At 45.2% G+C, this 135,595-nt stretch overlaps 5 protein-coding genes across 14 annotated transcripts; all 5 read left to right on the forward strand.

Annotated features, from left to right (window-relative positions):
- The first annotated feature begins 6,811 nt into the window (after positions 1–6,811).
- On the forward strand, positions 6,812–18,256 carry LOC121567360 (NLR family member X1). 5 transcript variants are annotated; one of them, XM_041877355.2, is made up of 11 exons: positions 6,816–7,045; positions 10,873–10,998; positions 11,367–11,475; positions 11,597–11,719; positions 11,881–11,944; positions 12,678–12,784; positions 13,338–13,966; positions 14,205–15,634; positions 16,489–16,575; positions 16,943–17,194; positions 17,490–18,256. In XM_041877355.2, exons 4-11 carry the CDS (start codon positions 11,620–11,622, stop codon positions 17,845–17,847), a joined length of 3,027 nt encoding a protein of 1,008 aa, XP_041733289.1. In that variant the 5' UTR covers positions 6,816–7,045; positions 10,873–10,998; positions 11,367–11,475; positions 11,597–11,619; the 3' UTR covers positions 17,848–18,256. The 5 variants fall into 5 exon arrangements, with proteins under 5 accessions (XP_045073062.1, XP_041733289.1, XP_045073050.1 ...); XM_045217115.1 differs by lacking the exon at positions 10,873–10,998 and having other exon boundaries at positions 11,599–11,719; XM_041877356.2 differs by lacking the exon at positions 10,873–10,998 and having other exon boundaries at positions 11,599–11,668.
- Positions 18,257–19,502: 1,246 nt separating this feature from the next.
- LOC121567358 (Na(+)/H(+) exchange regulatory cofactor NHE-RF3) lies at positions 19,503–30,464 on the forward strand. Of its 2 annotated transcripts, none has more exons than XM_041877352.2 (12): positions 19,503–19,582; positions 20,149–20,256; positions 22,236–22,263; positions 22,430–22,491; positions 22,664–22,875; positions 23,613–23,817; positions 26,927–27,063; positions 27,244–27,451; positions 27,727–27,923; positions 28,070–28,288; positions 28,575–28,799; positions 28,905–30,464. In XM_041877352.2, exons 3-12 carry the CDS (start codon positions 22,250–22,252, stop codon positions 28,935–28,937), a joined length of 1,512 nt encoding a protein of 503 aa, XP_041733286.2. In that variant the 5' UTR covers positions 19,503–19,582; positions 20,149–20,256; positions 22,236–22,249; the 3' UTR covers positions 28,938–30,464. The 2 variants fall into 2 exon arrangements, with proteins under 2 accessions (XP_041733286.2, XP_041733287.2); XM_041877353.2 differs by having other exon boundaries at positions 20,149–20,252.
- Positions 30,465–42,710: 12,246 nt separating this feature from the next.
- Positions 42,711–63,224, forward strand: LOC121567357 (ubiquitin conjugation factor E4 A-like). The gene is given in 21 exon segments (XM_045217143.1): positions 42,711–42,814; positions 44,507–44,678; positions 45,010–45,180; positions 46,021–46,133; positions 46,442–46,594; positions 47,370–47,529; positions 48,049–48,251; positions 48,462–48,653; positions 52,542–52,875; positions 52,972–53,098; positions 55,256–55,563; positions 56,612–56,744; positions 56,989–57,061; positions 57,063–57,180; positions 57,343–57,443; positions 57,595–57,708; positions 58,250–58,424; positions 59,212–59,392; positions 61,386–61,533; positions 61,627–61,784; positions 62,021–63,224. Coding segments are annotated over 20 exon segments (3,228 nt in total). The 5' UTR covers positions 42,711–42,814; positions 44,507–44,548; the 3' UTR covers positions 62,157–63,224.
- Positions 63,225–77,674: 14,450 nt separating this feature from the next.
- Positions 77,675–119,871, forward strand: LOC121567356 (histone-lysine N-methyltransferase 2A-like). 4 transcript variants are annotated; one of them, XM_045217150.1, is made up of 34 exons: positions 77,675–77,941; positions 87,301–87,373; positions 88,019–91,398; positions 92,126–92,303; positions 92,548–92,782; positions 92,888–92,952; positions 93,046–93,606; positions 93,840–93,919; positions 95,667–95,909; positions 96,744–96,890; positions 97,131–97,229; positions 97,471–97,591; positions 97,994–98,107; positions 98,446–98,630; positions 98,893–99,066; positions 99,442–99,552; positions 100,572–100,645; positions 103,178–103,389; positions 103,588–103,688; positions 103,803–103,940; positions 105,845–106,003; positions 106,318–106,435; positions 106,882–106,960; positions 107,045–107,205; positions 107,396–107,563; positions 107,666–112,253; positions 112,383–112,451; positions 112,546–112,757; positions 112,983–113,057; positions 113,222–113,396; positions 114,015–114,119; positions 114,349–114,432; positions 114,628–114,757; positions 115,112–119,871. In XM_045217150.1, the coding sequence occupies exons 1-34, from the start codon at positions 77,696–77,698 to the stop codon at positions 115,385–115,387; spliced, it is 12,936 nt and encodes a 4,311-aa protein (XP_045073085.1). In that variant the 5' UTR covers positions 77,675–77,695; the 3' UTR covers positions 115,388–119,871. The 4 variants fall into 4 exon arrangements, with proteins under 4 accessions (XP_045073085.1, XP_041733284.2, XP_045073093.1 ...); XM_041877350.2 differs by having other exon boundaries at positions 97,134–97,229; XM_045217158.1 differs by having other exon boundaries at positions 95,670–95,909.
- Positions 119,872–127,959: 8,088 nt separating this feature from the next.
- On the forward strand, positions 127,960–134,818 carry LOC121568230 (complement C1q tumor necrosis factor-related protein 5). Of its 2 annotated transcripts, none has more exons than XM_041878785.1 (3): positions 127,960–128,082; positions 133,241–133,479; positions 133,619–134,818. In XM_041878785.1, exons 2-3 carry the CDS (start codon positions 133,251–133,253, stop codon positions 134,152–134,154), a joined length of 765 nt encoding a protein of 254 aa, XP_041734719.1. In that variant the 5' UTR covers positions 127,960–128,082; positions 133,241–133,250; the 3' UTR covers positions 134,155–134,818. The 2 variants fall into 2 exon arrangements, with proteins under 2 accessions (XP_041734719.1, XP_041734720.1); XM_041878786.1 differs by having other exon boundaries at positions 133,244–133,479.
- Positions 134,819–135,595: the final 777 nt, after the last annotated feature.

Genomic DNA, 135,595 nt, shown 5'->3' on the forward strand with positions numbered 1-135,595 from the left:
TTTAAGTTTTCCTTTAATGTGCCCAGCCGGTTATACACTCCTGTCCCCTAGCAACTGGTTTTCCTCCTTAACTCGATTTAATGGCAAGAAGGCCAAAACAACTGGGAAAATATGCATACTTTATTTATGAAACACCATTTTCCACTACCATGCTAGAGGGGCTAAATGCTAGTCCGGGATGTTGCATATTGCATTCAGTCAGTTTTTTCACCCCTAACCTAACGCACAGATTATTCATTATATTGCCCAGATACTCCAGTGGCCTCTTTGCCTGAATTCACCAAAGGCGAGCATGTGATTTATTTAAGAATGCATTGTTTTGAATTATAATGACCCAACCCAAAAGCGGACAACCTGGCTTCGGAAGGGGATAGCTAGTCAGTTGCCCAACTGAATGCATACAAGCAGAATGTGTCTTCTGCATTTAACCAAACTCCTCTGAATAAGAGAGGTGCGGGGTGCTGCATTAATCGACATCCATGTCATCGGTGCCTGGGGAGTAGGTGTTGTTGGGGTGATTTGAATAAACGGCTTTTCGGTTATTAGCCCAACGACTGCTAGGCTACCTGATGCATAGCTGCGTTTAGATGGTACGAGGTAGACGGCAAACGGGATGTCATTGTTTTCAATGAGAGCACGACAGTAAATGCCGTTGAGGCTGGCGGTGAATGCCGTCAACCGCCACAGTCGAATGGACTTGCCGCTCGAGTTAAAATATTTCTACTTTTGCCATCTGTCATAGCGTTGAAGATCAACCTGTTGATTTTTCATCCAGACAACATGGAGGACGAGATGTTTACTGAAATCACCATAGCAATGCATACCGTCGTCGTGCTGGCTTGCTTTTGCCATCACCGTCTTTCTTGTCCTGCTATGCCGACCGGTATTTGCGTCCCTTGTCTAAATGCAGCAAAACGGGTCTTTATTTTTTGCTTTTTATCGCTGGCGCTGTAGTCACACAAAACAATAAAAAAGTTGTCATTCACTTTTTTTCTAGCTAATTTGAATTAGAAGAGGTAGCTAAGTGTTGAGGCTTTGCATTCTACATATTTCTGGTGGCTTTGACCCGATTTGCAGATGGACGGCAACTCTTTTGGCTTGGCTAGCTAGCTAGCTGGCTAATTGTTTATGTTCGAATGATGCATCTGGACACTGGACCAGCTTTTTTGTTTCACCTGGCTGCTGGTTCCTGGTCTTTTGAAAACATCAATTGAAGAGTCACCTGAAGCTTTATAGGAATGGGAGATGCAGTAGAAATGCAGTGCTGAGGCAGAGGGCTCGTAGTGAGGACAACTGGCTACTACTCTGAACTGTGTGTGGTGAGCTTTCTGGCACCCAGAGCTGCTGAGGCATCACCCAAGTGGGTGCCATACATTGTGAAAGAGAAGTAGTCCAGTAGCTACACGACTCAGGCTGGTTCCCAGAGTAGCCTCTACATGATCGTCACCAGACTCTTCATTAACCATCTCCCTGACCCTTCATTAACCATCTCCCTGACCACCTTCTTCTGATCAAGCCATGAACTGTCCCTTCCATCTTTGGAAGATGCATGCACTCAAAGACTTGGCCTCTATTGGTTGAACTACAGAACTAAAGTATTTGATCCCCTGCTGATTTTGTACGTTTGCCCACTGACAAAGAAATGATCAGTCTATAATTTTAATGGTAGGTTTATTTGAACAGTGAGAGACAGAATAACAACAACAAAAATCCAGAAAAACGCATGTCAAAAATTTTATAAATTGATTTGCATTTTAATTAGGGAAATAAGTATTTGACCCCCTCTCAATCAGAAAGATTTCTGGCTCCCAGGTGTCTTTTATACAGGTAACGAGCTGAGATTAGGAGCACACTCTTAAAGGGAGTGCTCCTAATCTCAGTTTGTTACCTGTATAAAAGACACCTGTCCACAGAAGCAATCAATCAATCAGATTCCAAACTCTCCACCATGGCCAAGACCAAAGAGCTCTCCAAGGATGTCAGGGACAAGATTGTAGACCTACACAATTCTGGAATGGGCTACAAGACCATCGGCAAGCAGCTTGGTGAGAAGGTGACAACAGTTGTTGCGATTATTCGCAAATGGAAGAAACACAAAATAACTGTAAATCTCCCTCAGCCTGGGTCTCCATGCAAGATCTCACCTCGTGGAGTTGCAATGATCATGAGAACGGTGAGGAATCAGCCCAGAACTACACAGGAGGATCTTGTCAATGATCTCAAGGCAGCTGGGACCACACTACGGCGTGAAGGACTGAAATCCTGCAGCGCCCGCAAGGTCCCCCTGCTCAAGAAAGCACATATACAGGGCCGTCTGAAGTTTGCCAATGAACATCTGAATGATTCAGAGGAGAACTGGGTGAAAGTTGTGGTCAGATGAGACCAAAATCGAGCTCTTTGGCATCAACTCAACTCGCCGTGTTTGGAGGAGGAGGAATGCTGTCTATGACCCCAAGAACACCATCCCCACCATCAAACATGGAGGTGGAAACATTATGCTTTGGGGGTGTTTTTCGGCTAAGGGGACAGGACAACTTCACCGCATCAAAGGGACGATGGACGGGGCCATGTACCGTCAAATCTTGGGTGAGAACCTCCTTCCCTCAGCCAGGGCATTGAAAATGGGTCGTGGATGGGTATTCCAGCATGACAATGACCCAAAACACATGGCCAAGGCAACAAAGGAGTGGCTCAAGAAGAAGCACATTAAGGTCCTGGAGTGGCCTAGCCAGTCTCCAGACCTTAATCCCATAGAAAATCTGTGGAGGGAGCTGAAGGTTCGAGTTGCCAAACGTCAGCCTCGAAACCTTAATGACTTGGAGAAGATCTGCAAAGAGGAGTGGAACAAAATCCCTCCTGAGATGTGTGCAAACCTGGTGGCCAACTACAACATTTACATTTACGTCATTTAGCAGACGCTCTTATCCAGAGCGACTTACAAATTGGTGCATTCACCTTATAGCCAGTGGGATAACCACTTTACAATATGTTTTTTTTTTTCTTTCTTTGGGGTGGGGTAAGGGGGGGTAGAAGGATTACTTTATCCTATCCCAGGTATTCCTTAAAGAGGTGGGGTTTCAAGTGTCTCCGGAAGGTGGTGAGTGACTCCGCTGTCCTGGTGTAGTGAGGGAGCTTGTTCCACCATTGGGGTGCCAGAGCAGCGAACAGTTTTGACTGGGCTGAGCGGGAACTGTGCTTCCGCAGAGGTAGGGGGGCCAGCAGGCCAGAGGTGGATGAACGCAATGCCCTCGTTTGGGTGTAGGGACTGATCAGAGCCTGAAGTTACGGAGGTGCCGTTCCCCTCACAGCTCCATAGGCAAGCACCATGGTCTTGTAGCAGATGCGAGCTTCAACTGGAAGCCAGTAGAGTGTGCGGAGGAGCGGGGTGACGTGAGAGAACTTGGGAAGGTTGAACACCAGACGGGCTGCGGCATTCTGGATGAGTTGTAGGGGTTTAATGGCACAGGCAGGGAGCCCAGCCAACAGTGAGTTGCAGTAATCCAGACGGGAGATGATAAGTGCCTGGATTAGGACCTGTGCCGCTTCCTGTGTAAGGCAGGGTCGTACTCTCCGAATGTTGTAGAGCATGAACCTACAGGATCGGGTCACCGCCTTGATGTTAGCGGAGAACGACAGGGTGTTGTCCAGGGTCACGCCAAGGCTCTTCGCACTCTGGGAGGAGGACACAACGGAGTTGTCAACCGTGATGGCGAGATCATGGAACAGGCAGTCCTTCCCCGGGAGGAAGAGCAGCTCCGTCTACAAGAAACGTCTGACCTCTGTGATTGCCAACAAGGGTTTTGCCACCAAGTACTAAGTCATGTTTTGCAGAAGGGTCAAATACTTATTTCCCTCATTAAAATGCAAATCAATTTATAACATTTTTGACATGCGTTTTTCTCGATTTTGTTGTTGTTATTCTGTCTCTCACTGTTCAAATAAACCTACCATTAAAATTATAGACTGATCATGTCTTTGTCAGTGGGCAAACGTACAAAATCAGCAGGGGATCAAATACTTTTTTCCCTCACTGTAACTCTAGTTAGGCTACTCATGATGATGTATTGCTTGTTTGTTTTTTGCCTTTGAAGTGCTTTTAGATTGTTATGAAAAGCGCTATGGAAATTGAAAAAAATATTATTATTAAATTGGACCAATTCATCCACATCGCTATCAGCAAAGATGTATGGAGATATGGCAAGGTTCACCATCCAATAGATCTACTGGAGTGCAAGTTTTACCATGGCACGGACAGTGGTGATATGTTAGCACATGAGAATGATTATAAACTGGGTGGTTCGAGCCCTGAATGCTGATTGGCTGACAGCCGTGGTATATCATACCGTATACCACGGGTATGACAAAACATTAATTTGTATTTATTGAGTAGAACGTCATTAGATATAGTCTCAAATATTTTGTTATCTTTTTTTAAGAGCAACGGGGCAGGTAGGATTTAGTTTCTCCCCGTCTCTGGCCCACACTCCAGTACAGTAGGTGGCAGTAATGCACCATAACGTTGGATGCCAACAGCTGATAAACCCCACTGAAGAAGAAGAAGAACAAACTGTTTATCTGCCAGACGGGGCTCTGCTTATAGCCAGGTGTGGCAGTGGTAAGGTGTTGGGACAGCTATATGTAGACCCTAACAGTTTGTGGGCACCGTTTATCACCGTTATAGTGCAATTAATGTATTGTTTAGTGGTGTGTTGTGGATGACTTCGTCAACCATTTTGAAAAGAAGGTTGACGACATCCGATCCTCGTTTGTTAAGTCAAATGACATTGCTGGTCCTGCTCACACTGCCCTACCCTATGCTTTGACTTCTTTCTCCCCTCTCTCTCCAGATAAAATCTTGCGACTTGTGACGGCAGGCCGCCCAACAACCTGCCCGCTTGACCCTATCCCCTCCTCTCTTCTCCAGACCATCTCCGGTGACCTTCTCCCTTACCTCACCTCGCTCATCAACTCATCCTTGACCGCTGGCTATGTCCCTTCCGTCTTCAAGAGAGCGAGAGTTGCACCCCCTTCTCAAAAAACCAACACTCGATCCCTCTGATGTCAACAACTACAGACCAGTATCCCTTCTTTCTTTTCTCTCCAAAACTATTGAGCGTGCCGTCTTTAGCCAACTCTCTTGCTATCTCTCTCAGAATGACCTTCTTGATCCAAACCAGTCAGGTTTCAAGACTGGTCATTCAACTGAGACTGCTCTTCTCTGTGTCACGGAGGCTCTCCGCACTGCTAAAGCTAACTCTCTCTCCTCTGCTCTTGTCCTTCTAGACCTGTCTGCTGCCTTTGATACTGTGAACCATCAGATCCTCCTCTCCACCCTCTCCGAGCTGGGCATCTCCGGCGCGGCTCACTCTTGGATTGCGTCCTACCTGACCGGTCGCTCCTACCAAGTGGTGTGGCGAGAAGCTGTCTCCGCACCACGTGCTCTCACCACTGGTGTCCCCCAGGGCTCAGTTCTAGGCCCTCTCCTATTCTCGCTATACACCAAGTCACTTGGCTCTGTCATATCCTCACATGGCCTCTCCTATCATTGCTACGCTGACGACACACAACTAATCTTCTCCTTTCCCCCTTCTGATAACCAGGTGGCGAATCGCATCTCTGCATGTCTGGCAGACATATCAGTATGGATGACGGATCACCACCTCAAGCTGAACCTTGGCAAGACGGTGCTGCTCTTCCTCCCGGGGAAGGACTGCCTGTTCCATGATCTCGCCATCATCACGGTTGACAACTTCGTTGTGTCCTCCTCCCAGAGTGCGAAGAGCCTTGGCGTGACCCTGGACAACACCCTGTCGTTCTCCGCTAACATCAAGGCGGTGACCCGATCCTGTAGGTTCATGCTCTACAACATTTTGAGAGTACGACCCTGCCTTACACAGGAAGCGGCACAGGTCCTAATCCAGGCACTTGTCATCTCCCGTCTGGATTACTGCAACTCGCTGTTGGCTGGGCTCCCTGCCTGTGCCATTAAACCCCTACAACTCATCCAGAATGCCGCAGCCCGTCTGGTGTTCAACCTTCCCAAGTTCTCTCACGTCACCCCGCTCCTCCGCACACTCCACTGGCTTCCAGTTGAAGCTCGCATCTGCTACAAGACCATGGTGCTTGCCTCACGGAGCTGTGAGGGGAAACGGCACCTCCGTACCTTCAGGCTCTGATCAGTCCCTACACCCAAACGAGGGCATTGCGTTCATCCACCTCTGGCCTGCTGGCTCCCCTACCTCTGCGGAAGCATAGTTCCCGCTCAGCCCAGTCAAAACTGTTCGCTGCTCTGGCACCCCAATGGTGGAACAAGCACCCTCACGACGCCAGGACAGCGGAGTCACTCACCACCTTCCGGAGACACTTGAAACCCCACCTCTTTAAGGAATACCTGGGATATTATAAAGTAATCCTTCTACCCCCCTTACCCCAACCTCCCCCAAAAAAAAAAAAAAAACATTGTAAAGTGGTTATCCCACTGGCTATAAGGTGAATGCACCTATTTGTAAGTCGCTCTGGATAAGAGCGTCTGCTAAATGACGTAAATGTAAATGTAATGCATCAACAAAACAAAAAAGGGAGTTTACCCCAAAATCGACACTGCATGTAGGCCTGTTGGATTTGTTGGCATGAACTCGTTTACAAGATTCACAGTTTTAATTAGAAAGATGAAACATTTATTATGTTAAATTATAAAGTTGAAACGAGATTTAGAGTAGAATACATGTATTTTTCACCCCAAATGTAATACCCTTGACTTGACTATAGCCTCGCGTTAAAGAACAGCCAGCCAAAGTAGGCTACACCATGCTCTCTCATACAAGGGTAATAAGCATCAGGCTCTACTTACTAACAGCACAATTTGTATACAGTCAGCTCAGTTGAGGAAGTGGCCTAGCCTACATTGCGCCACATGAAAATGATTGTGGTCATAATTTCTCTTTCTGCGAGAGAATTTTAGAACGTGCAAATCATTCCGGTCCGGATACTAGACCGAGTCATCAAAATATCTCAATCATTCGGCGTCTGACATCTGAAAAGAGAGGTAAGCGATAGCATTAGCAACTCTGAATACGTTAGGCTATCTAATGGGATAATATGATAAAATATTAGACGTCGTCGACTCAGTCATGAATGTTTTATTTATTTTTAAAGTAGCTATTCCTCAAACTTGGCAATGCTTCATTTCATGACTTTTTTTGTACGCATGCACGAGAATTAGGAAAATTTTCTCTCCAAGGACACGGTAGTCAGGGCTATCTGTCACTGTCACCAGTCGACTGAGCTATTTTTATCGTTGTGTTTCTACGGAATCTTTCATTGAGCAACAATGTAGCCTGTTTCGCTTGCCCATATTGCTACAGTGTATCAAATCAGAATTGCTGGAGTGGAGTGCGCATGGGACAGTTTTGTTGTTTAACCAAGCAATAGCTTATCATTCAGAATGTAGCCTAACGTTTTTTGCTCATTGAAGCAGTTCTATCTACTGTACTTAGTGTCTCTCCAATAGTTCCTGTAAAGGAATGAGAAATCACCCAGTTTACATTTTAATGGCAATGCAAGGGGGCATTGAACTTTGCCAATCAAATTAGTTGTGTGTCCAAATACTTTGCCCTTGATCAGGACTCTCAGTTCAATTACATTACACATACGTCATTGGACTAAGGCGTCTTCTGTACAAGGGAGTTTTGTTAAGAGCCGACGCTCTTAACAATAAGGACCTTATCTTTCATATCAGCAATAAATCATTTTCAAAAAACTAAAGGTTAAATTGATACACACCTTTATAGGGTTAGGGTTCCCACATGGCCATATGTCCCATGTTACAGCGCTTGTTTACAGAAAACAGACTGAAAGATGGAGGCGACCACCTGTGCTAGAATACAGCTCAGTAGTAAATTCCCATGAATAAAAATGTCTCAACATCCAATTATTGCAGGATATCCAGGTGTTCGGAGTATCTAGCATAACTTGAGAAATGTAGCGGAACTGTAGTTTGAGGCACTCATGTATGGCTCTGTGCAAAACTGCTACAGTAAGTGTATATTTTTTATTTGAAGGATTCTTTCGCTGTTGAAAGATAAGGGCCATATGTTTCGAAAGCGGTATCGCAAGCAATGATTATTGACGTTTCTAAACGTTAAAACACAGCGTCGGAATTGTAGTTCACATGAGCCAGTCATGGGCGAAGCTAACTGCTGAAAACTAGGGAGAAGGCAGAATGCTGCCTAGAGTTTAAGAGCTACCAAATACTGTACCCCCCTACAGCAAAAGGGGGCGTTTGGTTTATGCGTTGCAAACCTTTTTTTCTTAATTTCTCTGCTTTCTTCCTCCTGGTCCTTCCCATGGGTGTTAATTGGGTATGGCCATACCTAGCGGGCCTAGCTCAACACCAACACTTTTAAAATTATGCCAATCCCGATTAAAAGGCGAATACAGTTTAGCGGGGTGAGCGGGCTGGCTTTAGGACCATGCGGACACCTTGAGAGGGAGGGAAGGTTGTTTGTATTGCTGTCTGCATCGATGCAGCTCCAATTAACAGCGGGACTTTTTCTCAACACATTGTCAGTAGTGGTGCGTGGGTAAAATCACTGGAGAGGCCAAGCCAGAGAAAAAAAGCAATATTACAACCGATGTGTTGTGATAAATGCGTTGTTTGCTCTATAACTTGTTAGTTCATCCAGGCTCTGTCGTAGCCGGCCGTGACCGGGAGACCCATGGGGCGGCGCACAATTGGCCCAGCGTCGTCAAGGGTAGGGGAGGGAATGGCCGGCAGGGATGTAGCTCAGTTGGTAGAGCATGGCGATTGCAACGCAAGGGTTGTGGGTTCGATTCCCACGGGGGGCCAGTATGAAAAATAAAAATAAATAATGTATGCACTCACTAACTCTCTAAGTCGCTCTGGATAAGAGAGTCTGCTAAATTACTAAAATGTAAATGTAAATATGCCTTGACACCGTGATATATAGGCCTAAGGCCGAGACAATAAGAAGACGGTGGCAGAATAAATTCAACCACACCTTTGTTTCATCACAAAACCGGAGAGCAACATCTGTCTGGTTAAGACCACAAAACATATTGCATGTAACAAACAGTTACATGACCTACAGCGTGGTCAAGCAAGTTCATTTTTTCGGACTTCTAAACAACTATTAATTTAGAACCATGGAGAGTTACCGCAAGTCGCAAAGAGAACAGGCGCTGCCCAAGGGACAGATTCCAACATCTGTCAAATGTAATACTTCCCCCCAAAAAACAAATCCTCCTCCAAATATGGTATTTTACAGTTAATACCGTCAATGGTATTTCAGCACCATTTCAACTTTAACATCTAATCAACTATGCTTAGTCTAATACAGTGACAACTAAAAGATGGCAAAAACTATTTAGTCCAATCAACGCAAACTAAATATGATGTGACTGTCTATGGTACTATTTCTGTGTGTGTGGGTTTAGAAAAAAAATAACATATCGACTTACCCTACTTGTTGAGAAACGCCAGCAATGCCATCCTCTTCTTTCATGTTGCCTAAAAGGTCTATGACTATGTCATACAGTACATGTTTTTAGTTTTTGTTGTCCTAGGCTACCAGGCTAAAATGCTTGCTCGCTAGCCTAACTTCCTTTCATGGGCAACAATGCTCCAGGCCTACTACATCTAGCTACATGTTGAACTTCCATCCTCTCAGGCCAGGGGCACAATGTATAAATGTATGGTTGGATCAGAATCGCCATTATAATAATCATTGGCCAGTACGGAGAATTAAGTAAAACTACAAGTCCAAATCTCTATCTCTGTCCATGGCTAATTTAGGAATGGGCCGATTTTAGCTAGCCACCCACTGGATCACAACAACACAACAAGATGCAACAATAAAAAACAATTATGTAATTTACGTTTGGCTTCTGATGTGATTGGTTTGAAGCCAAATCCAAACTGAGCTCACTTAGTTTAGCTCAACACTGATTGGCTATTATTATTATTTTGAAGTATCAAGGGAGGCCAAATGCTCGCTGGCTTCTGTTGCGTTCAATGCTACGGGCGGCAACAATGTCATACTCAGTTTGACCAGACAGCATCAGATAGATGGGCTACACATACAGAGACAGAGGGGCGCTGTTTCGCTCGCTCGGATGCTTTCTCCGGTGAGATACATTCAGCCTCTTGCGAATTGAACGACATTTATGAAACACAGAGAGCCATGAATACACGTCACTGCACATTGCAGAGGTAAAGATGGCTGTAGTAGATGGCTTTGGCTAGGTAACTGCTGTTTGACTTGATATGAAACTAAACTTGTCACTTTTCCATACCCTAGGTTTAGCTGAAATGACACCCCTGTTACCTTGTCACTTGTCCTCTAACGCAGAGAATGTAAACGTCTTATGGGGCTCACCAGTGCATTAATAGACTCAGACTGCAGAGGAGGCTGGTGGTAGGAGCTATAAGAGGACGGGCTCATTGTGATGGCAGGAATGGAATGAAGGAACTGAGTCAAACATGTGGTTTCCATATGTTTGATGTGTTTTATACCATTCCATTCCAGCCATTACAATGATCCCGTCCTCCTATAGCTCCTCCCACAAGCCTCCTCAGATAGACTGCCCATTATGTTCCAAAATTGTTCCGGTAATTGTTGACCTTCCTTAGGAGAGTGGCCGAGATTCCATGCATTGAGGGATGACCAAAGAGAGTGGGAGAGGGATATGTGGATAAAGGAAAAAGAGGAGGGCCTTAAACTGTTTAAATTAGCTGTGCTGAGTAGGGATTGGACAGGGGGAATGGTGTGGTGGTTTGGGAGAAGACTGTTCCGGGCCTCTCTCTCACATTGCCTCTGAGACTGCGTATTTGTTATTGCTGTCATGACTCAGCCTGTCTGGCCAGTAAAGAGCAAGCAGCTGGAAAGTGGAGCAGCACAGCCTCGCCTATTAGCTACATGTCTGATCCTGAGAGAACACAGAGGAAACACATTGGGATTGGGACTAACTTTTCATAAGGTGGGACGGGTATAGTGTTTCTTTTCCTGCATGTGTGTATGAATGCTTTTTAGTGAAATTATATTTGTGTGAGTCTGCTAATACCTGAGTGATAACCTACTGGGGACACACTGGTTGAATCAACAGTGTTTCCACATCATTTCAATGGAATTACGTTGAACCAACATGGAATAGATGTTGAATTGACGTCTGTGCCCAGTGGGAACTATAACACTTACTTAGCTTCGATGTGACAACGTCAAAACAAAACGATTGGTTGCATCGAAGCTAACACTTACTGTGTTATTGACGTAGTAGGTGAGTTTGTGATTTTTGGAGGTCATTGATATGATATACTGCACTAAGTTGAGTGTCATGTTGCGTTGCAGGTTCACGTTAAACTACGGTAAACCGAGACCCACGGTGAACAAGGACGTAGGATCAGGAAGTGGAAGCACTGTTTTCAAGTTTCCTCAAGATGTGAACTAGTTGGAACAGGTGAGTCATGCATTCAAGCTTTCTTCTGAAGAAATTACTTTGATTCATTTGGTTGTGAATACAAGTAAACAATGAAATGATAGACAGTTATTGACTCATTGATTGAATTCTTTCCTTTGAGAGTGTTGAAAGCCTACTAGGAGGATGTGGCAGTGTTGGATCAGCTCAGGGGTCCTCAGGAGGAGATGGCGAGGTACACTCAATGATGTACTCCCCAAATCTAACATCTCTATCTTACATAGAAGTAAGAAAAACTGTGTCTGTGTAGCATAACAGTATTGTTATGTCTGTATAACAGTTGTAATGAATGAGTGAGGGAGGGAGGGAATATTTACAGCATACCGTATGTATTATGTATTCCTTATAACCACTGAGAATGATGTGGTGACTGTGTTTTGTCTTTAGACGTGAACCTCAGCCCACTTACAAGCAGAGTCATCACTTATAGGAACATGGGTTCATGTCACAGGTTAGTCAACATTCTCTTCCACAGACGTTCACATTTGACAGAAACACCAAACCATCTACTCATCACCCAGACATTGACATTTTACAGTTCCACTCCTACATACAGTGTAGACAGACAACACATAGGGGCGGTTCCCGGACACAGATTAAGCCTACCTCATCCCCATATTGTTATTTATTTTGCTAATTTGCACCCCAGTATCTCTATTTGCACATCATCTTTTGCACATATATCATTCCAGTGTTATATGAAATTGTAACTATTCTGCACTATGGCCTATTTATTGCCTTACCTCCATAACTTACTACATTCGCACACACTGTATATATATTTTCTGTTGTGTTTTTGACTTTATGTTTTGTTTACCCCATATGTAACTCTGTGTTGTTGTTTTTATCGCACTGCTTTGCTTTATCTTGGCCAGGTCGCAGTTGTAAATGAGAACTTTTTCTCAACTGGCTTACCTGGTTAAATAAAGGTGAAATAAATAAAAATAAATAAAATAAGCCTAATACTGGACTAAAAAGCATTTTTTTAAAATGCCGATTCTCGATTGAGTTTGCTTTTTAGTCTAGGACTAGACTTAATCTGTGTCCAGGAAACCAACCCATAAAGTGCTAGTCTTAGTGCTAGATCAGTATTTTGTGTGTCCTGGAGACATGCTACTTGTTATGACACATAAGTAGAGAAATAATCACTGTTGAGTGAGCCTCTCTTTGTCCACCCCCCACAGACAGCTGAGGCTTCCAGGAGGACTATGGAGGACGTTTAAATATTCCTCCTTCTATTCAGCCAGTGGATTTCATTCAAGGTTTTTTTGCTCCAGTGGGCCTGAAACAGGTAATTCTAGTCCACAATCAAACAGGTAAACAGAGCTTGTACGTATGTCCAATCACTTAAGGTTGAAGTCTGGTCCTCGTAATTCACACCATCTGTTGTGTAGGTCCCTGCTACAGTATGTATTAGGAAGCCTCCTTCCTAAGTGAATGGGAAAGATTGGCACCATCTAATTGCATAAGCCTCTTCTCTCTTATGATGCCCCTTTCTCTGCATGTTTCACCCACATCACATACCAGGCATTATTTCAGGGTAGCTATAAGGGAAATAAGTATGCAATAAACAGACAGGAACTAAAAAGCAACAAAAAGTAAGAGCATCGTGGTAAGTGTTCCAGAACTGCATGTACTGTACTGTACTGTACTTACTGGTCTGTTATAGTGTAGTTACATAGATTCTAAGATAGTTCATCCTAATGTAGGTAAAGTAATGTGAGGCCTTACGAATCCTGCAACGATAGAGATTTTGGCTTATGTATTTCAGTCGGTGCTCTTGATAATTCAAGAGAATGTTTTCGTTCATTGCTGTGTTTAAATACTGGTCCTTTCCTTCACAGATCCCATTGAGATCCACAAGAAGAAGTTGACCTTATGGTTCAGCCACCTACCTCAGGAAGAGAAGCAGTTCGGGGACTACTTCACCCCCGAGACCATGCACGTGGAGCCACTCATCCTGGAGAGGAAGCCAGAGGAGAGGAAAGGGCCCTTAATCACCCCCCTCCTCAAGGCATCCCAGGCCCCCCAGAGTGCCTCGGTCACCGTGGAGCAGCTCTTTGAGCCCACTCAGCAAGGAGGCAGGGAGCAGGGCCTTAACGTGCTGCTGTACGGGGCAGTCGGGACAGGGAAGAGCACGGTGGTGCGGAAGCTGGTTCTAGACTGGTGTGCCGGGCTCACTTTGACCCAGTTCAAACTACTGGTGCCCTTCTCCTGCGAGGACCTCTCCCAGTTATCCAAGTCCACATCTCTGAGAGACCTGGTCAGCAGGAAATACCTGCACCTGAAGAAGATCCCCATGCTGAGTGGAGAGAGCGACCAGGCCAAGGACGTGCTGTTTCTGTTTAACGGCATGGAGAAGATGAAACTGGACTTCCGTATTGGCTCCACGGAGCTGTGCAGCGACCCCAACGAGGCCGTCCCCTCCGGGGCAGTGGTGGTGAACCTGCTCAGGAAGTACATGCTGCCTGAGGTAAGGGCCCACAACCTGCATTTAGTCAGTTACATACAGTAGAATGTGATGTGTGCTAAGGAAGTGCTGTTTGAGCAAATCAGATGCTACCATAAAATCAATCAGAAAAATACAGTATGTTACCATTCAAGGCTATCAACTTCATCATGTTCAGTATGTCTATTTCCAACCCCAGTAAGTTGTGATGAAAAATGTTTAGTAATGTATATGTATTGATAATTTAACTCAATTTTTTTAGGCCAGTATTTTGGTCACCACAAGGTTGTCTGCCCTTGACCACATCCCTACAAAGTATGTGAAACGCTACGCACAGATATATGGCTTCAATGACCCAGATCGCCAGCGAGCATACTTCACAAGCCGACTGCTGCAACAGATTGGAGAGAAGCCGAGAAACCAGGAAGCTCACGCCCTCATCGAGCTGCTTTACCTCAACCTACAGAGGGAGAGCCAGTTGGCGGCCGCCTGCTTTTTACCTTCCTATTGCTGGCTGACTTGTGCCATCCTCCACTTTTTACATTTCACCGACGCCCAGGCACCCATACGTACGCTAACTGGTATCTATACCAGCTTCCTGAGACTCAACTTTGGAGGGGAGGTGCTGGAAACGGGTGGGGGTGTATCTTCTCTAGAGCACCAGAACTCGTTGATGCTCTATGTAGTCCGCACTGTGGGCAAACTGGCCTTTGACGGAGTCACCAAAAAGCGCACTTCCTTCTCCGAGGAGGAACTGGAACAGTTTGTGGGTGGTAAGACCAAAACGGATGAGGAACTGCGTCAGCTGGCCGTGTTCCGCACTGATGTTCTCGACTTCTTCCTGGTGCCCTGCATCGAGACCAAAGGGTCAGAGCTTAATGAAAAGGAGAAGCGCTACGTGTTTGCCATTCCCGCCATGCAAGAGTACCTGGCTGCCCTGTACGTTGTCCTCGGCGAGAACAAGACAGCTCTGGAGAAGCTGAGCAAAGAGGTGACCGTGGCCATCGGCCAAGTGAGCGAAGATGTCAACACCCTCATCAGCATCATCTCCAAGTTCATCCCCCTCAGGGTCTTCGCTGTTTTCAACCTGCTCAAGCTCTTTCCCAGCCTGTTTGAGAAGATCAGCAGCCGCAGCAAGGGCCGCATTGCCCGCACAATGGCGGCAGAGATGTTCCGCAGCGAGGACAGCTTCAACGAGGATGTGCTGGACCAAGTGGAGCAGAGCCTACTGGGAGTTCACGGCCCCCAGCCCCAGGAGCGCCTGGACAGCCGGGCCTTCGAGCTCTACCCCATCTTCATGGGCGGCCTGCTTCACTACGGGAACCGGGTTCTGCTGGAGCAGCTGGGCTGCAGCATCAAGAGCACCACGGTGGCTCAGATCACAAGAACCCTCAAGAAGCAGCTGGCGCCGGAGATCGTGAAGTGGCAGCCCCCTGAGGAGCTCATGGACCTGCTGGTGCTCCTGTACGAGTTCCAGAATCCCCGGCTCACGGCAGAGGTCCTGCTCTCCATCCGCAGCATCAAGCTGTCCAACGTGCGCATGACACCCCTCAAATGCTTCATCCTGAGCTCTGTGCTGGCCTGCGCACCCTCGAGGTACCACCTGGAGGAGCTGGACCTTTCTTCCTGTCACCTGACCAACGACCTGCTGACCATGCTGTGGCCCGCTTTCCGCCACACGCACAACCTCAAGTGAGAGAAGGCTTGATTTGTGGGCCTTTAGTCAACTTTTATTTTTTGTTAAGAGCTAGATAAATAGTTTTATTTTTATTTAAACTAAATTCTCACCAACTCACAAGATTGACCTCTTGTATCTGTCCATGGTAACAGTCACTACTTACCACAGTAAAAAGGTGATATTACTAGTGTATTTCTACCTACTACGTTACATATACCCTCTGTTCACCTCATTGAGTTATGTTATCATTTTCAGAATACAGGTGGTAAATCTAAGGTGACCCAAAGCCTTATCAATAACACTCCAAATCCTCTATTTACTGAGAGGTGTCCAAACATGCAGCAATATTTGCCTTTTTAGCTTGTATTGCTAATTAATGTTTGACTGAGGCCTTAAAATCATTAACTGCCAAGTGACATATCAGGTCCTAACTTGATCCATCCAGTAACATTCATGGATTCATTCATGGTAGGTTTGACATTATAGCCTAAATGTGTTTGACTTGCTGCATAAAAAGTGTACTCCCTATGGGCATTGACAACATGGTATTCTGATGCTATTAAAGGAAGGAGCATTGGGAGTAAAGGGAGACTTTATTGCCCATAATATAACCTTTGATATCTATATTAGTGTTATCAGGTTATTCAGCCTGGCCTGCTTTTTGGTTGTGGTTGTAAAAAAAAAAAAGCATGGTGTTACTTCATGAAGAACTGCAACAAGGAGTGTTATCTGTGTTCAATCTGTGTTTTTTGTATTTAATAGTTGTTCTATGGACAGTACGTGAGGTTCGTGGTTTGCAGGCTAACGCATGTGTGTGGGGGTGTGTTTGTGATAGCTGTGTATGCTTTTTTCTCTCCGTTGTCTTCAGTCTCCAGTTTAATAGCCTGGGTCCTGAGTCCTGCATTCTCCTGAGAGATCTACTACTTGACCCCAACTGTACTATTAGATCTCTACAGTAAGACACTGACTCTTTACCAGGCTAATGGCCTTATTTCCTTTTCTATGGCTCAACAGGTAGGTATTGGTGGTAATAATAACTAATCAATGGAATTTACAACTTTCCTTAAGTATGATTACTAATGCTTTATTTTTAAATATTGCCTTATTTATTAATTTGCTTTGGTCAGAAAGGGACAATTTCTCTCATTTGAGAACTTGCTCACTTTACACTTCAAATAAGATGTTTACTGTATGTAGAACACCCACATTGTCCAAATGATAGTTGGTCTAATGTCTAACTAACAGATGACATGCTGCTTCAACCAGCCTCCACTTGTCCAGTTTGAATGCTGATACAGTGTCCTGTGACTGTCCCTCTGTAGCCTGTGCGATAACCCCCTGTTAGAGTCCGGGGCTCGCTGTCTGCTGGACGCCCTGCTAGGGAACCAGTCTCTCAGGCAGCTGTCCCTGATGCACACAGGCATGGGCGACACGGGGGCCTGCGAGCTGGCCAAGAGGCTCAACCAGCACACGGGCCTGCAGGAGCTCAACGTGGCCTACAACAACATCGGGGACAATGCTGCTCTGACCCTGGTGGATGCCTGCAGAGAGCACCCCAGCATCCACACTGTGCAGTAAGCTAAGCAGCACCGTTCCCACATGTCCTGGAATTACAGTATATGGGGTTAGGCGGGGCAAGAAATTATTCTGTGGAGGCCAGATTTAGCTTGCGGGCCAACAGTTGCAGACCCCTATATACACAAAGAAAATGTATTGCATGACTCGACCACTATGGTTTCTTTTAGTAATTTTATTTGGGCAATTTTCTTTTCATCGTGCACTTATTATGCATCATCTTTATATGAAGTGGCATTTGAATGTGTCTATATGTAGGTTATGTGTATAAATGTATTCCATTGTGTTCCACAGCTTGTACCTGAATCCTCTCAGCAACGTGGGGAAGCATTCCCTGTACGTGCGAGGAGTACCGCTGAACCAGGGTGGCACGGGGCGGCGCGTGAAGGTACTAGCCTCGGTCACCGAGGGCTCGGACATCTCGGAGGACTGGCACCCCATCCTGAGCGTCATCAGTAAGAACGCCTCGTCCTGGGAGCGGGAACGCGTCAGGGAACAGCTGCAGATCTTCCTCCGAGACCTGGAGTTGGGTAGGAAGCAGGCGCCAAGCTTCTGGAAAAAGATGCACTTCCGCAGGGTGGAGAACGGCGTCAGGCAGACGCTGCAGATGCTGCAGAAGGACCCGACGAGGACCGGTGGGAGTGCCAAGTAATGGACAAGCAATGTCTGTGTTTTAAAAAAAATGAGCCATGATGTTCATGTATGTTCAGTATGTCTTTTAATCTGGAGGTGTTTGGTCCAGTATTTACAAAGTCTTCCAGTCTTTCAACCATAGGATAAGCCCATGTATCCATCGCCTTGAAGAAATGTAGCAAGTGAGAAGTGGGACAGCCAAATCTATGCAAAATTAATTGAAAAAAATATATTCATGGTGTGAAACTGAAAGTGTCCTTTTCAAGACTACATAGGAAGGTGTTGCCATTATGCAGATAGCCATATTTGTTTTGGGCCTCCTTGTGTACTCTGTATGTAAAATGTGTAGTATCTTAAATTTTAGTCATTTAGCAGACGCTCTTATCCAGAGCGACTTACAGTTAGTGCATACATTATTTGATCGAACCCACAACCCTGGCGTTGCAAACGCCATGCTCTACCAACTGAGCTACATCCCCTGCCGGCCATTCCCTCCCCTACCCTGGACGACGCTGGGCCAATTGTGCGCGCCGCCCCATGGGTCTCCCGGTCGCGGCCAGCTATGACAGAGCCTGGATTCAAACCAGGATCTCTAGTGGCACAGCTAGCACTGCGATGCAGTGCCTTAGACCACTGCGCCACTCGGGAGATCTTGTATTTTCTCCCAGTTTTTTGCTTGAGGATGTCTGTGTGTGTTTAATAAATATATTCAGGTAGGTTTAAAAGGAAATGTGTTCCGTTTGTGTTAAATAATAATAGCGTTTCGCTGTTTTAATAGGAACAATCATTTGATAAAGTCAACATGGATTGATACTTGAAAATACAAAGTGTTGCATGTACTGCGAAAGCCATTGGTTGCAACACTTTTCTATTACATTTACTAGATGCTTAAAAACATGCTTTTATTTTTATAGCAGGCTGTGCTGTGCTGCATCATCAAACATAATTTGCTTTCTCAAAAAAAAAAAAGAGTTCATAGCAGTTAACCTATTGGCCAATAGAATGTACTTGACGGTTGTCCTTCATTCATTTGTACTGTATACTATTTTGTGTGATAGAATTTAATATGGAGTTCAGTGCTTGTATTGGCAATTACAGACTTTTAGGCTGTTTTGCTCTTGCACATTATAGAGAAGCAATGTCAACCTACTGTATGTGCGCTTTGATTAAATGAATTGTAACCCATGAACTTCGAAGTCCAAATCAATGTAATTACGGTATGTCTATTTTGAAATTCATTACGTCAAGCTTAGAATGGACAATGATCTACTCGAGGTCCCCACACCAACACATTTAAACCATAGCCCTAACCTAGATCCTCATAGTATTTCCAGATAGGCTCATTGCTGTTTTAGTCTCATTGTGCCCATAATCAACCATTCTTTCTCCTGCAGTGTAGCACTCATGACCCCAATGGCCTTACATTGACAGTATAGGCAATATAGTCAAATTGTTGGTATCAGCTCAGTTGTTTAAGCTCGTAAACCATTGTATGATAACACATTATCTAAGAAACCTGGAGAGTGTTTAGTGTTGTGATGGGTTACCAGGTCTGGTCACAGGTTAGCTAAACATTAAGCCTAGGAGGCCTAGTGTTAAGGTGGAGGAAGAAGGAGTTACCGTCTCGAATGCTGACATAACAGAGGAATCTTAACGTCCCAATCTGCTGTGTACCTTGCACCTCCACACACCCTCGGGCAGCCAGGAGGACGTCCAGACACAAGGACAGACAGAAGCCATGAAGTACACCACAGGTGAGAGTCTGTTTTTATACGTCTAGTCACAAGGACAAGAGGATATAATGTTTAATGTATACTTTTGGCACAAGGCCTTTCTCAAGACCAGTCTCCATTGTTTTCTATGTTAAGACACAGACACGTTCCTCCGCTTCACTAGGCTGGTCTTGCTTTAGAAATCGAATGGGTACACAATATAAGATTTGTATATTCAAATAGCATTTTACGTAACCTTTAGGTATATTCTGAAATGCTTTCTCTCTGTGAGTCAGTGTGAGTGTGTTCTAAAGGGTGTTTAATCATTGGTGATTAAAGGTAGCCTTCTATGTTGTGTGACAGTGCTGGAAATGTATGTCTACCTCTGCGAAGTAACAAGTTTGATTCTAAAATGAAAATGACTGGATTATACATTTTAGTGTTTTTTTGATGAATAATTAATTCTGAACTGCTACCCCCTCAGCATACATTAATATGCTAGCCTACATTGACTGCTGTATCCAAAATAAACATGTTGACGGTCAACATACAACATGATAGAGAATTTAAAAAGGCCCTGTGATAAAAGCTGTTTGGTCCCTCTACAGCTAGAATAATGGCAGTCAGCAGATAGCTGGGAACACGACACTGCAGATATCACAACTAACAACCTGACAGACTGCACAGACATCTCCTTGCCAAGAGGTTGAATGTAGGTATGTGTTGTCAGTGTGTGTGTGCAACTGTCGAGCTTGAAGGGATGAATTCTGCATACAAATGAGAAATGCTTGTATAAGGGCTGGCATGCTGTGGCATGTGAGTGGGAGTATCCTCCTCCTCCTAATATTAGTCATTAGGCCAGGTTAGGATATGCATGATGAAAGATGGAGCCAAACCTTAGAATGACAGTAATAAGTAATGAATGACTTGACTGCCTATCAAATGCTATATTGGGACACGGGTCCTCGCTTCTAATATTGAAGTTTTTCTCTCAGTATGATTCATTCATCAAAGTAATATTTAAGGACATTTGCTGTACAGCTAAAGGGCTGGATGCTGGAGAGACATGACATCTTTGAGCTAATGATCACCTGTGACTGTGTCCAGTGATGCTCATGCATCCGGACAGGGCCGGGGGATCATACAGTGCCTTCAGAAAGTATTCATACCACTTGACTTTTTCCACATTTTGTTGTGTTACAGCCTGAATTCAAAATAGATTAAATAGATATGTTTCTCACCCATTGTCACACAATACCCCATAATGACAGAGTGAAAACATGTTTTTAGAATTCTTTTCACAATTTATGAAAATAAAGTGCAGAAATATCTAATTTACACCCAAGTCAATACTTTGTAAAAGCCCCTTTGGCAGTGATTACAGCTGTGAGTCTTTCTGGGTAAGTCTCGAAGAGCTTACCACACCTGGATTGTGCAAGAATTTTCTAAATTCTTCAAGCTCTGTCAAATTGGTTGTTGATCATTGCTAGACAACCATTTTCAGGTCTTGCCATAGATTTTCAAGTAGATTTAAGTCAAAACCTAACTCGGCCACTCAGGAACATTCACTGTCTTCTTGGTAAGCAACTCTAGTGTAGATTTGCCTTGTGTTTTAGGCTATTGTCCTGCTGAAAGGTGAATACATCTCCCAGTGTCTGGTGGAAAGCAGACTGAACCAGGTTTTCCTCTTGGATTTTGCCTGTGCTTAGCGCCATTCCGTTTCTTTTTTATCCTGAAAAACTCCCCAGTCCTTAACGATTACAAGCATACCCATAACATGATGCAGCCACCACTATGCTTGAAAATATGGAGAGTGGTACTCAGTAATGTGTTGTATTGGATTTGCCCCAAACATAACACTTTGTATTCAGGACAAAAAGTGAATTGCTTTGCCACTTTTCTTTGTGCCTTTGCAAGCAGGATGCATGTTTTGGAATATTTGTATTATGTACAGGCTTCCTTCTTTTCACTCTGTCAATTAAATTAGTATTGTGGAGTAACTACAATGTTGTTGATCCATCCTCAGTTTTCTCCTATCACAGCCATTAAACTCTAACTATTTTAAAGTCACCATTGGCCTTATGGTGAAATCCCTGAGCGATTTCCTTCCTCTCCGTCAACTGAGTTAGGAAGGACGCCTGTATTTTGAATGTCTACCAATAGGTATCCTTCTTTGTGGTTGAATCTGTGTTTGAAATTCACTGCTCGGTTGAGGGACCATACAAATAATTGTATGTGTGGGGTACAGAGATGAGGTAGTCATTCAAAAATCATGTTAAACAGTATTATTGCACACAGAGTGAGTCCATGCAACATATTATTTGACTTGATAAGCACATTTTTACTCCTAAACCGATTTAGGTTTGCCACAGCAAAGGGATTGAATACTTATTGACTTAAGACATTTCAACTTTTCACCTTTTATTAATTTGTAAAAATGTCAAAAAACATAATTCCACTTTGACATTATGGGGTATTGTATGTAGGCCAGTGACATTTAAAAAAATATTTAATCAATTTTAAATTTAGGCTGTAACAGAACAAAATGTGGAAAAGGGCAAGGGGTGTGAGTACTTTCTGTAGGCACTGTATCTCAGTTAGAGATGAGTAACCTGGATGTTTGGATCAAGGACACAGGTCATTCCTGGAATCATTACTGCAGGGATTTTTGTCACTCTTTTTTCTGTCATTCTAGGTCTTGAGGATGCAATGGAATTTCCACGGTAAGAGTGATTATAGTTTTTTGTTTTGATGGCTACAAATTGGACTAGAGACAATTTGCATAATACAAAATATGACATTAGCGAATATGTCACTATCACACATTTTGGGCATCCTTTGGGCCACTTCATGTTTCAACTTTGACCTTTTCATTTTCCTCACTCGAAGATTCACCTTCAATCCAAAAGAGGGGATCGACAATCCAGCCTTATGCATCTCGGACGACCCTGGTAAGGTTTGAGAACGAACACATCCAAAATGATCCATTATTTTCCAACGCATGGAAGATGGTCTGTCTAACACTAGTTCATCAATCATAGTAATCAAGATACCTCACTTCTTTAGGTGTCCATGCACAATGCCCATCCTATGTCAATGGCAGTGTTTTGTCTTGCCCTCCAGAGCCAGACCTGAGTCCGGTACCCCGCCTGTGCCAGATAAAGTGCAAAGAGGGCCAGAGTTTGGGCTTCAATCTGCGTATGGAGAGGAGCTGCCGGGGCTATGTTGTCCGCCAGGTGGATCCGTGGAGTCCTGCAGAGCTCAGTGGACTCAAGGACGGGGACCGTGTGCTGGAGGTCAACGAGGACTTTGTCGACAACATGGAGTTCCCCAGGGTGAGAACCGGACATATCTTTATACATTTTAGTCATTTAGCAGACGCTCTTATCCAGAGCGACTTACAGTTAGTGAGTGCATAAATTTTTTCATACTGGCCCCCCGTGGGAATCAAACCCACAACCCTGGCATTGCAAACGCCATGCTCTACCAACTGAGCTATACGGGCAACCAGTGGAATCATTGTGCACACGTTTCTTAAAGCTTTGGCACACAGATTTCAATTCTGTATGTAATGTGGGTCTGCTTCATCATATGTGGGTCAGAACCAGACTTTAAGAGACCTGAGATAACCTCTTCTCTTACAATGTCTCCAACAGTGTCCTCTGCCTCGCTTTCATTTGAAAATGAGCCACATTGTTCAAAATGTACAATATGTGCCAAATACTTGGCTTCAATACGAAAGACTAGCGTCCTGTCCGGGGGTGCATAATATAATATAATAATATGCCATTTAGCAGACGCTTTTATCCAAAGCGACTTACAGTCATGCGTGCATAATTTTTGTTTTTTTGTGTATGGGTGGTCCCGGGGATCGAACCCACTACCTTGGCATTACAAGCGCCGTGCTCTACCAGCTGAGCTACAGAGGACCACGGGTTTGCACATCAAGCTTCCCCGCGCTACATAAACAGGCTCTTGCCTTATGGGCCATTCTGGCTCGGACAAGACTTACCGACTTGGTCTAAACAGAGTATTTTCTCTTAGCTGCAGCATGTTCTGCTCTGATTGACAGGTGGTGCAGAGGATCCAGGCGTGTGGGCTGCAGCTGTTCCTGCTGGTTCTGTCGGGGGAGGAGTATAAGGAGGCGCTGGCCCAGGGACTGGACCTCCAGGCTCTGACCAGGGCTTACCGAGGGGAGTCGTGTTCCCGGCCCAGGCTGTGCCACATCACCAGAGACCCTGTCTTAGGACTGGGGATCAGCATCATCCCCATTGAAGGTAGCTATGAGTTATTAATTCCGTCATCTTTTTTGGCAGATAATTTGCTAGACAGTAAGAAGGAGAGAGGGGGAGATGGGGAGGCAGACAAGGGTGGATAAAGGTTGATATAGGGTTAGGGTTAGCCAAGAGACGGTCGAGAGATGGTGATGTTTGCCACTGAATCAACTCTGGCATCTTTCTCATCTTTTCAATATCAAAATCTTGTGCAGAGTTAATGTAAATGTTTAGGCCTGCATAGTATGATTATGAGGCTGAAAAGATTTGGCATGGGCCCTCAGCTGCACCATTGAGAGCATCTTGACTGCACTCTTAGAAAAAGGGTTCCAAAAGGGTTCTTCGGCTGTCCCCATAGGAGAACCCTTTTTGGTTCCAGGTAGAACTATTTTGGGTTCCATGTAGAACCCTCTTTGTAAAGGGTTCTCCATGGAACTCAAAAGGGTTCTACCTGGAATCAAAAAGGGTTCTTCAAAGGATTCTCCTATGGGGACAGCCAAAGAACCCTTTTAGGTTCTAAATAACAGGTCTCTCTTTATGTAGTGTTGTGGTGTCTCTCTTGTCGTGATGTGTGTTTTGTCCTATATTTTTATTTTTTAATCCCAGCGACTGTCCCCGCAGGAGGCAAGTTGCCTTTTGGTAGGCCGTCATTGTAAATAAGAATTTGTTCTTAACTGACTTGCTTAGTTAAATAAAGGTTAAATAAAATAAAATAAACACCTTTTTCTCTAAGAGTGTGGCTGCATCACTGCTTGGAATGGAAACTGCTCTGCAGCCGACCGCAAGGCGCTACAGAGGGTAGTGCGTACGGCCCAGTACATAACTGGGGTCGAGCTCCCTACCATGCAGGACGTCTATATCAGGCGGTGTCAGAGGAAGGTCCTAAAAATTATCAAAGACTCCAGCCACCCAAGTCATAGACTGTTCTCTCTTATACCGCACGGCAAGCGGTACCGGAGCGCCAAGTCTGGGACCAAAAGGCTCCTGAACAGCTTCTACCCCCAAGCCATAAGACTGCTGAACAGTTCATCAAATGGCTACTCTGACTATTTGCATACACCCCCTTTCTTTTGCACTGACATTCTTGCACTGGCTCTATGCACACTCACTGGACTCTACCCACACACTCACACATACTATACTGACACTCCAACACACACACACTACATACACTCACACACACACAAAACACACACACACACACATGCATATTGACGCCACACACATACACTCACACAGACACACTTTCACACTTTTCACATACGCTGCTGCTACTTTGTTCATTATCTATCCTGATTGCCTAGTCACTTTTAGCCTACCTACATGTAAATACAGTGCCTTCGGAAAGTTTTCAGACCCCTTGACTTTTTCCACATCTTGTTACGTTACAGCCTTATTCTAAAATGGATTAAAAATAAATAAATCCCCAGCAATATACACACAATATACAACTGCAGCATTGAGGGTCCTCAAGAACACAGTGGCCTCCATCATTCTTAAATGGAAGAAGTTTGGAACCACCAAGACTCTTCCCAGAGCTGGCCACCCGGCCAAACTGAGCAATCGGGGGAGAAGGGCCTTGGTCAGGGAGGTGACCAAGAACCCGATGGTCAGTCTGACAGAGCTCTAGAGTTCTTCTGTGGAGATGGGAGAACCTTCCAGAAGGACAACCATCTCTGCAGCACTCCACCAATCAGGCCTTTATGGTAGAGTGCCCAGACGGAAGCCACTCCTCAGTAAAAGGCACATGACAGCCCGCTTGGAGTTTGCCAAAAGGCACCTAAAGACTCTCAGACCATGAGAAACAAGATTCTCTGGTCTGATAAAACCAAGATTGAACTCTTTGGCCTGAATGCCAAGCGTCACCTCTGGAGGAAACCTGGCACCATCCCTATGGTGACGCATGGTGGTGGTAGCATCATGCTGTGGGGTTGTTTTTCAGCGGCAGGAACTGGGAGACTTGTCAGGATTGAGCCAAAGATGAACGGAGCAAAGAGAGATCTTTGATGAAAACTTGCTCCAGAGCGCTCATGACCTCAGACTGGGGCAAAGGTTCACCTTCCAACAGGACAACGACCCTAAGCACACAGCCAAGACAACGCAGGAGTGGCTTCGGGACAAGTCTCTGAATGTTCTTGAGTGGCCCATCGAACATCTGTGGAGAGACCTGAAAATCGTTGTGCAGCAACACTCCCCTTCCAACCTGACAGAGCTTGAGAGGATCTGCATCAAAGAATGAGAGAAATTCCCCAAATACAGGTGTGCTAAGCTTGTAGCGTCATACCCAAGAAGCCTCAAGGCTGTAATCGCTGCCAAAGGTGCTTCAACAAAGTACTGAGTAAAGGGTCTGAATACTTATGTAAATGTGAAATCCTCCACGCAGGGAAGAGCAAATACCAGCTCACCAAAAGACAGCAAAAAACAACGAACAATCACGCACAACACCATGAGGGAACCAGAGGGTAAAATAGGGAAACAAATTAACATAATGGGTAACAGGTGTGATGAATACAGACAAGACAAGTGTAACACAGAAAACATCGATCGGTGGCAGCTAGTACTCTGGTGACGACGAACGCCGAAGCCTGCCCGAGCAAGGAGGAGGGGCAGCCTCGGCTGAATTCGTGACATGTTTGTTTTTAATAAATTTGCAAAAATGTCTAAAAACCTGTTTTTGCTTTGTCATTATGGGATATTGTGTGTAGATTGATGATGGGGGAAAAAAACTATTTAATACATTTTAGAGTAAGGCTGTAACCTAACAAAATGTGGAAAAAGTCAAGGGGTCTGAATACTTTCTGAAGGCACTGTATTACCTCAATTACCTCAACTACCTCGTACCCCTGCACATTGACTCGGTACCAGTACTCCTTGTACATAGCCTCGGTAATGTTATTTTATTGTGTTACAATTTCCTTTTTTTCTTATTAGCTAATTTTTGTAGACTTTTTAACACTGCTTTGTTGGGAATGGGCTCATAAGTAAGCATCTCACTGTAAAGTCTACACCTGTTGAATTCGGCGCATGTGACAAATAACATTTGATTTGATTTGATTACCGACGAGAGGATCTCAGTGAAGGTGTTTGATTGTGTCTGTTTGTGTCTCACCAGGTCAGAAGGGCCGATACATGTTGAGCACAGTAAGTGAGGGTCCTGCAGAGAGGGCAGGGGTGCGTAGTGGAGATAGACTGGTGTGGATAAACGGGGCCAGAGTATCAACGCTCACCCATTCAGCTATCAGTAAAATGGTAAGCATACAGGCCCTCCTTCTCAGAAATGCTCTTGGTAAACAAACCCACATGGCATATGTGTGTTCTCTGTGTGTGTCTCTGTGTGTGTCTCTGTATGTGTCTTAGTATGTCTGTGTGTGTGCACGTGCAAGCATGTTCCTCACTTCTCCCTCACGTTTAGCTCTTTGTACTGCGCAGGTGAAGAAATGTAGCGTCTATGTGACCGTCCTAGTCATCGACAGAGAAAGTGAAGCGAGCTACATCCGGCGGAAACTTCCCATCTTGCCTATCATGGCCGGCTCTCACAACCTGCCACACAGACCCACAACGATGCATCTGGTGCAGGGGACAGATGGATACGGCTTCCTATTACGACAAGAGAGGTTGTCATCAGGGGGTCGTATTGGTGAGAATGATGCACACATATGTACACATCAGGTGATAATAAATATGTTTTTTTTGCTAGAAACTTCCATTTGTTGCATGCATGACCATGTTACAAGCACCTACTATGACCACCGTATAATGTCTTATTATCATCTCTTAATGATCCTGACTAAATAACAGTCATTCTAAGTCCGTACAAAATGTGCTGCATAGACAGACATACTATACACATTACAAACAAGTAATAAGCATTATACCTGCTGGCTGAGCTGAATTTTTTGCTGTCGATTCCAGCTCACCTACTCCGTGAGGTGGATGTGGGGAGTCCAGCAGAAGAGGCTGGTATGCAGGATGGAGACTTGCTGCTGGCGGTCAATGGGCAGCCTTCAGAGTCCATGGAGCATGAGGATATCGTCAGGAAAGTGAGGAAGAGTGGCAAGCGGGTTAGCCTCACCACCATATCCATACACGGAAGAGACTTCTACACACAGGTGTGTAAGCGGACGGAGGGCCATGTGCAGTTTGGAGAATAGGAGTTAGGCGAGTTTTGGTGTTAGAATATTGATTGTTTAAGAATTGTGTCAACTAAAAATACCTTCCCAGTCAAAAACACTGTCTGTTCTGTTTCCAACTGCAGTTGGGTCTATCTCCCCTGCTATTCCATGAGGACAGTCTGCTAGAAGCAGAGGGGATGAGGAAGACAGAGTCCCCTTGCGCTGAGATTCAGGATGGGCTGAGGAAAAACGAGCATGGCTCACTTCCCTGTCCAAGACTCTGTGTCCTCCAGAGAGAAGAATCAGGCTTTGGGTTTAATCTGGGCTGTGTTCAACATGAGCCAGGAACTTTCATAGGCCAGGTATTCCTTCGAACATCAACAACATAACACCCTGGTCATCTATCTCTCTCTCATATATTTGTTGTAATCTCTATCATTATGTTTCCTGCCATAAATAGGCAATTTGAAAAATCCCCAATCAAAGTTGCACTAATGAGTAACAGCTATCATCAATCAACAGTTCCTGATATTGATCTGCTGTGTTGTTTTCCACAAGCATTGCTATAATGAGGAGGGCAGGTGTTAAGATGGTTCCTATGAGAAATGAGTGGCACGGTTATGACTACAGTTTTCTTTTGTCCTGCAGGTGGTGGTAAAGGGCTCAGGACATAGGGCTGGACTGTGGGAAGGGGATGTAGTTGTGGAGGTGAATGGCCAGAATGTGGAGAATGAGTACTTTGAGGACGTTGTGATGCTGATAAAGAAGAGCGAGACATCTTTGAAATTACTGGTTGTGGAGAGGTCAGGGTATGAGAGACTCAAACAAAGTGGGCTTCCAATCACTCCTGGGGTCATACTCCACAGCACTCAGGTGAAGAACGCTCACATGTACGCACGCACATAGACACAGATACAAATATGAATACAGAAACTACAGAATGAGATCAATAATACTTCATAATCTAATGCGTTGCAGGTTTTAGAGAAAACGAATGATGCTTTCCTGTGATGGAATGCTGAGAAGTAACCAAAGTCACACTGCAAAACAATGCAGAATGAAATCAATGAAGCCGTTCCCTCTACTTCTGAATGCAACCTGAAAGAGAAGTGCTGAAATAGATGCCTGGCCTTGGCTACATCCCAAATGGCATCCTATTCGTTATATAGTGCTATGGGTCCTGGTCAAAAGTAGTGCACTATGTAGGAAAAGGGTGCCATTGGGGGCACAACCATGATGAGTCTGCTTCCATCTGAAACATGTCAGAGGATTTAATCCCTTCTCTCCACATCTCCCAATCTCACGTCCTCTTTGTCAGGACTATGTCGATAGAGCTATGCTATGACCTGCTTCTTGCAAAGGAGGATTTTCAGAGTAGATTGCACAGTTTAAATTATTGATATCTCGTGTGTGTGAGAAAGGGATAATGAAGTTTAGGTTTATTCTAAGGTGAAATCAAGATAAACTAAATAAGATGGGGAAAACATCAGTGGGGCTCAGTTGAGAATCTATGATCATTATTGTATGCGATGATTCAAGGAGGTGCACAAAGTTTAAAGATATATCATTAAGTACTTGACAAGCCATACAATTGCATAAAACTAGCTCAATGTACAGTATATACATGACAAGTATGTGGACACCCTTTCAGTTGACTCGGCTATTTCAGCCACACCCGTTGCTGACAGGTGTATAAAATCGAGCACACAGCCATGCAATCTCCATATCTAGGGGATACCTAGTCAATTGTACATGGATAGGTGGCAGTAGAATGGCGCATACTGAAGAGCTCAGTGACTTTCAATGTGGCCCCGTCATAGGATGCCACCTTTCCATGTGCAATCCCCTTTTTCCCCAACAAGTCACTTCGTAAAATTTCTGCTCAGCAATGTTACAATATCTAGTGAAAAGCCTTCCCAGAAGAGTGGAGGCAGTTATAGGGGGGACCAACTCCATATTAATGCCCATGATTTTGGAATGAGATGTTTGACGAGCAGGTGTCCACATACTTTTGGTCATGTTGCGATTATAAGATTTGAACATGATGAAGAGAAACATTCATGAAAACATTTTACTTTGAACAACTACACCATCTAGTGACCGTTTAAAACTAATGATGGAAATGGGCCTTTTTTGTAGCGTTCAGTGTTTTTTTGTTTTGTTTCGTTGAACATACTGTACATATTGCACTGTATACAATTTCTGCTATTATAGTGGCCCTTAATCTGTGGAAAAGTTACATAAAACTTGTATTCAATGCAGAGAGCTGGCCATGCTCCTTAAGTGAGTTGCTGATGAACATGAATGCAAAATGAAGGTAAGTTGTAGTGTAGTAAAGACACAAAATAATGACACATGGAAACAGAAATAATGTCAACGCTAGTTTTTATTTGATGCTACTTTGAAAGACCATCCAGAGGGAAGTAACTAAAATAAAACTGAAACTAATTTAAGCCAATGTTGGAGAAATTGACAAATAAAACTTCCCTGATCGTATTTAAGACAATCGAGCAAGCTCCTGGAAATACACAAATCATTAACAATAACTCAACTATTTACACCTAAATGTATTTATAAAAATGGTGACTTATTAGAATTAAAAAATAAAAAACAATTTAAAGTCAAACCTACAATACTCAGACTTAGGAACTAGTACTTATTAATCAGGGCTGGTCCAACATGCTCTTAAGGACCCACAGGATATGCAAGCCTTTGTTCAAGCCCAGTTCTACCATACATGTTTCTACTAATAAGGTGATTAGTAGAATCAGGTGTGGTAGAACGCAGCTTGAACAAGAAGCCACCCCTGTTACAAAATACTAACAAATCACTAACTGCTGGGAAACACCCAAAAAAGGTGAGTTATTAAGTACAAAAGCACCAAAAAAATTATTGGATTTAAATTGATGGGCCCAGGCCCGGCAGCAGGATGAACTCGGCAAGGGGGCATCAGAAATGATTAAGGCGGGACAACTATTTTCGCTTGCTGATAACACAGGATGGATAATAATCTATAGTGCAATTACACACAATGAATTTGCTGCCACGCACAGCTGTCTTGTCGCAGGCTACTGCACTGCTTTACAAACATGGACAATTCATAACCGGCTCGAGGAATTGCAAGTTATGACAACGCTATACAGCTACATGCACAATACCCATCAATCCAATGCAAAACATTTACATTTAAGTCATTTAGCAGACACTCTTATCCAGAGCGACTTACATATTGGTGCATTCAACTTAGGATAGCCAGTGGGACAACCACCACTGGGGGAGGGGGGTGTAGAAGGATTACTGTTATACTATTCCAGGTATTCCTTAAAGAGGTAGGGTTTTAAGTGTCTCCGGAAGGTGGTCAGTGACTCCGCTGTCCTGGCATCGTGTGGGAGCTTGTTCCACCATTGGGGTGCCAGAGCAGTGAATAGCTTTGACTGGGCTGAGCGGGAACTGTGCTTCCGTAGAGGTAGGGGGGCCAGCAGGCCAGAGGTAGATGAACGTAGTGCCCTCGTTTGGGTGTAGGGTCTGATCAGAGCCTGAAGGTAAGGAGGTGCCGTTCCCCTCACAGCTCCGTAGGCAAGCACCATGGTTTTATAGTACATGCGAACTTCAACTGGAAGCCAGTGGAGTGTGCGGAGGAGCGGTGTGACATGAGAGAACTTGGGAAGGTTGAACACCAGACGGGCTGCAGCGTTCTGGATAAGTTGTAGGGGTTTAATGGCACAGGCAGGGAGCCCAGCCAACAGCGAGTTGCAGTAATCCAGACGGGAGATGACAAGTGCCTGGATTAGGACCTGTGCCGCTTTCTGTGTAAGGTAGGGTCGTACTCTGCGAATGTTGTAGAGCATGAACTTGCAGGATCGGGTAACCGCTTTGATGTTAGCGGAGAATGACAGGGTGTTGTCCAGAGTCACGCCAAGGTTCTTTGCACTCTGGGAGGAGGACACAATGGAGTTGTCAACCCGTGATGGCGAGATCATGGAGCGGGCAGTCCTTCCCCGGGAGGAAGAGCAGCTCCGTCTTGCCAAGGTTCAGCTTGAGGTGGTGATCTGACATCCACACTGATATGTCTGCCAGACATGCAGAGATGAGATTCGCCACCTGGTTATCAGAAGGGGGAAAGGAGAAAATGAATTGTGTGTCGTCTGCGTAGCAATGATAGGAGAGACCATGTGAGGATATGACAGAGCCAAGTGACTTGGTGTATAGAGAGAATAGGATAGGGCCTAGAACTGAGCCCTGGGGGACACCAGTGGTGAGAGCACGTGGTAGGAGTGACCTGTCAGGTAGGACGCAATCCAAGAGTGAGCCACGACGGAGATACCCAACTCGGAGAGGTTGGAGAGGAGGATCTGATGGTTCACAGTATCAAAGGCAGCAGATAGGTCTAGAAGGATAAGAGCAGAGGAGAATTAGCTTTAGCAGTGCAGAAAGCCTCCGTGACACAGAGAAAGGCAGTCTCAGTTGAATGACCAGTCTTGAAACCTGACTGGTTTGGATCAAAAAGGTCATTCTGAGAGAGATAGCAGGAGAGTTGGCTAGAGACTAGGGTTGCCCGATATTGGAAATAACTGACATTGCGATATTTTGTTTTTCTGCGATATATATTGCGATATGAAAAAATACAGGATGTATGTATGATCCTCTGGGGAAAATGCAGTTTGCAAACAGCGACTTTTCAGGTGGAAGTCCTCATTTATAAAGTGTAGGGTCAGACTTATGTAGGCTGGATCACAAGTCCATTGTTGCTGTATAATATTCCACTTGTGACAGCTCTGTTTCAACGTGTGCCTTGCATTTCTAGTACAACTCTGGGATGGCAACTTGAGAAAAATAGTTGCGTGATGGCATTACATACCGCTTGTCAAGCCACCGGATCATGTTTTTAAAACCCTCTTTGGTAACCGTGTTAATTGGTACCCTGTCTTTGGCGACGTGAAATGTTATTGAATCTGTGATTTCTCTCTGCCGTTTGGAACCTTTCTCGTATGGTGTAATACTGGCAAAGGCATCCGAAATAGATTTTTGCTTTGGAGGGCATTGAGATGCTTTGCACTTGTCATACGAAGATTTGTGGTGCCGCCTTAAATGATCGAACAAAATGGTCGTGTTGCCTCGTGTTGTGGCAACAATTGCAAGGCACTCTCAACAAAGTACCTGTTTTTGGTCAACATCATCCTGTCTGTAGCCGAATTTTTCCATATAATTGACGATGCATTTCTTTTTGCAACCAAATTCTCCATTTCGTTTTTTTTTTGCCTGTTCCTCGCTCATCATTTCGTCACGCGCAAGCAGAGCCTGCATGTCAACCACGTGCAGCAACGAACTCCGTGTTTAAAATAATAATAATAATAATAATAAACTGTGTATCCAATAACCCATAAATCTGAGTAAATTACGTTATATCAGACAGATATAATGCTAGTTTAATTTTTTTAAAATATATATATTGTATACTGATATATGTTTACCTTACTAAATCGCAAATTCTGCGATGTGACTATTGCGGATGCATACATCGCAATGTCGATGCTGAAACGATATATCGTGCAGCCCTACTAGAGACGGCATGCTCAAGAGTTTTGGAGAGAAAAGAAAGAAGGGATACTGGTCTGTAGTTGTTGACATCGGAGGGATCGAGTGTAGATTTTTTGAGCATCCGTCTGTGCTCACTGAATACGTTTTTCAATGTTGAAAAATAGTTATCGCAAATTGCCGTGGATGCTCCAAATGTTAATCCCAGCTTCAATGCCATTATCACAGTAGGCATTGCTGTTAGAGGCCCGGAGTATCTATCCAAAATGCTCTGCATAGTCCATTTTTCTTCTTCAGATCGGGCGATTTCAGTCTGTAGAAATTGGCGTGCGACAGTAAACTCAGCTTCCACAAAGTCTCCTGCGATTAAGTCCAGCAGTGGTTTCACCTTTTCCACATCCATAAATGTTTTATTCTCTTGGTGCAAGGCACACAGGGCCTCAACAAGTTGGCTGTTTCGTTCGTTAAATCTTGCTGAAATTTCTCCCAGTACAGCATCCAGAATGCTGAAAAACAGCATTTTGCACTCTCTCTCATTATCCTCTTCTTGCTGGCCCATTATTGTTTCGACCACATATTCATTCAGATTACTACTCACTACTCTTTGCCGTTTGCTTGGAGCGGGGGAGTCCGTGTGCTTGTATTTCTCCCATTACTCATGACACAGTTTTTTCACGCAATTGTGGGCACTGCGGACGACTCGGATGCCAGTGTACAGATCAGTTGCTTCAGCCTGAAGTAACTTGTTAGGGGGGTCGAGCAGGCTGAGGACTTTACATTTTAGTCATTTAGCAGACGCTCTTATACAGAGCGACTTACAGTTAGTGAGTGCATACATTTTTTTCTTCATACTGGCCCACCGTGGGAATCGAACCCACAACCCTGGCGTTGCAAGCGCCATGCTCTACCAACTGAGCTACACGGGACTACTTTGTGGACCATGAAGGCAATGAATCTGAAGCTCGGCTCGGAAACAGCTTTCAATAGACCCACAGCCTCAAGTCGCACCTCTGTACCATAGGTGTGGGTACTCTCGATTTCTCTGAGCAGGTGGATGATGCTGTCCAGAGATTGTATAATGACATTCACTGTGGCTAGATGACCAACCAGTCCATCGCTGCTCAAGCAGCCGTTTCAGTTTCTCTCCCGTATATTGTGCAGCCACAGTTGGTTTCCTGAGAAACTTGTAAAGGGAATTACACACATTAAAAAAAGTAATCCAATGCACCCTCAGAGGACATAGCGTGCACTATAACTAAATGCAGCTGGTGGTTAAAGCAATGCACATACGGCACTTCCCAATTCAGCTTGTCCTGCACTACCCTTTGCATGCTCCCATGTTTACCAGACATCACACTGGCCCATCATAACATTGACTAAGAATCTTCTCGGTGCTAAGGCCAAGATTTGTTAGCTCTGACAGGACCAAGTTAGTCAGCGATAAAGCATCACATTCTTTACTCATTGACATTGACAGTAGCCGCTCACAAACACGATTGTTTTCGCCCACATAACGGAGTACAATTGAAATGTTCTTGCACCCGGTTGGGTCTTTAGTCCTATCCACTTTAAGTGTGTACCATGAATCCCCTACTTCCTTTACAATTTCCTCTGTGACTACCTCACTCATGAGCCCAATTATTTCGTCTGGATGTCATGAGATGTGTATGTGGCATTGCGGGGAATTGTGCTTAAGGCACTAGCAACTTCCTTGTCTTTCCAGAGTGTATAATCTAACATCGTTAGGAATAGTCCACCGGCCCCCTCCCTTCTTGCATCCCATCGCATCCAAAGTTCCCCTGAGAGGAAGCTCGTTAACAGCAAGAAATTCCACAATGTCCACAATCGATGACAAATACATATGATTTCTTGCAAGCTGTGCAGAATTCACAAGTGTTGAAATCTCCGCTCCCTGTGCATTCCTTGCTTGTCTTTCTGTCCAAAGTACCATGCATTTCAAATGTTCTTTGCTTGATGCGTGCCTCCCCAGTCCCTTGTTGCTATCAATGACATGTCGCCAGTTATTATATCCAGTTTGGGTGAATGCCTTATCGGCGTTAGCATTGGAGCCGATGTTACATTTTCGACAAGGATTGCAGAAAGCTGCATTTGCCTTGCAGGTATATTCCAGCCACTCTCTGCCTTTGAACCACGCGCTACAAAATGCATGTTTTCTCCCATAGTACAGGCTGGTTGGGTATTTCCCCAGACAAACCTGCGCTGGCTCCTCATCACCGAGGTCGTCAGGCACTAACGGAGGTGTCGGTGCTTGTAATATCCTGGCGGTGCTGCTGCTGCTGCTAGGTTCGGTCTTGGCGGCTGCAGGCCCCTCCTCGGGTTGGTTACCTCCTATGTCACCAGGCTGCAAGACGGTTGCGCGGGTGCCTTTGCTGCTGGGCTCGGCGGCCTTGGCCTCTGTGGCAGGCTTCTCCTCCTCCCCTACGCTTTGATCAGATGCTGCGGTTGTGCCCTGGCGAAGCCACGTTCTAATATCCATCATGCTATCAGCTAGCTACTTAACTGTTAACATTAGCTACATTCCATCCAGCTGCGCGGTGAAACATTTTTTTCATACTACATAACTTTGAAAGTAAACCTAAACGGTCAAATTGACCCCACCCTTCTACTGTGAAGGCCAATCAAAATGTTTTCAGCTGGTAAAATGTGTATGATGTACGTATGATGCGTGCAAGGGAGTTACATGAATGAAGTATACACAACAAGTCGGTTGGGCATGACAGAGGGGGAAGATTGTGGGACAGAATAGGGATACAAAACTAAGGGGGCAAAATATTCAAACTAAGGGGGCTTTTTGCACCCTCGTGGCCCCGGGCCTGGATGGGCCACTCTATAAGGGCCGCCAAATGAGCAACAACGCTCCTCTGGATGTAAACTCTGTGGAGTTGGAAACTAGAAGTGCTCCTGAGTAGAATGGACCACTCTTTTACTGCGACACAATGTACAGATAATTTTGTATAGTGCAATAAATGATAGGAGTACACACGCAGAGGGCTGCCGCCAGAATGAATCAGTTTGATTTCTGTCTAGGCGGGCACGTTTTTTCACGGGACCTCCTATGTGTGCATGCGCATGCACGTTCAAGTTTTAAAATGTGTTTTATAAAGACCATAGGCAGCTGGTGAGTTTCAAGCTTGGGGAAGCTTACAATTTATCCTACCATTTCTATCGATCTGCGTGACAGTTTTTATATGCGCATTTTCGTGGAACATTTTCTTTTCAATAATAAGGTTTTGGTTTCTCAAAATCATTGTCACGTGTTTAATCATAAAAATCGGAAGTAAAATGATAAAAATATACAAGTTAAAAGTCAACTAAGGCTAGAGCACCAGCCTCTACCACATGGACACATTGATACAATGTGGTCTATTGGGCTAAAGAAATTAGTGCATAGAACTCAGAGATAGCCTACATATAGGCCAATGCAGCAGTAGGCCTATAACTTCCATGTCAACCAAGTATAATACATAGGGCTAAAGCCGACAAATGAAAACAGTAGAAAATATCCTGATGAAAATGCAGGTTCTTTCAATCACATTCATCTCTACTCCTCCTGTCTGCCTCCCTTTCTATCCATCTTGAGTTGAGCAATTGCTACAATGCAACATTATATTAAATCATCAACTGGGTCCAGCCTGAAGCTGTCCCTAGCGAACTTGCAACATTGTATCAACTAGACTATTCCAGGCCCTGAGAGTTTCCAGCGCCAGTGAGCACAGGACAGACAGCTGTTTTTTTAAATGATCTTTCAGCTGGATATATGGGATCATCAGATCATTATGTTTTGCTCTTTCACACCGAGGCTTGGTGATTATCAAGGCTGGGAGTGTTGGAAAGATTTTTCAAATACTGAGGAACTATGATTTGTAATGGGTGTTAAAAAAACAGACTTTGTTGACTTACTGTGTGAGGTGAAGAAACATTACTGAGAAGCTCAGTTTATGTTGAGTTAAGACAATCAGAAATCAGACATTGCCAATTGGGCACTTTCCTACATTTGCATACAGCAGGCCAGGTAGGCCTACTTCTATGCTTGCTCAGGCACATGAGCTCCCTCAAAGTTATCAGGGTAGAGAAACCAGACACATGCTCATTGCTCAAATGGAGCTCAAATGGAGCATTCCAAAAAAAAAAAGAAAAAAAAAAAGACAATGAACAAATTGAAAAAACTCTTAATGGTTATGAAATAAACCAAAACTTGTTTCTCACAAGTGTAGCAAGTTGTGAAGTCTGCATACAACTTTTCACTCTGAGAATGGTAAGTGACTGTAATTAATACATGCATTAACAGAAATTAATGTAACCAAATGATGGGTGATTAACAGCACATGTACTAGGCCTACTGGTTTACATACTGTATGTAATGGTAATTGGTTAAAAAAAATAAAAAAAATTAAGGGCAAACAATTCACACAATGAAACAATGAATGTGCAAGAATTGGTGGGAGACTCCTGAGCCATTCTGGAGAGCTGAGTGCATGCATTCTGGAGAGACATGCCATGTCTTCGCCACACACCACTCCCCTTCTTGTTGCACCATTTTAAATTATACTCAAGACACATTATCTTCACACATATTTTAGATGCTTTTCACTGACAGCTGCAACCCAATCAGCTAGACATATTGCCATGCACGCGGCCCAAATTGCGGGCTTCCCAAATAGGCATAGGCCTACACACTTGAGATTTGAAACAATCAACAGCTATTTAAAAAAAAAAAAAAAAGCTACTGATCCTCTGTGGTTAAGTCATGCTCTCTGGTGAAGTACTTTGAATGTTTTTATTTAGACAGGAGTAGTTATATAATTTTGGCAGAACATCAATTAACTTTATGGGAAGCCAGCATCCTTAACAGTGCACTGTGCACCCGCTAACTGTCCTTTCCAATTCGCAAGAGGCTGAAACCAGAGATCTGTATAATGACAAGATGCTCATGTCTCCACCCTAACAATGGGAGTCATTGTCCCAAAGGCGGGAAGGCAGGCGACAAGCAAAGATTAGATCTGCATATTATGCTCATAGACACGCATTGGGCGTATTCTGGACAGATTTAGGCGAGACTGAGCTCTCTCGCTTCGCCTCTTCCTCTCTGCTGAAACTCTCTCACCGGAGAAAGCATCCGATGAGAAAAACAGCGTCCCTCTGGCTTACTGTATGTAGCCAATGTATCTGATTCTGTCTGGACAGAAATAGTATGACATGTTATACTCTTTTGGTCCAGACAGAATCAGATACATTGTCTACACATACTGAGACAGAGGGGCGCTGTTTCGCTCGCTCGGATGCTTTATCTGAGATTAATGTTTAAATACTGTTTTACGAATTTCATATGTATTCTACTGTATTGTGGTCAATGCCACTCCGACATTGCGCGTCCTAATATTTCTCAATTCCATTATTTTAATTTGAGATGTGTGTGTATTGTTGTGAATTGTTAGATACTACTGCACTGTTGGAGCTAGGAACACAAGCATTTCACTACACCCGCAATAACATCTGCTAAATATGTGTATGCGACCAATAAAATTGTATTTGATTTGATACTTTTTCTGTCAGCGCGCGTCTCAAATAAATGATAAATATTTCAATATTTTATTTGGACTGATAAGGAGGTACGCTAGGGCGGGCCAGGCACCCGAAACCCATAAAGCTGTCCCTGCGCACAGAAAAAACATTGTTGACCATTTAAGTTTAAAAAACAACAACAAATAAATGACATAATATCTTATAGAAAAACGTTAAATTATTCGTTGTATGATACTTGTATAAAATATATTGATAATTGTTCAAATTATCCATAATTTCCATAATTATTCATTTACTAAGTATACAGGATGGGACTTTTATTCTGAAAGATTCCAAAAATACGTGACCCTGGACATGGAAGTGCTGGAGAGGGTGGAGGGCCAGGAAAGAAGTAAGGTAATGTGGTGTGGGGATTTTAATGCCCACAACACGCTTTGGCGGGGGGCGGATGGAAATGGCCAAGTGATGGAAAATTTGATAGAAAATAAAGATCTGGTGTGCCTGAATAATGGCAGAGGGACCAGGATTGATGTAGCCATAGGGAAAGAGTCTGCCTTGGACCTCACTCTGGTATCTAGTGCGATGGCATGTGAGTGGGAGGTATGGGAGGAGTCGACAGTAGGGAGTGACCATTACCCTATAGTATGCACAGTAGGCCGGAGGGAGGAGGAGGTGACAGTGGATGGAGTAGGCAGGTGGGTGTTTGGAAGGGCAAAGTGGGATCAGTTTCAGGAGCTGAGTGAGCAGGTGATGGCTCGGGTGGATATGAGAGGGGATGTGGATAGTATGAATAACTGGGTGAGAACAGCGTTAGTGGGGGCAGCTACTGAGGCTATACCTAAGAGTTCAGGGAGGAGGAGGAGGAAAGCAGTCCCATGGTGGACGGAGGAATGTGGAGCAATGGTGAGGAGTCGGAACAGGGCATTTAGAGTACTGAAAAGGATGCATAACTTCCAACATCTGATTCAGTATAAGCAGGCCCAGGCCATGGTGAGGAGAACTATCCGTCAGGCAAAGAGGTCATGTTGGCATCGGTTCTGTGACAGCATTGGAAGGGCGACACCTGTGGGAGAAGTGTGGGGGATGATTAAAAGGATGAGTGGGGTCAGAAGAGAGTGGGATTATCCAGTGTTGACGAGTGGGGAGGATGTGGCAGTAACAGATGAGGAGAAGGTAGAGATGATGGCCAAAGCATTTGTCCAAGTTCATAGCTCCGCCAATCTGTCAGAGGAGGGGCAGAGGGGGAGAGAGAGCACGAGAGAGGAGCATCCTGGAGTGCTGGATAGGAAGGAGGATGTAAATGATGTGTTGAATGCACCATTTACCATGGCAGAGGTGAAAAGAGCAATAGGTAAGGCTGGGTTAACTTCACCTGGTAAAGATGAGGTGTTATGTTGGCCCATCTTAGTGATGAGGCACTGGATAAGGTATTGGTGTTGTACTCTGGATAAGAGCGTCTGCTAAATGACTAAAATGTAAATGTAAATGTACAACAGAGTGTGGGAGGAGGGGAAACTACCAGGCAGTTGGAAGGAGGCAGTAGTTGTACCAATCCGGAAGCCCGGGAAGGATCCAACGAGGCCAACAAGCTATCGGCCAATAGCTTTAACATCACATGTATGTAAGATTATGGAACTTATGATGACGGAGAGGCTAACTTACTTCCTGGGGAGCAGAGGGCTAGTATCGCCACATCAGAGTGGGTTCAGGAAGGGTAGGGGAACTATGGATCCAGTGCTCTGCTTAGAAGCAGAGGTCAGGAAGGCTCAGGAGAACAAGGAGACTGTTGTAGCTGTCTTTTTTTGATGTGGAGAAGGCGTATGATATGATGTGGAAGGAGGGGTTGTTAATCAAGCTTGATATTATGGGGGTAGGAGGAACAACGTACAACTGGATAAAGGATTTCCTGTTTGGAAGGGCTATCCAGGTGAGGGTGGGGAAGTCTTTATCAGGCAGCTACCTGGTGGATAACGGTACACCACAGGGGAGCGTGATTAGTCCTCTGTTGTTCTCAATCATGATCAATGATGTTTACTCTCAGGTACAGCCGGATATAGGGAGGTCGTTATTTGCAGATGATGGGGCCTCATGGAAGAGGGGAAGAAATGTGCCATACATAGTCAGGAAGGTACAGGAAGCAATTGATGAGGTAGAGCGGTGGGCATTAATGTGGGAATTCAGGTTCTCTGTAGAGAAAACTCAAACAGTGTTCTTTACCAGGAGGAAGGTGGGAGATGAGGTATGCTTGAGGTTATATGGGAGAAATTTGGAGAGGGTGGGGTCCTTCAGGTTCCTTGTGGTATACTTTGACACTAGACTGACCTGGGCAGAACACATTGAGAGAGTGGTGGGAAAGTGTAAGAAGGTGCTAAATGTGATGCGCTGTCTGACGGGGAAGGAGTGGAGGGCTGGGCGTTCCTCATTGAAGACCATGTATGTTGCATTGATCCGATCTGTAATAGACTATGGCAGTATAGCATATGGTTCGGCAGCCCGGACCTCACTGGAAAGGTTAGATATCATACAGGGGCAGGGAATATGTAGTGGGGCGTTTCGGACGTCCCCAGTGGCTGCATTACAGGTGGAGATGGGGGATATGCCATTGCAGATTAGGAGACAGCAGCTGGCAATGAATTATTGGGTCAACCTACAAGGACATGGGGTGTCTCATCCTGCGAAAGGGATCGTACAGGCATGCTGGGAACATGAGCGAAGACAGAACACGAGCTTTGGGTGGGTGGGTAATACCCAGGCTTAGGAGATGGGACTGTATGGAAGGGAGTTTAGTCCAATTGTAGTTATTCCTGTAAATCCACCATGGCTACTCCCACCTCCAGTCGTTGATCTAGAAGTGTTGGCGAGACTACAGAAAGACAGGGAGGGTGTTGATCCATCTGATTTGTTTAAGGATAGTGTTTATCAGGATTTTGTGTCCATTTACACAGATGGTTCAAAAGATCCAAGGACAGGATGTACTGGGTCAGCATTTGTAGTGCAGGAATGTGGGGTGGAAGTCAGGAACGTATTACAGATCATCTCGCTGTATGTACGGCGGAGCTGATGGCCATACTGTTGGCCTTGCAGTGGGTGGAGGAAGTCAAACAACCAGAGTAGTTATTTGTTCTGATTGATGTTGATGTTGAAGTTTCAATGAGCAAGGCAGAGGCAAAAATACTGATATATACAGTGATGGTGCAGAGATGGCAGGAGCAGTGGAATAGAGATAATAAGGGAAGGCATTTATTTCAAGTACAGAGGAAAGTCGGGGAGGACGGCAGGAAGGGACAGAAGAGAGGAGGCTATTTTTTACAAGATTAAGGGTGGGACACAGCCAGTTGAATAAGACATGAAATGTGATAGGAAAGCATCCAACAGGAAAGTGTGATTATTGTCAGGAAACAGAGACTGTGGAGCATGTATTGCTACAGTGTGCAGTACCAGAGGGAAATAATGAGGATGAGATCTAGTATGAGGGAGAAGGGGATACAGGAAATTAGTTTAAAGAGTATATTGAGTAGAACGTTATTAGATAGAGTCTCAAATATGTTGTTATCTTTTTTTAAGAGCAACGGGGCTGGCAGGTAGGATTTAGTTTCTCCCTGTCTCTGGCCCACACTCCAGTACAGTAGGTGGCGGTAATGCACCATAAAGTTAAATGCCAACAGCTGATAAACCCCACTGAAGAAGAAGAATACGTGACCCGGATGTACTTAGTTATTCTTGCCTGATTTAGAGCGGTGTTAGAACCACAGTAGAGGAAAGAACGCATTTCTAGCTAATTGAAATACACGTATCTGCTATTGTTTCAGGTATGACAATATTCCAGTATTTGAAGATATACTTTTTTGTCAAAAGAGTCAGGTTTTGCCCCGTAACTGACAAAGTACAGCGGTCTTGACAATTTACCTGGCTAATGTAATGCAGTCCAGCTGCTAGCCTAACGTTTCCTAGCTAGCCAGCTAAAGATGACGCCTACGACTGCTAGCTAGCTAGCTACTTGAGCGGAACCGGTGATTGACTGACAGCTAGCTACAGTAGCTACATTATCAGCTTGCTTATTGAGTTCTTTCTGCAATTGATTCTAGGTATTGAAAGATAAGTAGCTAGCTCCTTCAAATAACACACCACATTACCTAACACCTTTCTTCGTTTGTTGTGATATAGCTTCAAGTAATCTCTTGCCAGCTCGTTAATTAGCTAGCCAGCAATGTAACTAGCTATGTGACTAACTAGCACGTTTGACAGGTGTCAAAGTTAGTTTACCAACATTTGACGTTGACATACCCTTTCCTACGTAAGATGATGAGAATAGTAATGTCTACTAACATTATGCAAAATGAAAGTGGAAGATGGAAGATGTCCATCTGTTGACAGTCTGTCTATGCTGCCTTATTTCAGTCAAACAGTAAACATCCTCATTCATTCAGGACTCTACTGTGAAATGTTTTACAAGGAGCACACGTGAGCCTAATTTGAAAAATGTAGGAGCACAATGAAAAAGTTGAGGTATTAAAGGGCCAATCCGTAGTAGAAACAATAACAAAGAATATTCCCCGCCACTGTTTCTGTCAGAGGTTGAGGGATGGTGCTGGAGAAATGTAACCACACTCAAATTCATAGACAGAACTATGGATGCAAGGACTGACCATCCATGATATACACAGTATACTTTTAACCATGTGTTGAGGCTATATGGTGTTTCCTTACTTAGTTTACAAACAATAGAAAAACAACCTTATATTTTTGGCTTCTGATGTGGTATGACAGTTGAACTAAGCGCATGGGGCATTTATGTTATACTTTTCAAGAATCAATGGGTTTATATCATTAATTTATAATTCAAAAAAATGTAGTAACTGCAGATTGCCCCTTTAGTTATACGAATTGCCAGCAAATACAGGGTTTAGGAGCACCAGAAAAATAGATTTTTAGGATTGAGATATAGCCTATATGATTCCTAGCTGCTTTTGAAGCGCTCCCCTTTCCCTTTTGTTCTGTGCCACCACATGTTTGCATACTACTGGGACAGCGAAGAAATCATTACAACAATTATTACCTGGGTGATTTATTTTTCTAGGGCACTGGTGCTACCAAATTACAATTTCAGGTAGCACAGCAAAATATTTAGGATCATATGCCTCCAAAATGGTAGCCCTGTAGAGCCCTGTCAATAAGCTAATCAGTCAGTCTGTGGTTCACAGTTATTCAATCATTTAACATTGGGTTTCTGTTATTCCTCAGGCCTGAATGAAAATCCATACTGTCTGGGTTTAGCCTAGGGGTACCAGTCTGTTTGAGTTATCATTCCACTTCTTGGCACGGAGTAGCATATAAGGAGTGGATAGTTAGTAAAACAGGTTCTGGATTTTAGAATCTGGGTTCCCCTGCATCCCCTGATTGCCCTCACAGACTGGCACACATTTAACACTTGAAACAACTTCTGTAGAATTGTTTGAACTCACCTAGTCCAGTGCTCTACCACAGTGTACCTCTCTGTCCAGGCTGGTGCCAGCACCTGTTGATGGAGTCTATGCTCCAGTGAGATGACTGACCAGGGCAACAACAACCAAAACATCTCCCGCAACCCCTTCGCTGCCCTTTTCAGCTCCCTCGCCGACGCCAAGCAGTTTGCGTCGGGCCAGAAACCACCTTCGCGCCATGGCGAACCACCCTGTGAGTTAACCCTCCAGAGGAGGAGTTACAGAGCGTGCATGCTTTTGCTCCAGCCCAGCTCTAACACACGACCTGACTAATCGGCTGCATGACAGGACCTTGATTAGCTCAATCGGTGGCGTTTTAGTGCTGGGTTGGAATAAAGCCATGCAAACCTCATTGCTCCCCAACAGTTGGCCACTCCAGCTATAATAGTTCATTGTGTTACTCATTTTGGTCTGTCTGTCTAACTTAAACATTACTAATATGATGTGGCACGCTCACTGGCTTGACGCTCGACAATGACCTCATACGGTTTCATATATCTGCTGGCTTATGTCATGTGTTGCAGCGGAGGACTCGGATGGGAGTCAGTCAGAGTCAGAGAACTCGGACAGCATCGAGGACAATGACGACTCGGTGGCCGAAATCAGCCGCTCCTTCCTGTCGCGGCAGGAACTGTGTGAACAGCTCAACATCAACCACATGATCCAGAGGATCTTCCTCATCACCTTGGACAACAGTGAGTGCAGGAAGTTAGATAGGAGCGTATTAAGGTTTTTACACTTTTTTTCTATTGGAGTAGCGTCATGATGCCGCTTGTCCCTTCTTCTAATTTTCAGAATCTTGTTGTCATGTAAACAACCCTTACTGTTGCCTGGCTGGGTCTATCTGATGTTGCGTAGTGATATGAACTAAAGCAAATCAGTTTGTTTCCCAGGCAACCATTTATGTGCCCATACACAAGCAACGGCTCAATTCATCACCCATCAACCTCCCCCTGTTTTAATGACAAAGCCCCCATTCTGACTCTCATTTATTCCCCTGTGCTTTCTGTTGATTAATCTGAGGTGCTGGATTGAGGCATGGTCAATGTGTGATCACAGCTTTCTTAAACTCCTTCGTAAACTCAAAGGAATTCAGTACATTCATCCTTCCTGGCAGTCTTCTCTTCATGACATCACTGTGTGTGTATAGATTAGATGGAGAGTGATCGGCGTGGCATCAGCCAACTGACTGACTCAGAGGCTGTGTCATCAAGGGAGTCTACAGGTCCCAGATTACTGTCTTCCTCCATTACTGTCTTCTTTTCCCGCTCATCATACCTCAATGACTGGCATGAAAGTGCCCCGATGACGGAGCCCCTTTCTGTCCATAGTCTAAATCAAATCTAATCTGCTCGGCCTCTTTTAGTATTCCATTTCAGGGCCATCCAGTAAACAGTAAATTACTCACCCCAGCTCAATACTCATAAACTGGATACTGGAATGAGTCATGATTGACTGTGTCTGCTGTAAGTGAAAAGTAAAATGGTCTGGGTGTTTGGAGTCTGCTGTTCAACATGACTGTTGTTTGACCTCAGGTGACCCCAGTCTGAGAGGATGCAATGGGATTCCTCCACGCTGCGTGTTCCTGGAGGAAATGGCCGCAGAGATGGACGGGCAAGACTGGCTAGACATGGACAACATCGAGCAGGTACAATAGGATTGGACATTGGGAGTGGTGGTGGCGAACTGTTCGCTGGTCAGCTCAGTTGACCTCTAAGCCATAAGATCCACATATACAATGCTGTATCCTTTTCTCATGACGATTTCCTCGCTGGCTTGTATTTTCAGGGGACTAGGCCTATTATGTATACAGTGCATCGTCTACTCTAAGAAGATGGTATAGTGAAACATACATAGCAACCTTATGCTTCACAGGGAGCAGAGAGCAGTAAGTAAGGACATAAAGTTGATAGCACAGAATGTTGGCTAAGTTTGACATTTTTTCTCCTATATTAGGCACTCTTCAACAGATTACTGATGCTGGAGCCAGGGAACCACCTCATCTACATGACCTCGTGTAATGCTGTGAATCTCTCTGCCGACCGAGACGCTGGGGACAAGTGCGCCATACCGTTCCTCTACGCCTGCTACCAGAGAGCCAAGGAAGAGGTGGGGTCACATACACAGCTCACTCTCATTCCTAATTTCTTTCTCCACGAATTGCCAGCCATAATTCAGTCAGGAAAAGTTTGCTGTAAAAGGCATACAGAGTGTACTAAACATTACAGACTTGCCAAGTGAATCCAGGTGAAAGCTATGATCCCTTATTGATGTCACTTGTTAAATCCACTTCAATCAGTGTAGATGAAGGGAAGGAGACAGGTTAAAGAAGGATCTTTAAGCCTTGAGACAATTGAGACATGGATTGTGTATGTGTGCTATTCAGAGGGTGAATGGGCAAGACAAAAGATTTAAGTGCCTTTGAACGGGGTATGGTAGTAGGTGCCAGGCGCACCGGTTTTCTACGCTCAACAGTTTCCTGTGTGTATCAAGAATGGTCCACCACCCAAAGGACATCCAGCCAACTTGACACAACTGTTGGAAGCATTGGCGTCAACATGGGCCAGCATCCCTGTAGAACGCTTTTATATTTAGGTGTTCATAATGTTTTGTCCACTCTGTGTCTAAACCATGCTGTATAGGACAATGTAAAACGAAAATATCAACGCCTGCACAGTTCGGTTTGGGTCACCACAATAGTGTGAAAAGGTTCATAGTCTTACTGAACATAATGAATGACCTGTCTAAGGTTAAATCTGCTGTTTATTTCTAGATCATTTCAGTCTGCATATAGGCAAAAGAAAGCATGTTTAGCTTGTGCTCCATTGCTGACAATGACGTGACAAATTCCTCCCTGGTCCCTCCCTACATTACAAACCCCCAGGTCACCAAAGTACCGGAGAAGCTGCTGTCGTACGCAGTGCGCTGTAAGAATCTGACGGTGTCCAACACGTGCACGGTCCTGCTCACCCCCGAGATCTACATCAGCCAGAACGTGTACGAGCAGCTACTGGATCTGCTGCTGGAGGGAGTCGGCGGAGCCCGTGAGTCCATTCAATTATTAAAGCCCTTGACTGTCTGAGGATCCCTGTTCTGTTCCATCTCAGTAGCCAAAGAAAGTGGTGTTGTCTGCTGCTCAGGTATCAACTGTTGAGGCCTCCCAAGACAGGATGTGGTGTAATTTAAGCTAGTTTGCCCCCGCTGATTAAATAACTGGTTTTTACTGGTTTGAACTTGTCGATCTGCATTTGAGAGTATAATATCCTCACTTCGCTGTGTCGTTGTGTGTGGTTTGTGTCCGGAAAAGGGGGGAAAGAGGCCTGTACAATACAGAGAATATACTTTACTGAACTGTATAGACTACATCGTTTTTTCCCCTGATATATACCTAAGCCCTTTTTTGAGTCATGAAAAACCCTGTACATATATGGTTCTGTAAAGTACAGTATCTTCTCTGCATTATACAGGGCTATTATTCAGGGTTTTTACTTATCTATACCTAAGCCCCTTTTTGAGCCAAGAAAAACCCTGACATTAAGTGTGGTTTCTGTTGTGCGTTGCAGAGCTGGAGGAGGTGGTGGAGTTCGTGGAGGAGGTGATCGCTGGCCTGTTGGCTGACCAGGAGGTGCGCACCTTCAGCGAGGTGATCGTGCCCGTGCTCGATATCTTCCAAGGCCGTGTAAAAGACTTGGATCTCTGCCAGCTGCTGCTCTTCTCCTACCTGGACCTTCTCCTCTACTTCAGCCGGCAAAAAGATATCGCTACGGTCAGGGGCCAAAATGCATCGTCATCACTCCTCTGGACTATTTTGTATAACCGTGATTATTACTTGATTATATTCTATGCTGTTCTATATTATTCTATTTAGAACAATATTATTATTCTTTTAACAACTGCATTCATATGTCTGAGATGGACAACCTTGATCTCAAAAGTAGTTTACTCTCTTAATATACTTCAAATTGTTTTACTCCAGGTATTGGTGGAGCACATCCATCCCAAAGATCCCAACAATGGGCTTCAGTATCAGAAGACCCTCCTTGGCACTGTGTTGAGTATCTCTTGCCTGCTGAAGACCCCGGGGGTGGTGGAGGGTCACGGCTTCTTCCTCAACCCATCACGCTCCAGTCCACAGGAAATGAAGGTCCAGGAGTCCAACATACACCAGGTAAGGGCACAAGAAATAGAGGCTTTGGTCAAAAGTAGTGCATTATATAGGGAATAGGGTGCTATTTAGGATGGACCCCTAACCTTATCTTCTGTGTCTCCAAAACCCCACTTAGGCCTACATCCAGCTTACTGCCAAGGGACAGACAGATTCTAAGGGTCAGACACAAGCTTAGTCTAAGCTTATGTCTGAGTCACTTTCACTCAGATATATGAACACGGCAAAAGTCCTGGCAAAATGTGTAGAATTGCAGGAAATTCGCTTTAAATATATATACAGTGGGGGAAAAAAGTATTTAGTCAGCCACCAATTGTGCAAGTTCTCCCACTTAAAAAGGTGAGAGAGGCCTGTAATTTTCATCATAGGTACACGTCAACTATGACAGACAAATTGAGGAGAAAAAAAATCCAGAAAATCACATTGTAAGAATTTTAATGAATTTATTTGCAAATTATGGTGGAAAATAAGTATTTGGTCACCTACAAACAAGCAAGATATCTGGCTCTCACAGACCTGTAACTTCTTCTTTAAGAGGCTCCTCTGTCCTCCACTCGTTACCTGTATTAATGGGACCTGTTTGAACTTGTTATCAGTATAAAGGACACCTGTCCACAACCTCAAACAGTCACACTCCAAACACCACTATGGCCAAGACCAAAGAGCTGTCAAAGGACACCAGAAACAAAATTGTAGACCTGCACCAGGCTGGGAAGACTGAATCTGCAATAGGTAAGCAGCTTGGTTTGAAGAAATCAACTGTGGGAGCAATTATTAGGAAATGGAAGACATACAAGACCACTGATAATGTCTCTCGATCTGGGGCTCCACGCAAGATCTCACCCTGTGGGGTCAAAATGATCACAAGAACGGTGAGCAAAAATCCCAGAACCACACGGGGGGACCTAGTGAATGACCTGCAGAGAGCTGGGACCAAAGTAACAAAGCCTACCATCAGTAACACACTACGCCGCCAGGGACTCAAATCCTGCAGTGCCAGACGTGTCCCCCTGCTTAAGCCAGTACATGTCCAGGCCCGTCTGAAGTTTGCTAGAGTGCATTTGGATGATCCAGAAGAGGATTGGGAGAATGTCATATGGTCAGATGAAACCAAAATATAACTTTTTGGTAAAAACTCAACTTGTCGTGTTTGGAGGACAAAGAATGCTGAGTTGCATCCAAAGAACACCATACCTACTGTGAAGCATGGGGGTGGAAACATCATGCTTTGGGGCTGTTTTTCTGCAAAGGGACCAGGACGACTGATCCGTGTAAAGGAAAGAATGAATGGGGCCATGTATCGTGAGATTTTGAGTGAAAACCTCCTTCCATCAGCAAGGGCATTGAAGATGAAACGTGGCTGGGTCTTTCAGCATGACAATGATCCCAAACACACCGCCCGGGCAACGAAGGAGTGGCTTCGTAAGAAGCATTTCAAGGTCCTGGAGTGGCCTAGCCAGTCTCCAGATCTCAACCCCATAGAAAATCTTTGGAGGGAGTTGAAAGTCCGTGTTGCCCAGCGACAGCCCCAAAACATCACTGCTCTAGAGGAGATCTGCATGGAGGAAAGGGCCAAAATACCAGCAACAGTGTGTGAAAACCTTGTGAAGACTTAAAGAAAACGTTTGACCTGTGTCATTGCCAACAAAGGGTATATAACAAAGTATTGAGAAACTTTTGTTATTGACCAAATACTTATTTTCCCCATAATTTGCAAATAAATTCATTACAAATCCTACAATGTGATTTTCTGGAAAACATTTTCTCATTTTGTCTGTCATAGTTGACGTGTACCTATGATGACAATTACAGGCCTCTCTCATATTTTTAAGTGGGAGAACTTGCACAATTGGTGGCTGACTAAATACTTTTTTCCCCCACTGTATACAGTTGAAGTCGGAAGTTTACATACACTTAGGTTGGAGTCATTAAAACTCATTTTTCAACCACTCCACAAAGAAACAAGATTCTCTGGTCTGATGAAACCAAGATTGAACTCTTTGGCCTGAATGCCAAGCGTCACGTCTGGAGGAAACCTGGCACCATCCCTACGATGAAGCATGGTGGTGGCAGCATCATGCTGTGGGGATGTTTTTTAGCGGCAGGGACTGAGAGACTAGTCAGGATCGAGGCAAAGATGAACGGAGCAAAGTACAAAGAGATCCTTGATGAAAACCTGCTCCAGAGCGACCTCAGACTGCCGCGAAGGTTCACCTTCCAACAGGACATCGACCCTAAGCACACAGCCAAAACAATGGAGGAGTGGCTTCGGGACAAGTCTCTGAATGTCCTTGAGTGGCCCGCCCAGACTTGAACCCGATCAAACATCTCTGGAGCGACCTGAAAATAGCTGTGCAGCAACGCTCCCCATCTAACCTGACAGAGCTTGAGAGGATCTGCAGAGAAGAATGGTAGAAACTCCCCAAATACAGGTGTGCCAAGCTTGTAGCGTCATACCCAAGAAGACTCAATGCTGTAATCGCTGCCAAAGGTGCTTCAACAAAGTACTGAGTAAAAAACGACCAATTTCACTGGAGCGTAGAGCGAGATTCCCAAAGGCTGGTGCGTTAGCCTTTTCGCCTGCTCCAATTTCGCTCCAGTAGCGCTCACTTCACGAGCTCAGGGCATGCCCGGCCCAGCATGCATTTGTAGTCTACTTGTGTGCTGCTATAGTCCCTTGCTTTAGCTACTGTCATGGAGTTTGCTAAATATTTTCATAAAGAAACTGATAAAACAAACAGGTGCAAAATCAAGGTGACTTACAAAGATGAGGACCGAGAGCAAGAGAGGTAGTGCGGTGATGTAGCGTCCACAACTAAAGAATCATTGTGGAATCTGAAAAGACACGTATCCCGAAAGCATGATGGTGTACTTACTATGTGCACATGCTAAAAGAAAGGAATGAGGTGGGTAGATAACTATGTGTGTCATTGTAGCAAAGTATTTATAAACAAAAAATCTGATTGAACGTTCACTTTTGTTCTATTATCTATCTATATAATCTATTATCTATATCCATAATTGATTTTGGCCAAATAGGCCTGCCATATTCCCACTTTCAAGGAGCTTTCCATTTTGATTGGTTATTTTGCCTAAAAACCTTTAGGCCTACCTATAGAAAAAATAAAAAATAAACTGCATCTCTGCCCAGCCTGGAAAGAGAGGCCAAAAGGGTGTTTAGCATCCCCAGTGGCTCTGCAAGTGTGGAGAGGATATTCTCTGCTGCTGGCCAGCTCTCCAGGCACCATCGCATGAGCCTTAAGCCACAGACTGGCCAAACCCGTGTTTATAGAAATGAATTCAAAGGCACTGTAGACTGAGCCTAATAAGGAATTTTTCGTTTAATTTGTATTTAATACTAAGTAAGTCAGAGCCTATATGCGCAATTTAAAGACTATAATGATTTAATACAACAAAATGTTGTTTAAATGCTGAGCGCCTAATGCCCCTACCAGCCTATGGTGTCGCACTCGCAAATGCTTCACAATGTATTTCTTTGTAGGCTATAGCCTTGAAATAATATTTAGTGTGTATATGCTGTTTAATATGACATGTAGCCTATTTGAAATGGTGAGCGCTTCTAAAATACTTTTCATTCAAATCATCTGGTTTGGTTTCAATACTTTAAAACCAAATGATAGGTCCAGGTAGTCACAAAATTAGATGGGTGTTGGTTAATTGTGATTTTAATGAATGGAGCGAATTTGGAGCAGCAGTTTTTTTTTTCCCTGTGAGCGCGGAGCGGTTTTTAGCGGAGCGGTTGAAAAGGACGTGGAGTGCCGGAGCCGCTCCATGAGCAATGAGCGGGAATTCCGACCACTCAACTCCGCTCCCATACTCTGCTCCCATCTAGTTATTGACATATCCTTTCCTGCTCTCCTTTCCTCCCAGTTCATGGGCCAGTTCCATGACAAGCTGCACCAGCTCCTGAAGAACCTGCTGCAGCAGTCGGGTGAGACACGCCACCTGCTGCTCTCCTGGCTAGGCAGCTGCCTGCAGGCCAACGCCGGGCGCGCCAAGATCTGGGCCAACCAGATGCCCGAGATCTTCTTCCAGATGTACGCCTCAGATGCCTTCTTCCTCAACCTGGGCGCCGCACTGCTCAAGCTGTGCCAGCCCTTCTGCCGGCCCCGCTCTCCCAAGCTGCTCACCTTCAACCCCACCTACTGCGCGCTCAAGGAGCTCAGCGAGGAGGAGCGGCGCAACCGCAACGTGCACGCCAGAGGTGTGTCTGGGTCATTGGATATCCTTTTTACATCATTAGTTCTCTTTTTTATGTTCGTAAATATGAATCTTTCCTAATTTTCTCATTGATCATTAGGTCTGGACAAAGAGACGTGTCTCGTCCCCCTTCCCCCCCAGCAGTCGGTGCAGTACTCACAGTCATATAGCCTCCTCACTGAGAACCTCATCCTCACCCAGATGACCCTGCACCTGGGCTTCCACAGGTAACTAACTGGCCCTGTTCAGAAGGGTTCAACGTTACAGAACATTCAGATATAATACAAATTATAGGATAGATATGATTGTCTTTCAAGTAGAATAGGGAATCATGTCAGGTCTATTCAATGCATTTCTATCGGCAAATTTGTGAACATATCTCCTCACTGAATATACCCCTGACCTAGCAATGCTGTATCCATATGATGAGCATTAGTACTGTATATCATCACAGGGTTTTGGGTTTGTGCATGAAGAAAGTTCTACTTGCCATGTTAGTACACAATACTTTTGGTTCCTCGACACACACAGAAAACTCTCAGTGGAGGTTCTCCATTGAGCATGGGTTTAAGTCCAGGAGTTGGCGCGATATGTACCCGGGAACCTGGCCCTTGGAGTAGACTTGTGATAATACAGTGGGGAGAACAAGTATTTGATACACTGCTGATTTTGCAGGTTTTCCTACTTACAAAGCATGTAGAGGTCTGTGATTTTTATCATAGGTACACTTCAACTGTGAGAGACGGAATCTAAAACAAAAATCCAGAAAATCACATTGTATGATTTTTAAGTAATTAATTTGCATTTTATTGCATGACATAAGTATTTGATCACCTACCAACCAGTAAGAATTCCGGCTCTCACAGACCTGTTAGTTTTTCTTTAAGAAGCCCTCCTGTTCTCCACTCATTACCTGTATTAACTGCACCTGTTTGAACTCGTTACCTGTATAAAGACACCTGTCCACACACTCAATCAAACAGACTCCAACCTCTCCACAACGGCCAAGACCAGAGAGCTGTGTAAGGACATCAGGGATAAAATTGTAGACCTGCACAAGGCTGGGATGGGCTACAGGACAATAGGCAAGCAGCTTGGTGAGAAGGCAAACACTGTTGGCAGAATTATTAGAAAATGGAAGAAGTTCAAGATGACGGTCAATCACCCTCGGTCTGGGGCTCCATGCAAGATCTCACCTCGTGGGGCATCAATGATCATGAGGAAGGTGAGGGATCAGCCCAGAACTACACGGCAGGACCTGGTCAATGACCTGAAGAGAGCTGGGACCACAGTCTCAAAGAAAACCATTAGTAACACACTACGCCGTAATGGATTAAAATCCTGCAGCGCACGCAAGGTCCCCCTGCTCAAGCCAGCGCATGTCCAGGCCCGTCTGAAGTTTGCCAATGACCATCTGGATGATCCAGAGGAGGAATGGGAGAAGGTCATGTGGTCTGATGAGACAAAAATAGAGCTTTTTGGTCTAAACTCCACTCGCCGTGTTTGGAGGAAGAAGAAGGACGAGTACAACCCCAAGAACACCATCCCAACCGTGAAGCATGGAGGTGGAAACATCATTCTTTGGGGATGCTTTTCTGCAAAGGGGACAGGACGACTGCACCGTATTGAGGGGAGGATGGATGGGGCCATGTATCGCGAGATCTTGGCCAACAACCTCCTTCCCTCAGTAAGAGCATTGAAGATGGGTCGTGGCTGGGTCTTCCAGCATGACAACGACCCGAAACACACAGCCAGGGCAACTAAGGAGTGGCTCCGTAAGAAGCATCTCAAGGTCCTGGAGTGGCCTAGCCAGTCTCCAGACCTGAACCCAATAGAAAATCTTTGGAGGGAGCTGAAAGTCCGTATTGCCCAGCGACAGCCCCCGAAATCTGAAGGATCTGGAGAAGGTCTGTATGGAGGAGTGGGCCAAAATCCCTGCTGCAGTGTGTGCAAACCTGGTCAAGACCTACAGGAAACGTATGATCTCTGTAATTGCAAACAAAGGTTTCTGTACCAAATATTAAGTTCTGCTTTTGTGACGTATCAAATACTTATGTCATGCAATAAAATGCAAATTAATTACTTAAAAATCATAGAATGTGATTTTCTGGATTTTTGTTTTAGATTCCGTCTCTCACAGTTGAAGTGTACCTATGATAAAAAATTACAGACCTCTACATGCTTTGTAAATAGGAAAACCTGCAAAATCGGCAGTGTATCAAATACTTGTTCTCCCCACTGTATCTCATAGTGTTATCCTTCATAACAGCTGAGCCATATGTACTGTATCTAATGTTGTGAACTAGGCCGTGACAAATTTCCGTTGTTCGCTGTAACATTTGGTTAATAAAGTTGTATTGTGTCTTCTCCTTGCCTCTCCCTAGACTCCACGAGCAGATGGTGAAGATGAACCAGTCTCTCCACCGGCTGCAGGGTACGTGGCGGGAGGCCCAGCTCACGGGCGGCCCGGCGGCCGAGCAGCTCCGCGAGCAGTTCGAGCGCCTCATGACGGTCTACCTGTCAACCAAAGCAGCAGCCACCCAGCCGGGCATGCTGCAGTGCTGCCTCAACCTGCAGGCGTCCAGCGCCACACTCCTGGTTCAACTGGGCCTCAGCAACCAGGGGCCCGAGCACATCCAGCTCTCCTTCCCCCTGCCGCCGCTACACAACAGCCTGCTCTGTCACATGCCAGGTAGCTGCCCCTCCCTCCCTCTGTCAGTTTGCTTTTCTTTTTTTGTTTAGCTGAGTGACTTACAGTCAGGGCATTTAACTAAGGTAGGAACGACAACCAAGTATCACAGTCATTTCAGGTAAAACTTTCCGTCAACCTTGCTTGTTTACTTACTTAGTTAGACCAGTCGCCCCATGAGGAGCAAAGGCCGTCAACAACTCAACTTTTGGCAGTCTTTTCAATATTGCGCCATCGACCTTGACGTCACGTTTTCAGTCATTTGACAGATGCTCTTATGCTGACTTGCAGTCAGTGCGTACAATAGAGGTGCCATAGAAACAAACGGAACATGGCTTTGTGGCCGTGGTTGCACCTTTACAATGCAGAAAACCGCTCGTCTCTAGCTCAAACCGTTCAAAACTAAAGACCTATTTTAACGGAGCTATTTTATTTATTTATTTCCTGCATGGATTGCGGGACGCTCTTAAAGGGGTACACACAAATTAATCATCATGAGTAAGGAACTTTTATTATGCAAGCTATGAAAATAGTTCAAATAAACCCTATTTAATCTTTTAAAAATTAACGTTTGTCACAGAAAAGCGTTGATTTGCAGTAAGTATCAGATTTAGATGGTCATTACCACTAAATTAATTAATAGGGATATTTTAGGTGTGCCGCAGAATTTTTTATCCCATCAAGTTGTTCCAAGGTTCATAAAAGGTTGGGAACCACTGTGCTAAATAACAGCAAGTCCCAATGACAGTGTCCCAATGACAGTGCTATATAAGAGTTGTGAGAGAATAACACATATGAAGAGAGCAGAGGAGGCTGGTGAGAGTAGCTATAGGAGGACAGGCTCATTGTAATTGCTGGAATGGAATTAATGGAAACACCTAACATATCAAACACATGGAAACAACGTGTTTGACTCCATTCCATTGATTCCATTCCAGCCATTTAAAATGAGCCTATAGCCCCTCCCACCATCCTCCTCTGGTAGAGAGTGTATTAATACGATGACTACTAGGAGGGGTTGGTTATCAAAATGATTCTTGTACGTCTGCAGAGTTCTTTGCAGAGAACTTGGGAGATTTCTTTGTCTTCCTCCGCCGCTTCGCTGACGAGGTCCTGGAGTCTTCTGCCGAGAGCTTGGAGCAGGTCCTCAACTTCATCACTGTGTTCATGGGAAACGTGGAGAGGTAGGGGAGAGAGGGAGAGGCGTTGAGTTCACCCACGCACACACACACAGTACCAGGCCACATGTTTACACCTCTGTGCATAATATCCATGTGTCCTGGTACATACAATGCCTTGAGGACTGTTTATCCCCATTGGCTGTTACAACAGTCACTCTTCCGGATGTGATATTCCTAAGGGGTTTATGTGTCTACCATTTGGAGTCATCTATGTTCCTATTGTGTTACTCTTTACCCATGTACCCAGGATGAAGAACCCTCACTTGCGGGCGAAGCTGGCAGAGGTGCTGGAGGCGGTGATGCCCCACATGGAACCGGTGTCGGCCGGCACGACTCCAGCCAGTCATGTTCCAGCGCCAAAGGGTCTTCTGCTCCTACCGCCACGCCCCTCACCTGGCCGAGGCGCTCATCGCTGTGTTTGTGGATATTGAGTTCACTGGTGGGTTTAGTGTGTATGTGTATGTGTGTGTGTGCGCAGCGTATGTGTGTGTGTGTTTGTGTCTTGCACATATGCGTTTGTGTGTGCTAGAATCTAAACCTTTGTGATGAAGCTCAAGTGCAAGCATGATGTGACTTGTATGTTATTGACCTTTCACCTCAGGTGACCCTCACCAGTTTGAACAGAAGTTCAACTACAGGAGACCTATGTATCCCATCCTCAAGTACATGTGGGGGAAGGAGAGCTACAGGGAGAGCATTAAGGCAAGCTTGTCTCCCCGTTTTGTCTTAGTTATTTAGATGGTACCACATGTAGAGTCGTCCTTATTGAAGACAGCAGGAAACACACGGTATTACTCTTCAGTTCTGCACCATTATGTACCAAAATGCTTATGTGGAATGTTGTTTACTTCAGAGTCTTGCTGTTTATGCATCCGAGAACCTCGAGGCAATGAATCCTCCACTCTTCCTGCGGTATCTGAATCTCCTGATGAACGACGCCATCTTCCTGCTCGACGAAGCTATACAGGTGAGAAACTGTCAGCATTTAGCGCTCGTTTTATGAAAAGGACATTCCTAACATTGACTTATATTGACTTGTATCCATCTCAGTGGTGGCTGGTGCCACTTTAAATCGGAGGACGGGCTCATTTTAATGGCTGGAATGGAATCAACAAACGGTATTAAAACACATGGTTTCTATGCATTTGATACCATTCCATTCCGACCATTACTAAGAGTCGTCCTCACCTCACCAGCCTCTACTGATCCATAAAAGACAAATCCGCTCCAATTGGTTTTAATTTTGGAAATCTGTTCCAAAGTATTCCCATGCATAATAGAGAGATATACTTGTAAGCAAGGTTTGAAATGCTTATGTTTTAGTCAAATATTATATCTGTTTGGGCTTCTTGCGGTCAATTTGCCATGTACAATTTGCCATCCGCTCAAGAAGAAATTGGCCCGCGGCTGAATCTAGTTGATGTTCTCTGGTTTACATGAAGCTCCTACATTTCAACTGTGTCAGATTTTGCCACTACTTCTCTCTGAACTGGTCCTTGTCGTGGTAGTACCTGAGCAAGATCAAGCTACTGCAGCTGGAGAAGGACCATGGCGAGTGGGAGGGCCTGGCTCCTGATGCCCTCAGGGAGAAGGAGTCCAGTCTGCAGATGTTGGGACAGCTGGCACGCTTCCATAATATAATGTCCAACGAGACCATCGGCACACTGGCTTTCCTCACGTCAGGTTAGTTGGAGAGGGAGGATAAATGGATAACAATGATTGGACATACGTCTCTACCTAGAGCTACACAAAATATGGGTGTTGGTGTATTTTTTTGTTGTCCTATTCATTGTTAGTGAAACCATAAGCAGAATTAAGAGATTGCCCTGTTAAAGGTAAATGGCAATAATTTATATTTGATGGCACTGTGTTGTACACTGAGGATACAAAACATTAGGAACACCTTTCTCATATTGTGTTGCACCCCCTTTTGCCCTCAGAACAGCCTCAATTCGTTGGGGCATAACCTCTACAAGGTGTCAAGCGTTCCACAGGGATGCTGGCCCATGTTGACTCCAGTGCTTCCTGCAGTTGTGTCAAGTTGGCTGGATGTCCTTTGGGTGGTGGACCATTCTTGATACACATGGGAAACTGTTGAGCGTGAAAAACCCAGCAGCGTTGCAGTTCTTGACACACTCAAACCGGTGCGCCTGGCACCTACTACCATACCCTGTTCAAAGCCAGTTAAATATTTTGTCTTGCCCATTCACCCTTTGAATGGCACACATACACAATCCATGTCTCAATTGTCTCGAGGCTTAAAAATCTTTCTTTAACCTGTCTCCTCCCCTTCATCTACACTGATTTGAAGTGGATTAAACAAGTGACATCAATAAGGGATCATAGCTTCACCTGGATTCACCTGGTCAGTCTGTCATGGAAAGAGCAGGTGTGCCTAATGTTTTGTACACTCAGTGTATATTAATATATTGAAACTCATACTCGCTTCTCCCTCGTCATGATATCCCAGAGATCAAGGGTATTTTTGTGCACCCTTTCATGGCCGAGAGGATCATCTCCATGCTCAACCACTTCCTGCAGCACCTGGTCGGCCCCAAGATGGGCGCCCTGAAGGTGAAAGACTTCAGCGAGTTTGACTTCAAGCCCCAACAACTGGTCTCCGATATCTGCAACATCTACCTTAACCTGGGGTACGTTTCAAAATGGCAATATTTCAAGGCTAAGACAAGGCTCAGAAGTTTGTTGGGTTGAAATTCGCTTGCTTTTTCAATCTGTACTTCAGACCTGTATTCTGATTGTAGTTGAAATCGTTCAAAAATGTTGAGCGTTTGCCTGGAGCGAAAGGTGGGTGGGGTTTGCATGTTTTGGATGGTTCCATGTGTTCTATTGTGCCAGGCAAGCACAGTCAAGCATAGCTACATTAGTTGAACGTTTTTTAAAGTACCATTTGAATCCATGTGTGGCATATATAGTGCATTTGGAAAGTATTCAGACCCATTGACTTTTTCCACTTTTTGTTACGTTACAGCCTTATTCTAAAATTGATTAAATTGTTTTTTTTCCTCGTCAATCTACACACAATACCCCATAATGACAAAGCAAAAAGAGGTTTTAATTTTTTTTTGCTAATTTATTAAAAACAAAAAACGTAAATATCACATTTACATAAGTATTCAAACCCCTTACTCAGTACTTTGTTGAAGCACATTTTTGCAGCGATTACAGCCTTGAGTCTTCTTGGGTATGACGCTACAAGCTTGGCACACCTGTATTTGGGAGGTTTCTACCATTCTTCTCTGCAGATCCTCTCAAGTTCTGTCAGGTTGGAAGGGGAGCGTCGCTGCACAGCTATTTTCAGTTCTCTCATTTACATTTAGGTCATTTAGCAGACGCTCTTATCCAGAGCGACTTACAGTTAGTGAGTGCATACATTTTCACACTGTTCGATCGGATTCAAGTCCAGGCTCTGGCTAGGCCACTCAAGAACATTCAGAGACTTGTCCCAAAGCCACTCCTCCATTGTCTTGGCTGTGTGCTTAGGGTCGTTGTCCTGTTGGAAGGTGAACCTTCGCCCCCAGTCTGAGGTCCTGAGCGCTCTGGAGCAGCTTTTCATCAAGGATCTTTCTGTACTTTGCTCCGTTCATCTTTCCCTCGATCCTGACTAGTCTCCCAGTCCCTGCCGCTGAAAAACATCCCCACAGCATGATGCTGCCACCACCATGCTTCACCGTAGGGATGGTGCCAGGTTTCCTCCAGACGTGACGCTTGGCATTCAGGCCAAAGAGTTCAATCTTGGTTTCATCAGACCAGAGAATCTTGTTTCTCATGGTTTGAGAGTCCTTTAGGTACCTTTTGGCAAACTCCAAGCGGGCTGTCATGTGCCTTTTACTGAGGAGTGGCTTCCTTTGGCATTTCTACCATAAAGGCCTGATTGTTGGGGTGCTGCAGAGATGGTTATCTTTCTGGAAGGTTCTCTCATCTCCACAGAGGAACTCTAGAGCTCTCTGAGTAACCATTGGTTTCCTTCCTGACCAAGGCCCTTCTCCCCCAATTGCTCAGTTTGGCCGGGCGGGCATCTCTAGGTAGAGTCTTGGTGGTTCCAAACTTCTTCCATTTAAGAATGATGGAGGCCATTGTGTTCTTGTGGACCTACAATGCTGCAGAAATGTTTTGGTACCCTTCCCCAGATCTGTACCTCGACACAATCCTGTCTCGGAGCTCTACGGACAATTCCTTCGACCTCATGGCATGGTTTTAGCTCTGACATGCACTGTCAACTGTGGGACCTTATATAGAAAGGTGTGTGCCTTTCCAAATCATGTCATATCAATTGCATTTACCACAGGTGGACTCCAATCAAGTTGTAGAAGCATCTCAAGGATGATCAATGGAAACAGGATGCACCTGAGCTCAATTTTGAGTCTCATAGCAAAGGGTCTGAATACTTATGTAAATACGGTATTTCTGCTTTATTTGTAATACATTTGCAAAAAATTCTGAAAACCGGTTTTAGCTTTTTCATTATGGGGTATTGTGTGATGGATGAGGATTTATTTATTTTTATTCAATTTTAGAATACGGCTGTAACGAAAAAGTCAAGGGGTCTGAATACTTTCCGAATACACTGTAAGGTGGCTATTTTGTTTTTAGCGATTGTAACAATGTCTGTTTTCTCTTCGACAGTGATGAAGAGAATTTCTGTGCCACTGTCCCAAAAGACGGGCGCTCCTACTCTCCCACGCTCTTCTCTCAGACTGTCCGAGTCCTGAAGAAGATCAACAAGCCCGGAGAAATGGTTGTGGGTTTCGGTCTCCTTGCTGACAAAATAAAGGTTAGATCTGTTGTAGTATCAAATCACCTTATACTGTACCGCTATGCCCTCTCCATACCATAACCCTAAACGAATAACTACTGCCTGTCTTAGTCTCATGCAGACCGACAGCTGCAGGATGAGGAAACGTACGCGGACGCCCCAGACGAGTTCCTGGACCCCATTATGTCCACTCTGATGCTCGACCCTGTGCTGCTCCCCTCTTCCAATGTCACGGTCGATCGCTCGACCATAGCACGGCACTTACTCAGGTGAGTGATTCCCTTAGGAGTAGTATGTCTACGTGCTGCTGGTTTATTCCAGGGGCCGTGTGCATCAAGCATCTCAGAGTAGGCGTGCTGATCTAGGATCAGGTCCCCCCCCTGTCCATGTAGTCTTATTCATTGTGATCTAAAAGGCAAAACTGATCCTTGAGATGCTTGAAACATACGGCCCGAGATCAAGTTTATTTGTACGATATTGAGTATCAATTTTCATTATCCTACAGCGATCAGACAGACCCGTTCAACCGCAGCCCCCTCACCATGGACCAGATCCGGCCCAACGAGGAGCTGAAGCAACAGATCTTACAGTGGCTGGCCCAGCATAAGCAGGATCAGCTGCAGATGGGCCCTAGTGGCTAGCCCTGGGATCTTCTCAAACAAACTATGACTGTACCATACCTTCCCTCACCTCCTTACCGACAGTAGTATGCTCCACTTTTGACTCATCCATGTGTGCTTGCCTTCAAGCTTAGGACTTCAAACCACGTGAGCGACTGGTATCTCCCTCTAATGCAGCGCACATGTCACTCAAAAACCCTCACCAGTCAGTGGAAGATCCCAGGTCTCAAAAACTGTCAAGAGAGCAGGTAGTGGTACAATTGAAAACCGAGTTGCACTGCTACATTCATACGCCCTATGGAGGTTTTGGAATTCTGCCCCCTGCTTCAGAGAATATACTGTTTACTATCAGTGGTTGCAGTCTGGTCGGAACCACTGGTCTAACTGGACAATAGTCGTTTAGCAATTCCTAAATGATCATCAGCTCTGCCAAATGTTTTGTATATTAAAAGTAGGCAAAGTATACTGAACACTTGGACTCCAGAACAAGAAAATGTAATATGACTAATTAATTTGTCTCTGTAGTAACCGTAAGGTCTATATGCACCGTCCATCTATGAACCTAAACAAGATTATCTGATGTTATTTAGCATTTACCATTGAAATAATATGTGTTATGCAAGCATCTAATACCCATAGAATAAAATGTGGGCAAACCAATCTTCATTGGAAGAATCGGGGCCTAAAACCACCCGCCTTGCTTTAATTTCACTGAAGGAGACCAGACATTTTTCAAGTTATTATTTTGTGGCTTCGTTCCATTTATGATATTAAATGCGCCATCAATGGATATGTCTTATATCCTAAACAAGGAGTCAGGGTGTCACTTACTTCGGTTATTTACAAACTTGTGTGAGTTGCTCTTGTTTGGCGTTTGAGACTTTTAATTCAAAGTGAAGTGTGATTTGCTAAAGAAATTAGTAGAACATGTGGGAAAGAATAACCATTTGATAGCATGCGTTTGTATATGGCATATCTACCAACTTGATGATTACCGGGGTGAAATTATAATGCAATATTTTAACTGTCAAAATGTATTTTGAATGTACAGTATGACTAATAAATAAAAAGCTTTGATGTGTTACAGTATCAAGCTTGCAACAAATGTTTGCATTACTTCTTCCAGTACCATAATAACATGCAATAACCAAGTATGGTTATTAATTGGTAGCTGTTTGTACGCAAACATATTCCCAATACTCACATACTAAAGTTACCATAACATAATGATAATTGAATGGGTATTAGGCACTGAACAAGAAAGTACTTCCCAATTAACATTATCCAATTACACTGAACAAAAATATAAACACAACATGTAAAGTGTTGGTCCCATGTTTCATGAGCTGAAATAAAAGATCCCAGAAATTTTCCATATGCACAAAAAGCGTATTTCTTTCAAATGTTGTGCAGAAATGTGTTTACATCCCTACTAGTGAGCATTTCTCATTTGAATGTTAATTTCTCTACCATAAGCCGCCTCCAACGTTGTTTTAGAGAATTTGGCAGTACGTCCAACCGGTCTCACAACCGCAGACCATGTGTTACCACACCAGCCCAGGTCCTCCACATCTGGCTTCTTCACCTGGGGAGTCGTCTGAGACCAGCCACCCGGACAGCTGATGAAACTGTGGGTTTGCACAACCGAATAATTACTGCACAAACTGTCAGAAACCGCCTCAGAAGCTCATCTGCGTGCTCGTCGTCCTCACCAGGGTCTTGACCTGACTGCAGTTCGGCGTCGTAACCGACTTCGATGGCCACTGGCACACTCTTCACGGATGAATCCCGGTTTCAACTGTACTGGGCAGATGGCAGACAATGTGTATGGCGATGTATGGGCGAGCGGTTTGCTTATGCCAATGTTGTGAACAGAGTGTCCCATGGTGGCGGTGGAGTTATGGTATGGGCAGGCATAAACTACGGACAATAAACACAATTGCATTTTATCAATGGCAATTTGAAGGCACATTGTTGTGCCATTCATCCGCCACCATCACCATGTTTCAGCATGATAATGCACAGCCCCATGCCGCAAGGATTTGTACACAATTCCTGGAAGCTGAAAATGTCCCAGTTCTTCCATGGCCTGCATACTCACCAGACATGTCACTAGATACTGACTGGTTTTCTGATCCACGCTCCAACTTTTTTTTCAGGTATCTGTATTCCAAGTCATGTGAAATCCATAGATTAGGGCCTAATGAATTTGATTCAATTGACTTATTTCCTTATATGAACTGTAACTCAGTCAAATCTTTGAAATTGTTGCATGTTGCGTTTATATTTTTGTTCAGTGTAGCTAAGGACAGCCTTTGAGTAATTTGGTTGTTCAAGTACACGCTTCTACACACACTTTTTTATTGTTTGACAGTATCCGTACAAAAATTGGAATATTAAAACAAACGTCGACCAATAACAAAAGTGTGTGTTGAAGCGTGTACTTGAACAACCAAATTACTCAAAGGCTGTCCTTAGCTACACTGAACAAAAATATAAACGCAACATGCAACAATTTCAAAGATTGACCAACCAAATTACTCCTTTATCATGAGTCTTGTGTAATTTTACACAGATCAGTATTACCTTGGTATTAACCATTTTCTCAAGCCCCATGGGAAATGAACACTGAACAGTGTGGGTCACTTTCAGGTTTGGGCATGGCTCACATCAACACCATTATCCCAGAAACCTTAGACCCACTCCAATTTGCATACCGCCCCAACAGATCCACAGATGATGCAACTGGATCCTGGACTTCCTGACGGGCCGCCCCCAGGTGGTAAGGGTAGGTAACAACACATCTGCCACACTGATCCTCAACACGGGGGCCCCTCAGGGGTGCGTGCTCAGTCCCCTCCTGTACTCCCTGTTCACCCATGACTGCATGACCAGGCACGACTCCAACACCATCATTAAGTTTGCCGACGACACAACAGTGGTAGGCCTGATCACCAACAACGATGAGACAGTCTATAGGGAGGAGGTCAGAGACCTGGCCGTGTGGTGCCAGGATAACAACCTCTCCCTCAACGTGATCAAGACAAAGGAGATGATTGTGGACTACAGGAAAAAAAAGAGGACTGAGCACGCCCCCATTCTCATCGACGGGGCTGTAGTGGAACAGGTTGAGAGCTTCAAGTTCCTTGGTGTCCACATCACCAACGAACTATCATGGTCCAAACACACCAAGACAGTCGTGAAGAAGGCACGACAAAGCCTATTTCCCCTCAGGAGACTAAAAACAGCTTCTACCCCCAAGCCATAAGACTCCTGAACAGCTAATCATGGCTACCCGGACTATTTGCACTGCCCCCCCACCCCATCTTTTTACGCTGCTGCTACTCTGTTAATTATTTATGCATGGTCACTTTAACTCTACCCACATGTACATATTACTTCAACTACCTCAACTAGCCGGTGCCCCCGCACATTGACTCTGCACCGGTACCCCCCTGTATATATAGCCTCCCTACTGTTATTTTATTTTACTTTTGCTCTTTTTTTCTCAACACTTTTTTGTTGTTTTATTTTACTTTTTTATTTAAAATAAATGCACTGTTGGTTAAGGGCTGTAAGTAAGCATTTCACTGTAATGTCTGCACCTGTTGTATTCGGCGCATGTGGCCAATACAATTTGATTTGATTTGATTTGATTTCAATTTTAAGTGGTTTAAGATCATATCAAACTTTACAAGGCAACAGTAAACATGTCATCCCCCACGAATGATGCAGCACCCCCAATGGGCCAATCAGTGTAATTTTGGAAATGACGGATCTCCATGACAAGACCCTTCATTCACCCAAGTTTCGTCAAAATGGGGCCAGTGACGTCTGAGATATCGCGTGTGACTAACGTACGTACAGTTGATTACTATAGCGCCACCCTGGGCCAATCAGAGTAATTTTGTAAATGCCGGATCTCTGGCAAGACGCATCATTCACCCATGTTTTGTCAAAATCGGGCCAGTAGTGTCTGAGATATCGCGTGGGTTAGCTAGACTTATATCCCTGAGCATGTCAGCACTCTGAATCAAACAAATCAAGAGATATAAACATGTGCCCGTTATAGAGCAACCGTGAGGTCCATATGAATGTTGATTCTTGACAGTGTTAGCAACATGTGTACCAAATGTTCTTACAATACGAATATCCTTGACTGAATGTATATGCATTTATCTCCCAGACCATGCCCACGTGAATGTTTATTGGTCAATAGCAGCCATGTTTTAGGCACTAGTCTGCCAGGGGCACTTGGCCGGTTCCAAATCGAACGCAATCAACTTTCAGCCGGTGCAAAACACACAAACACGGGCGCCCGGGCGAGATGAATGGAACCCCCTCATTGATGATTTGTTGGATATGAGTGACAGAGTGAAAAGAAGGAAGCCAATGGTGACTTTGAAACAGTTACAGAGTTTAATGGCTGTGATAGGAGAAAACTGAGGATGGATCTATAACATTGTAGTCACTCCACAATACTAACCTATATAATTGACAGAGTGAAAAGAAGGAAGCCTGTACAGAATATTCCAAAACATGCATCCTGTTTGCAACAAGGCACTAAAGTAATACTGCAAAAAAATTGGCAAAGCAATCAACTTATAGTCCTGAATACGATGTGTTATGTTTGGGGCAAATCCAATACAACACATTACTGAGTACCACTCTCCATATTTTCAAGTATAGTGGTGGCTGCAACATGTTATGGGTATGCTTGTAATCGTTAAGGACTGGGGAGTTTTTCAGCATAAAAAATAAATGAAATGGAGCTAAGCACAGGCAAAATCCTAGAGGAAAACCTGGTTCAGTCAGCTTTCCACCAGACACTGGGAGATTAATTCACCTTTCAGCAGGACAATAACCTAAAACACAAGGCCAACTCTGCACTGGAGTTGCTTACCAAGAAGACAGTGAATGTTCCTGAAAGGCCGAGTTAGTTTTGACTTAAATCTATTTGAAAATCTATGTCAAGAACTGAAAATTGTTGTCTAGCAATGATCAACAACCTTCCCTACTCAGTTGCTTGAAGAATTTTGAAAAGAATAATCGGCAAATGTTGCAAAATCCAGGTGTGGAAAGCACTTAGAGACTTAGAGACTTACCCAGAAAGACTCACAGCTGTAACCGATGCCAAAGGTGCTTCTACAAAGTATTGACTCAGGGGTGTGAATACTTATGTAAATTAGATATTTATATATTTCATTTTCAATACATTTGCAAACATTTCTAAAAACATGTTTTCACTTTGTTATTATGGGGTATTGTGTGTAGATGGGTGAGAAACCCCCCCAATTTTATCCATTTTGAATTCAGGCTGTAACACAACAAAATATGGAGTAAGTCAAGGGGTATGAAGACTTTCTGAAGGCACTGTATATGAATCTGAAACGTTTTTCACATAAACGTTTTTCCATTTTATTTTATGACCCCAAACCCAACCTCTAACTGTTTTATGCGCTCTTTATCTTATATATTTGTTGCTTTCCCCCCACCGATGATGTCATGAAGCACTTCCCGGGTGCAACAAAGGGACAAGTGGGAACGGCTTACAACAGTAAAATGGCTGAATTGAGAATTCAATAAATGTTTTAGTGTTTAGTGTTTTTTTTCTAATGTTTTATTACCATGACTACAAGTATCACTGAAATAATGCTCCCGTAACATATGTTAACACATATTGTTAACATGTATTGTGATATATAAGGGACATATATGTAATAAACATTTGAATAATATGAGTCAAACATTAGATGAGCATATAAGGTAACATACATTATGACATACAAGGGACATATGTAATAAACATTTGAATGTGTCACATATAAGAGTATATAAGTATTATACACTACCGGTCAAAAGTGTTAGAACACCTACTCATAGTTTTTTTTTTTTTTTTTTTTTACTATTTTCTACATTGTAGAATAATAGTGAATACATCAAAACTATGAAATAACACATATGGAATCATGTAGTAACCAAAAAAGTGTTAAACAAATCAAAATATATTTTATATTTGAGATTCTTCAAATAGCCACCCTTTGCCTTGATGACAGCTTTGCACAAGGAGTTCCCACATATGCTGAGCACTTGTTGGCTGCTTTTCCTTCACTCTGCCGTCTGACTCATCCAAAACCATCTCAATTTGGTTGAGGTCGGGGGATTGTGGAGGCCAGGTCATCTGATGCAGCACTCCATCACTCTCCTTCTTGGTAAAATAGCCCTTACACAGCCTGGAGGTGTGTTGGGTCATTGTCCTGTTGAAAAACAAATGATAGTCCCACTAAGCCCAAACCAGATGGGATGGCGTATCGCTGCAGAATGCTGTGGTAGCCATGCTGGTTAAGTGTGCCTTGAATTCTAAATATATCACAGACAGTGTCACCAGCAAAGCATCCCAACACCATAACACCTCCTCCTCCATGCTTTACGGTGGGAAATACACATGCGGAGATCATCCGTTCACCCACACCGTGTCTCACAAAGACACAGTGGTTGGAACCAAAAATCTCAAATTTGGACTCCAGCATTCCTATTAAAACCAAAATAAGTTTATTTTTTAATTCTGTTCACGCCTACATAAAATGATCAATATTCATTTTTTATTTTAAAGCATTGTAAACTTTTTATTTTTGGTCCAGTGGATGATTGGTCTGTGGCCTTGACTGTCTGTGAGTGGTTGCATCTCTCCACCCCATCCCTTAACTGTTTACAGGAACAATGGTGAGGTGTTTGCTCTGTCCCTATTCTATAGATTGCCCTTTAACCTTTTGTAGCCTTCTGCCTGGTGTGTTTAACTTGTCTAAAGTATGGTATCTTTAAAGTTTTTTTTTTTTTATATGTATTATTTGTATTTTTTTTTCTAGTTGAGTATATTATTTATATTGCTTTGTCTTGTCTGTGTGTGTGTAAAACTTAATAAACAGAGTTCTCAAAAAAAAAATTGGACTCCAGACCAAAGGTCTAATGTCCGTCCATTGCTCGTGTTTCTTGGCCCAAGCAGGTCTCTTCTTCTTATTGGTGTCCTTTAGTAGTGGTTTCGTTGCAGCAATTCGACCATGAAGGCCTGATTCACACAGTCTCCTCTGAACAGTTGATGCTGAGATGTGTCTGTTACTTGAACTCTGTTAAGCATTTATTTGGGCTGCAATTTCTGAGGCTGGTAACTCTAATGAACTTATCCTCTGCAGCAGAGGCAACTCTGGGTCTTCCATTCCTGTGGTGGTCCTCATGAGAGCCAGTTTCATCATAGCACTTGATGGTTTTTGCAACTGCACTTGAAGAAACTTTCAAAGTTCTTGAACTTTTCCGTATTGACTGACCTTGTCTTAAAGTAATGATGGACTGTCATTTCTCTTTGTTATTTGAGCCATAATATGGACTTGGTCTTTTACCAAATACGGCTATCTTGTCACAACACAACTGATTGGCTCAAACACATTAAGGAAGGAAATTCCACAAATGAACTTTTAAGAAGGCACACCTGTTAATTGAAATGGATTCCAGGTGACTACCTCATGAAGCTGGTTGAGAGAATGCCAAGCGTGTGCAAAGCTGTCATCAAGGCAAAGGGTGGCTATTTGAAGAATCTCAAATATTTGTTTAACACTTTTTTGGTTACTACATGATACCATATGTGTTATTTCATAGTTTTGATGTCTTCACTATTATTCTACAATGTAGAAAATAGTAAAAACAAAGAAAAACCCTTGAATGAGAAGGTGTGCCCAAACTTTTGACTGGTACTGTATATGAAAACGGCAAATTCTTGTATATATATGTACTTATATGTACCTATATGTGTGGAAACATATACAGTTGAAGTCGGAAGTTTACATACACAGCCAAATACATTTAAACGCAGTTTTTCACAATTCCTGACATTTAATCCTAGTAAAAATGCCCTGTCTTAGGTCAGTTAGGATCACCACTTTATTTTTAGAATGTGAAATTAAGAACAAAAGTAGAGAGAATGATTTATTTCAGCTTTTATTTCTTTCATCACATTCCCAGTGGGTCAGAAGTTTACATACACTCAATTAGTATTTGGTAGCATTGCCTTTAAATTGTTTAACTTGGGGCAACATTTTCAGATAGCCTTCCACAAGCTTCCCACAATAAATTGGGTGAATTTTGGCCCATTCCTCCTGACAGAGCTGGTGTAACTGAGTCAGGTTTGTAGGCCTCCTTGCTCACACACCCTTTTTCAGTTCTGCCCACACATTTTCTATAGGATTGAGGTCAGGGCTTTCTGATGGCCACTCCAATACCTTGACTTAGTTGTCCTTAAGCCATTTTGCCACAACTTTGGAAGTGTGCTTGGGGTCATTGTCCATTTGGAAGACCCATTTGCGACCAAGCTTTAACTTCATGACTGATGTCTTGAGATGTTGCTTCAATATATCTACATAATTTTCCTTCCTCATGATGCCGTCTATTTTGTGAAGTGCACCAGTCTCTCCTGCAGCAAAGCACCCCCACAGCATGATGCTGCCACCCCCGTGCTTCACGGTTGGGATGGTGTTCTTCGGCTTGCAAGCAATCCCCTTTTTCCTCCAAACATAACAATGGTCATTATGGCCAAACAGTTCTATTTTTGTTTCATCAGACCAGAGGACATTTCTCCAAAAAGTACAATCTTTGTCCCCATGTGCAGTTGCAAACCGTAGTCTGGTTTTTTTATGGTGGTTTTGGAGCAGTGGCTTCTTCCTTGGTGAGCGGCCTTTCAGGTTATGTCGATATGGGACTCGTTTTACTGTGGATATAAATACTTTTGTACCTGTTTCCTCCAGCATCTTCACAAGGTCCTTTGCTGTTGTTCTGGGATTGATTTGCACTTTTCGCATCAAAGTACGTTAATCTCTAGGAGACAGAATGCGTCTCCTTCCTGAGCGGTATGACGGCTGCGTGGTCCCATGGTGTTTATACTTGCGTACTATTGTTTGTACAGATGAACGTGGTACCTTCAGGCGTTTGGAAATTGCTCCCAAGGATGAACCAGACTTGTGGAGGTCTACCATTTTTTTTCTGATGTCTTGGCTGATTTCTTTTGATTTTCCCATGATGTCAAGCAAAGAGGCACTGAGTTTGAAGGTAGGCCTTGAAATACATCCACAGGTACACCTCCAATTGACTCAAATAATGTCAATTAGCCTATCAGAAGCTTCTAAAGCCATGACATCATTTTCTGGAATATTCCAAGCTGTGTAAAGGCACAGTCAACTTAGTGTTTGTAAACTTCTGACCCACTGGAATTGTGATACAGTGAATTATAAGTGAAATAATCTGTCTGTAAACAATTGTTGGAAAAATTACTTGTGTCATGCACAAAGTAGATGTCCTAACCAACTTGCCAAAACTATAGTTTGTTAACAAGAAATTTGCGGAGTGGTTGAAAAACAAGTTTTAATGACTCCAACCTAAGTGTATATAAAACTTCTGACTTCAACTGTATAAGCTTATATGGGCATACTGTATGTTTCCACCATATACTGTATGCCCATATAAAACATATAAGTAATATATATGTACAGTGAGGGAAAAAAGTATTTGATCCCCTGCTGATTTTGTACGTTTGCCCACTGAAAAAGAAGTGATCAGTCTATAATTTTAATGGTCAAAAGTTTTGAGAATGACACAAGTATTGGTCTTCACAAAGTTTGCTGCTTCAGTGTTTTTAGATATGTTTGTCAGATGTTACTATGGTATACTGAAGTATATTTACAAGCATTCCATAAGTGTCAAAGGCTTTTATTGACAGTTACATTAAGTTTATGCAAAGAGTCTTTTTCAAGACCTCTGCAATCCGCCCTGGCATGCTGTCAATTAACTTCTGGGACACATCCTGACTGATGGCAGCCCATTCTTGCATAATCAATGCTTGGAGTTTGTCAGAATTTGTGGGGTTTTGTTTGTCCACCCACCTCTTGAGGATTGACCTCAAGTTCTCAATGGGATTAAGGTCTGGGGAGTTTCCTGGCCATGGACCCAAAATGTCAATGTTTTGTTCCCCGAGCCACTTAGTTATCACTTTTGCCTTATGGCAAGGTGCTCCATCATGCTGGAAAAGGCATTGTTCGTCACCAAACTGTTCTTGGATGGTTGAGAGAAGTTGCTCTCGGAGGATGTGTTGGTACCATTCTTTATTCATGGCTGTGTTCTTAGGCAAGATTGTGAGTGAGCCCACTCCCTTGGCTGAGAAGCAACCCCACACATGAATGGTCTCAGGATGCTTTACTGTTGGCATGACACAGGACTGATGGTAGCGCTCACCTTGTCTTCTCCGGACAAGCTTTTTTCCGGATGCCCCAAACAATCGGAATGGGGATTCATCAGAGAAAATGACTTTACCCCAGTCCTCAGCAGTCCAATCCCTGTACCTTTTTCAGAATATCAGTCTGTCCCTGATGTTTTTCCTGGAGAGAAGTGGCTTCCTCGCTGCCCTTCTTGACACCAGGCCATCCTCCAAAAGTCATCACTGTGCGTGCAGATGCACTCACACCTGCCTGCTGCCATTCCTGAGCAAGCTCTGCACTGGTGGTGCGCCGATCCCGCAGCTGAATCAACTTTAGGAGACGGTCCTGGCGCTTGCTGGACTTTCTTGGGCGCCCTGAAGCCTTCTTCACAACAATTGAACCTCTCTCCTTGAAGTTCTTGATTTAGGTGCAATCTTACTAGCAGCAATATCATTGCCTGTGAAGCCCTTTTTGTGCAAAGCAATGATGACGGCACGTGTTTCCTTGCAGGTAACCATGGTTAACAGAGGAAGAACAATGATTTCAAGCACCACCATCCTTTTAAAGCAGGGGTGTCAAACGTACGGCCCGCGGGCCGGATCAGGCCCGCAAACGGGTTTAATCCGGCCCGCGAGATGATTTAAAAAAAAAAAAAAAAAAAACAAACATTGTAAAGTATACTGGATGGCGCAATAGCAATTGTGTTAAGCAAGCAAACTGTTTATACCGGGGCAGAGCAAGTAGGTCAAGCACGTGCAGCCAATGAGCTACTTTGTTTTGCCCGCGATATTTATTACAGCTTCTACTTTTAACATTATGTGCTTTGGCACCCTCATTGTCCCAATATGTCTCTGTCAAAAAATAGAAAAGTGGACGCAGAGTGCAGAGTGTTCCAAGAAAAATGGTCATCCTATTTAATCACGGAATTGAATGGGAAAGCTGTATGTTTGATGTGTTCAGAGCATGTTGCAGTGCTGAAAGAATATAACCTTCGTCGCCACTATGTGAGTCTTCATGCCGACAAATATGACAACTTTCAAGGACAGCGGAGATGAGAGAAGGTGAATGAACTGTTGGCGGGTCTGAAGAAACAGCAGTCTGTGTTTACTCACAGCCGAGACATCAGTGACGCTGCAGTGAAAGCTAGCTACCTCATTGCTAATGAAATCGCAGTGGCTTCAAAACCATTTAGTGAGGGTGAATTTGTAAAAACATGCATGATGAAGGCAGCGGAGATTGTGTGCCCTGAAAAGCGGCAGGCTTTTGCAAATATCAGCCTGACAAGAAACACAGTTGCAGACAGGATTTCCGATCTTTCAGTGGATTTGGACAGCCAGTTGAAGCAAAAAGTAAAGTCATTTATTGCGTTTTCGGTTGCAATTGATGAAAGCACGGACATTACAGATGTTGCACAACTGGCCATTTTTTCATCCACGGAGTTGATGACACATTGACCGTCACCGAGGAGTTCGTGGAGTTGGTGCCGATGACAGATACAACGACAGCAGCTGATATTTTTACCGCACTCGTCGGCGCGCTGGATAGGGTCGGAGTGGACTGGTCCCGCGCTGTCAGCCTGGCTACAGATGGTGCGCCCTCAATGATCGGGAAAAAGCAGGCGTTGTGACAAAGTTCAGAGAGAAAGTGCAATCTGCAAATGGAGGACGTGATTTTTTGACTTTTCACTGTATTTTGCACCAGGAGGCTTTGTGCTGCAAGTCATTAACGTCATGAAGGTGGTCATCCAAACTGTTAATTTCATCTGATCCAGAAGCCTGAATCACCGTCAGTTTGACAGCCTTCTCAGAGAGAAAGACCACATCTATGGCCTGCCATACCACACTGAGGTAAGATGGTTAAGCCGAGGTGCTGTGCTGAGGCGTTTCTTTGATTTACGAGAAGAAATTGAACAGTTCATGGAAGAAAAGGGCAAACCAGTGTTAGAATTTCATTCCGCAGAATGGATGCCGGACCTTGCATTTATGGTGGATGTTACAGAGCACCTGAATAACTTGAACAAACAGCTGCAAGGGCGCAACAAAGTTGTCACGCAGTATTATGACAGCATACGTTCTTTCAAGTTGAAGCTGTCATTGTGGGAGACGCAACTTGCCGGTGGTGATGCAGCTCACTTCCCCTGTCTGAAAAATGTGTGCGCGACCCAACATGTGGCAGACATGAAGCGGTTCAAAGATAAAATAACGGGACTGTTACGGGAGTTTGAGCAACGCTTTCAGATTTATGTTTATATGTTTTTATGTTGATGTGCTATTGTTTTTAATTGATTTTATTTTATTTGTATATTTAACCTATTCTTGACTCTGTGGTTCTTGCACTTGTTTGGGGAACAGGATTTCATTATTTTTTATCTACATTTCTGCCTGAGAAATGACACCCTGATATAGTTCTGTGATCTGTGATATACTTCTGTGAATCACTGAGGCATTGTGTGTTTGTGTGTTCTTTGTCCTCAGAACTTTCAAATAACTTGAGGTGTTTTATGATTAATAGTGATGTTGTGCTTTTGGACACTGTCCTCAGGCTCCAGCTTTATGTTTATATGTTTTTATGTTGATGTGCTATTGTTTTTAATTGATTTTATTTTATTTGTATATTTAACCTATTCTTGACTCTGTGGTTCTTGCACTTGTTTGGGGAACAGGATTTCATTATTTTTATCTACATTTCTGCCTGAGAAATGACACCCTGATATAGTTCTGTGATCTGTGAAACAGTTCTGTTAATCACTGAGGCATTGTGTGTTTGTGTGTTCTTTGTCCTCAGAACTTTCAAATAACTTGAGGTGTTTTATGATTAATAGTGATGTTGTGCTTTTGGACACTGTCCTCAGGCTCCAGCTTTATGTTTATATGTTTTCATGTTGATGTGCTATTGTTTTTAATTGATTTTATTTTATTTGTATATTTAACCTATTCTTGACTCTGTGGTTCTTGCACTTGTTTGGGGAACAGGATTTCATTATTTTTATCTACATTTCTGCCTGAGAAATGACACCCTGATATAGTTCTGTGATCTGTGAAACAGTTCTGTTAATCACTGAGGCATTGTGTGTTTGTGTGTTCTTTTTCTTTAGAATTTTCAAATAAACTTGATGTGTTTTATGATTAATAGTGATGTTGTGCTTGTACTATTTTGGACACACTGTCCTCAGGCTCCAGCTTTATGTTGTATGTTGATCGTATTAAAACAAAGAAAACAATCTGAAGTTGTTGTTTTTAAGTTATATATACCATGATTTTTCCGGTCCGGCCCACTTGGGAATAGATTTTCCTCCATGTGGCCCCTGAGCTAAAATGAGTTTGACACCCCTGTTTTAACGCTTCCAGTCTTGTTATTCTATCTCAATCAGCATGACAGAGTGATCTCCAGCCTTGTCCTCATCAACACTCTCACCTGTGTTAACGAGAGAATCACTGACATGATGGCAGCTGGTCCTTTTGTGGCAGGGCTGAAATGCAGTGGAAATGTTTTTGGGGGATTAAGTTCATTTCCATCGCAAAGAGGGACTTTGCAATTAATTGTAATTCATCTGATCACTCTTCATAACATTCTGGAGTATAAGCAAATGTCCATCATAAAAACTGAGGCAGCAGACATTGTGAAAATTAATATTTGTGTAATTCTCAAAACTTTTGAACACGACTGTATATTGCCATATATTACTTTTCCGTACCGATGCACCAAGTCTGGAACCAATAGGACCCCGAACAGCTTCTACCCCCAAGCCATAAGACTGATAGTCCAGGCTATTGGTTAACTATTTAACTATCTGCATTGACCCTTTTTGGGTCTTTTGACTAATCACATACGCTGCTGTTACTGTTTATTATCTATCCTGTTGCCGAGTCACTTTATCCTTACCTATATTTACATATCTCAATTACTTCATAACCCTGCACATCGACTCGGTACTGGTACCCCGTATTACTCGTTGTGTATTTATTCCTTGTGTTCTTATTTTTCTATTTTTTTCTCTCTGCATTGTTGGGAAGACCCCGTAGTAAGCATTTCACTGTTAGTCTTCATCTGTTGTTTACAAAAAATCTGTAAGGGTATGGCTTCTAATTGATGAAGTAGCTGAGATGAAAGTGCAAAATGTTTCTGACAAATAGTTAACAGATTTAAAATTAGATTTATTTTCAACTGCACAATATTTCTCTTTCTGCCATCTGAAATAAGGAATGTATCATAAATTACATAATATTGTGTTATACAGGTGATTAAGTTATAGTGTAAATATAGTTTAAGTAATGACTGTTATACACATAAATGATAAATTAACTATAATCAAAGAAAGACTGTTAAAATTATTGTAATTGAAGTATTTCAGAATGTCCTGTGTGTTTCAGGTACAATTGCAGGTGCATTGCACCTATTTAGCACTTTAAAATGTAATTAAAAGTCAAATTTTTCATAGCAGACGAAAACAGTGTTAGTGACTGTCTTGTAAAATGTTGTTGTAGCAATTTATGCTTTGCGTTTTCATAACTTTGGCACCAATCATGATCCATGGCTGACCTACCTATGAGCACGGTCCTTCTGTTCATGTCAGGTTGTTTATGGGCAGTTTTACTAAATAAAGCAGCCTAGCTACTTTATGATAGACATTAAACCACGTGTATGTGTAGTCGCAGTTATATTTTTTATTTTGTTAAATACCTAGGTAGTTGTTTCTTTCAATTATTGTATATTTAAGAAAACGATATGAAAATTGATCTATTTTTGTGGCAGTCGCCACACTTTATAGCTAACGTTAAAACGTGGGTAGCCAGCGAGCTTGCTTCGACCACGTCACGTTGTAAAACATGAAATGTAGCTAGCTAGATAATTTAATTTCCAGTCTGCCATTTGGGATTTGTCAACAAAATGTAATGTATGTATATTGGCATAGCTGTTAAATTAAAAGTTAGCTAGCTATGCTCTCTCTGATCAGTCTGACTGCCTGCGAGTTCGTGGCTTGCCAGTTAGCTGGCTGCTACACATGTTTTATGTGGACTAACGTTGAATGGGATCATAGAATTAGGAATTTAATCGGATCTCTGAGATTGATCAAGCATCAGTAGCTAAGGACTGTTAGGTGTTTTTCGGGGCACGGCCCTGGAACCTGTTTAGTTCAGCTATGGCTATAGACGGTTTGTCTAGAAACGTTGAAGAAATGCATATTCTGTGCCAATGTATGTCCACCCCGAAACATGGATACGGATGTTTTTCATCGTGGTGAGTGGCGGTGGATTATGGGATATGCTGGTTCAGGGCCACGCCCACTGAGCGCTCTGATCTTAGGGCAGACAGGCAGAGTGTAAAATGGCGCACAGCTGTCGGTGGCGGTTCCCCGCTCGGCCCGGAGGGAGCAGCAACTTAGGCACCGGGAGGAGAGCAGGCCGAATCCGGGTCTCTGCCTCCCTCCGAAGTGGCACGGGCACCCACCCGAACACGCCTGGGCTCCGTCCCGGCTTTGATGCTGCGTTACAGGTCTCATCTGCTATCGGTTGCAACCTGCAGACATTTCGGGATGTTTTGGGGGAGTCGAGTGGTTCAAGCAGCGGGGAGGTAAGCGAAAGACCAACTTGATTGTGGTTGGTTGTTAGCTAACTTATTAACGTTAAATAGCTTCAAGGTGGAAGGTAACATGAAGTGCGTACGCCCGGTAGCAATGTTATACAGTAACGTTAGTACCAAGGAGTTGGATGCTGCTGCCTCCGTATTTGGTGTTAGGAGTGTGACCTAACTTGTCAACGCCAAGTAGCTAACTTTTTGTTTGGCCTTGATCCCCTCACTGGGTATCAAGCCCATCAACATGCTTCAATCCATGTGCTGCTGTTACTACCCATTTCACAGTGATACACCACACAAGTCACAACAAGGAAGCCCGTTTAGGATCAGTAGCTAACGTTAGCTGAGTAGCACCAACGGTGTTGATGTTGCGAAGAGTTAAAAGTTGCCTGGTGGCTTTCTAGCCACAATTTGGCCAAAGTGAAGAATTGATCGGCTCTCTAGTTGTCCAATATTGCCACAGAGGCGAAAATAGAGAAATGGGATATAGAGCTACAGTAGCTAGTTAGCGGCCATCGTTGGCTTAGTTGTGGAGTGCGGTGACTTGTAGGGATGGAGCCTCATATCTCACCATCAACTCATCTTCAGAGGTCAGAATTAGGTCCTACGAGCCAGTTTACAACAGTAGCTAGCTAACTTGGTCGTTATTTAGCTAACGTTAGCTCAGTTTTTGGTTAATGTCTGTGATGTTACATTGATTAAAAGTAACAGGGGACCTCCCGGTTCGCGAGCGAGGCTCCTGTTTGAAAACAAAACATGTCAACTTGGGGAGGACAAGGAACCTGAACTTCATGTTTTTGATTCTTGCTAAGGCATCTAGCTAGCTAACATTATTTATACTCAATAACTCGTTTGAATTGCCCTAGCGTAGTAACGTTTTTGCAAGCATTAGTTAGCTTAGCATTAAACGCCTATGAAGAGTTGAAGAAGCTACCGTTATCACTAGCTTGCTGCGAGGTGTCAGTGCATAATGCTAATATTGGCTAACCTTCGAAAGAGGCTATTTACCTTGCCTAAATTATCAGCTAGCTAGCTATTATTCGTCTTTCTGCCTTGATCCACGCATCTAAAGTTACTAGGTAGACGCTAGTTGGAAACAACGTTATCGAATTAGCAATTTGGGTATGACTAATGGTCTGTTTAGCTTGCTAGGTGATGGATGTAGCTTGTAGTAGAACTCGCACATTTGGCTAAGTGTTTAGCTCGTGAACCTCTACCATGCTACGCACTACGCAACGGTAACTAGCTATTGCTGATACATAGGAAAATGGGAGGTGGACATGTTTCCCCCCCCCCTTTTCACAGTGCGTAGTACCAAAATAATGTTGGAATTGTGGACATCTGATGACGTTGCTAGCGAACTACAATTTCTGGTGGGATTCGCCAGTATCATGTATGTTTGATGTGTGTTACGCCAAATTCCATCATTCTAGTACTGACGGTGAGCTACAATAACGAGCCTTTTGACGGACCTTGTGATGTGGGAGTGTGTTCGGTTTAGCGAGCTACCATCTTTATTTTTTCATGATGAGCACGCGTTCAATGCAGTGGGAGTAGACCCTAGTGTTGTAGTAGATCATACATGGAGGTTAACTCAACACTTTATGAACATTGTAAGATGTACTGTTATATTAGAGTACTTATTGGTGTTATTCAGGTTTGATGTTTAGATCACATTTTGAATGTTCTCCAGTCAATTACTCCCTCATGTGTATGATTTCAATGAGCCCATTATCATGATAAGACCTATTGGGGAAACTGGAAACACTGTTTCTGCCCTGTGTACGCATCTCCTACCATCACTAGTAGATTAGCCGAAAGGTTAATAGAATCTACTTTGATGTTGGCAAGTGCTATTGAAATTAGTCCCTCTGCCTGGGCTAACACTTTTTAGGAAGGGGGATAAACATGCCCCCCTCCCTCTATCCCAAGACACACAAGAGGGGGGGTGGGGGGAAACGCACTATCTGGGATGCGGTGGGACAGACTGCCAAAATCCCTGTGGAACTTGCCGCTCATGGAAGTTGCAGACACAGCGTTGTGATTTCATTCAGAGTGAATGTTGTGCCTGGGTAGGATTGTTCTGGCTCATCACAGCCTGCTGAGCTCACAGAGCAGCCGGACACTGAGCCCCTCCTTCCAGGCAGACCCAAATCAACTTCAGCCACACAGGGGCCGTCTGAGCTCAACTTTTCTTCTGACAGCTGCCACTTTGGAATAGATTAGCCAAGCCTTTGAGATCCCTCAAAAGAGGGTTTGTAGACTATTGTTGTTCAAATGGCAGCATTTGTAGGCTATTGAATTTGGTGTCAAAGTATTTATTTTATTGATCCAGACAAATGATGGTTGTTTATTTAAGCGCCCATCTGTCAAAGTTGTCTTTTTGGGGACATTTGTTTGTCCTAAAAAAAAAAAGTCACTCACTTTTGTTTTGTGTTTCTTAGAATTGAACCCCCAGCTCTCTTGACTCAGATTAAGACCGATGTCAATCCCTCACACAAGTGCAGCTGAATAGATGTTATCAAACGGAACGCTTTGCCCCACTGGTTTTTGCAACATTTTGTGTTTTGGTGAAAGGGGTCCAGCAGGTGTTTGCCCTATTTATATGGCTGAGCTTTGTCTGCTTTTATTCCAGCTTTCATGAAGTGCAGACGGCTGAAAGAGCACAGGCAAGGATATCAAAGGGTGAAGAGGGAAGCCTCCTCCCCCAGGGACTACGCTGGGAGGAGAATTAGTCACAGGCCCTCCCATCCACAGCTTTATTCTGCTCTAACAGGCGGCCAAAAGGTTTTCACCTCTGCTTTCAGAGCTGTGAGAAAGCCGTCAATTGTGTGTGTGTGTGTGTGGGGCTGGTCCCCCAGATGTTATGTACCTTATTGCACCTCGCAGGAGGTGCTTCTTCAGCTTTGTTTTGATTAGGCTGCCGGTGGAGCTGCCTCTCCCTGCCACTGTGGGTGTGAGGTGTTGGGAACATGAGCCATCAATCCTAGCAGCATCAGTGTTTTGGCACCCGAGAGAGACTAATATCAACCTTTTTGTGGGACACTCAGAATTCCTCCTTTTATTTCTTGAATTCTTTTGAGACCAACCATTGCAGTCATTGGCCAGAGCAATCCGAGAGGAATTCCCCAGTGGCCTTTTAGTAGGAATGTGTCACCGGAAGGGCATATACAGTATGATCTCCCCAATCGAAATTCAAAGGAGGGGTGAAGTATCCATAGTAAATCGGAGTGAAGCTTCTAGCCGTTCATTTGGTTGTTCAGAGGTATCAGTGTGGATTTAGATGGACTGCTGCTCCAAATTACTATCATAATGAGAATATGATCAGGAGGCGCATTTGTCCGTACCCAGCTCCAGGCCATTTTGAAATTTATTTATTTTGGTTAGATTTAGTCTTGTAGCCGACATTGAATAATACAGTTGAGTAGTACAAAATATCATGTGATTTAAAAAAAATAATCTTGCCCTACATTCATTGCATCAATCTCAATTGTTAAATCAACTGATTTTGAGTTCTCCCTGTGCTCGTAATCGTATTCCCTGACCACATTCACAATTTCGAGACTTGCTTTGCACAGTTTCTCGACATATATTTATTTTCTGACATCTCTCGCCATTGACTTGGGTTTAAACATCACAGTCCCGCAGTGAAGGACTGTCTGAAACTTCAAACGGCAGATTTCTTGCAAGATGATTATACAGCATGGAATTCTTTAGAATTCTGAGGAAAGCGTCAGTTAGAAACTGTAACTTAACAATGCTAGTAATTAAATGGGACTTGAGGTTCTCTAGACATTTAGATTCCCTGGAAGTTTGGAGCTGAATTCTACCGCTTTTAAATATCCCAGGGCTGAGAGTTAATGATCAGTTGCACTACTTGATGTGGATATGTGGGGGTTACAGGGATTGTGTGTGTGTGTGGAGCATCAGCGTTCCTGAAGAGCAGAGCAGCCCTCAGTGACTCTTATTTACCTTGCGTTTAAAGCGAGCTACTGCTGGGACTTCTCTTCTCTGCCTGGTGTTTTTAAAATTACAGTAAATGTTGAAAGTAGATGAATACATTTTAATAAAACTTTAGCTGAACATCACTAACTGGTGGGGTTTTTTCAGGTTATCTTCTGATTTTAAAGAACAGTCATATTGGGATTCTCACCTCGCCAACATACACTAGTGAGGCATAACAGAATACCTCAAACCACTTTTACATCCGGTCTGATGGTTCTGCGCTTGCAGGGGACAGGCCCAACTAGCAGACCGAAACATGAACATCTCCGCAATGAATCGGACCTGTTGCTCTGTCTTAACCAGTCTATGAGGAAAGACTAGGCAAGACGTGATGTGGAAGTGTAGGTAAAAATGTGCATGTTGTGGATGGAAAACAAACGGAAGCAGGGGGGTAAGAAAAATATGAAGAGTCTGAGGACACAACACAAGCTTTTCTTGTCACTCCTCCAACAAGAGCCTTCCGACTAGGTTATGCATGCTACCTCTCATCCCCCCTCTCTCCCTGACTGTACTGCTACTTTGTGTTTACAACAGTAGCATTTAGGGCCTTGCTCAAGAGCACATAGGCAGGATTTTCACCTTGTCGCCTTGGGGATTTGAACCAGCTACCTTTCGGTTAACAATGTTCTTAACCGCTAGGCTTTCTGCTGTCCCCTGTCCTAGTCGTATCAGGTGGCTCCCTGTCCTGCAAGCAAGCCCATAAGCCCATTGGTTTCGCAGCACGCTGCTCTCCCCGGGCTGCCTGTGGGCATGGAGCGAGTGTGTGTGCGACTCTAGCGCATGTCTGGCTGCACGGGGGAGTGAGAGGCTTGTGTATGGGAGGCTTGTTTAGATTGGGATCTAGCTTGCTTCTGTGCGAGCATGTTCAACCCCAACCTCTCTTTATCCCCGCGGTCCCCCTAGAGACATGCACAGGCTCCGATGCTGTACCAGGTGGTCAAGACGAACCCCCCCCCACACCCTCCTTTTCTGCCCATCCCCGTTTCCTCTTCCTCCTTCCCTCTCCTGTTTTGGCTCTGTTTACATCTAGCGGTGTGGTTCACGCGAAGGGAGGAGGAGTGTGTATGTGAGTGAGAGAGTGCCAGGGAGGCAGAGCCATGACGTAACTGAGCTTCTCGCATTTGTCGCGTTCCGCCCCCTTATCACCCTGCAACCAACCAACACCTATAGCAACCTGCCTGAGAAGATGCTGATAAACGCTGTCTGTATAAACTGTAGCACAGTCTATCAGTGTCAGAGTTGAAGTGAAAGATGGATAGATCGAAATATTCAGGTGTCATTAGGCAACATGATTAAAAATGAATGAATTTGAAAAAGGAAAGCTAATAATTTATGAGGCTGCTACTATATTGCAAATTATCGACACTTGTCGTCGTCACCAAAAATCTAGGCTATATGCCAAATGAAATTGCCACTGACTGAATGTTGCCTAATCACTATATTACTAGTAAATGTGATGTTAACATGTTGGAAGTGCTATTCAGGTTGGAGGTAAGACTGTAGTGGAGTTAAGACTGTGGACTCCTAGACAGCAGCTGCTCTACAAACTGGGCCAAAGGGACTTAAACTACAGCTCCACATGCTGCTATAAATAAAGATGATGAATTGACACACCCCCACCCCTCTGGCACGAGGAGTGACACAAAAGACTTCCAAAGGAACTCTTGAGATATGAATCATCTCACCAGCCCCGCAGGGTTGGTTGGCTGGGGATTCACTGTGGCTAGTGGGGGTAAGGCCTAGTTACGGTGGGATGCAAAGATGGCCGTCTAAGACCTATGTGTTTTCTGACATGCATGTATGAGTTATCTTTGGCCTCTCAAGTTGCCCAAGTCTAATGGTCAGTACAACTGACGGTCATAAACGACAATGCTTTTGCTAGTTAAGCTAGGCGTACCATAGAATATACATTTGCTGTTAAACTTACAGGCATTTTGCAGTTGATGAGCGGGGTCCCACTTTGGTGTTGGGGGACATTGAGTCTGTCGGTCTCTTGTTTTTATCTGCTTGATCTATAATTACTGTTACACACTCATCCTGTGGCCCAGACGTAATTACAAATGGAGGGTCCTGGAGACTGAGTAATATTATTTTTCTGTCCAATTCCAAGTGAGCGGAGTGGATCTTTTAACTGGTGCTGTGAGTGTGACGCGTTTATTTCCTGATATAAAATATCCCACACCCCACTGTAGAGACTGCACTGATTAGGTCCACCATCATCATGTACAGTTGTAGACGAGGGCACCATATGGCACCCTATTCCCTATCTAGTGCACTACTTTTGACCAAAGCCCTATGGGCCCTGGTCAAAAGTAGTGTACTAAACAGGCAATAGGGTTCCATTTGAGGTGCAGCCTAGGCCTAGTCAACTGAGAGCACCATTGGATGTTGTTGACCTCACTATGAGTCATGTTTTAACATGCTGTCTGGGTTGCTTTGGAATTATTGCCTTCAGGTAACTCCTATAGCTAGAGATGGTCTCGTTCACTGTGCCTAACCTCAACATGAGGAGAGAGTGAAACATTTAGAGGGAAGTAAAATGAGTACCCTACTAAGTGAATGTGTGTGTATTATGTCAGGAGATGAGTCGGGCCCATCAGGCCCCCTCAAAGATTACCTGACTGAGTGGGTGACATCACAGCTGATATAAGGCAGCCTAGCAACCGCTGCTGCTAAGGATACCTGTGTGCCCTGATAGGACTTCCTGGAAGTTAAGAAAAACAAATGTCATGCTAACATCAAAGCGGTGACCCGATCCTGTAGGTTCATGCTCTACAACATTCGCAGAGTACGACCCTACCTTACACAGGAAGTGGCACAGGTCCTAATCCAGGCACTTGTCATCTCCCGTCTGGATTACTGCAACTTGCTGTTGACTGGGCTCCCTGCCTGTGCCATTAAACCCCTACAACTCATCCAGAACACTGCAGCCCGTCTGGTGTTCAACCTTCCCAAGTTCTCTCACGTCACCCCGCTCCTCCGCACACTCCACTGGCTTCCAGTTGAAGCTCGCATCTGCTACAAGACCATTGTGCTTGCCTACGGAGCTGTGAGGGGAACGGCACCTCCGTACCTTCAGGCTCTGATCAGTCCCTACACCCAAACGAGGGCATTGCGTTCATCCACCTCTGGCCTGCTGGCCCCCCTACCTCTGCGGAAGCACAGTTCCCGCTCAGCCCAGTCATCCTGTTAATGCAGAATTCTGAGTTTTTCACTCGGAAAAAAAGAGAATGCATAAGAAATATCTTGCTGCGTTTTGTAAGCACAGGTCTTAAAAGCTTCTTATTGTAACGTCTGTTCGGCATCAGACACATTTTGTGCTTCAGTTGCACTTCTCCAGGATGAGAATTCACCAACCGGCATTCTATCAGCAGACAACGCACTGACTGATGTGTAGCTACTTTTCTCCGGTACTTTTCTCGGTGTAGCCTACTTTTTTCAGGTAAAATGAAAGATTTAACTTCAAGCAAAACAGGAAATGTATCTAGCTACATGCTTTCCATGGCTTCTGTACTCACCGTTCACCCATGACTGCGTGGCCAAGCATGACTCCAACGCCACCATTAAGTTTGCCGACGACACAACGGCGGTAGGCCTGATCACCGACAACGATGAGACAGCCTATTGGGAGGAGGTCAGAGACCTGGAAGTGTGGTGCCAGGACAACAACCTCTCCCTCAACGTGATCAAGACAAAGGAGATGATCGTGGACTACAGGAAAAGGAGGCCCGAGCACGCCCCCATTCTCATCGACAGGGCTGTAGTGGAGCAGGTTGAGAGCTTCAAGTTCCTTGGTGTCCACAACACCAACAAACTGTCATGGTCCAAACACACCAAGACAGTCGTGAAGAGGGCACGACAAAGCCTATTCCTCCTCAGGAGACTGAAAAGATTTGGCATGCGTCTACAGCTGCACCATCAAGAGCATCCTGATTGGTTGCATCACAGCCTGGTATGGCAACTGCTCGGCCTCCGACCGCAAGGCGCTACAGAGGGTAGTGCGTACGGCCCAGTACATCACTGGGGCCAAGCTTCCTGCCATCCAGGACCTCTATACCAGGCGGTGTCAGAGGAAGACCCTAAAAATTGACAAAGACTCCAGCCACCCTAGTCATAGACTGTTCTCTCTGCTACCGCACGGCAAGTGGTACCGGAGCGCCAAGTCTAGGTCCAAAAGGCTTCTGAACAGCTTCTACCCCCAAGCCATAAGACTGCTGAACAGCTATTCAAATGGCTACCCAGACTATTTGCGTTGACCCCAACTACACGTTGTTTATTATCTAAGCATAGTGACTTTACCCCTACCTACATGTACATATTACCTCGACTAACCTTTACCCCCGCACATTGACTTGGTACCAGTACCCCTTGTATATAGCCTCGTTATTGTTTCTTTTATTTTTTTATTTAGTTTATTTAGTAAATATTTTTTCTTAACTGCATTGTTGGTTAAGGGCTTGTAAGTAAGCATTTCACAGTAAGGGCATTCGGCGCATGTGACAAATAAAATGTGATTTCATAACATTTAGAAATATCATGGCCATGCCTAGTTTTTGCAAAAAATACCTTGCTTTTTCATTGTAAGCTCATTTACTTATGTGGTTGCTAACCAAATAGTGTTGCACTTCTGTTGTCATCTGATGAAAATGAAGCTATTTTCCGCCTAATGTTTCGCGCTGATGTCTTTTCTGTGAAGGGAAAAGTATAGTTGCATGTCCCTGATCACTCTATCGAAGCAACACAAAAAAAAAACGACTTTCAATATAAAACACAGGTGAAATGGTTTAAAACGCAGATTGTTTGATGGTCTGTGTTTGGAAATGCAGATTTCTGAACTCTAACACGACCCCTGCTTTAGATGCTTTTAGCTTTTAGCTCCTGGGCTCTTCTCAGATATTTCAGACGGTGAGACCTTTTTTCCAGAGGGTGACTAATCCGCTTAGCATATACCTAAAACAGGAAGACTTGACTGACTTGTGGTTTTGGCGGCACTGTCAGTTACTCCACTCTAGCGTTCTGACAGCGCCTTCTCCAGCAGCTTAAGGCACCTAATCTGGAAAGCATAGGGAAACTGAATGACTGGAACCCGACTGGAGTGAGTCAGCAGCAAGGCGAAAGTGAGACTGGACTACCGTTATTGACAAGGGGACTAAACTCTGTCCTTGTTTTGAGTGGTTTCAGTACGGGATGACTGTACAGAGCTAGGCCTGAACATTGTGGCTTTGAATTCTTCATCTGTTATTCACTCATCACTTTGACCTGTAAATAAAGATTACTCATTCTCTTATTTGATTGAAGTATTTTGGCAAACGTATTTACTTTTTTGTGTTTCTTGTCTTTTCCCACCATAGGAAGGAACATTTGGAGGGTTTGGTACAGTCAGTGAACACCGAAGAATACGGAGTCCGTCAAGGACGTTGGCAGGTGAGGTGTTTTTATTTACATACACTACATGACCAAAAGTATGTGGACGGACACCTGCTCGTCCAACATTTCATTCCAAAATCATGGGCATTAATATGGAGTTGGTTTCGCCTTTGCTGCTATAACAGCCTCCACTCTTCTGGCAAGGCTTTCCACTAGATGTTGTAACATTGCTGCAGGGACTTGCTTCCATTCAGCCACGAGCATTAGTGAGAGGCACTGATGTTGGGCGATTAGGCCTGGTTTGTCGAGAGTGGTGTGGAAGAACTTGACTGGCCTGCACAGAGCCCTGACCTTAACTCCATCGAACACCTTTGGGATGAATTGGAACACTGAATGCGAGCCAGGCCTAATTTTCCATCATCCGTGCCCGACCTCACTAATGCTCTTGTGGCTGAATGGAACCAAGTCCTTGCAGCAATGTTCCAACATCTAGTGGAACGCCTTCCCAGAAGAGTGGAGGCTGTTATAGCAGCAAAGGGGGGACCAACTCCAATGTTAATTCGCACTGCTTTGCGTTATCTTGGCCAAGTCGCAGTTGTAAATGAGAACTTGTTCTCAACTAGCTTACCTGGTTAAATAAAGGTTAAAAAAAAGTTTAGCCCCACTTATTTGAAACCTGTTATTTTCTCTGTTTTGTACCAGTTACTCCCACGCAGGAGAAGAAGCCCAGAGGCCGACCCCCGCGGGCCCAGACTGCACGAAAAGGGGCCGCAGGTGCCGGCCCTTCACCCTCGTCTGCCTCAGGGAAACCTGAGGGCCAGGAGCGGCCTGCGGAGAAGGCCAAGCGGCTGCCTGGGAGGCCGCCTGGCTCCGGAGAGAAGAGGAGAGGCCGTCCTCCAGCCTCTGGCACCCAGAGGAGTTGGCAGGCCCGCAGCCATGCAGCCAACGACAATGACAGCAGGCAGGCGGGACAGGAGCATGGCTCCACGGCTGCACACCGCAAGGACAGGGCCGAGGACAAGAAGGAGAGGAAGGCCACAAAGAGAACGCCCCTGGGCTCCGTGCAGCAGCAGCACGACACAGAGGCCAAGCCTCCCAAAGCGAGCCGCGAGTCCAAGGTGACCAAACTGAAGCGGCTGCGCGAGGTCAAACTGAGCCCGCTCAAGTCGCGGCTCAAGGCCATCGCCAGGAAGTGTGTGCCGGTGCCTGGCGTGCCCCGGCGCAGACGAGGACGGCCTCCCTCTGCTGAGCGCCTCAAAGCCGAGGCTGCTGCTGCTGCTCAGGCCTCTGGTTCAGATGAAACCAAACAAAAGGCCTTCAGGGTCCGCCGGGACGGAGATACGGACCCCCACACTCCTCAACAGCAGTCTAAGCTCAGGGTGTCCCATGTTGCTGAGGAGGACGACAGCCCCGACGTCCACAGCTCCTCCCCGCCCTCCAGCCCGCTCGCCTCATCCTCTCCCTCCAAGCTGGGCAGGCCGCTGAACCTGAGAACCAGCCCTCGCCACATCAAGCCCGTGCGGATCGTTCCCCCCTCCAAACGCACTGATGCCGCAATCGCCAAGCAGCTGCTGCAGCGCGCCAAGAAAGGTGCGCAGAAAAAGAAACTGTTGGAGAAGGAGGCGGTGGCCATAGGAGGGCAGGGGGGCGCTGGCATGGAGACGGGTATCCGGAGGAGGAGAAGAACGCAGCTGAAGAACATCAGGCAGTTCATCATGCCCGTGGTGAGCACTGTCTCACTGCGCATCATCAAAACCCCAAAGCGCTTCATCGAGGACGAGGGCAGCTTCGGCGCCCCTCACCCCCACATGAAGATGGCACGGTTTGATGCTGTCCCGCCCCCCGTCGCTGCTCCCCAGCCCGCCTCGGCCTCCTCCCCCATACGGGCGTCTACAGCTGCAGTCACCACCGCCGCTGCTACAGCCGTGACCGCAGCTCCGGTCGACACCCTGCCTCCCCCTGCTGCTGTCACAACCAGCAGCGCTACGGCCGTGGGGGCCAGCCTGCTCAACAACCGCTGCAACAACAGCACCAGCAACGGGCGCTTCAGCAGCAGCGCCGCCTCATGTGGCTCCAGCGCCATGTCCCAGCACTCCTCCCAGTCGTCCCGCTCCAGCAGCCCCAGCCTGGACGACTCGTCGTGCGACTCCCAGGCTTCGGAGGGCACTCAGGCCCTGTCCGAGCCCGAAGACGAGCATGACGACGAGCGAGACCACTCCCAGGGAGAGAGGGAGGGGGACTTGCTGCACACCTCCAGGCCGCCGTCGGAGCCCGAGCAGGAGCAGCGGGTGCTGATTGAGAGGGGCCGGCGGGGACGCAGAGGGCAGGGTGTGGGCAGGGGCAGCCTTGGGGCGAGGGGCAGAGGCAGCCTGGCCACCGGCGGGAAGAAGGCTATCATCAGCCCGGCCACAGGAGTGCTGATGTCCAACTCTCAACAGGCTGCCTCCACCGCCTCCTCCTCCTCCTCGTCCCCCCCGCCTCCCCCTCTCCTTAGCCCCCCGCAGCAGGCCCAGTCAGGCTCCAACACGGTGGAGCATCACCCCCACTCCCCTTGGATCCTGCCCCACCCATTTCTCCAAGGCCCGTCATTGGTGCTCTCCAGCCTGCAGGACAAGCGCAGGTCCATCCTGAGAGAGCCCACCTTCCGCTGGACATCTCGGTCTCGCACCGAGCAGCAGTACTTCTCCTCTGCTAAGTACGCCAAGGAGGGCCTTATCCGCAAGCCCATCTTCGACAATTTCCGCCCTCCCCCTCTCACGGCCCAAGACGTAGGTCTAATGCCCCATGGTGCCGGGGGGGTTGCTCCAGCGGGTTACCCCACGCCAGGCAGTGGCGGTGGGTCCGGGGCGGGCACCCGCTTATTCTCCCCACTGCATCATCACCACCAGCAGCACCCCTCGTCCCGCTTTGAGTCGACGCTCCAGAAGCGCAGCCCGCTGCTGCGCGCTCCACGCTTTACTCCCAGCGAGGCGCACTCGCGCATCTTTGAGTCGGTCACCCTGCAGTCGTCATCGGGGAGCAGCCCGGGATCGCTGTCCCCCCTCCAGTCCTCCCCAAAGTCGGGCCGGTCAGTGAGACGCAGGAGGAGGAAGACCCTGGGACCCCTGCGCGGTCAGCCCCGGTCCCCATCACACTCCATGACCACGCGGAGCAGCCAGCCAGGGGCCCCGCCAGGAAAGGGCCCCTCTGAACTATGTGTGCTGACAGGCTCTGTCTCCACCGGTGCCATCAGCACCAGTAACTCCTCCAGCTCTCTGCCCACTAGTGCCTTAACGCCTGCCCATTTCAGCACCTTCTCACCGGGCCCCCTGGGCCTCTCTACACAAGGGCCTTCCTCCTCCTGCGACGGACACAGAGCAGCCGGGAGTCTTGGTGGCGGTGCGGGCGGCAACTCCTCCTCTTCCCAACTCTTCCCCCTCTTCACTTCCAGTCCCCAGGAGACGGGCCGCGGTGCCGGGAAAGGGGGGAGAGAGAGGAGCACCTCGGCTTCCCGGGACTCGGCTCCTGTCAGGGAGATGGAAAGGGAGACTGAGAAAAGCAGAGAGCGTGAGAAGGAGAACAAAAGGGAGGGTAGAAAAGATTGGGAGAGGAGAGGGAAGGCGTCCACTCCAGACGCCTCACCTAATACGACCCCCAGCCTGTTTGCCGTGGAGGGGAGGGAAGGGGAGGAGGCTCTGACCTCCCTCGCTCCTAAAAAGACACCTGGGAGGAAGAAGTCAGCGTCCGTAGACTCTGGTACAGAGACGGCACCCGTAGACAGGGCTGTAGTCCACTCTATTCCCCTTATCTTGACCAAGGGCCGCCTATCCAAAAAGACCCGGCCCTCGGAGAGGGGGCCAGAGGCTGAGCCTGGGGAGAAGGAGAAAAAAAGTGCCCCTGCCCAGCAGACAGGCCTTCCCCCAGGGCAGACCGGCAGCAAGAAGCCCCTGGCGGCCCCGTCCCTGGGCTCCATGCTGGCGCACGCCGAGAAGCTGCCTGTGGCCGACAAGCGGGTGGCGGGCCTGCTGAAGAAGGCCAAAGCGCAGTTGTTCAAGATCGAGAAAAGCAAGTCGTTGAAGTCTCCAGACCATCCTAAAGTTCAGGTTAGTTCCCCTCCTCCTCCCCCTGCTCCTCTCCCCTCCACTGACTAGGCTATTTCTGTTGGGTTTTTTTAACACGGAAAGGGTTTTGAAATGTCTCATCGTTGTCTCAACACAACCACGATAAAATCATTTGACATGATTCTGAGAATGTTTTGCTGCCATAAATAGCATTGTGAGTGTTTGAACACAGACTGAAACTTGATAGCAGGAATGTCCCTGAAAGGGGGTTATGCAAGAGGAATTCTGCCAAGCCACCTTGTACATCCGTGCACAAATGCTGTTAAAGTACTCTCCTTTAGAAAACACTTGAAGATGTGTATCACAATGTGTATCTGTTGACCGGTAAGAGCGCCCGGAGGATGATGGTTTACAGATTAGGGCTGTCACGATACCAGTATGGTGATACTTGATTTTCCACCACATAAAAATAACTTGAAGCAGACTGAACTCTATGGTCCTTTAAAAAAACCTGCTGTATGTAAAATATTGTATGATGGGCTATAGCTTGGAAAAGAAACAAATGTGAGTGGGTGATAACAGAAGGCTGTGTGTTCGCAACAACTATTTCCCACAATAAATATACGTCTGTATCCCCTTCAGAGTAGCCCCTTCAGAGACTGATTTGGAAGAGGGTTAACATTGATCAAATGTAGTTTTTTAAACTTGAAATACACAGTCCCAGAATTCAAGTTAAACTGTACTGATGTTGTTGGCTTTGCTCCACCAGAGCCAGGAGAGCGACTCTTCGGAGACGTCGGTGCGAGGGCCGCGCATCAAGCACGTGTGTCGCCGTGCCGCTGTGGCCCTGGGCCGCAACCGGGCCGTGTTCCCCGACGACATGCCCACCCTCAGTGCCTTGCCGTGGGAGGAGAGAGAAAAGATCCTGTCTTCCATGGGGAACGATGGTGAGATCCGTGTTAAACGGGCACGTCCCCTTTTGAATATTTGTAATGAAGTATGACCCACTCGCATACTCAAATGCTCCTCCAACACATCAAGGAAGTCATGGCGTTTGAGGGTAAGGACCGTACCTTATTCTGTTTCATATGTTTCTGGCCTGGCACCCCGTTACAAGAGTGATTTCCTATTTCCAAGTGGGACCTTTTTCGTAGTCACCATATTGTGCGGCGAATGCTCCCCCCCTCGTAGACAAATCTTCAGTGGCGGGCTCGGAAGAGGCGGAGCCCCAGTCCCCTCCCATCAAGCCGGTGATGAGGCACACCAAGACTATCCAGGAGGGAGGGGCGGCGCCCAGAAAGGGGCGGCGGTCGCGGCGCTGCGGGCAGTGTCCCGGCTGCCAGGTCCCTGAGGACTGCGGAGTCTGCACCAACTGCCTGGACAAGCCCAAGTTCGGGGGCCGCAATATCAAGAAGCAGTGTTGCAAGTAAGAATGAAGTTATGTTTACTTGAGTTGAGTGATTTCCCAGCCTCACTAATTTAACGCCACAATGTTTGAATATGTGACTGACTGTATGCGTGTACGTCACAGGGTCCGAAAGTGTCAGAACTTGCAGTGGATGCCTTCCAAGATTTTTCTCCAGAAGCAAGTGAAAGGTCAGTGTCTTTCATAAAGCCTTATGCATAAAACCACAGTGTCTTCACAGTTCTCAGTGTAATTGACGGGATTGTATCATTTTGAATTTTTAGGCAAAAAAGACAAGAAGAAGAACAAACTGTCAGAGAAAAAGGAGGCCGTACCCCCCGTCAAGGACCCAACAAGCACGGAGCCCAGTCTTAAACCGACCCCGCCCCCTTTAAAGGAGGAGCCCCCTCGCAAAAAGAGTGAAACCCCTCCCCCGAAGTCAGGTGAGGAGAAGCAAAAACAGCCGCCGCCGTTGCTGCCACCGTTGCAGTCCCCCCCAGCCGACAACCCTACCGCCCAAAACGACCAGCCCCCCAAAACCCCCAGTGGCGCCACCGCCCCTGGGCATGACCAGAAACATCCTGAAACGGTACCAACAGGTGCTGCTAGTAAGAAGGAACGCAAGCCGCAGCAGCCCACCCCTCCATCCTCCCCTTCCTCGTCCTCCTCGCTCCAGAGCTCCCCCTCCCCACCAACGCCCCTGCAGCCCCCACAGCAGCAGCAGCAGAGGCCCCAGCCCACCCAGGGGCCTGCAAAAAAGGAGGGAGGGGCTCCCAAGTCTCCACCCACAGAAGCCAAGAGGAAGCCCCAGCAGCAGTGCCTGGCCACGCCCATCACAGACACAGGTAGGAGGAGCCATATGCATGATATCTTCAATTGTAACGGTTATGATTACCCCTTTGTGGAATGGCTATAAAATTGCTGTTTTCCATTGTAATTTCCCTTGCACACTAGTGTATCCATCTGTTAACACTATGAAATAATATAATTACATTTCTCTGATGCGGTGTAAAGCAGTGATTTGCTCTAAATGGGATAGTAGCTAATGTTGGTACTCTTATAACGTGTGTCCCCTCAGCACCCGAAGGGAAACAAATGAGGAAACCGACTCCTCGCTCTGTCCCGCCACCACCTAAACCCACCAAACCAAAAGAGAAGGTATGTTCTGCAGTAGGGCTGTTGCGGTGACCGTATTACCGCCACACCGGCAGTCATGAGTCATGACCGCAGTAAAATTCCACGTGACCGTTGAGTCACGGTAATCTCCTCTAATGTACTCTGGACATGCGTTGGTAGTACCCAACTCGCTAACGACCATCAGGTCGCTAATGGCCTGGTACTCAGCGCTCTATTGTCCCTCTAACCACTCGACATGAATCAAAACAGTGTAGTGCTTTTAAAACTCATCTCACTGTGATGATACGTTTGAAGAAAGAAGTTCAACAACCGATTTGAAACTGAGTGGAAAACCTGGTCGTTATGGATGATGTTTCAAAGCCTAACAACGAAATGGACTGAGCTTTCTAAGGTGATGATTAATTCAAAACACCCATACGCATATCAGAGTTTATGTATACGGCATAGGCCAATATGAGCCCAAGGCCGAATTTTTTAAACAAAATTAAAATAATGATTGTGTCGTTATTCAATACATAGCCTACCACATATTACGCACAGCAGAAAAACATCAAACTAAACTGATTTTAATTGGTCTAGCCTATACTGTGAGTAATCACCTTTGTGTGGACTGTATGTATATTGGATGGACTGGTTACCTTATGCTGCGCTCCAAACGATCTATCCACAAGTCTGGGAGAGAATGTATAGGCCTAGGCGACGCTGTTGGTGTATTGATTGTGCAGGACTGCTTACCGTTATAGTGAATTTATATTTCAGTTGGAATGGCCTAGTAATAGGGCATTTCTTTATATTTTCATAATTAATAGGCTGGCACATTTACCTTTTAGCTACAGAATATCTCACCACTGTGCGTTTCCATCCCCTCTCTACTTGATTCCTTTCTCCAGCGCGCACAGAGAGGAGCTGTCTGCAAATTATGATCAATTGATAGAACAGTGCGTTCAACCTGTGCAAGGAACAGAGCGCACGCTTTTTTGTGACTTTCTCAAATCATCAATAGCCTATAGTCGCACCATGCAGCCCATATATGTTTTGATTTCTAAGACATTTTAAGGTTTGTATCATTCACAATTAAAGTTGCCAAATAACTCTAAATCTAGCGTATAAGACCTGTTTTAAATGATCATTTTTACACTCACACTTCATATGCGCACTCGCTCTGCAATGGGAAAAATATCCTTTCTGTTTTATTCAGCTAAATTCAATTAGATTTTTCTTACTATAAAATCATATAAAATAATGGCAAGGGACTTAAGCATATCTTGTCTGCTAAATTAGCAAGCCTACAGCCTATGGCATGGCACATAGCCAGATAACAGTAGGCCAACTCATATTCTGTTCTTCTGAAATGCATCTTCTTCATATCATGTTTCTTTAGACCTGCTTTAAATAAATAACAGATGTATTGTGATGGTGTATATTACATAGATTTATTAGACTTTCTTAAATGTAGAGATTCCAAAGGCGCGCATCAGCGGTTTGTATGCGGCTTGTAGCCTATGCGTGGAGGCCTGGTAAAGCGAAATCTGGTCAATTACCATGAGACCGGCAGTCTTTTGCATGACAGTAACCGGCTGACCAAATTTCATGACCGCCACAGCCCTATTCTGCAGTTCCCTTTATGACGTGATGTATTTGTAAGGCGATGCCAAAGGCAAATGTCCATCTTTTGTTGGACAATAAAGTGATATACAATTTATATTCCATAAATCCCATGCATGCCCTCATCCCTGACCCCCTCTCTCCTCCACCTCCCTCTCCCCAGCAGCAGAAGCCGTTGGCCACCAAACCTGAGAGCAGTACTTTAAACTTGCTGAGCACTCCCTCGACTGGGGGCACCGCCAAGCAGAAAGTGCCCAGCGACGGAGTGCACAGAATCAGAGTGGATTTTAAGAAGGACCATGACGTGGAAAATGTGTGGGCCACCGGCGGCCTCAGCCTCCTCACCTCCGTGCCAATCACCCCGCGGGTCGTCTGCTTCCTCTGTGCCAGCAGTGGCAACGTCGAGGTGAGTCACAAGCTCCTCTTGCTCTCTCTCTACCCCTGTGCTCACTCTCACTCTCTCTCTCTCACACACACACACACACACACACACACAACAAAGGTGAGGACAGGCTGGCCTCGCTCTCAAAATGAGGGAAAAGGAGAACTTCTTTGTATTTCAAAATAAGAATGGAATAAAGTGAGCTACTCATCTAACATAACGTGGTGGTACACCCCCTGGACAGGATGCTAGTCTTATCACAGGGTTGTACCGGACCGCACCAGCGGGCCCACTTCAAGCATTCAAAATATGACATATCAAAGTCTACGAATAGGTTTGGGCGATATCCAGATTTTCAGACCGTTTCTGTACCATACCGGGGTAGACGGTATTACCAAAGCAATTTAGGCAACATGGATCTTGATCCAGGAGGGGGTTGATTGTCTCTGCTGTAACCAAGAAGCTTGATTTTGCCATCTAGCCACTTAGCTAGCAAGTTAGCCAACTAAATGCATAGCTGGAGCCCTGAGCTGGAGATAATTTATTTGGCACCCCTGCAGCCCCTGTGAGGGTATTGAAAATCATACCGTCGGTATGTCTAAATACCCCAGTATACGGTATATTGCCCGAGCCTAGCTACGAATACTCAGATGGCACATAGGCCACATGGTTTAGACCCATAGTGGTCGTCTTCAGGCAGTTCAAAGTGTCTGAATAATACCTCTCTCACACACAGCCTTTTATAACCAAATATCCCACTTTAGTACCCATTTTATTAATTTCAACCATACTGACTGAACACTCCCAACTGACTGTGCTGCACTGACTCTCCTCTCCCCATTCCTTCTCCTCCTCCAGTTTGTCTTCTGCCAGGTGTGCTGCGAGCCCTTCCATCTCTTCTGCTTGGGGGAGACTGAGCGCCCTCTGGAGGAGCAGTGGGAGAACTGGTGTTGCCGCCGCTGCCGCTTCTGCCACACCTGTGGCCGCCAGCACCAGAAGACTAAAGTAAGCCTCGCCCTTTCGAACGATTTGAGTCTGAGTAACAAAGGCTATTAGGGGTTTGGGAGTTTGTATTTGGTTTATCACTATCCCTGTTATGTCTGGCTCTATTCAATGTCTTCCACCAAGAGGTAGAGAAAGATGTATGTTTCAGGCAAGAGCTTCAAAGTTAGTCTAATTACAAAGTCTGACGCAAGATAGTAATTAAGTTGCTAACTTGCTTCTCTCCACCTCTTCTTCCCCAAGCAGCAACTTCTGGAGTGTGAGAAGTGCCGAAACAGCTATCACCCCGAGTGCCTGGGGCCCAACCATCCCACCAGACCCACCAAGAAGAAACGAGTCTGGGTATGCATCACGCCATCCTTCTCCTCCTTCCTCCTCCAAGCAGTAAAATGTGGTTTTTTTTTGTTAGTGTGTATTCGGCCAGCAGACCCAAAGGTTAGGGCTAGTCATAGGGATCGAAATTGGTTCCGTTTAGGATAAGGTTTAGACCGTGTAACTGCCACCTGGCGACATAGCGTTTATCGTATATCGACTGCCTTTTGTTTAACCATGAATTGTCTCTCCTATGTGTCCTTGTGTCCAGATCTGCACCAAGTGTGTGCGCTGTAAGAGTTGCGGGGCCACAAAACCTGGGAAGGCCTGGGATGCCCAGTGGTCACATGACTTCTCCTTATGTCATGACTGTGCCAAACTCTTTGCTAAAGGTGAGTCACAAGCAGGGCTCTAAATTAACATTTTATATATATTTTTTAATTAAGGAACACTAGAAAATCATTTTTACAACATTGATTGAGATACAGCCTGTATTGGGCCTATATGAACTCTAGCTACATTGTGCCCTAGAAACTAATATGTAACACTGTAAATACATAATTTGTTTATTATAAAAGCTAAAATGTTGATAAGAATACCTGTCATTGAAATTGCTACAGAAGACGAAGATGTTTCTAGTTGGCAAAGTCCATGTAGTCCATTCTGGTTTCAGTCAATTTTGTTCCGTTTGATCCCTAATGAACACGAACCTGTCTCCTCAGTACTATGAAAAGGGTTGAGTAGGGTTTGGGGAGAGTGTTTAGTGTTCTATGACACAACGACTTGTTTTCCAGGTAACTTCTGCCCCCTTTGCGATAAGTGCTATGACGAGGACGACTACGAGAGCAAGATGATGCAGTGTGGGAGGTGCGACCACTGGGTCCACTCCAAGTGTGAGAACCTCACAGGTTAGCGGGCGCTCTTGCTTCACAACTCTACTCACTGGAAACAATGTCTGTTTCTCAACGCCTCTCCTGTTATGAAGCGATACAGACTTGAACTTGGCACCATTCTTTCTTTTGGCTGCTATATGTTCACTACATAGGGGTAGAGTACTTAAATGTGTTTATCAATTTCAACTTCTGTTGATATACCCCAAAACACTTGTAAAATGCCTTTCAATAGTCATGTACTTGGCATGGATCTGTTGTCAACACTTTTGATACAGAGAATCGACCGATAACCAACCGATAAATGAGTGTGAAAAGTCAACCTCCCTCCCTGCTCCCTTGTCTCCCACTACCAGACGAGATGTACGAGTTGCTGTCCAAGCTGCCAGAGAGCGTGGCCTACACCTGCACCAACTGTACGAAGCGCCAGCCTGCCGAGTGGAGGACGGCCCTGGAGAAGGAGCTGCAGGGCTTGGTGCGCCAGGTCCTCACCGCGCTGCTCAACTCCCGCACCTCCACGCACCTGCTCCGCTACAGACAGGTGAGGACAGGATATCTGGGAGAAGGAGATATTGTGTTGCATGTTTAGGGCCAGGAGTTTTTCCCGACCACGTTGTAACTTGACCAGGGAAATACTTAAAGCTCTGGCTGCTCATGTGACAGGGTAAGGGAAAAACTCTGGGCCCTGGAATGTCGGCTTTAACTAGGGCCTAGAGTTTGTCCTGGTTTGGTTACATGACCAGGAAAAATAGCTGGCCCTACAGATTATACATATTTTCTTTGTTATCTTTCGCTCTCGTTAGGCTGTGATGAAGCCGCCTGAGTTGAACCCTGAGACTGAGGAGAGTTTACCCTCCCGCCGCTCCCCCGAGGGGCCCGACCCCCCAGTCCTGACCGAGGTCACGCCCCCCAACGACTCCCCCCTTGACCTGGAGTCAGTGGAGAAGAAGTTGGCCGCTGGGCGCTACAAGTCTGTGGTGAGTCTAAAATCACATCCCACTCGTGTTATCTCACAACCTCGCACCTTCAAAACACATTCAATCAACTGCCCCGCCGCAAAAGCTTTGATATTTTCAAACTGTGTAGTCTGTCATTTTAATCCTTTCATCCAATCAGCATCCGCCCAGCATTGCGTGATAACACTAGCTATGCGTGTATGAATGCACAGCCACATCATCCACAGACACCTGAGTAGTGGCATGAATGGTCAGCCCCGGGGAACTCTCTTCGCTCAGAGTTCAAACGCAGTTCAATCTCAGAGAGGGAGGGGGAGGGAGGGAGAGAGAGAGCAAGGGATGAGATGGAAGGCAGTGTGTCACTCACTCAGTGCTGTGTTTTCTCCTTTCCTTCAGCTTGAGTTCAGTGACGACATAGTGAAGATCATCCAGACGGCCATCAACTCAGACGGCGGGCAGCCGGAGAACAGGAAGGCTAATAGCATGGTCAAGTCCTTCTTTATCCGGGTGAGGAGAGAGTAATAATAATATGCCATTTAGCAGACGCTTTTATCCAAAGCGACTTACAGTCATGCGTGCATAATTATTTTTTTTTGTGTATGGGTGGTCCCGGGGATCGAACCCACTACCTTGGCGTTACAAGCGCCGTGCTCAAACTCAGCTTCAGTAGTAGTATTCACCCTGATTGACTCCACTGGTAGACACAGGCTGCTTCCCAAATGGTAGGGTAATACTTTTGACCAGGAGCCATAGGGTTTCCCATAGGGTTCCCTAAGGTGCCATTTGGGATTCACCTATAGCTGTTAAAGCCGGAGTCCTCAGTCTGTTTCTGCCCAACGACAGGGGTGATGTAACCATTTTCCAGTAAATAGACACTGCTATGGATGCACTGACATTACACAAGATTTGATTGATGGTTATAAACATATTTTGAAGCTATACATCATTTGTTTTATTGTTTGCTTTTGTTGCCATTTGAGTCATTTTGGGTTGTGGTAAGACAGTGGGGCTAAGCTCTTGACACATTTATAAGTTATATTCTTCAACTAGACAGCACCTATTTAAAGGACCAATGCAGCTGTTTTTATCTCAATATCAAATAATTTCTGTGTAACAATTAAGTACCTTACTGTGTTTTCAATTAAAATGGTCAAAAAGAAACAAAAATAGCTTCTTAGCAAAGGGACATTTCTCAAGCAAGAATTTTGCTAGCACTTTCAGTGGTCTGAGTGGGGAAGGGAAAAATGAGATGTTATTGGCAGAGAGGTTTGGAAGTCTTTCGTATTGGTCTATTAACTAATTTACCGCATGTTGATGTCACTATGGAAGGCCAAAACTCCATCCCACCAAAACAGACATTTTAAGGTGGTCTTTTCAAAATAGCTCTTACACTAAAACGGCATTATCATAACTTTCACAGTATTATTCTAACCTCATAGTGTGGAAATGTATATAAAACATGGGAAAATCTGTTTTTTGCCTGCACTGGGCCTTTAACGTCTTTTTTCTCCCTGTCTCTGTTGCAGCAAATGGAGCGCGTGTTCCCTTGGTTCAAAGTCAAGGAGTCCAGATTCTGGGAAACGCACAAATTCTCCAACAAGTGAGTGTGAACCGCAACATATCAATGAGATTACACAAGACTAATAGATCGGTACACATGCTGCCTGTCGCATTAATGATTCATATTGCAAACAAATGACACTGACTGACCCGCTCGAGGAGCCAAGTCCATCTGTATGTTCGACTCTCCTCTTGCTCCCTAGTGCCTGGATATCATCTTTCCATAGCTCATGCATTGTGCATGCTCCCACTTCCATTGTGAGAAGGGTGCCACCCCCTGTGTCCCTTTTTGACATATGAGCTTTGAACACTCCTCTGCGGTCACCCTAAGGTTTTAGCCGTGCCTTTTTAGTCCCGCCGTTCAACCCCCATTTGTTCATTTTAAATATTTCAAGCGCATGTAGCAGCTATTTCTCAATGCCAGAAACGCATATAGGAACTTGGAACACCCCAAGAAAACATTCCCAAATGAAAAACTCTTAAATACATTTTTATAATACTGTAATATTGTTCAGAAAAATTGGGTTTTAGGTTTACTCCAAATCAGCTTCAACTTCAGAAACAATCCCACAACACACCGCGGTCAGCGTCACACAGTGAGGAAATAAAAATCCATGCTCACCCTTCATAAACTCGTGGGTAAAATTTAGTAGTAGTAGCTTAGTAGTATGGGGCTAGCTAGCAATTGCATTTTTATTAAAGATGGCCAAACTTTGTGTGGTAGCAGGGTGTAGCAACACTTGCTATGCAAATGTGACTATGCCTCTATGGCCACGCAAATTAGCTGTCTGCACCTGGGCTCTGTGTGTGTGTGTGTGTGTGTGGATGGCTCGTTGGATGGTGTCTGTGGCTCCGAGGGAGTTTTCTATAGAGCCTGCCTGCAGACTAAATTAAAATGCTGCTCAGATCGTGTATCTGTGGTCATTTTGGAGAAGTCCCGGAGACGGGCTTGCTTTGGTGGGGTGGATTTTGTTCAGTGGGAAAGTATTTCTTTTTATGATTATTTTAGGATCAGTTATCACAGTTGCTTCTTGTTGAAGAGGCATCAGCTAACGTTAGCACAGATCGAACAATGAGACAATATTTCACCAAATGTATAAATGTGAAGCATCCGCCTGGCGTATCCACTCACCAGCAAATATTGTAGTGAGAGAAAGCCCAGCGGCTGGCAGTGGGAGAAGATGGAACTAGATGGATTTGTGCTGACATTCTGCAAATTTTCTAATCGATTTAAACATTTGATCTCAATACAGTTATCTGTTCGCAAAACTGGACAAAGTTTTGTAGACTTTACCCTTTGCCAAAGTTTCAAAAAATTGCGTTGTTTAGAAAGAGTGCAAAGGCGAATTGATTTATTGCACACACACACTTCAGAGTAGGCGTTCCCTAACAGAAATATGCAAATGCATTGTACAACGCGCCAATTGGATCTCGCTAGCTCGTGCTTGCCTCTGCCCACCTCCATGCTTGTTCTGCCCACTGACTAATTTGTTCCCATTTGAAATGACAGGCTGTGGTCTATCTTGGTTTAGTTATAAAACATCTTTGACATTAGCTTGCTATCTTCTTCCGCCATTTCTGAATTAATTTGTGTCTGTCTTTCTAGCTGGCATAATTAGTAGACTAGATTTTGTTTGTGTACTGGCTTATGTTGATAACAGCCAAGTTTGTCCCTGATATGGGCTAGTAAATATCCTAAAGCTAGACAGCGCTAGCCGCAAGCTAAAACTGGGGTGAGAGGGAGGAGAAAATTAACTTTCTGTTTCATCTGCTGCTGGGGTGATAATGTTCACTCAAATACGTTTTTTCCACATGTAATTGATAAAATGTGATTTTTATTCTATAAAGATTGTAATTGTGTCAATATGTTGTGAGTATGGTAGAAACATCCTCACAGCCGTTTTCCATACTAAAACATGAAGTACAACTTGGTATGGGCACCAGCTTACCATGTACAGTAGGCTCACTGTGTGAGTCATCAAAATTACGATCTTGCGTACAGACCTTTCCGGCAGTCTTCGTGGTTTTTGTATGTGGGGAGCATAAATTGTACAGTTGTAAACTAACAAATAATTGTTCAAGTTAGAATCCATGTATATTAGTTAATAAACAGAACCAACTACATACATATCTGATAGTGTCCATTATCTGCTACCTGGACTTTTTTGTATTTTGGCTCGTTAAAGTTGTAAACCCAATTAGTCAGTCGTTCAGAAGATGATAAACGGTGTGGTTTAGAAATGGGTTTACATTTTGGATCGAGTACACTCTTGAATATTGACCGAATGCACTGCTTTGGGGTAGAGTCACTTGGGGTGTAACAGTTGTGTTGTGTTGTGTGTGTGAAACCTGTGCAATTATTGCAATCAATCTGTGTTAGACCCTGTTAAAATATTCTTACTCTACTTTCTTGAAGTACTGTGTTCACTGATCGAAATTGACATAATTGGTGAAATCAATGCAGTGGAAAACTTGCTTTCACCAATCCAATGTTAACCCTTCATCAAGGGTGGAAGGCAGGAAGGATGCATTTATAAAGGGTTCAAACAGGGTCTGTCTGTTTGTCTTGCAGCAGTGGCCTCCTCCCCAATGCCGTGCTGCCCCCCTCCCTGGACCACAACTATGCCCAGTGGCAGGAGCGCGAGGAGATCGCCCGCGCCGAGCAGCCCCTCAGGAAGAAGATCATCCCGGCCCCTTGCCCCAAGACCCCCGGAGAGCCCGACTTCCCCACCTCCCCCCCTCCGCCCCGGCCTCTACTTCCTCCACCACCCCCTATGCTCCACGGTGAGTCTGCTTAACACAACTAAAGGGCAACACCTAGGGACAAAAGTAGTGCACTATTCCCTATATAGGGAATATGGTGCCATTTGGGATACACACCTACACTAAGTATGCAATGGATACACTTTCTGATACCGTTTCAGTTGCAGGAAATGACGCTGATGTGTTCGTGGCATTCTTCTCTCTCTCGCTCTCTCTCAGACCTGAGCCGTGAAGACAGTCCTGAGCTGCTCCCACCCCCTGGCATCAGCGACAACCGCCAGTGTGCGCTGTGTCTCAAGTACGGAGATGATAACATCAACGTAAGTCAAAGTTGTGCTAAACCCCGCCTTAGCAGTGGTACAGCTCTTGATCGTGTTCCCTGTTACTGAAACGTATCTTAGTGTTTTCTAAGTTCTTTGTGTGTCTGGTTTCAGGAGGGCGGCAGGCTACTGTACATCGGGCAGAACGAGTGGACCCACGTGAACTGTGCCCTGTGGTCAGCCGAGGTGTTCGAGGATGACGATGGCTCTCTGAAAAACGTCCACATGGCCGTGATCCGAGGGAAACAGTTGGTAAGACTTATAAACCAAAATACATATTCGTACTAGATGTATATTCTTACTAAATGTATATTCTTACTAAATTAATATACACTATATATACAAAAGTATGTTGAAATCCCTTCAAATTACTGGAGTCGGCTTTTTCAGCCACACCCGTTGCTGACAGGTGTATAAAATCGAGCACACAGCCATGCAATCTCCATAGACAAACATTGGCAGTAGAATGGCCTTACTGAAGAGCTCAGTGACTTTCAACGTGGCACCATCATAGGATGCCACCTCTCCAACAGGTCAGTTCGTCAAATTTCTGCCCTGCTAGAGCTGCCCCGGTCAACTGTAAGTGCTGTTATTGTGAAGTGGAAACGTCTAGGAGCAACAAGTTGTAGGCCATACAAACTCACAAAACGGGACCGCTGAGTGCTGAAGTGCGTAGCGTGTAAAAATCCTCTGTCCTCAGTCCAAACTGCCTCTGAAAGTAACGTCAGCACAATAACTGTTCGTCGGGAGCTTCATGAAATGGGTTTCCATGGCAGAGCAGCCTCACACAAGCCTAAGATTACCATGCGCAATGCCAAGAGTCGGCTGGAGTGGTGGTAAGCTCGCCGCCATTGGACTCTGGAGCAGTGAAAACGCGTTCTCTGGAGTGATGAATCACTCTTAACTATCTTGGCAGTCCGACGGATGAATCTGGGTTTGGTGGATGCCAGGAGAACGCTGCCTGCCCCAATGCATAGTGCCTACTGTAAAGTTTGGTGGAGGAGGAATAATGGTCTGGGGCTGTTTTTCATGGTTTGGGCTAGGCCCCTTAGTTCCAGTGAAGGGAAATCTTAACGCTACAGCATACAATGACATTCTAGACGATTCTGTGCTTTCAAATTTGTGGCAACAGTTTGGGGAAGGCCCTTTCCTGTTTCAGCATGACAATGCCCCCGTGCACAAAGTGAGGTCCGTACAGAAATGATTTGTCGAGAGTGGTGTGGAAGAACTTGACTGGCCTGCACAGAGCCCTGACCTCAACCCCACCGAACACCTTTGGGATTAATTGGAACTTCTACTGCGAGCCAGGCCTAATCGCCCAACATCAGTGCCCGACCTCACTAATGCTCTTGTGGCTGAATGGAAGCAAGTCCGTGCAGCAATGTTCCAACATCTAGTGGAAAGCCTTTTCAGAAGAGTGGAGGATGTTATAGCAGCAAAGGGGGGACAAACTCCATGTTAATACCTGTGATTTTGGAATGAGATGTTCGACGAGCAGGTGTCCACATACGTTTGGTAATGTAGTGTATGTTTCACTTGAAAATGCTATTGTACTTGATTCTGTGCATAATTTACATGATGTATCTTCTATGCATGCCAGTTTGTCTTGGCTAAGAGTTGAGGAAAGACTGACTGCGTGAATTCTTGTTTTTTTATAAGAAACATGAATGTGTTGGAAATTGCATAGTCAACTTACACACAGCACTGACACACACATTTACCCCACCAGACATGCCACCAGGGGTCTTTTCACAGTCCCCAGGTCCAGAACAAATTCAAGGAAATGTACAGTCTTATATATATATATATAGCGCAAATGAACAGCAAACCTGGTTTGAAAAAACAAATAAAGCAACGCCTCTCCCCCATGTGACCTACTTGTTGTGTGTATGTACGGACATGTATGTGTAATTGGTAGATGCACACACACCTAAATGTTAATTGTAAAGTATTTTGTCTGTCTTTTTCGTTATATGTTGGACCCCAGTAATTCTCGCTAATGGGGATCCTAATAAATCAAATTCTATTATGCATGCTCTCTTGATAAAAATACACTTTGATTGTATATTTATTATTACTAAAATGACCTTGTTGCTGTTGTTGATTACCTGTCTTCTAATGGCAGTGTCCTGTGCCGTGTGTTTTCCTCTCTGCAGCGCTGCGAGAACTGCCAGCGTCCGGGCGCAACCGTGGGCTGCTGCCTGACCTCCTGCACCAGAAACTACCACTTCATGTGCGCCCGGCAGCGCCACTGTGTCTTCCTGGAGGACAAGAAGGTCTACTGCCAGCGCCACCGGGACCTTATCAAAGGAGAGGTGAGATGCAAAGCAGAACTCCTTCCTTATCTTCTCTTACCCACCTGCAGCATCACACACAAACAAACATCTAGAAGATAAGATTCGAAAACTTGACAGATTAAAAACCCCCATTCATTTTTATTAAATGTCAATGTGTTTTTTTATTTTTTTACACTCTGGCTTACTGGTAAAAGATCAAAAGAACATGCATGCAATTAGCCCAGCCCTTATCTAAAGAAATCATACTGCAGCCTGGGTCAAACTGAGGTCACAGTGAGGAGAAGGGTGCACTTGTAGGTACTTTGTTTGAAATGTATGACTTCCTTGCCCAGGTGGTGTCTGAGTCTGGCTTTGAGGTTACGCGGAGGATCCTGGTGGACCTGGAGGGGATAAGCTTGCGGAGGAAGTTCCTGACCGGCCTTCAGCCGGAGAACATCCACATGATGATAGGTGAGTATGTTTATATTACCCCTCACAGCCATATATAGAGATCTCTGGATGAGTCTCAATCGGTACCCTATTCCCTTTATAGTACACTACTTTTGACCAGGGCCCTCAAAAGTAGTATACTATAAAGGGAATAGGGTGGCATTTGGGATACACACTCTATATATGGCTCTGCTTACTCTCTGTGTCTGTAACCTCTCCTCGGGGACCCCTAGCAACTGATCATATTTGGTCTATTCCAGAGCTAGGCAACACACGTGATTCAAATGGTCAACTGATCATCAAGCCCACGAATTAGGTGAATCAGCTATGCTAGTTCAGGGCTTTCCCAAAGTAGTGAAACGGACAGTGTTCTCCGTGGAGTTTTGAGACACTAGCTGGCCCAACAACATGTTTCTGAATTGCCTCCTTGGATTAGGGGTTCTAATTCTTTCTTTCTTCCATCGCAGGCTCCATGACCATCGATTGCCTTGGAATACTGACCGAGCTCTCGGATTGCGAACGCAAACTCTTCCCCATCGGCTACCAGTAAGTACACACAGTGCACATGTCTTATGTGAAGGAGTCAATGTACAATAAGACTGATTCATTTGTTTGTTTCTGTCACAACAGGTGTTCCAGGGTGTACTGGAGCACTCTAGATGCCCGGAAGCGCTGTGTCTACACCTGCAGGATCCTGGTGTGTCGTCCCACTCTGGTGGAGCCTGACCTGAAGAGTGCTCTTCCAGAGGAGAACCGCACCATCTCCCACAGCCCTTTTACTCCCATCTCAGGTGTGTGAGCCAGAATGCATAATCACTGCATTATTAATTATAAAAACTGCATTTGGTGTTGTATGTAGCTGGCGTGTAAAAGCATTGAATACATTTATTTCTCATGTGCACAGGGCACAGCAGGTGTAAGTAGTACAGTGAAATGCTTACTTGCAAGCTCTTCACTCAACAACAAACTTTCCATTGACAGATAAAGTCCTGTCTCCAGTGCCCGGCCCGTTTGACTCCCTGAAGCCCTCCGACCGCCTGTCCCTTCTGCCCTCCAGCCCCAATCCTCCTAAAGTTTACACACGGAATAGGCACCCCAGCTACCCCCCATGCCAGCGCTCCCCTGGCTCCAGACCACTTCCATCCCCAGGTATCTTCAAACTCTTTACCCCAAACTGTCATTGTAAACTACCATTCACACCTGGAGACATGCAGTATGGTAAAATGTGTTTGTGTCCATGTTTTTTTGCAGGCGGTTCCTCCCAGTTGGCCCATGAGATTGTGACGGTGGGGGACCCCCTTCTGAGTTCCGGCCTGAGGAGCATTGGCTCCAGGCGCCACAGCACCTCCTCCCTCTCCCCCCAGCCCAGACAGATGCTAGTCTCCCCTCCACTGGCCACCATGAACCAATTGGCCCTGCTCTCCTCTTCCGCCCCACCCCCTCCCCTCTCCTCCGCCTCCAGAGACCTGGGTCTGAGGGACACGGAGAAGGGAAAGCCGCCCGCCAGCGGCGTCCGAACGCAGAGCCACGAGACTAGCTCACTCAGCCCTGGAGGTCAACACAGCAGACACCACCACAGCATCTCTGAGATGAAGACAGACGTTGGGAAAGAAAGCGCGCCTGGCAAACAGGCTGTGGGAGAGAACCCCAAACTTTCCCCAACAGCCCCAGAGATGGCAGGAGCGAGCCAGGCCTCCCCACCACCAGGTACGGGCGTCCTGACAGGGCACCAAAGGGCCAGCAGCAGCAGCAGCTCCCAGGTGGAGAAGGGGAAGCAGGGCGGGAAAGACCCAGATCTGTCGGCTGGCGTCATGCTCCTCTCCCGCCACCGCGTCACCACGACCCTGTCCAAAGACAAAGGTGGTAGTAGTAGTAACCCGGCCAAGGAGGGAAGTGTTACCTTGGCGCCAGCCTCTAAAGATGCTGGAAAATTGGGGTCTCCCCAGCCTCCGTTCCACAAAAGCGGCGGGAGGAAGTCCCAGGACTATCTGTCGGGGCCAGCCCCTGCTGCCGACATGAAGCCCCTGTGGTCTTCGGAGGCCACGGCCGAGGAGGACGTCATCAAACGGCGCTCCCAAGCCACCCCGGCTGTCTCCTCCAGCCACGCGGTCCCCACCACCAAAGACAAGCACTCCAAAGTCCGAAACATCGACAGCCGAGAGACATGTAAAGAGAGGGAGAAGACTCCTCAGAACAGCAACAAGAACCCCAACAATGCTAAAGAGACTGGTGGCACCACTAACGCGCCAACCCCGACTTCACAGAACAGCAAGGCCGCGACCCTCGGCAACAACACCAAAACCATTGGCAAGCAGGAAGTGGAAAAGCTGGAGAATCAAGGAAGAGGGCGATCTTCAAAGAACAGGGAGAGATTTTCAAGCCCTGAGAAGAACAGCTCCAGCCTAGAGGCTATCAAGCAGCCCAGGTTAGCCTCAGAGAGAGGCATGAGGGCTTCGCAGGTTCAAGCAAGAGTAACAGCCAACGAAGTCGCCGCCGCTAGAGACAAGAAGCGGGCTATAGTCAAGGCGTCCCTGACGCCGCTGAAGACCGACCCTAACGGGACCAACACCGTGAGTACTTCCTCTGACTCCTGCATCACCCCTTCCATCTGTCCCGCGGGCCAGGAAGGACCCCCCCACCGCAGGTCTTCCTGCTCCATGCTCTTCTCACCATCGGCCCGCTCGGAGAGCTCCGAGTCGAACAGCCCGCCACCGCACCCTGAGGACTGCGAGGAGAAGCGCCTCCTGACTCACTGCACCGAGGACGAGGGGACCAGCGACAGGGACGACCACGCCCTGCTGGAGGAGGAAGGCGGCGACGGGGACAAACACCACGAGGACGACGGCGACTGTTCAGGTTCGGCCAAGCGGCGTTACCCGAGGCGCAGCGCCAGAGCCCGCTCCAACATGTTCTTCGGCCTGACGCCTTTCTACGGGGTGCGCTCCTATGGAGAGGAGGATATCCCCTTCTACAGCAGCAGCGGGGACGGGCCTGGGAAGAGGAAGGCCGGGGGCAGTAGGCGCTCGGCCGAAGGCCAGGTGGACGGCGCGGACGATAGGAGTACCTCGTCCTCGGGGGACAGCGGAGAAGAGGAGAAAGGGGGATTCAACCAGTGTTCCAACAAGGATCCGTACTATTACAACTTCACCCGCACCATCATCAACCCCGGCCCCGTGATGCCCTCAATCGAGGGGATTGACCAGTGCCTGGGGAGGGGCTCTCAGCTGCAGCGCTTCCTGAAAGACGAGGCAGAGGAGGAGGAGAGGGTCGTTGCCGCTGTGGATGAGGGAGTTCCCACCCGGAGCCTCCTGGGCCACCAGCAGATCGGCCAGCTGGACGGCGTAGACGACAGCTCAGAGAGTGACGCCAGCGCGAGCACCACCAACACCACCACCACGGCCACCGCTGCGTCCTCTTCCCACAAGAGCACTGGTAAGAGGAAGGGCAGAGAGAGGCACGCGGAGAAGCTGGAGCACGACTCTGGGAAGGAGGCGGACAACAGCAGCGGAGGGGGTGGGAGCAGCGGTAGCAGCAGCAACAACAGCCGAGAAGGGAGGAAGAGCCAGAAGGACAACTCCCTCCCTCTGGGTGGGGTGAAGTCGTCCCAGGGACAGGACCCCCTGGAGGCCCAGCTCTCACTTAACACTGACCTGCTCAAGTCGGACTCGGACAACAACAACAGTGACGACTGCGGCAACATCCTGCCCTCGGACATCATGGAGTTTGTCCTCAACACGCCCTCCATGCAGGCCCTGGGGCAGCAGCCTGAGGCCTCCTCCTCCGAGCTCCTCTCCCTGGACGAGGGCTACGGGGTGGGCGTCAACCGCCGCAAAGACATCCTCTTCGAGGACTTCCCCCAGCCGCTGGCCAGTGCTGAGCACGTGGAAAGCGGGGTGAGCACGTCCATCTCGGTGGAAGAGCCATACGGTCTGCCCCTGGAGCTGCCCTCTGACCTCTCTGTCCTGACCACTCGCAGCCCCACGGTCAACAACCAGAACCACGGTGGCCTCATCTCAGAGGGCTCGGAGCGCACCATGCTGTCCCTGGCAGCCTCGGACGAGACCATCGCAGCGAAAGGAGGCGTGGACAAGCAGCAGAGTAGAGGGGCCGTCGTGTCCCCTGAGAGCCAGCAGGAAGGAAGTGGAGGTAGCCGAGAATCTCAGGTAAGAGAAGGTCACATGACCCCGGAGCAGTTTGAGCATATCAACAGTCCCTCCCTGGGTCAGGTGGTAGAAGCAGGTAACCAGGATCTGACCAGGAGTTCTGGGACCCCTGTCCTACCCAGCTCCCCCACCTTGCCTCTCCAGGGACAGAAGTATATCCCTGCTGCATCTTCAGTCAGCCCCGGACCTTCCCATGTGGCCAGCACGGCCGTCCAGACCACCTCTCATTTAAAACCAGGCCCAGAAAAACTCATAGTGGTCAACCAGCATCTGCAGCCCCTCTACGTCCTACAGACTCTCCCCAATGGTGTCACTCAGAAGATCCAGATCACCCCATCGGTCAGCGCAACAGGAGTGATGGATACCATGACTCTAACCACAGGGCTCACCACCGGGATAACCACCTCCCAGCCCATATTTCCTGCTGGGGGTAAAGTTCCCCATCACCCTCAGATCCATACTTTCACCGGCACCACCCAGACGGGCTTCCAGCCTGGCATTCCCAGCACCACCTCCGGCCTCCTGATCGGGGTGCCCTCCCACGAGCCCCAGATCCTGGTGACTGAGGCCGGACGGAGGCATGACCTGGCCCCCAACGTGACCATCGTGTCCAGCGCCACCTCCATCTCCACGTCCTCGGCCGTGCTCGCGTCTGGACACGGCAAGAAGCGACCCATCTCCCGTCTCCAGTCGCGGAAGACCAAGAAACTGGCCCGCTCCAGGAGCCAGCCCACCCTGGCCCCGTCTGAGGTGAGACCCAACATGACTCTGATCAACTTGTCCTCGCCGCAGATGGCCCAGTCCGGACTGGTCGAGCTGGGCACCCTGACCACGGCCGCCACCACTTCTCACCGCAAAGTCCCCAACATTATCAAGAGACCCAAATCGGGCATCATGTACTTTGAGCCCATCCAGCAGAGGATGCCTCTTCCCAGTGGGCAGCCTGGCATCCTGGGCCACGCCTCCTCCACCCACCTGCTGCCCTGCACTGTCTCTGGGCTCAACCCCAACCAGTCAGCAGTGCTGAACATGGTGTCTATGGCTCAGGCCAGCGGGCCCGGAGGCCTCATCACGCCAGGTTCTGTCTCTCTCAGCACCCCGGTGCTCAGCTCCGCCGAAATCACGGGACCCATCAGCAGCCTCCTCTTCAAAGCCAGCCCGCACAACCTGGGCCTTCCGGAGCAACAGATGCTCCTCCAGTCTGGAGCTCCTCTGATGTCCCAGCTTTGCAGCCCCGTCCAGACCTCCATTGCCAGCAGCATCTGCGTGCTTCCCTCCCATCAGACCATCAGCATGTCCGTCAGCCAACAGGTGGACCCGGAGAGCGCCGCCTTCCAGCGGCAGCAGCACCCGCCAAACGCCAGCGGGCAACCTGTGGCTCTGGCCCCCAGCCCAGTCCCACAGGACTCCGACAAGGGACACCTGGTCGGAGTGCTCTCCCAGAGTTCCAGCTCTCAAAGCTCACGCACCATGCCTATATCCAGGTCCTCCTCAGAGCAGAAACAAGAGCTGAAGTCTAGCGCTACAGCAACGTCATCCACGGGCTCGGGGAAAGGCAAGCAGAAAGCCAAGCGGACGAGGCAGAGTCCAGACAAGGCCAGCGGGAAGAAACACAAGGGTTGGCAGGCAGAGCCTCCTCGGGAGGCGCAGGGAGACCGGGCCACCTCCACTCCTGGGTAAGATCACATAACCGATAACTCATGAAATAATCAACTAGGACTAAACTGATTTCACTAAGTATGTGTTATCATACTACAGTTGCCACCTGCTACATATCCATATTTTAATTCCCTCTGCCACCGCAGGTCTAGAGAGCCAGTCTCTCCCGAGCCTCTGGACACAGGCAAGCCCAGAGAGAGGGGCACCAGCAAAAGGTGAGTAATGCAAGCTTGTCACCCCTTACCATTTCTATACTATTAATATGTCAATGGGTAATGAGATCAATTTGAAATTGTATTTTATTTGCAGTGTTTATTCTGCCAAGTCTGCTGAACCTCCTGCTCTAACCAGTGAGTTCCCTGAGGAGAAAAGCAAGACCACCGCTGGCTCTCTACTGGTGGCCACCCCTGACCAGGAGGGTAGCCACAGGGACTCTTCTATGGACAGCAAGCCCAAGAAGGGACTCATCTTTGAGATCTGCAGCGATGACGGCTTCCAGATCCGCTGCGAGAGTATCGAAGGTATCCGCAGTCCTGACCTTATCCTCTTGTTCCGTGTTTCCATGTAGCTGGGTTGTTATGACACTCGGAAATAGCGCTAAAGTTATTGAAGTGAATGTGTAACAGTCAAGAGCTCTTATTTCAAAATCCTCGTACAGATTAAGTAAACTAAATGTGTACTTTTAATACTAACACAGAGATGAGACACTAAGCTGACCTGTCTTGTCTTCTCTCTCTGACCCACAGAGGCCTGGAAGTCCCTGACAGATAAAGTCCAGGAGGCCCGCTCCAACGCCAGACTCAAAGAGCTCTCCTTTGAAGGTAAAGTGCCTTTTATCAGATTTTATTTTGTTTATGCAGGTTCAACTACTTTCAAGAATCAAATGGTGACTCATCACTAACTTTTTTTCCCCTCTGTACTCCTCCACTCCTTCCTTTGTGTTCTCGCTTTCTTTCTCTCGATCGTATCTCTCTTTCTCTCTCAGGAGTGAACGGTCTGCGGATGCTGGGGGTCCTCCACGATGCTGTGGTGTTCCTGCTGGAGCAGCTGTATGGTTCCAGGCACTGTCGCAACTACCGCTTCCGCTTCCACAGGCCCGAGGAGGCGGACGAGCCTCCCATCAACCCCCATGGCTCGGCCCGCGCCGAGCTCCACCACAGGTACAGACACTCCCAAAAGATGGATAGCTAAGTCACACACAGCCCTCTTCCAATACTTAAAAAGTGCATGGTATAGATTGGATTGGTATCCAGACAAATGTACAGTTATTTTTTTTGTATTTCTTATTATAACGAGAGAGGTCCCTTCTCCTGCCTGGACCAGCCTCCATGTGCATCCTTCCTTCCTTCCTTCGTCCCTTAAAGTAATCACTGAGTCATGACTGGACAGGAGAAGACCATGTAGTGGAAACCTTGCGTTCACCTGAAGAATCATGTCTAATTAGTAATTTACTTCAGGAAGGATGCACTTCGAACGTTTTTGAACTGGGCCCCTGTCTCTATTAGCTTTCCTTTGATTGTTGAAGAAATGCAGATCTATGCGTGATCTATGCATTCTACTTCAGCCATGAATATTTTGTGAGCCGTTTGTAGTCTGGCTCTCTTAACTGATGTTTTGGAGCTGATATATGCTGATAACTGTGTATCCCCGTTACCAAATCTCAAGTCACTATTTGGGAGAGGTCCTTCCTAGGGTTAAGAGAGTGTGCATCATTGAGTTGTATTTGCCTGCGTCATCTGACCTGTGTGTGTCTGCTCCATCTGTTTGCCTCACCACAGGAGGTCTGTGTTTGACATGTTCAACTTCCTGGCCTCCAAGCACCGCCAGCCTCCCGAGTACAACCCCCACGAGGAGGACGAGGAGGTGCAGCTCAAGTCTGCTCGGTGAGTCACTCCGCCCTGTTACGCAATTCCTGTTTTTAGTTTATCTTTACGTCAGAAAATCAGGAGAACTCTCTCTTTATTCACCATCTCATCATTACAATGGACTTGTAGTCTTTCTTCTTGGTTTTCTGATCACATCCCCGTATCCACCTGTCAGAGCCTCTGGGTGCTGGTAGACCATTCTTCCTTCAGTCGGACTCTAACACACTGTGCTACTGTTGTTTTTCAGCCGGGCCACCAGCATGGACCTCCCCGTGCCCATGAGGTTCCGACACCTGAAGAGAACGTCCAAGGAGGCGGTGGGGGTCTACAGGTTAGGGAAACGCTGGCTACGTAATGTTTTAAGTTATACGAATCCAAATTCAGTGGGATGGTTTTAACGAGAAAATGAACTAATACTGTAGCTTTGCTGTAGCTAAGTCGTTGTCCCAGAGAGTTTAAAGGTTAAAAGGTGAAACCCTTTGGTGAACCAGTGGTCACTGAGCTCCTGTGTGTCCTCCCCTCACAGGTCAGCCATACACGGCCGAGGTCTGTTCTGCAAGAGGAGCATCGACGTGGGGGAGATGGTGATCGAGTACTCGGGCAACGTCATCCGCTCTGTCCTCACCGACAAACGGGAGAAGTACTACGACGGCAAGGTGAGGAGAGAGGCCAGGCCTCAATGGAACACAGTCCTCTGTGCTCATTTGCTTTGAGCCTGAACAGGGCCACGTTTAATAGGCAAACGTTGTGGAACGTTGCAGATAGAAATGTCATGAATAGAACTTCCGTGTGTCCTTATTCTACTTGTCAGAGGCATGTTTGTTCTACATAATAAAGGTATTTCTACCTGAATGTTCTATAATGTTGGGCCATGCTGAATGTGGTTTTCATGTGTCAACACCACCCTATTAACCAGTCAGGATCTTTAGTAATTTGATAATGGCTTTGTTGACTGTAATCCTCAGCCAATGGTGTCTCACTCTCTTATTTTCCTGTCCCTCCCTCTACAGGGTGTTGGCTGTTATATGTTCCGCATCGACGACTACGAAGTGGTGGACGCCACCGTGCACGGCAACGCCGCCCGCTTCATCAACCACTCGTGCGAGCCCAATTGCTACTCACGTGTCATCAACGTGGACGGGCAGAAGCACATCGTCATCTTCGCGACGCGCAAGATCTACCGCGGCGAGGAGCTCACCTACGACTACAAGTTCCCCATCGAGGAGCCGGGCAATAAGCTTCCATGCAACTGCGGAACCAAGAAGTGCCGCAAGTTCCTCAACTAGCCCTTCCACTCTGCTGTGTGATGGTAGTGGTGTTAGTGGCCCTTCTCCCACTCTGCCGTAGCAGTCCCCTCGACTAGCGAGGAGCCATCCATGCACTGCCAGGTCTTAGAGTGCAGAATGATGCTTCCAGTACTGCCCTCCCTTGTTGCTGTGTGGCTTGGGCAGAAAGAGGCGAGCTACAGACCGGGTTAAGTTCGATACGAGCAGGTCTCTGTTTTGGGCAGGGACATTTTTGAAAGAGAACTACTTATTATTGTGCCTCTTTGGTTGTTTTGTTTACTTTTGGATCGGATGGTTTCAGACTCTGAGAAGTCAAAGGAAATGGTAACTGTGTAAGATTAGCCATTTTTAACATTTTCTGTCTCTGAATGATACAAAAAGATTTTTTAAAATTGCCCTTTCATTCTAAATTTTAACATCACCTCACATTATTTTTCTAGAGATTATCTCAATTCTGTGTGAGCATAGAATCCATTGATTATGTTCACAAAAAAAATAGAATAATTGCCACCTTGTATGAGTTCCATTTTAAACACCAAAGTGCAATTTGTGGAAGGGAATTTTCTCTGCATTTTAGAAAAAGAACGAAGACGTATTATAACTGATCAGAGGACGCTTTTCTCTTGACCTCATCTGTTTATATACATCTGCCTGTCGGAATGTGCATCCTGTGCAGCCTTTGGAGTAGCCGCGATACCATAAAGCTTTGCTTGGGCTGCTTTGCTGTGTATTCACAGACACTGTAAATAGTTCTTATGCCTGTCCAGAGCAACAAGTCGCAAGATGTGTTAGGAAGAGAAACACTAGAGGGAGCCAGAGTCAAATCGATAGAAAGAATCCTGTAGATGATTTCTTTTCAAGTGTTATGTTATTGATCGTTAATGATAACGGCAAGTGTACTTGTACTGAGTCATTGTTAGAGACGTAGTAGAAGTCGGGCGGTGGTCATTGGATAAAGTTGTGCCCGTGACTAGCAAGCTAGGCTGAGATTCTGGTGGACTGACAGCTGAGGGACAAACTTTTATTTAGTTTTTTTGCTTTAGTAAATGTTATTGTTGGTTTTGTATAGGAAAAGGATAAAGACAGAGCCATCGATTTGTATCGCAGGTATGCACACGTTATGTCTTTTGAAATTTGGTTAGAACAGAGTCCGGAATTACAGCAATGAGAACCAAATGTCATCCCCCCCTAAATCTGATTTCCCCGTAATCCCATTTTAAGATTGAAATTATTCTTATTATGGCCTATTTCATGAATTACTGTTGCATAGGAATAGTTTTTTTATTTGTATTGAACCGAGGCGTTTGAAGTCTTGTCTCTTCTGACCCTTCTTTTATGGGTAGAAAAATATCATGCTTGCTTTGAGAATGTAAATAATATGTATATTTTTCTATACAAACGACTAAAAAGCACTCACTAGTGAATAGCACTTAATGTTATGAAATTGTATTTATATTTTTAAGAAATCGTATTTATTTTATTGCCATTTTTGTAGGAAATAGAGGTTTACATACACTAATGCTTGGTCTCTACATTTTTATTGAGCTGCCTTTTTCAAAGCTGTTTTTTTGTTGGTGTTAATTTCATTTGTAGCCTGAATGTTTCTTTTTGGATTCCAAAGACTGACGCTGTCGCTCCCTGCTGAGCCCAGTCCACCAGTAGCTCTATTCGGCAATCTGTCAATCAAGGACATTTCCAATGACTGCCTGTTAGCAGCATGGCAGTATTATATGCACTTGAGGGAGTCCATTAGAGTGCTGATCTATTAGAATAGCTGTCTGATAACTCCCCTTTTCCAGCCTTAATTCCACACACCACGCGGAGGCTCCAGCCAGGCCATTCAGACCTGGGTGTCTCACTGTGCGTAATTCGTTCACTTTCAGCTGTTTTTCAATACATTTCTCTACAAATTTTAACGTCTCCCTTTCTGCATCAAACACTCTCCAAAATCCGCTAACTAAGGACGTAAGACACGGTTAACGCCTATAGCCACATCAGTGCTCCAAGATTCCCCATGAATTGCACCTCCATGGTTTTGCTCTGTCAGAAAGTGGTGCCTTCATATTAATACTGTCAATGTTTTATCACGTTTCTATTCGACTCCCTCGTAAAGTACAGCATTTTGTTTTATGGCATTTACAGGAGACAGGCTACACATGGAAAGCTTTTTAGAAGCTCGGTAGAAGCTGGTAAAGTTAGGAAAGGTTAGAAGGGGCTAACCGTTACCATTGACCACAATACAACCTCTGTAGGAGTTCATCATGCGCTCGCTTGATCTCTCGCTTTGCCTTCGTTGTAACTGAGCACGCTTCGTTTGGTGAACTCTGTGACTCGTAGATTGACAGTAGTAGTCCCAGTTTTGGTGGGACATCAGTGTACAAAAAGTGGCTAGGTTGATGACGGGCATGTATTTCCTCTCATACCTCGGACGAAGCTCACCAAATTGCAACTCTGGCTCCAGTTGTCCTATAGCGAGCCACTTCAGGCCAGACTTTATTTGTCCCTTTTGTTATGTTTTTGGTTTGTAATCCGTTTTGCCTCGTACTCCGACTTTATCTTGTAAGGCCGTCGCAGAATCTCTCCAACCCTTACCCTGCCCAGGCTGTGAAGTGAAACCATAACTTTGCCAACACATTGCACTTCAACTGTGACAGAGGCACTGACTTAACATGGGAAACGACTTTCTACTCCTTGTAAACCCAATGGGTTCCTATGTTTAAAAACCACAAGCACAGATACTGTTTGTTAGCTCCCTTAGGAATTGTGGCCCCCAGCAAAGTGCACTTCTGCTCGACCTTCCCCCAAGTGTGTTAGGGACGTTAGAGTGCAGGGACCACTTTGGAAGCCAACAGTTAACACTCTCCTCCACCTCCTTGCAGCCTGGGTTTTGCCAGCTAATTCAGGGATACAGTTTTGGTTCAGCTCTCGCTGTCCTCCCATCCTGGCTAGCCTTAGGGTGAGGCACAGGGTCATGCTGAATTCTGCTGCTAGGTCTTTAATGAATGTATATACAAAAACTGAATTGTGAAGATTTCTGATATCAACTACGTTTGTTTTTGAGTTCTAAAAACCACAAAAAGACCGGGAAGATGACCTTACAGGACAGTTGTTTGTTTCATTTCAGAGGGAAAAAGATTGAGGGACAGCATTCTAGCTTAACGTCAAACTGAATAAACTAACAGACTTCAAAGATAGCTTTGGTAATCCTTTTACTGATCCCAAAGGCTCTGACTCCTCTACAGATCCATAGCAGGAAAGTGTCAGATGTTTCAATACTTGGTGAACAACAACAACAACCCATTAGTCAAGTGTTTTAAATGGCAGATACTCTGTTGTTTCTTGGACTTCATAAAACCATGCCACACCAGTGGCCCTTGTCCTTCACTTGTAATTATGCTATATATACATAAAAACATATACCGAAATAGTAACATGTACTTCAGTATCTATACAATATACGGAATGGACAGACAAACTTAGTTACAGTAGCATACAGCAGGTTTATAATGGTTAATAGCAATGTTCAATGTCCTCTATAATGGTTTTGTGTTACAGTATCAGTTTAGAATAACTAACGTACATCATCTTTGTATATTGATATCCAGTACCAGTTTTCCTGTGCCTGTGTACGTTCCTTTGGTGGGAGTGTTGCAGTTTCGTATTTTTTTTTCTCGAAAATATACATTATTTATGTAATGAGATGTATAAAGTGGTTGTGAACTTCTTGAGGTCAGCCATTTTGTTTTTGTGTTTGATTGTTGTAGTGAATGTTTTTGTTTTTATTCTTTGTACATTTCTAACAGGGATTTTAGACTGCTTACTTGATGTGGTATAATTGAGTTGAATTTTTGGAGACCAGGAAAAAACAAAATGTTATTTTACCCTCTTCCATGTCTCCCTTGCCACCCATCTCTTTGGAAGCTTTGGTTGTACTTATGTACTATTTTATAGAAAGTTTTGATGATGAAAATATGTTTTATTTATTTATTTTGTGTATTGGAACATCCATGAATTTATTTACAGGTCAAGGTAGTTGCTGGAACCTGCTTGAAAGAAGTTGGAAAAGAATACTTAACTGTATTTGTAATTTTATAATTGTTCCTTGTGTATAGAACTTATCAGCCTGAGATGGGAAGTGGCATCAAGGGGAGTTGGCGGTAGGGCTTGGAAATGGTTAAACGGCTCTCTTCTTATGCCTTGAATATACCTTTGTCTTATTAACACTTACTCCTGAACTCCATGAGAATAATAATAATAATAATAATAGTATTTTTCCCTATTGGTTGTACATCAGTGTTCTCTCATGTGTCACAGAAATGAAGGAAAGTTGAACCACATTAGTAAACCACAAACTACTTAAGGTTGAATGTATAATTAGGAAACAATTGTACATAACTGTAAAAAGAAAAGTTTCTAATCATGTTTATTTTCTATGCACTTTTTTTATTTAAGTGATAGTTTAAATAATAAACATGTCCCGTTTACTCTTTCTTCAGACTCTCCTTTTCTTTTTACTTGTTCTGTCACCTAGAATATAGTCTTCATATTGGTATTAGTTAGTGATAACATGCTGGGCCCGGTTTCCCGATTGCGATGCAACGTAGGCTTACGAGTTAACGATGCATTGTTCCTACAATGGCCGAAGATGTAACATGCGTTTCCCAAAACACCACGCAGAAAGAACGTTCGCTAAGTGCGTTGGTTGGCGCATGTGGCGATACTGATAGGATCGAAAGAAAGACGGTGCTGCGCTCTGATCAGATTTCTCCATTCAAATCTTAACCTTTAACATTAGAATTATTCCACAACACATACGACGTATCAGCTCCTAGAGAGATATCACCTTATGACTGCAAGTATTGAGGCGGCTTATTCTAATGCTTACTCTATAATGATGCACTAAAATGCATTCATTTGGCACATCAGTCATCTCGGTTTTAATTTGAACCATATTTTTAACCTTTGCTTGTTAAATTGCAAAGATATTGGCAACTTTATTTGTAGTCAACTTCGTTCAGAGAGGCAGATAAACAGCTTGATTCTATGTTTAGTGGAGGTCTTCTGTGTATAAAGTGACACGGTAGGGAAAAAACACATCTAACGACACACTTAGCTGTTCTGAGGCAGTCGGTAAATAAAAGTGCAACTTTAGTAATGATGGTTTTGGGAAACAGCTCGGAGATTTAACAATGTTCCTAGGAAGGTTCTAATGATGAACTTAGCCTTAAGATGCTTTTGGGAAACCGCGCCCAGATCTGTGTCACTCTCCTTTCTCAATTTCTATGTTTATGAACCCCATAAAAAGTGTCCCACTGACGTAAAGTGCTAAGTTGTATCAAGTTTATCTAGCTTGTAAACTCAACTTGATTTCCTCAGTTGACATAACTTATTTTTAAGGCAGCAGGGTAATGCCAAAGTATAACAAAGCCAAGATTAAGTTGTCAACTCAGAATACAAATCTAGGTCATAATTACTTACATTGTAATCCAAGTTCATTTACATTACATTTTAATCGTTTAGCAGACGCTCTTATCCAGAGCAACTTACAGTTAGTGAGTGCATACATTATTTTTTATTTTATTTTTCATACTGGCCCTTCCGTGGGAATCGAACCCACAACCCTAGCGTTGCAAACGCCATGCTCTACCAACCGAATTAAGTTCCTACAACTTAAAATGTTATGCAAGCTAGGTAACTCATCTTTTTTTTTAAAGTTGAAACCGCTAACATTTTTATAAGGTGTCATAGTATTGATAAAACAAGCATACTGAACATGTTCAATATTGTGGTTACAATGACACCCACTCCGGGAACCTGTGCTGGAATGCTTTGAACGTAGATTTAGCGCTCCAAAAACATTACTGTGTTGCCACAGAGATCTGAACATAACTCTACCCTCTTTGCTTTTTGATTAGATTGGTTTGTAACGATACTGAACAAATGTGTGGTAGCAGATAACCATCCATTTAGTCAATAGAGAAAGCAGTTTGTGTTATAGAAATAATAGCCTAATCTGGTTCATGTAGTGTAGATACCAATTCAAGAGAAACAATTATTTTAGACACGGAACAAAAATATAAATGCAACATGCAACAATTTCAAAGATGTTACTGAGTTACAGTTCATATAAGGTAATCAGTCAATTGAAATAAATAAATTAGGCCCTAATCTATGGATTTCATGTGACTGGGAAAACAGATATGCAACAGATACCTTAATAAAGGTAGGGGGCGTGGATCAGAAAACCAGTCAGTCTCTGGTGTGACCACCATTTGCCTCATGCAGCGTGACATCTCCTTCGCATAGAGTTGATCAAGCTGTTGATTGTGGAATGTTGTTCCACTACTCTTCAATACCTGTGCGAAGTTGCTGGATATTGGCGGGAACTGGAAGGCGCTATCGTACACGTCGTTCCAGAGCATCCCAAACATGCTCAATGGGTGACATGTCTGGTGAGTACGCAGGCCATGGAAGAACTGGGACATTTTCATCTTCCAGGACTTGTGTACAAATCCTTGCGACATGGGGCCATGCATTATCATGCTGAAACGTGATGGCACGACAATGGGCCTCAGGATCTCATTACAGTATCTCGTGCATTAAAATTGGCATTGATCAAATGGAATTGTGTTCGTTGCCCAAAGCTTATGCCTGCCGATACCATAACCCCACCGCCATCATGGGGCACTCTGTTCACAACGTTGACATCAGCAAACCGCTCGCCCACACGACGCCATACACTCTGTCTGCTCTGTGCCCAGTACAGTTGAAACAGGGATTCATCAGTGAAGAGCACACTTCTCCAGCGTGCTAGTGGCCATCGAAGGTGAGCATTTTCCCACTGAAGTCGGTTACGAAGCCGAACTGCAGTCAGGTCATTACCCTGGTGAGGATGACGAGCACGCAGATGAGCTTCTCTGAGACTTATTCGGTTGTGCAAACCCACAGTTTCATCAGTTGTCCAGGTGGCTGGTCTCAGACGATCCCGCAGGTGAAGAAGCCGGATGTGGAGGTCCTGGGCTGGCGTGGTTACACGTGGTCTGCGGTTCTGTGGCTAGTTGGACGTACTGCCAAATTCTCTAAAACAACGTTGGAAGGCGGCTTATGGTAGAGAAATTAACATTAAATTATCTGGCAACAGCTCTGGTGGACATTCCTGCAGTCAGCATGCCAATTGCACACTCCCTCAAAACTTGAAACATCTGTGGCATTGTGTTATGTGACAGAACTGCACATTTTAGAGTGGCCTTTTATTGTCCCCAGCACAAGGTGCATCTGTGTAATGATCATGTTGTTTAATCAGCTTCTTGATATGCCACACCTGTCAGGTAGATGGATTATTTCTGCAAAGGAGAAATGCTCACTAACAGGGATGTAAACAAATTTGTGCACAAAAGTTGAGAGAAATAAGCTTTTTGTACATATGGAACATTTCTGGGATATTTTATTTAGCTCATTAAACATGGGACCATGGGACACTTTATTCATAAGAATATTTGGTGTAGGGGCATACAGTGCATTCGGAAAGTATTCAGACACCTTCCCTTTTTCCACATTTTGTTACATTACAGCCTTATTCTAAAATGGATAAAATACAAGTTTGTACCAAGTTTTTTCTCATTAACAGATTCACAATACCCCATAATGACAAAGCAAAAACAGGTTTTTAGAAATTTTTGCAAATGTATTACAAATAAAAAATAGAAATACCTTATTTACATACGTATTCAGACCCTTCGCTATGAGACTCGAAATTGAGCTCAGGTTCATCCTGTTTCCATTGATCATCCTTGAGATGTTTCTACAGCTTGATTGGAGTCCACCTGTGGTAAATTCAATTGATTGGGCATGATTTGGAAAGGCTGAATAGATCTTTGATATTGGTCATAGGAACAAAGTACCAAACCCAGCTGACACCAAACACATAGTGAGTCAGCGCCAGAGCAGTGTTGGGGTTTAGTGCTCCAAGACACAACAAAAGGTGGCACCTGAGATATATTCCTGCCAGCAGCCCTCTGATTGAGCACATCACATTTCACTAGATATTCTTCTCCCAGACCTGGGATTCTTCGGATCAGCTAACCAGATTGCTCGCCCAAACCCCCCTGATACTAGCGTGTCTCTACCTTCAAAGCTTAATTCACATACTCATTCCTCAGATGGAGCGAGAGAGCTGGAGGAAAGAAATTGAGATATAAAGTTAAGAAGAGTGTGGATGCAGAGATGAAGGAAGACACTGAAGGTTCTCTATGGACTGTTGGAGATGATCCAGAAGGAGTGAGAGAAGATCAAGATAAAGGAGGTGTTAGAGAAGGGATTGGAGAGGACAAAGGAGGAAATGAAGAGGAAGGAAGAGGAGGTTGAGAGGAAGGAGGAGGAGGGAAGAGGAGGTTGAGAGGGAGGAGGAGGGAGGAGGAGGTTGAGAGGGAGGAGGAGGTGGTGGCAATGCTGAAAGATGTAGTGGAGAAGGATAAAGAGAGAGTGAGGAAGGAGGACAATGATGTCGAGAAGAAGAAGGAGGAGGTAGATATGAAAGACAAGAGGCTGGATAGACAGGAAGAGAAAGAAGCTGGAAATATTGGAGAAAGTTGGAGTTGGAAAAGGAGAAAGAGAAGTTGGAGAACAGGAATAAGATCGTGGAAAGGTTGAAAGTGAATGAGAGATGGAAGAAATATACAAGAAGTGGAAGACCAAGATGACGAGAGAATTGATTGAGGTTGGGGAAGAGAAGATAAACTAGAGACATAAAGAGAGAGGAGGATGTGGACAGACTTGTGGAAGGAGTGATGGAGAAGATGTGATGAGAGAGAGAGGAGATGTTTAAGAAGGAGTTGGAGAAAGTTAAGCTGGAGAAGGAAGTCCAGCGAGAGGGGGGAAATGAAGGAGAAGAAAGAGAAGCGGATAAAGGTGGAGTTGGAAGAGAGATGAAGAGTCAGAGAGTGGATTGAGAGAATGGAGGAGAAGACGACAGAGAGAGAGTAAATCGAGAGAAAAAGGGAGGGTTGAATGAGAAGATGAAGGAGACTGAGAAGAGAGAGAGGATGAAGGAGGAAATAGAAAATAAAGAAGGAAAGGGAGAGAGAGGGAGTCCATGGAGAAGAGGGTCAATAATGAAATGGAGCAGGTGAGAGATTATGGAAGGAGAGAAGGAAGGAGGAGAAAATGAAAGAGAAGGAAGAATACAAGGAGGCAAATGTAAGACAGAACCTGGAGGATGTGAGACTGTGTGTGGAGAGGGCAAGAGAGGCTCAGAGAGAGAGAGCGAGACTATGCGATGAAGATTAGCGAGTTGCAGGATGAGGGGAAGGAATTGGTCTGCTGACTTATCAAGACAAATAAACAGACCGGATGGAAAATACAGGTACAGATACTTCACATAACCAGACAGTTCACTCAAATGACCTTCTGTAAGTACTCTGGTTTGTATCCTCCACATAGCCAGAGCTATAGGAACAGAATAATAATACTATACAGGTATTATTTACAAACATTAGCTGGTATACATAACCAGAGCCACTATTCAGTTGAGATTAAATGGACCCCAGGTAGTATGCTCTTGTTTGGATGGATAAACCACCTTGAAGTATTGATGCTGTTCTATAGAAATAACTTAACTGTGTCTTTCACTTTCAGATTCCCAGATGGGACAGCTACAGTGACCTCATCAAAAGGGAGTAGAATGGAAGGAGGAACACACACGCATATTTCTTCTCAAATGATAAATAAAGGCATGCAAATGCAACGTGGTTATTTATTGGAACCTTATGAAATGACAATGGAAGAGCAGGAAATCTTACCTGACCTCAGCCTTTAACACATGCAAGAGCATGGTTTATTTTATTACCGGCAAGTGCCAATATGTTGGTATGGTGACTGACTAGAGAGGATAAGAGACAGGGGTTGATTCAAATACTTGATCTGCACGTTATTTAGTTTGCCTGGTAGTAAAATGGAAACATTGGAATAGTCACAAATAGCAAACTAAGGTGAATCAAGCACACCTGAACAAAAATATAAACGCAACATGCACCAATTTCAAAGATTTTACAGTCCATATGAGGAAATCAGTGAATTGAAATAAATTCTTTAGGCCCTAATCTATGGATTTCACATGACTGGGAATACAGACATGCATCTGTTGGTCACAGATACCTTAAAACAAAATGGGCCTCAGGATTTCGTCACGGTATTTTTGTAGAATTCAAATTGCCATCGATAAAATGCAATTGTGTTCGTTGTCTGTAGCTTGTGCCTGCCCATACCATAACCCCACAGCCACCATAGGGAACTCTGTTCACAACATTGACATCAGCAAACCGCTCGCCCACACTACGCCGTACACATGGTCTGCGGTTGTGAGGCTGGTTGGACGTACTGCCAAATTCTCAAAACGTTGCCAGAGAACATTACATTCTCTGGCAACAGCTCTGGTAGACATTTTTGCAGTCAGCATGCCAATTGCACGCTCCCTCAAAACTTGAGACATCTGTGGCATTGTGTTGTGACAAAACTGCACATTTTAGAGTGGCCTTTTATTGTCCCCAGCACAAGGTGCACCTGTGTAATGATCATACTGTTTAATCAGCTTCTTGATATGCCACACCTGTCAGGTGGATGGATTATCTTGGCAAAGGAGAAATGTTCACTAACAGGGATGTAAACACATTTGTGCACAAAATCTGAGCTAAATAAGCTTTTTGTGCATATGAGCAATTTCTGGGATAATTTATTTCAGCTCATGAGACATGGGACCAACACTTTACATGTTGCATTTATATTTTTGTTCAGCATACCTTCATTTGACATGTATTCTACCCAGGTGGTCTTGTGAAAAAATGACTGCCTAAAAAAGTTACACTATTGACAAAGTGCACGATATATTCAGCGCAGAATTTATAACTTTGAAATGTTATAGTTTCCAGACATTTGTGAGTCATTCATGCCACTCGCTTAGGGCCTCCAAAATGCTGGGGTCCGCCTTGGTTCAGTCTGTCATGATTATTTAAATAATTCCCTTTTCTGTAGAAATGAAAGGATAATCTAGGGCAGGGATCATCAGCTACTCTAGATTCAGCCGCGGCAAGATTTCTTCTTGAGCAGATAGTCAGGGGGGCCTGAAGATAATTACAAATAATTTGTAGACTGCAAATTGACCGTAAGAAGCCCAAACAGATATCATATTTGACTAAAACATAATAATTTCAAAACCTTGCTTACATTTGTATCCGATCACATATTGTATGTCTCTCTATTAATGCGTGGGAATACTTTGGAACAGATTCCCAAAATTAAAATCACAAATAAGAGAAATATTTTTTTTTGCTAAAAAGAACTTGGTTGGCCAAATGAAATAATTTGTTAGAACTTACAAAACCATTGCTGTATCTGAACGTGCCTCTGTAGTAGTTTGGCGTTTTAACAGGCCGTTATTGAGCAGGGGACAAAATGTGCTGATTGTCTAATGGTAATTGAAACCATGTATGAATCTGTTCCACCTCAGTGCAGTTACGGCTACTGGCCTCAACGCGAGGCTTGTGAAGTCCTCTGTGAAACAGTTTAATTGCCTCAAGAGTGAAAATGAAAAGTTAAGGTCTGGGATTTCAAAGAGCAATTGCCAGCCCCTTCTTGTCCCATAACAGTGAAGTAGACCAAACCAAACCCATGTGTAGAAACATGGAGGGTTCCACCCTAAATGTGACCAAGCCTCAGCAGTTCCATTAATGTAGTCTGTACCTGTAGCGGTGTCATCAGTGACTTACTACTAACTTAAGGTGGTGTCTTTGTAAATGCTGTAGCAGAATTTAGGGATACATACATGCTGGTTTGCATGGAGAGACAGCGATCAAAGTGAGCGATAGTTCAGTAAAATAGGTGAAATCCTCTTTAAGAGTGGCTGCAAATGGTTAAGTGAGATGTTTTCCTCGACTATTTCACATTCCTCAATCAGCTCAAAACTGACATGAGGAAAGGATTCAAGCCAAAGTCTCTATTGTTTCAATTTCTGAAGAAAATCGAAGGTAAGAAAAACGTTGCTTCCCTCTAAGATAACATAACTTCAAGTATCTCCCTGTATCTTTACTCTCATGAAACTGATCAACTATCTCCGCGTTAAGGCCTTACTGCTTTTTGAGGAGTTCACAATATGACGCGTAGGCGGTAACAGCAGTTAACAGTATTGCTAGAGTTTTCCAGGACTTTGCCTCAGTGTATCGTGGTTACATATCCCTGACCAGTGACCACAACCCTCTGATCTCTCCCACTGTTTATGTTTGGGAAAGAAATTCCTCCAGTGTCAAATCTTAAATTCTGATGTAATCTGCCAACCTTTTATCCTCACTGCACCTCCTTTTCCCACTCACCTCCTTTTCCCACTCACTCGCTTTCCTGATGTCTCCCTCTCTCTTGTTTTGATCCTCCTCTGATCCTCCTCTTTTAGTTTGAGTTATTGAAGACATTTCCTTTCTATTATTTGTGCTGGAGAGAGTTCAAATATTTCCCTCCTACTCTGTCTCTCCCTCCCTCTCTCCCACCCACCCTCCCTTTCTAATTTTCTTTCATTACCGTTTCCTTTCAAGACTGAGAGTTCTCTTTTTTTCCCCAGCCTCTTTGGCTGAAGCAGAAAATATAACGTTTACTGTTTTCACTTCAGCACAAGGCAAAGACTGCTGCTCCTGAGGACTTTTGGACGTTAACTGGTAAACTTTCTTTTCAAATAATACTGGATTGAAAATAGTTGTATATGTTCGCTGTCTGCTGTGAGTAGGTGTGGTTCAACATTATCTACAATAAGTAAAATGATCTATTTTCCATTGAATTTTTTTTGCTTGCCACGCAAACAGTCAGTAAAGGAATTGAGTGTGTTTCACAGGCAATTAATTTTGTTTTGCAAATGCATTGATGAATTCCTATGTAATTGGAATATAAATGTTTTATTGAAGTAACAAATAATGTAGCCTATTTGTCACACTGTCTATCCTATTCAAATAGTATACATTTTTCTAACCAGTGATAGACTGCTGCTATCCTCATCAGAAACGTGCTATACTGTGATTCTTTGTGATACTGCTAACATGCTCACATCCCCTGTATGTTATTGGATGATTAGTTGCTCAAAAAGTTGCAACTATACATACCAATGTATTACTGTCCTTTGCATATCGTACTCCCACACAAAAAAATGGAGTTTGTGGTCCTTATAGGAAATAGGGATATAGAAATCTGCAGCTTCTCAGATTCCAGTGTTTATCCTGTCTGTCTGTTCTTCCTCAGAATGCTGACACAGCTTTTGGCTAGTTTCTCCACAGGCCAGCCCTCTCTGCTCGGTACAGGTCTTTAAATGCTGTCATAAAGAATACAGCAGCTGTGGCTGAAATATACCACTGACTCACGACAGCTGCAATGAGCTGAAAATAACCTGGAAGACAGTATATTGAGGATTTCATATTTTCTGGCCTTAAAGTAATATTTGCTTGTAGTGAGCAAACTACAGGCTGGAAGTCCTTACTCGAAGATAGTTCTATCGGATTTCTAAAACGGGCGTTTGAATATGGGCATATTCTGTGGTAGTAATTTTCAATTTTCAATGTGAGCATTCTTTTGTGTGATCAAGTTGCACAGTTTTCTACCACATGGTCCACTCTTGCTATCAGCAAATTGATTGTGAGGTGCTCTGGAGACATGCCCTGTCGTTCCCAGTGTCTGTTTTTTCAGGCCTTGTGAGGCTTGTCCTGTGCTCCAGTCCCATGGTAGCCAACAGTGTTAGTCTGTAGACATCCTGTCAGACAGTCCCTCACAGCTGGCTCCTCTCTTTCCCAGCACTGCTAAAAGAGGGGGCGGAGACACAGACACAGGAACACCCTCAGGGTCTCACTCACTCACACTCACACACACAGACACAGACACAGACACAGACGATCCTGAACTCACACCAAAGGAAAGCAGGGATTAACACTGAGCTTTTGTTTTGAACAGTGTAAATAATGATTGCTTCCATTCTGGCACTGCTGCTCTCGTTGACATTTAATGTGAAACAGCTGTTTTAAAAACTGGGAGAAGAAGTGTAGGCTACTGATGCCAACAGATACTTAAATTTTTTACATTTTAGTCATTTAGCAGACGCTCTTATCCAGAGTGATTTACTGTAGTGAGTGCATTCATTTTCATACTGTTTTTCCATACTGGTCCCCCGTGGGAATCGAACCCACAACCCTGGCGTTGCAAGCGCCATGCTCTACCAACTACCAACTGAGCCACACGGGACCTATATAAGATATGGTCATAATCTGATTGCCTTTTAAAGGTGTAATGCCTGTTGGCCATACAGTGCATTCGGAAAGTATTCAGACCCCTTCCCTTTTTCCAACATTTTGCTACGTTACAGCCTTTTTCTAAAATGGATTTTTTTTTAATCCTCATCAATCTACACACAATACACCATAATGACAAAGCGAAAACAGATTTTAGAAATGTTTGCAAATGTATTACAAATAAAAAACATAAGTATTTAGACCCTTTGCTATGAGACTTGAAAATTGACAGTTGACAGTACATGTCAGAGCAAAAACCAAACCATGAGGTCGAAGAAATTGTCCACAGAGCTCCGAGACAGGATTGTGTCAAGGCGCAGATCTGGGGAAGGGTACCAAAAAATTTCTGAATCTGAAGGTCCCCAAGAACATAATGGCCTCCAAGTTTGGAACCACCAAGACTCTTCCTAAAGCTGGCCGCCCGGCCAAACTCAGCAATCGGGGGAGAACGGCCTTGGTCAGGGAGGTGATCAAGAACCCAATGGTCATCTCTGACAGAGCTCCAGAGTTCCTCTGTGGAGATGGTTGTCCTTCTGGAAGGTTCACCCATCTCTGCAGCACTCCACCAATCAGGCCTTTATGGTAGAGTGGCCAGACGGAAGCCACTCCTCAGTAAAAGTTACATGACAGGAGTTTGCCAAAAGGAACCTAAAGGAGGAAACCTGGCACCATCCCTACGGTGAAGTATGGTGGCGGCAGCATCATGCTGTGGGGATGTTTTTCAGCGCCAGGTACAGTGGGGAGAACAAGTATTTGATACACTGCCAATTTTGCAGGTTTTCCTACTTACAAAGCATGTAGAGGTCTGTAATTTTTATCATAGGTACACTTCAACTGTGAGAGACGGAATCTAAACAAAAACAAAAATCCAGAAAATCACATTGTATGATTTTTAAGTAATTAATTTGCATTTTATTGCATGACATAAGTATTTGATCACCTACCAACCAGTAAGAATTCCAGCTCTCACAGACCTGTTAGTTTTTCTTTAAGAAGCCCTCCTGTTCTCCACTCATTACCCGTATTAACTGCACCTGTTTGAACTCGTTACCTGTATAAAAGACACCTGTCCACACACTCAATCAAACAGACTCCAACCTCTCCACAATGGCCAAGACCAGAGAGCTGTGTAAGGACATCAGGGATAAAATTGTAGACCTGCACAAGGCTGGGATGGGCTACAGGACAATAGGCAAGCAGCTTGGTGAGAAGGCAACAACTGTTGGCGCAATTGTTAGAAAATGGAAGAAGTTCAAGATGACGGTCAATCACCCACGGTCTGGGGCTCCATGCAAGATCCCACCTCGTGGGGCATCAATGATCATGAGGAAGGTGAGGGATCAGCCCAGAACTACACAGCAGGACCTGGTCAATGACCTGAAGAGAGCTGGGACCACAGTCTCAAAGAAAACCATTAGTAACACACTACGCCGTCATGGATTAAAATCCTGCAGTGCACGCAAGGTCCTCCTGCTCAAGCCAGCGCATGTCCAGGCCCGTCTGAAGTTTGCCAATGACCATCTGGATGATCCAGAGGAGGAATGGGAGAAGGTCATGTGGTCTGATGAGACAAAAATAGAGCTTTTTGGTCTAAACTCCACTCGCCGTGTTTGAAGGAAGAAGAAGGATGAGTACAACCCCAAGAACACCATCCCAACCGTGAAGCATGGAGCTGGAAACATCATTCTTTGGGGATGCTTTTCTGCAAAGGGGACAGGACGACTGCACCGTATTGAGGGGAGGATGGATGGGGCCATGTATCGCGAGATCTTGGCCAACAACCTCCTTCCCTCAGTAAGAGCATTGAAGATGGGTCGTGGCTGGGTCTTCCAGTATGACAACGACCCCAAACACACAGCCAGGGCAACTAAGGAGTGGCTCCGTAAGAAGCATCTCAAGGTCCTGGAGTGGCCTAGCCAGTCTCCAGACCTGAACCCAATAGAAAATCTTTGGAGGGAGCTGAAAGTCCGTATTGCCCAGCGACAGCCCCGAAACCTGAAGGATCTGGAGAAGGTCTGTATGGAGGAGTGGGCCAAAATTCCTGCTGCAGTGTGTGCAAACCTGGTCAAGACCTACAGGAAACGTATGATCTCTGTAATTGCAAACAAAGGTTTGTGTACCAAATATTAAGTTCTGCTTTTCTGATGTATCAAATACTTATGTCATGCAATAAAATGCAAATTAACTACTTAAAAATCATACAATGTGATTTTCTGGATTTTTGTTTTAGATTCCGTCTCTCACAGTTGAAGTGTACCTATGATAAAAATTACAGACCTCTACATGCTTTGTAAGTAGGAAAACCTGCAAAATTGGCAGTGTATCAAATACTTGTTCTCCCCACTGTAACTGAGAGACTAGTCAGGACCGAGGGAAAGATGAATGGAGCAAAGTACAGAGAGATCCTTGATGAAAACCTGCTCCAGAGCACTCAGGACCTCAGACTGGGGCGAAGGTTCACCTTCTAACAGGACAACGACCCTAAGCACACAGCCAAGACAACACAGGAGTGGCTTCGGGACAAGTTTCTGAATGTCCTTGAGTGGCCCAGCCAGAGCCTGGACTTGAAAATAGCAGTGCAGCGATGCTCCCCATCCAACCTGACAGAGCTAGAGAGGATCTGCAGAGAAGAATGGTAGAAACTCCCCAAATACAGGTGTGCCAAGCTCGCTGCCAAAGGTGCTACAACAAAGTACTGAGTAAAGGGTCTGAATACTTATGTAAATGTGATATTTCAGTTTTTTATTTTTAATAAAGTTGCAAACATTTCTAAAAACCTGTTTTTGCTTTGTCATTATGGGGTATTGTGTGTAGCTTGATGAGAGAAAAAAACTAATACATTTTAGAATAAGGCTGTAACGTAAAAACAAAGGTGGAAAAAGTCAAGGGGTCTGAATACTTTCCGAATGCACTGTAGGTACTGTGTATGCTCTCATTAAATGTACTGGGGGCCTATACTCTCAAAGCTTTGTGTCCATGGTACGAGGCGTCTTATGTTATTTTTAAATGGTTATTCCATTTCCATCACTCCCTCTCTCCAGTTGAATGTTTCCCCTGGTCATCTGACCCCTCCTTTTAGCTGTGTCAAGTTTAGTGAGAGTCCAAGACCTTCGTCTACACATGTCACCAATGGGAAAGGAGTTGGACTTCTGTATTCACACTACACACGTCATTAATCTGTCAATAAGAAAAGCTGATTCAATCTCTCCTATATGACATCTGTTACAACACATTACAGGTTATTTTTCTGCTCTCATTTAATGTCAGATTTCTTTGAAGGATATTTCCATTGATTTCAGCACATCGCATTTATGGGTTCAAGAGTTTGTGTTATTAGATTTCCTTGTGATTATATATCCCTTGCACTGTTATGCTTCTCATAACATCTGCAGAACAAATCAATGAACTCCATAGCTATTTATAAACTCACAGATGACACACTATGAGTATCCCCTGGAGAAGTCAGTTCTAGAGAATAGAATATCAAGTAGAAAATGTATTTTCCATTACTTCATGTTGACAGAGAATGTTTCCCTCCTATACATAGTAGCATTGAAATGACATCACTCCAGCTGTGGCCCCTCCTCCTCCTCCCCGTTCTACTGGTCAACTTCTCCAACCAATTAGATGACAACAAGATCCCGCCCAGTCTGTGTACGGGACACCCAGGTATCCCAGGTACCCCTGGGGTGCACGGCAGTTCTGGCCAACCAGGAAGAGATGGGAGGGACGGGCGTGATTCTGTCCCTGGGGAGAAGGGAGAGAAGGGAGACAGGGGAGAGACAGGTACAGTGCACCATACTTTCTACAACATACTGTGGACTATAATGATCCATGAGTCTTCCCCTGGTTTAATTGGTTTGCTGTTGATTCAAGTGTTATTGAATGAACAGTAGTAACAGCATTGTGTCTATTCTCCCTAAAGGCGAGTCAGGCTTTAGGGGTCTCACTGGAGACCAGGGGAACCCTGGCGATAAAGGAGACAGGGGGCAGTCGGGGGAGTGCGCCGTCGCTCCCAAATCTGCCTTCAGCGCCAAGTTGTCAGAGGGCCGCACCATGCCCGTGGCAGCGGAAGACGCTGTGCGCTTTGACAAGGTAACGCTAAACGAGCAGGGCGACTACGACACGGAAACAGGACGCTTCACCTGCAAAGTGCCCGGCGTCTACTACTTTGCGGTCCACGCCACCGTCTACCGGGCCAGCCTGCAGTTTGACCTGATGAAGAACGGTCACGCAATGGCGTCCTACTTCCAGTTCTACGGGAACTGGCCCAAGCCGGCGTCTTTGTCCGGCGGCTCGCTTTTGCACCTCATCCCGGGCGACCAGGTGTGGGTGCAGATGGCGTTGGGAGAGTACAGTGGTTTCTACTCCAGCTCTAAGACTGACAGCACCTTCACTGGCTTCTTGGTGCACTCGGACTGGAAAAATTCTGCTGTCTTCGCCAAGGGCGAAGTGGTATAGACATTGGGGGGACCAAGTCTGCTGTGGGGGCTGGGGGTCCTCCCCCAGAAAATGTAAAACTAATTTACTGCCATTCTACATGATTCATGGCCTCTCTACAAGGTTAGTAGAAAACTCTGGTCTTTGAATAAACACATTAAGCAATGTTACAGAAATAGCAGTAGGCTATGGCACATACCATACTGAGTTGTGATGATGAATCAGGTGAACTGTAGTGCTTTCAGCTGTGCTTCATGTTAGCCATTTGACTGCTGCTGTGCGATGGTGAATCGTTTTAACAGATGTTCTGACGGTGGCCCTACACAGTTTTGGGCCTACATGTATCATCGTTTTTTTGCCTTTACAACACAAGGACGGCATATGGGGTTTAAATGAGACGTTGGCTCCTGCACTTGGCAGGAATTGTTAACATAAGAAGGTTATATGTCCAGTTTTGTGGTGGAGACGTAAAGAGGATTCAATAAGGCATCATACAGGTATGTGAGCTGTTTAGGGCTTCCAAGTGTGACATCATTGACTGATGTCATGATACTTAGCCAGTATTTTGTGCAGAAAATGAATTGTAAAGTATTCAAACTGAAGCCCTACAATACTTTTCACAATCTTTGAACTTATCTGTCTGTGCAACCTTCATTTATGTCACCAATAAAACATTTAACTTTCATAACTGGCTTTAATACCTAATACTGTGACCAGGTAAGTACATCTATGGCAATACAAAAAAACAAGGACCCACAATAGAGATGACATCAGGTACTATGTGCTCAACAAGGACAATATGCCTGGTTCCACGTTAGATATAGCTAGATTAATTATTTAATAACAAGCTGACAGCTTGCCTGCCAGTGTAAATGGGGCTGTATTATTTTCTCTTTCTAAGATTATTATGTCTGACTATCCAAGAAGACCCCAAAAAGTGAAAAGAGAGTATCAGCGTGGATATATTTTCCACTGGGGCCCCTGTTTACTTCAGTCTAATGACATCACCAAACATGGCCTCCTCTCTTAAAGCAGAACTCACAGTAGTCTGAACTAGTGCCACAGCCTCCCCACCAGCATTGTTATTGTTTTTTCGAGGTGAGGAGATGTCGCGCAGAATGATTTTTAAAAAAGCATTACATATTGTGCTCTTCTATCGTGCGTGCAATGATGTCCGAGGGTGAAAAACAGCATCCTTTGATTTCAGTAACTTCTTTGTTGTTGTAATATTGCAAATGGAGGTGGCTGTTTCACCATTGGGGATCTAAACTTTAATGTACATTGACAGACTCTTAGCTACAGACACTGTTTAACTTGCACTGCCAAAACCATTGGAACGCTTCTCTGACTGTTAAATATTTTCACTCTGAGACAAGGAACTCACATTTTCCCCTTCGCCTCAAACTCTTGGGCAAAATTATGTTCCCAAAATACACTTTAATGGTTTTTGCCCTGAAGAGAT

The sequence above is a fragment of the Coregonus clupeaformis genome, chromosome 6, assembly GCF_020615455.1.
Source record: "Coregonus clupeaformis isolate EN_2021a chromosome 6, ASM2061545v1, whole genome shotgun sequence".
Classification (NCBI taxonomy): domain Eukaryota; kingdom Metazoa; phylum Chordata; class Actinopteri; order Salmoniformes; family Salmonidae; genus Coregonus; species Coregonus clupeaformis.

What these genes read in the sequence shown, in the direction of transcription:
- LOC121567360 (XM_041877355.2), top strand. Translation starts at nt 11,620, where the DNA reads ATGTGGCAGTGTTGGATCAGCTCAGGGGTCCTCAGGAGGAGATGGCGA. An exon ending in CATCTCTATCTTACATAGAA is followed by an intron (nt 11,720 to 11,880) that starts GTAAGAAAAACT and finishes TTTTGTCTTTAG; the next exon opens with ACGTGAACCTCAGCCCACTT. An exon ending in TGTACTATTAGATCTCTACA is followed by an intron (nt 16,576 to 16,942) that starts GTAAGACACTGA and finishes GTCCCTCTGTAG; the next exon opens with CCTGTGCGATAACCCCCTGT.
- LOC121567358 (XM_041877352.2), top strand. An exon ending in ATGCATCTCGGACGACCCTG is followed by an intron (nt 22,492 to 22,663) that starts GTAAGGTTTGAG and finishes CTTGCCCTCCAG; the next exon opens with AGCCAGACCTGAGTCCGGTA. An exon ending in GTCATCAGGGGGTCGTATTG is followed by an intron (nt 27,452 to 27,726) that starts GTGAGAATGATG and finishes TGTCGATTCCAG; the next exon opens with CTCACCTACTCCGTGAGGTG.
- LOC121567356 (XM_045217150.1), top strand. Translation starts at nt 77,696, where the DNA reads ATGGCGCACAGCTGTCGGTGGCGGTTCCCCGCTCGGCCCGGAGGGAGC. An exon ending in GCCAGCACCAGAAGACTAAA is followed by an intron (nt 96,891 to 97,130) that starts GTAAGCCTCGCC and finishes TTCTTCCCCAAG; the next exon opens with CAGCAACTTCTGGAGTGTGA. An exon ending in CAAGTGTGAGAACCTCACAG is followed by an intron (nt 98,108 to 98,445) that starts GTTAGCGGGCGC and finishes TCCCACTACCAG; the next exon opens with ACGAGATGTACGAGTTGCTG.
- LOC121568230 (XM_041878785.1), top strand. Translation starts at nt 133,251, where the DNA reads ATGACATCACTCCAGCTGTGGCCCCTCCTCCTCCTCCCCGTTCTACTG. An exon ending in GGGAGACAGGGGAGAGACAG is followed by an intron (nt 133,480 to 133,618) that starts GTACAGTGCACC and finishes TTCTCCCTAAAG; the next exon opens with GCGAGTCAGGCTTTAGGGGT.